The sequence below is a fragment of the Pholis gunnellus genome (genome assembly GCF_910591455.1).
Source record: "Pholis gunnellus genome assembly, chromosome: 13".
Taxonomy (NCBI): Eukaryota; Metazoa; Chordata; class Actinopteri; order Perciformes; family Pholidae; genus Pholis; species Pholis gunnellus.
This window is the reverse complement of record NC_136540.1, coordinates 22,382,829-22,526,650: the sequence shown is the minus strand read 5'-3', so window position 1 is coordinate 22,526,650 and position 143,822 is coordinate 22,382,829. Positions and strand designations below refer to the sequence as shown.

The 143,822-nt window shown below is 42.6% G+C and overlaps 9 protein-coding genes across 9 annotated transcripts in view; 7 read left to right on the top strand and 2 right to left on the bottom strand.

Annotated features, from left to right (window-relative positions):
• Window positions 1-4,256, top strand: part of ppp1r14aa (protein phosphatase 1, regulatory (inhibitor) subunit 14Aa) — a 6,239-nt gene extending 1,983 nt beyond the window's left edge. The window contains exons 2-4 of the mRNA XM_079172330.1: window positions 508-588; window positions 851-883; window positions 2,932-4,256. Of these exons, the coding sequence (XP_079028456.1) occupies window positions 508-588; window positions 851-883; window positions 2,932-3,105 (288 nt within the window). The 3' untranslated portion in view covers window positions 3,106-4,256. The remainder of the gene's footprint in view (window positions 1-507; window positions 589-850; window positions 884-2,931) is intronic.
• Window positions 4,257-7,306: 3,050 nt separating this feature from the next.
• On the top strand, window positions 7,307-17,953 carry exoc3l2a (exocyst complex component 3-like 2a). The gene is made up of 13 exons (XM_079171543.1): window positions 7,307-7,403; window positions 9,537-10,072; window positions 11,088-11,305; window positions 11,773-12,523; window positions 12,630-12,744; window positions 12,820-12,930; window positions 13,012-13,112; window positions 13,311-13,421; window positions 13,504-13,639; window positions 13,942-14,064; window positions 14,174-14,329; window positions 15,262-15,383; window positions 17,314-17,953. The coding sequence occupies exons 1-13, from the start codon at window positions 7,311-7,313 to the stop codon at window positions 17,633-17,635; spliced, it is 2,895 nt and encodes a 964-aa protein (XP_079027669.1). The 5' UTR covers window positions 7,307-7,310; the 3' UTR covers window positions 17,636-17,953.
• A 19,135-nt stretch (window positions 17,954-37,088) lies between these two features.
• Window positions 37,089-57,750, top strand: mark4a (MAP/microtubule affinity-regulating kinase 4a; the record flags this gene model as incomplete). Its single annotated transcript, XM_079171748.1, has 18 exons — window positions 37,089-37,142; window positions 39,800-39,997; window positions 40,726-40,779; window positions 44,078-44,126; window positions 44,580-44,645; window positions 47,364-47,434; window positions 47,526-47,582; window positions 48,075-48,311; window positions 50,663-50,782; window positions 50,871-50,970; window positions 51,100-51,209; window positions 51,619-51,805; window positions 52,402-52,613; window positions 53,603-53,706; window positions 54,289-54,573; window positions 56,096-56,182; window positions 57,240-57,284; window positions 57,414-57,750. 18 exons carry the CDS (start codon window positions 37,089-37,091, stop codon window positions 57,748-57,750), a joined length of 2,373 nt encoding a protein of 790 aa, XP_079027874.1.
• Window positions 57,751-61,554: 3,804 nt separating this feature from the next.
• Window positions 61,555-65,722, bottom strand: ckma (creatine kinase, muscle a). Its single transcript, XM_079171360.1, has 8 exons — window positions 65,567-65,722; window positions 63,993-64,200; window positions 63,655-63,809; window positions 63,334-63,466; window positions 62,703-62,874; window positions 62,457-62,580; window positions 62,170-62,359; window positions 61,555-62,033 (listed from the first exon to the last, which is right to left on the bottom strand). The coding sequence occupies exons 2-8, from the start codon at window positions 64,183-64,185 to the stop codon at window positions 61,855-61,857; spliced, it is 1,146 nt and encodes a 381-aa protein (XP_079027486.1). The 5' UTR covers window positions 64,186-64,200; window positions 65,567-65,722; the 3' UTR covers window positions 61,555-61,854.
• A 7,913-nt stretch (window positions 65,723-73,635) lies between these two features.
• On the top strand, window positions 73,636-77,361 carry nccrp1 (P1, F-box associated domain containing). Its single transcript, XM_079171728.1, has 6 exons — window positions 73,636-73,846; window positions 74,904-74,984; window positions 75,080-75,176; window positions 75,327-75,422; window positions 76,735-76,873; window positions 76,966-77,361. Exons 1-6 carry the CDS (start codon window positions 73,711-73,713, stop codon window positions 77,110-77,112), a joined length of 696 nt encoding a protein of 231 aa, XP_079027854.1. The 5' UTR covers window positions 73,636-73,710; the 3' UTR covers window positions 77,113-77,361.
• Window positions 77,362-94,521: 17,160 nt separating this feature from the next.
• Window positions 94,522-105,421, top strand: slc8a2a (solute carrier family 8 member 2a; the record flags this gene model as incomplete). Its single annotated transcript, XM_079171238.1, has 11 exons — window positions 94,522-94,863; window positions 95,298-95,435; window positions 95,944-96,171; window positions 96,259-96,537; window positions 97,961-98,395; window positions 98,801-99,162; window positions 100,617-100,720; window positions 102,853-102,965; window positions 103,899-103,998; window positions 104,641-104,913; window positions 105,045-105,421. The coding sequence occupies 11 exons, from the start codon at window positions 94,522-94,524 to the stop codon at window positions 105,419-105,421; spliced, it is 2,751 nt and encodes a 916-aa protein (XP_079027364.1).
• A 2,302-nt stretch (window positions 105,422-107,723) lies between these two features.
• hnrnpl (heterogeneous nuclear ribonucleoprotein L) lies at window positions 107,724-119,023 on the top strand. The gene is made up of 14 exons (XM_079171741.1): window positions 107,724-107,827; window positions 108,309-108,427; window positions 110,078-110,315; window positions 110,734-110,819; window positions 110,949-111,045; window positions 111,148-111,220; window positions 116,111-116,146; window positions 116,401-116,469; window positions 116,572-116,825; window positions 117,217-117,338; window positions 117,445-117,646; window positions 117,741-117,798; window positions 118,023-118,118; window positions 118,261-119,023. Exons 1-14 carry the CDS (start codon window positions 107,744-107,746, stop codon window positions 118,317-118,319), a joined length of 1,593 nt encoding a protein of 530 aa, XP_079027867.1. The 5' UTR covers window positions 107,724-107,743; the 3' UTR covers window positions 118,320-119,023.
• Window positions 119,024-119,865: 842 nt separating this feature from the next.
• On the top strand, window positions 119,866-123,797 carry LOC306705466 (interferon regulatory factor 2-binding protein 1-like). The gene is made up of 2 exons (XM_079172231.1): window positions 119,866-121,882; window positions 123,655-123,797. Exon 1 carries the CDS (start codon window positions 120,076-120,078, stop codon window positions 121,855-121,857), a length of 1,782 nt encoding a protein of 593 aa, XP_079028357.1. The 5' UTR covers window positions 119,866-120,075; the 3' UTR covers window positions 121,858-121,882; window positions 123,655-123,797.
• An 822-nt stretch (window positions 123,798-124,619) lies between these two features.
• On the bottom strand, window positions 124,620-129,864 carry micu2 (mitochondrial calcium uptake 2). The gene is made up of 12 exons (XM_079172232.1): window positions 129,631-129,864; window positions 129,241-129,376; window positions 128,838-128,869; window positions 128,655-128,730; window positions 128,514-128,561; window positions 128,133-128,215; window positions 127,479-127,532; window positions 127,252-127,349; window positions 126,083-126,254; window positions 125,891-125,999; window positions 125,642-125,799; window positions 124,620-125,152 (listed from the first exon to the last, which is right to left on the bottom strand). The coding sequence occupies exons 1-12, from the start codon at window positions 129,826-129,828 to the stop codon at window positions 125,048-125,050; spliced, it is 1,269 nt and encodes a 422-aa protein (XP_079028358.1). The 5' UTR covers window positions 129,829-129,864; the 3' UTR covers window positions 124,620-125,047.
• Between the last annotated feature and the right edge of the window lie 13,958 nt (window positions 129,865-143,822).

Here is a 143,822-nt window from a genome sequence, read left to right as displayed (position 1 = left end):
CTTTAGTGTGAGAATGTAAGAATTGTTTTTGTTTGCACAAAATGAGCCGTTCATATTCATGTTTTCGGTCACGTTGTCGGTCACCGTGCTTCTCCTACACACTGGAAAAGTTTCAGTTGGTTGCAACCTGCAACAAAAAAAATCCTACTCACTGGTCCTTTTTAAAGAAATCAAGATCCAAAAAGTTTCAAACAATCCCCGATGTGTTTGGGTCAATTACAGGTTAACACGTATGACACAGAACATCTAGCATTTTCCATTTTAAGTAAAGATGCAGCTATAAAATAATAACTGTGTTTGAATATTCTACTTACTAGAAGTGTGATGTAAGTCTTGATGAAGCATTGGAATAATTGCTACTATATGGAGCAACTCTATTGGTTATATTTGAAGACACGAGGGAGGTGGGGAAGAGCAAGGTTCAATCAGTTGAACCAGATGATAGATGTGTGTGACATTGTGTATGGTGACTCATTAAGATTTGGTGTGTCCATGTGTTTGCATCAGGAAGGCGATATGCCAGACGAGGTGAACATTGATGACTTGATTGACCTGCCTAATGACGAGGAGCGAGTCACAAAGTTACAGGTAACATAACCTGCATGTGTATAATACTGCATCATTTTCTACTGCATTGCTATTGGTTTCATTTAACTTCACGATCAGAAGGTTTCTGCACCGAGATCAACGGATTTTGTTCAGAAAGTCACTCAAATGGACATGTTTTGAAAGAGTTAATATCATATTACAGTTTTATGGGAAACACTGTAGTGTTTATGGTAGAATATTGAAAATGAATATATGATTATGTGGCTGCTTTGTTACAACATAATCCCCCTTTTGTTGACAGGAGCTTCTCCGAAGGTGCAGTAGCAACACAGAGGTACGTTTTAACTCGGTAATGACATCTATTAAATTACATATTTAGTCATGATGCATTACATAATGCAATACAGTGTACCTGCGTACACACACACACTGTGTCACACGCACTTAAAGTGAAACTGTAGCTTCTGACACCTCGACCCACAGTCACTCCGCATCCCTCAACAATGGCTTTCTGTGCCCTCTCAGCCTTTCACTCTCCGTTTTAAGCCTGAAACAATTGAGTCTTTCTGGACTAAAGCGTTGGCCTCGCTGTGACCTGGTGGTCAGAGATGCAAACACAGTGAGAGCAGGGAGAGTCAGTGTAGCTGCTGCTTTCTTACTTCGACTTATTTTATTGGACTCTGATGTAGAGCATCGTTATAACATGTTCATATTCGAGTGTCTTAAACCAGCACTTAGTGTCCATATGTATATTGAAACAAGTTTTAGTTTGCTCTGCTCATTCCTCCTGTTTAAACTGAACATTAAAGCTCCAGTGTGATGAGATTTCGACACAGCAGCTCTCTACTTCCTTTTTTTTTTGTTATTGTAAAGTAGCCTCAAAATGACCAGCCAAGACTAGAATCAACTTTATTACTGCTGATTAATGTCCATAGAAAGAAAACCGAAATGAATCCGTAGTCAAACCAATGTTTACAGTCAGTATTTATTAAAGACCGGGGCTGCTTGTTTTGGCCACCTCTACTTGTGCTGTTGCCATAACACACCATATTTGGATACATCAGACTATAACTCACCGTTATACAAAGTAAGCAGTAGAAGAGGTGACCTCAAAGAAGTGTAGTTGTCTTGTGCATTGACATCACAGTCTGGTGACTTATTTTCAGTGTTAAAAAGTAACTCATGAGCAACACATTTACACCACAACTCAGAACAGTAGACAGAGTTGGATCTGCGTCGTCAGTGGCCTTCAGGTCATCCTCCCGAGACTCTGCTGCTGACTCTGCTGACACACTCAAAACACTTAGCAAAAATGGTGGAAATTACAAAACGCTACATTTATTTGCCAATATTTTTGGTGCTTCACTTCTAATTGCCGTTTGTTTAATACTCTGGTAAAGGCTGTGTTGTTTGTCATTTAATGTTGGTCTTGGAACAAAATGGTAGACTGCTTATCCAGCTAATTGGCCTTTACTGTAATAGTGGTTTCATTAATGGTGCCTGTCTACTGTGATTGAGATGTTTTTATATGAAGTACCTCTCTGTTGCATCCCAACTGGGATTTTGCCTAAATCCCTAAAAATGTCCACACACTTCTTCTGTAACGGTATACTTTACAAAAGCTCTTCATTTCTTTCTAAAAATGCCTAAATTCTGCAGGCATTGCCCATAATATGTGGAAAATATACTTTTATGTATATATATACTTTTATGTATATTTATGTACTTTTATGTATAGTATAGATTATAACAGTTTAACATCTTTTGAAACATGCTCCCATCTTACACACACCTCCTATTGACAGTCAGTGTTTGACAATGTTTATGAAGGAATATGCCAGTTGTATATTTCAGAGTGCTACGTCCATATAGACTGTCTTAGTTGAAATCAAGGATGTTTCAAGTGAAGCAAGTGCTGGAGAGATGAATGAAGTTACAGTAGTTAAAAAGTTCAAGGAAAAGGTTTTGTGATATCCTTTATTTTTCCGAATACCAATAAATCCCTTGAAAAGACCAAAAGCAACAATGTGTTCGACCGGCTCTCAGTGCTCTTCAACTTCCTGTCTGTAGCTCTAAGCCTCATTTTTCTGTGTGCTCTCATTTGAAAAAAAAAACAAACAGCTGGGCATTGAAGTTTTTACCAAATGTTATACAAACATGAGAAAATACTATAATTGATTTGCTGTGTTCGTGCCAAATGTCAACTTCAACATTGATATTAGATGAGCTATTGTGGGAATTGGGACTCGCATTGAAAATAAACCCGGATAACAAAAAAAGACTTACTTACATTGTCGAATAACGGATTGACTGTCACACTGACAAATGTAATAGACCAACTGAACCACTCACTAGCTCCATGTGACCCCTGCTCCTCCTCAGACCTTCATCACAGAGCTGTTGGGGAAGCTGGAGGGAGTTCACAAGCAGGAAGAGCTGCAGAGCGAGGGCATCGAGCATCCGGTCATCTGCCACAGCCACTACCGCCACGAGCCCTACCACTTTAACAACCCACAGCACTCCCACCCCACCGGAGGCCAGAACCAGACCCTCTGACGACCCCCCCCCCCCCCCTCCTCAACCAAGACACAGTGCACACTCTGCCATGACACCACAACAAAAAACACCAGTCTTGTTGGACCGTGGAAGGTAAAGAAGGAAAAAAATCTATTCTAAAAACTCACTAATTAAGACATTTTATCTTGTGGAGTCACTACTGGTTGCCTGGCAACCTCACAGTGATGATGAGGCTCCAGGAAGTCACTGCTCCTGACCAACAAAACACAGCCACAACATTTGTTTTTATAGTTCCCATAATGTCAAACCATTCCTTTAACCACTTGAAATAATAGAGTGCTGCAGGAATGAGTCCTAAACCTCCTGAAGAGGTTAGCGTAGATGCTAATAGCGTCAGTTTTATAAGAACTGGAAAGTATCTCCCGTGAAAAAAGAGTAAAGAACAACACTGAAGGCTTTTCTTGATAGAGAAGAGATTTACGCTCTTCTCCCGAGTTGCTTCATTTGATTGACAGATGCCAGGTATTTTGGTGCCTACCCTTTTCCAGACAGTCTCCAATGACAGCTGTTTTGTATTCGGTCAGAGCAAGTGACGTGGTCTAAAACAAACTCAAGACTTTGATCCAGGAGATCTCTCTCACATTGAATTTACCATTGATAGTTAGCGTTGTTATGCTTGTAACGCAACATAACGTAAGAAATTCTAGTTATTCTTTTACACTATTGCCCAAGGATAAGACATGAAATAGAAATAAAGTCTGTAGTCTAAGAGCAAGAGCTTTACTCTCCAGATGCCATTCATCACAAATAGTCAGTAGTCATACAGGAAGAAATGCGTCATAGAAATATTCATTTTTCCACTCACAGTATTCCAAAAGACAATTTATTCTCAGCACCAAAACGTGTAATTCTCACTTTTACTCGACTGGAACAAGTCATTATCTTACTCTTTATTAACATAGATTAATTAGATGCACATATATGATTTATTGAACATCTGTTAGATTATGATGGGAAGGAATGATATTTATTATCATGATTACAGGACAGACCCAACATACCAGTATGATGCGACAATATTGCAATATTTCACTATCATTCATCTCTTCTGTTTTTGAGATGTGTCGTTACATTCACTACATTTTCATTCTGTAAAGAGACACTAGTTGCTAATAAAACAATTTCTCTCACTGTGGGTGCATGTTTAATGTACTATGTTGTGCTTTGGCATGGAATGTGTGGATCAGCTGAACAGCTTGAAAAGGCAGTACCAGTTTCATAAGGGCTGTACAGGTTCATGTCATACAATATAATAGCAAAGATCCTGTCTTTGTAGCTTCCAATGTTCAGTTTGCTGACACTGTAGAGGTCATAATCTGAGTCTTTGGTTATTTGACTGTGTCTTATTGAAAGGTGTTTTCATTGTTTTGTATCTTAAGCAGAGTGGTACATGAGTTATTAGCATATTTCTTTCTGGTCAGGATGATCTCATCAAGCATTTGTAGCTATGACTAGGATAAATAATCATAAAAAAAAAAAATCATAGATATTCTACAAAATGATTTTGTCTGTCATCCACGTCATCTTGTACATAACTTGCATACTTCAGTAACGGCACTTATGTAGTTATTTCAATCCAAACTACAATATTTTCCGAAACCTAATCAAGTAGTTTTGTTGCCTAAACCTAACTAAGTTGTTTCCTGTGAAGACGGAAGTTCTTTTTTAAAAGACACAACCTGTGCAGGAGAGACGCAAGAGCACACATCAATATAGACAAAAGGCAACTGGAAGGGAAAGAATAATACAAAGCAAGATCCTAAGTAGGTGATTACATGCAACATCTGGGCCTATACAAAAAATGATGCCGGCCCTAAACTTTTACATACAAGTAAAAGAAAATCTTAGTAAAAACAAGTCACTTTTATCAAAAGTGTAATTCTTCTGCTGACCACAGTGACTCCTCAGTGTTGATAAAATATGGACTTCAATCACGTCTCCCCCACGATGCACTCCCTCAATGACTGAATCAGCCAATGGCTGAACTCCCAAGATGACCCATCATGGCTGCCTCACATCAGTCATCACATGCTTCACTGTGGACCTTGTCATGAATACGATTTTCCCAGATCGCCCTAGTAGCTGACATCCATGCTTGGATTACGGCACCTTTTTGCATGTCTGTATTAATACCTGTAAAATACTCCACGTGCCAGGAACAAAGCTTGAGTAGGCATAGGCATGTTGCCTATGGCGGGCCTTTACAGACCCCAGCTCTGCACTTCACTTTGGCTGCTGAAGGCTGTATAAAACGTTAGAGCCCGGACTCTTCTTCTCTTCCCTGGAGTCAACATAAGTGGAAAGCCAACTGGAATCCAACCAGAGTGAATTTCCCTGGTGTGACCGTGAGTAAGCCGTGACTCCGGTGCATGTGAGACTTCATCCTGCCAGGAAAATCACCCCGCTAATCTAATCCGTGCTACTCTTTATAACCACAGAGGTTAAGTCAAAATAAGTGACTAATAAGCCTGTTTAGAAATTATTTTTATCAATGTTTCTAACAGCGAGTAGCCGCGATTTGGGCATTGGGTTTGGGCGTGTTGTTCAGGGACAGATTCAGTGATTTAAGGCGATCAGGCAAACACTGTTGTGCTTTACTTTTCAGCCTTTGTCTGAGAAAGTTGGCATTGGCAGTGGTAGAAGAAGTACTCAGAACATTTCTACAGAAAGACTAATAACTATTAATAGTAAAACTATTTATACCGCAAAATAAAAGTCCTGCCTTCAAATGTTCAAATCGAGTGAAAGGGAGACATTGTCAGCACAATGGAAATGTACTTGAAGTCTGCTCAAGGTGGAGTTTTCAATAGACTAAGATGCTAGTATAACGTATATTAATACATTATATTTGAATTGTTATATTTTGTGAAACAAATCTGAATTTGCAAACATAACCACGAACATTTCAAGGACACGGGAAGTACGGTTGAGTGCTTTGGGGGCCTTTTGTGGGTTATTTCGAGGTACAATGAGTCGGAGTACAGTCACATAATTCAGTTTGGCTGTTTGGCACTGCACTAGTCTAGTAACATGCAGGTTAAGAAGCATGAAGATTGTGCTTGATTTGCTCAGTTAGCATTCTCTAGTTGTACATTTCTCCCCACATGTTTTTTTAAATTTAATTTTTAGCTATTTATTTATTATTATTATTATCATTATTTTGTCTTTGTCAAGAATATATGTGATTATGCTGGGACAACATCCAAAGTCTTTGTTGTTTAATTTGATTTTAATGTTGATTTGTTCTGTTTTGTTATTTAAAAAGGAAAAAAGAAAGTGGGGAAAAAAAAGAAGCATGAAGAAACAGCTAAAGCTCATGTTGGACTACGGGTTTGGCTGCTGAGGACTCGACAGAAGTCAAACGTTTGAATGAGACACAACACACGAGGAGACAGATTGGTAGATAGTTGGGTCGCTCACTGGAGTGGGATGCCGTCTGTTGTCCTACACCAGACTGTACACTAGGTGGCAGTGTGGAGCCACGGTGAGGAGCATACAGGTCTGTTTGGCCCCCCCGTAGGGTATCTCTTAAGTTTTTGCTTTGCTTGGTTATTTTGTTTTTAATCGCACACACATCTCATATATCCTTCAACTGTTAATGTTCTGTTCTCTGTGTGACCTTGACGCTCTGCAGTAAAGCACAGACAATAAAGCAGCAGCACCACCAGTGTTGACCGTCTCTTTAACTCGTATCAGTCCACTTAAAGTCTTCCGCTGAGGAAGATGACACTGCCGATGAGGTATGAATGGAATTTGGGACTCAAGGCCACTGAATCTCATTACCTACAGAAATTAGTCACGATGAACACACACACACACACACACACACACACACGCACACACACACACACACACACGCACGCATGCAAACACACAGACAGGGTGTGTGTGAAGCTGATAAACACAGAAAACAACTGCAGGGGAATGTGCTATCCTATCCTCTACTGTATCCAGTTAGTGTAATTAGAAGGGTCCCCAGGGTGCAGAGGGGGCGGAGGGGGCGGAGGGTCAGTGGCATAGGGAAGAGGGGGGGGGAGAAAGGACGGGACGGGCCTTTCCTCAGGAAAACATATCACCTTCCACCACAATAGAGCCCGTCAGGAAACCACAGGCAGCCACATTGCTCTCTTGAGTCACCGAGTACTCGTCGGACACGCTCTCACACTCATCTGTCGTACACACGCATGCAACACACTCCACAGACCTGGCAGCCCGCACAGCCCAGCACACTCCAGGATGACACTGTGCTGAAAACACTGCAAGTTCAATCTCACCGGGTAAGTGTCAATGTTCAAATGATTATGTTTCTCTGTGGAAGTTAGTGTGTTTGGACATTTTATTTAACACACACAAATGGGGTCCCTGGACATTATGTTGTGTTCCCTTTAAATAGGTTGGAAACAGTTGATAAAATTAGGGAAACATGTTGTCTGAGGGAGATTCTGGTTTAATTAGCTTTGAGGATGTTTTGAACTTAATGAGCGCTGAATTGTGTCAACGGTTCTATAAAGACGGAGAGCCCTTAAGGATGTCTCCTCTTATCATGTCACCTTTTGTTTGTCATAAACACCTTTACAGTGTTTCCCTGAGATGTCTGTTAAACAGTATGAAGAGGAGTCATTGAGTGGTTTCAGCACCACACAAAATGGTGGAAGGCTGTGTTCAATAATAAAGATTAGAAAAGTTACACACATGCCACAGAGGCCAACTGCATAAAAGCTGAGAAAACTATGGAAAGCAACATATGTGCTTCCTTTTCTGTTTTGGAAAGTTTGCCGTCATCCATATTACAAAATAAATTGGGTATGAACAAAGATGTTTGTAAGCAGAAAGTATCACCAAGCCAGAAATCTGTGGACATGAATTCTATTTGTTATGGATGTATTTCTATGACTAAATTATGTAAATGCCAGGACGTTAATTGTCCAATTGATTTGAGTATATAGAGGTCAGCTTGTTAGCACAAAGTCATTATTTTGAATTCAATCTCCCACTAAAAACAGACGGTTGTCCCCACTATCTACAGTGGAGCTGCTCAGTGGGCAGCAGCGGACTGTGTTTAGACAAAGAACGCTCCAGGTCTGTGCATTCAGAACTACATTGATGCTGAGGATGAAGAAAATGGATATGGATAAATAAATTTAATATCAGGAAGGTGGCCATTAATTCAGAATGTTAGATGTGCTTCACCCGAGAGTGATTCAAATCCAAATATGTACATTTACGTCCCCGCTCCCTGATTCTATTACGTTTTAAGCTCACATATTGGATACGATTATTTATTGAGGTTATATTATTGAATGTATGTGAAAATGTTTAAAAGTGAAACTACAGTAGAAATTCTCTTTGGATAGGTTTAAGAGTTTAAAATGCTGTAATTCTACATTGGGTGATGACTAAGATCACAAATGTCAAACACACCAATGTTAAATGAAAGGTTCATATTCATATATATATATATATATATATATATATATATACATGTAGAAAAAAACATTTAAAGTTACATTTGAAGCAGTTTGAGTTATCCATCATCCAAAGTCTTTATTGTGCAAAAGTCGGGTTTTTTGTTTCCTCACAGGCATATTCATAGAAAAGAAGACCATTTGATCTCTACTAATCAGACTTATATTAGCGTTAGATGGAATGTATTTTTGCACATAATGATGATTCTTTACTGTTTTACTATACATATGACATGTGTGTTGTTTTAGGATGGACTTTACCAAATGTGAGGTTATCCTTTAAGTTGTGTGGCAGACTCAACTATTTAAACAACAAACTTTAAACAAAGATGTCTCTTGGGATACACTATATCCATAAAGAGAAAGACCAAAATGCACATGTCTCTGGCATTTCAATCTCAGTCTAGGCAACAAAAGTTATTTAAAAAAATCTTTAACATTTCACTCTAAATTGGGCCTTTTTAAATAAAATACATATTTCCCAAATCAGCAGGTGAAAGAAAACCATTCTTATTTACTATCATTACATAAACTATTTATTTCTGAATAATGTAATATTTCTACAAGGCGTAAGGTCAGCACGTGTAAACGCAGCAATATTTTTAATACATATTTCCTATTTGCTAAGGGAAGTGCATTGCATAACCAGGCATGTGAACGGATGTTTTTGCTCAAAGTTATATAAACTGTCTAATGGCTGATTTAGCAACAGAAAAGTTTTCCACGTCTCATAAGTTCAATTCCCTATGCACTGAAAGGATGGAGTCATGTCTCGATATCCTGCTTATTTATGCAAGCAATATTGCAATATGAGGTTGCTCTAGTTTTGTGTACCCGCAGGGGGGGTCATTCATTTGATAATCAGTTGCTAATCAGTTGCTCGTATATATGACCTTTTTGTAACTGAACATTAGGGCAAATTCTGACATTGTCCTTGTTTTGCAGTTTGGTAAAATCTCAAGTGCAACCATGCCCATTCTGAAAAAGCTCCCGGGAAGGTCCAAGAGCTGCCAGGAGTTCCCCAGAGCGAACGGTGAACTGATCCTGCCCCGGCTGGACTTAAATGATCTGAATGACCTGAAGGACCTGAGCAGGAACTTAAACCCCTTCGAGGACGTGGACCTGTACGACGACGAGAAGCACGGCGGCGACATGGGCCTCATCATGGGGGAGGTCAGAGGCAACCTCCAGCTCAGATCCTGCCGCGACGGAGAAGAGGAGGAGAACGAGGTGAACGCAGAGAGGCACGGGGCCGGAAACCCCAAAGGGAAGCCCCTCAGGGGGACCCTGGAGCGCATCTGTGGAGTGTCGCCCCTCAAAACCCTTGGAAAGCTGGGAAAGGGGCTACGCATATCTGGACGTAGCGTATGGGGTAACAACTCTCCCCACTACACCCCCGGAAACTCAAACAGTCTCCCACCAGAGAGGGAGAAAAGGAAAGGACTACGCAGGGGCTCCGAAGGAATTATGACCCTGCTCCGGTGAGGAGGGGTGGGGAGGAGGAAGAGTTAGAACCTGAGAAGATTCTGTCATTGAATTGTGGATTTATGGTATAAAATAGTAAAAAGTGCTTTAGCTGCTGTGGATGACATGTCTAGTGGAGTGCACACAAAAAAAGTAAAATGATGCCTTTGATTAAGATATACTTTACTATATTACTTATATAATATATATATATATATATATACTATACTGAATAAACCCAAAGAACCACGAGATTAAGAAGGAAGAAAAAAAAGATGGAGCTGTAGAAAACCCTTTGTTTAAGGGCTAAAAATCGATCCATTATTTCATGAAGTAGAATGAGATCGTGCAAAAGTCTTACAAAAGCAAATTTTCAGGAATCATTTTAAGGCAAAAAGGCCCCTTACAAAAAAAGCCAAACAATCAAGTAATGCAACTATTACAGAAAAACTGTAAAGTAATAATCCAATTCAATTTATTTGTATAGCCCAATATCCCAAATTGGCCTCAGAGGGCTTTACAATCGGTACAACATACTACATACTCTGTCCCTCTGTGGAAAACTCTCCCAAAAAAAATTATAATAAGAGAGCCCTTTTGAACAGCAGTGCATCAGCAGAGCTCTAACAGTGTGAATAATTAGCCTCCGAGTCCCAGAGGAGAAGCTAGCGTTGCTGCTGGTCAGTGATAGAATAGCATATAGTGTGCTTATTTCCTGAGGCATTATGTAATATGCAACTTGTTGATCTACGGAACCTCATTTGTGTTTCAGCGACTTGTTGATTACTTGCTGCATTTACTCAATGCGATTATTTTTAACCGAAGCAGTCATGCTCACAGTTTTGTGTTGAGTATGTGGCATTCCAAACATAGCTGCTACCGGGCCAGACTGTCGAGTACATTACAAACCTCAATTCTCTTTACTGTTCATACGTTCCTGTATATGCAAAAATCACACGGTCTGATAGTGTGCCTTGTTTTCTCAACGGAAAATAATTTATGTTCTCCGTTGCTGCTGTGGAAACTGTGCAGGATTACAGGTCGACACAAGGAGGAGCGCAGAGAAAGCCTGCCCTGCGGGAACCTGAGCACAGACGGCGAGGCGGAGGCCTCCAGACGGCCCTCCTTCCTCAGGATGGTCAGTCTGGGCAAGCTGAAGAGGGAGTCCATGTCAGACAAGGCGTCCCAAGAGGCCGAGGAGGAAACAGAGGAGGAGGAGCCGGCGGTCAAAACCAGAGAGCCACTCTCAGGTAACAATCAAGGAGGCATCAGGTGTAAAAGGTCCAGGTCAAAAGTTTTAAAACCATGACCTAGAAGAATCTGGCTTTTGCAAGGAGTTCCCCTTAGAACTTTGCTCTTCCTGGTTAAGCTTCGGCAGTACTTCCTCCAAATCCTAAACAACTCTCTGATGAGGCTGAGAGGTCCCCAGATCCCCGAGACACTGGGTTCACCACCAGACTGTGAAATCAGGAAATGACTGCACTTCCTGCCACCCCAGGTTCCTCTAGATAGAGGTTCGATCAGGCTACTTTTCACAGGCTCCACAGGGAGCCTCGCTAGGAGTAGAAGAGAATGAGCAACAAACAAGCCTGTCAGGCACACGCACAGCTACTCAATAACCATAAAACAGATCTCTCAGTTTGCTGGTCAACCCTCCGTTTTGTTGCAAATAAACACAGCTGCCTTTTTTTTTGCCTTTCTCTTCTTCTCTCACCAGTGCTGGAGATCCTACAGTTGGTCAACCACAGGGACCTTCTCCTGGCTGACACACACATTCAGGAGCTGGAACGAGAGTGTGAGCTGCTGTCTCTTCTTCCGACCGCGGCTGCTTCAACCCTAACTCCTACCCTTAGTCCCAGCACCCCTTCCAGTATGACCCCCTTATCATCCTCACCTTTCGATGACTCCCTCAGCTCCAATGCATCATTGGACTCAGGCCGGCGGAAGGCCAAGGACGTGGAGCTCCTGTACGAGGCCCTGCAGAGGGAGATGTGGGACGTAGTGCGGGAGTCTCTCCGCCAGCCCAGTGCTGGGCCCAACCTCGGGCTGGTGGTGCTGGTGATCCAGCAGGAGGAGCATGCCGATGCGACCTGGGCCCTGAGAGAGGAGACCAAGACAGAGCAAAAGGCCCCCCGGATCCAGGCCGGCCAGCGTCCCCGACGACTCAAGATGAAGTGGAGGCAGGCCGTGATGGAGGCGGCGGACTGGAGCCTGCCGCATCAGGTGGACACCCAGGCGGGCCAGCTGGCCTCGTACCTGGAGCGCCTGAGGAGTCGGATGGTGGACGACCTGGATGCAGCGAGGAGGAATGCCGTGTCCATTTACCCGGAGGAGTTTGCTGCCTTCCAGGTGTACGTGGACAGTTACCATCGAGCCGTGGCCAAACGTCTCCGGACCATCACCAGGGGGCCTCTGCAGATCACTGATGTCTACTCTTTACTGGACTGGTTCTACAACATCTACAACAGGTAAGGTGCCTTATCAGACAGTGAACCTCACATGTGATAAGGTAAGGATGATACTACAAACCTGGAAACTGGACTTAATTAGTAACGAGTTCTCACTTTTGACCAGGGATGTCCTAGGAACCATTGGCACAACCGCACCCATCAACTATGCTCCACTGGAGCCCATCCTGCCCCAAGACACAGTGGAGCGTCTGGAACAAGACTGCATCAGTATCGTCAGGGTGAGAAATGCTCTTTTCACAAAGTTGTTATTCTGGATAGTAGACAGGTTTTAAATTCACGCTGTGATTTTTCAGGAGAAGGTGACCATAGAGCTGATTCAGGTTCTGGATGAAGAGGAGAGGCGATGGGCCCAGACCCTGCACATAGAGGAGTATCAGTCCCACCTAGCACGCTCAGTCATCCAGGTAAGTTGTCATTTTCACTGTGAAATGTCCCTTTAGCCTAAAATGCAGCTGTCTTATTGCTCGTGCCTTTCTCAATTCCAGAGGTTGAAGGTGGACTTGGACAGATCTACATCTGTCAACCAGTTTCTAGGGGCAAGAGTGGCTCGTTGTAGTCTTGTTGGACTGGCTGACTTTCTCTACAAGTGAGTATATGCAATCAGTGAGGCATAAATCACTGAGGAACTGTTTGCTGAACTGATTTAAGGATATCTTGAATACAGAGCGGGGGGGGGGGGGGGGGGGGGGGGACAAACACCAGTGTTTTTATAGGATTGGACATGATTGCTCATTTCTAGACTGTATTTGCATTCAGTAGGTTTTCATAAAAGCTCTGTGTTCAGTTTCCAGAGGAAGGCGGAGATGTTTCATGAGACCCAGGCAGAATTTGGAGACAGAGGGGACGGATATGTCTCCAGGACCATAGCTTTGGTGAACTGCTGCCCTCCTCTCAGGTAGATTCATTATTCAACTGAAACAAATTTCTATTTCCTGCAGCAATTTGTCCAGCTTCCTTTTCTCCTGTGTTTCCTTAAGAACCCTAGTGGAGCGCTGCAGGCAGTGTGACCCACAGGGCAGCGAGGAGACAGCGCAGAGAGCCAACTCCTCCCTGGACAGGATCATCAACCAGTCAGTAAGGGTGCTGACCGACAGGCTGTTTGAGCACATCAGGGTGTGTAAGCCTCATCGCAGTCCTTAAAGCGGAACTATGCCCATTTTAGAAAATTCAGTCATGTTGAACCTACAGTAAAAGAAAATTCCCAAATCCAAAAGCACAAGCTTATTACAACCCTGCTACAACCTCAAATGGTGGATTTCTATTTTTGTCAGAGCATTTGATTTATTGATTGCTGTCAGGATGTGAAGAGAATTACAACAAATACAACAGAAAATGTTTTTGAAGCAGCTAGCCATCAGCAGAGTACTTGAGTAAATGTCTTCTGTTAATCAGAGCTTGGTCTGTTGTCGTTCCAGCCTTTCTTTGACAAACTGATAAAGAGAAAATGGCTGAATAACACCGAGGCCTTTGAGGCCATTGAAGCCAGCATTAAACAACACTTCAAGAAATTCAGAAGGATGGACTCTCCGCCTTATCAGGTAATACTTGTTCAATGGATCAGAGGTGATGTTTAACACTTAACAGCATTTGCTTGAATGTCATATGTAACCAGTCAGTGATTGGTTGTTTTTACTGACTGACTGACAGACCCTGGTGGGAGAGGTGCACCGGCGGGTCCTGGTGGAGTATGTCCGAGCCATCATGCGGAGACGGGTCATCTGTACATCTTCCAAGATGAGAAAGAGAATGGCTTTCCGCCTCCAAGATGAGGCCAAACAGCTGAAAGGACTCTTTAAGGATCTGGTAAGTCATGTCATTAAAGCCTGGATACCCAATGAGCAACAAACTACTCTGCAGTACAGTCAAGACCTCTAGAAGGAGAATTAAAACCCAATGCATTCAAAACAGAGCTAATGATTGCTTTTCAGGAAGCCCTGAGCATCATAAATAATTCCAACTTGCTGATTCTCAAAAACACTGAGCAGAGCTGGCACAGGGAACACAGAGTCTGACCCTTGAGCTTCCTAGGTCAGAAATAACTCAGACAGTGTTGATACAGCAGCAAGCTCTGAAAAATGGCTGCCATCAGTGAGATGGAGATGGATGGACCGGGCTTACGTTAGCACTTGCCAGAGGGGGGAAGTTAGTGTAAAACAACTGGGCCTGACAGCGTGGCGTTTGCCCCCTTTCTGTGCGCGAGTTCAAACAAGTGTCCGTCACCTCAGCTGACAACAGGAAGCCGCTGTGTTCAGGAGGAACTTCCTGTTCCTGTCAGCTAGCCGGCTTTGATGTGGCTCTAGGATGGCCTTGATGGCCTCTTTCGCCATGGAGTGTCCGTGGAAACTGGGGGGGGGGGGGGGGGTTGAGTTTTTAATGGCTGTCTAAAAAATACTTAGTTATTTTTAGTGGATGCCAAGCCAGAGAATTCTGCTTTCTTTTTTCTGAATGTTTGAAGGAAAAACACGTCCTAGAAAAACAGAGGTGGAGCTTTGTTATTCGCTCAGTCAATCAGCTAAATGTTTGGCCTCTGGCCTTTAAAGGCATTAATCTGCGTTTCCTCTGAAGGCTTCTTAAAAGCACTAATCGGGTGAAGAGGTCATTTGGACCTGCGATCACGAATGCGGTTGAACGAATTTCCAAACATAATCAAATTTAATGCTGAATTCTATGTTTTTATGGCAATGAATACTTGTTGTGGTCCACTAATGAAAAATTGTCGTTGCTCTCTGCTTCAGGAATCAAGTTCCTCCTGGTTAGACAGCATCATCTGCCACCTAGCTGACATCATTCTCCTGGAGGACACTCCGTCCATCCAGATGGAGGTGGCCGTCCTGGTGAAAGAGTTTCCAGATATACGGTGAGCAGTTTAGCAAATTAACAATGCTGGGACATTTCTGTTGCAACCAGGAAACAGATCCTCTCTCTACTGTACCCCCGAAGGCCCTATATTCTTTTATGCTTATTGCTACACATTTGCAGTGCTGTTTTTGGCACTCTGCCAAAGCATGGAAAAAGTAAGACTATGTCTGTTTTTTTTATTTTTTTTGGTCACAATGGATCAAAACAAGGAAAAGGAGTGCGGAAACATATCTACATTAACGGTGCTATTTTTGGAGAGGCTAGCGGGTCTGTTTTGAGAATGGATGAGGCCTCGAGGGGATGGAGAGAGGGGGGGGGGGGGGGGGTCCCAGTCCAAAGAGGGCTGTTTGTGCAAAAACTCAGGTGACGGTTGGCAACTTACGACCGCGCGTGACGCACAACTCTCAGCAGAGCAGACAGGAAGCTGCCGTCGAGTACTTCCTGTTCCTGCCACCCTGCAGGAGACAGACTGGTGCCACACTTGGAATCAAAGAGGGAGAGGTGTGGAAGAGGAGGGCAAAACATAGGAGTTCAGACCTGGAGACATGCTAACTCACCGCTTGACTCACCCCTTTTGTTTACCGCATGGCATCCCCTGCTGGTATTTTAGGAGATCAAAGGCTGCCACCCTTTCTTGAGTTTTTCTGGGTGCTTCGTTAAACTGCAGCAGAGTCCGTTCGTCCACACTTTGCTGTGCCTACACATGGGCATACAAGTCAGCACTTCAAACACAGACCCTCTTTTTTCAAACGTGTACTTAAATGCCAACTGCTAACTCGATTGCTTTGTAGATCAGACATAAGCCATTGAGAAGTACAGCTTTTGGGTCCCAGTATCTTGACACTTCATATGACACTTGCTTTCATTTCAGCAAACACTTCATCACTTCAACACAAATTCATTTCATTCAGATTTGATGGTTTGTTGTCGAACCCAGTGAGACTACAAAACGTCATCACTAGAACACTAGTCCTCCTCTAGCTTAGTGATGGCGACCTGAAGTCATGTGACCCTGGTGTAGTTTGTTTACATTTTTACTTCTGGTGATTTCATTCACACTTCAAAAATCATAAAAAGTGGTGTTTAGTCAGCCACATCGCGGGGCAGTAGTAATTATGACAGGCGCAAAGGAGGAAGTGAGTTGACATAGCATAAAGAGCGACAAAGTCCGCGTTGGGAGGAGGTCGGGATAGATGGATGTGTGAAACCAATAGTTACGTTGACCTATTTGAAGTTATATGTAACGTATTCAACTTACGTCATGCATGTAACATAGCTAATTTACACTCGTAACCCAGGCTACATAACAAACATTCTTATTTAAACCAACCATGATCCTTTCCTTAACCGAACCAAGTAGTTTTGTTTCAATTCACAACGTTAACCACATGCTTGAATCGGAGGCAGTTTTGCAACATGCACAGCTGGCACTCACCAGCGGTCATGTATTTCGTTTTGGGATTCATCTGCAAACAACCTGTTCCGTCGATTAGGTATCTGGATGTGTTGGATTTTTCACAACCTGGATAAACAAGGATTGCAACGTAACAAGTACTATGCGTAGTTAAATGCAATGTGGCATGATGCTAAAGTTGTTTTTAGAAAACTGCAAAAAAAGAGACACAAGCAAAGACAAAGAAATATAAATATATATTTAAAATATGTACAAACACAAGTTGTTCTTATTATTGTCTTACATCCAATAAATAAAGCATAATGATGTATTAACATAAAGACCCTTATGAAATGTGCCTTTGTAGAAAGTGGAACCAAATGTTCTGTTCCTTCAAGAACAGAACATTTGGTTCCACTTTCTACAAAGGCTCTGACTCAGACAGATGCGACAGCCTTTGACGACACCAAGCAGACCCAATTTCCATTAACACCCGTCTCACCCCCTTTCCTCCCTGTATCCTTCCTCCCAACAGGAAGAAGCATGTCTCCACCCTGCTGAATATAAGAGGGATGATGCGGCAGGCTGAGCGCCAAGAGATCCTCAACATCGTCAAAGACTTTGAGTGCCGCAGTGGCCTGGTGTGCCGGGACCGTGCCCTCTTCTCCGACATTCCCATCACCTCGGAGGTGCACTGCATCAGCCTGGGCCTCCTCCGCCTCGCCATGACCGTCTCCAACTGGTTCTCAGAGCACCGTCCCAGGCGGAGCCGCGGGACAAGGGGCAGAGGCGCGACGCCTAAACCTGCCGAGGGCCAGAACATGGAAGACGTGAATAAACACCACAGAGAGGACTAGCGGCTGGCGTTCGTGTTAAGAGAGCGTTCACAGGCACACACTGTGAAGATAGCGATGAGATGTACATGCACCTTGACCAGAAACTGATTGCACCAAATATTGTTGCCAGAAACTTGAGCTCAGGTACTGCTCGTACTGTACACACTCACTGACATTTCTTCATCTCCACGTGTGCATTTTTTTTAATGTGAAACAGACTGCGCATCGTAATAATCACAATGATTTCTTATGCTGATCTACAGAAGCAAACAAGTGGTATCAAATATCCTGAAAATGTAACTTCTTCAGGCTTTTTTAGCTTTTAAAAAAGCCCCACATCATTGCAAAAAACAACTGCTATCAGATGCAAAGCAATATGATTTAGGCTGTTGTTTAACATGTATTTACTCAATATATACCCACTCTGGTATATAGACCACATGTATGCAAGGATATAGTGTATGCACATGGAAATGTGTTGAACTCTCACTGTGAATGAAATGGATCTGTTGCTGGAAACATAATAAAAGCCCATTGACTGGGTAGACTAAACAGACCCATCTGCTCCGTCATTGTGTCTTGCATATTGGTTTGTCAACTGCTGTACAATTAATTGTCTTATTCTGCCTACTTCTAACTTTAGGTGCCTCTGAACGTGGGAGCGTCAGACACTAAGTTTACAGTTATGTTAAACAAAGGCACTTCAACAAACAGACGGTCTGACGCAGACCTACATGTACACTTCATGCCTTCATTGTTTATGTCGAGGATTTGGCCGCTTTGTTCTGAGATCTTGAAATATGTGGCTCCGCCGCGACTGCTATGTGACGCTCTAACCGCCGCACAGCGAGCATAGGGGTCACGCACCCCGAGGCCAACAACGGGATGTTTTTAGATAAACAAAGATTTCCTGTTGTCCACCGAGGTGCCAACGGATGCTTTTATTGGAACCAAGTTTACGTTATGCGCTAGGAGGGAACTTCCTCTCTACTGTTCAGTGTGCAGTGCAAAAGCAGCCACGGAGCCTTTTCATGTCCGAAGCTGCTAGTCGGCTTCTCAAAACAAAAGTCGGCCGGCCTCAGCAGGGGTCATTTTGCACAGTGACCTCTCTGGTTTTGCTGCTATTTTCAAGGTACTGGATTGTACGGCTGATGGTCGAACAACCTGGTCATGTGTTTGGGCATCTCATCGTCACCGCTCAGCAGTGAGGTCAGTGTGGTAAAGTTTAGTCACAGGTCATCCAGGGGACATGATGGTCCTCAGTTGATCTTGTTGATCCAATGCATCTATATACTAGATATGTTGCACCAACAGCTGGTAAACCTGTTTAAGTTTGGAAATAATTTAGTAATAAATGTGTAGTTTTTTTGTTTTTTAGAAATCTAAATCCCAGCACAATCAGATCATTAAGAGAAATGTGTTAAATCCTGTCTTTTTTCTTCAATCCATTTAAGTGTACCATGAAAGCAGAAAATATAATTTAAATGTTATTATATAAATCATTTAAAAAACTAAATTATTATTATTATTATTTATTATTGTCCTTAAGAGGTTTTCTTATTTAAAAAGTTAATTTACCCAAATCTTACATCTCTTCCTTCTCCCTCATGGAAATATCTAGAATCTATAAGTATGCAAATATTGGTAATGTCAAGTTTCCACATCACATTTGTGTAAGTTGAATACTGGACCACGATTGGCTCCCAAGCCGACGTCATAAATCCTACATTCCTTATTCTGCACAGTGAAGCTCCAACATCCCAGTGAAGTAACTAACAGCGAAACACAGTTTTGAGTGGAGGGAGTCTTTATATTTTAGTTTGACCCTTGTCTGTTGAGAGTTACCGCTGGAATGCATGCTTTAGGGTTATGGCTTTCCATCCAATAATATAGTAAGTATCATGTGATTCATGTTAGAGGTTAAATGCAGTTTAAAGGGCAGGTGATTAGTTGCATCATTTGTTTGAAGTTACATATTTGCTTGGAAGTAGTGCATTATAATCCTATTAAGATGCATGATAAAGATAAAAAAAAGTCTGGACAACAGTAGGAAGTTGAAAACGTGCACAATGAAGGAAAAGATATTTATTAAATGTACTTTACTTATGTTTGGTTTTATGATTACATTGCAATCATATTTTTAAGAAAATCATATTTGTGCTTTTAAGTTTCATCTTCTTTGAATGCATCATACCAGACAGTGCAAGATTAAAACGGCATTTGCTCAGACCTGAGTTATTCTTACTTGTGTTCTTGTTTCGTGACTTTAAGAACAATGCTTCTCACTTCTTTGTTGCGTTCACACGTTAAATGTCTGACTGTCCATCTTGCAATGCGTCCAGTCCTGCAGCCACTTCCTCCTATTGACATGTGTTTGATTTACGGCTAAATATAACCAAGCGTGCAAACTTGTGAATGCGACTCAAGGGAAAAACTCATATATGTTATAAGTTTCAAACATCCTCAACTGTTTCTTCAAGCTGTTTACCTGCTATCGAAAATAGATCTCAGAGAGCTCTGACCCTGGAATCCGCGTGTTTTTATTTCAAATAAATTCCCCGAATTTGTGGGACAGAACAGGAAGAACGTTAAGTGAAGTTGGCATGGACCGAATGTTAAGTTTGGCAGCGTGGCTTCTGAGTAATATCTGAGAGCATTATCAGACATCCTTTCGTATAGTAGACTGAAGGCAGATGTTGAATCGCTGTTTTCCAGGTATCCCAGACGGGGATTACCATCTCGGACTGAGGAGGGCTGGTAGGACCGAGGGCCAAACTCTTGGAGGTTTCCCTCGATCAGGCCACTGGAGGTGGACCGGCCCACACTATCACAATGCAATCCCTGGGAAGCACTCCCCTGCTTCCTCTCATTAACGCAGCTCTGCAATGGAAAACCCATCTGGCTGTATTCTGGCTGTTTGTTTTCGGAAGCAAGCCGTGCCCTGTCTTTGTTCACACTGTCATGCACTTTCGGTGGTTCCACTCTTTTCTGTTTGTTTGTTTCTCCTGCAGCATAAATAATATTCAATTAATTAGATTGCTGCGGATGAAAGGGGCACTTGTCTCAGGTCAGTTTTGAGCACTGGGGCTTTGTTTAGTCTAGATGGGGTTGCTCCACTGTTTTTTTCCCCCCTCTGGCTTAAGCCAATACATATATGCACATAACTGAGCTACGGGCCTCATATAGCAGCTCAATGAAATATTGGGCTGATATTGACCATTTTAAATAGATATCAGGAAATTAACCCTGTCCACTTCCAAAAGATGGAGCATTAGTGCCAACGAAAAGTAGTGAAAACCGTTTCTCCTAGATTATTTTACTTTAAAGGATCCCTTTTGGAACTGCCCACAACTTACACACTTTAAGATTTTAGATTTATTTCTAAATTTATAGAAAGCCAAAATCAACAGATAGTTTGCTGTATAGGTCACTATTCACACTGAACAATTTCCTTCACTTATTGTACTCTACTACTTGCAGATACATTCTCCTTTGACAAGTCTCCCTGCTGATGCACATGAGATGTAACAGCCTCCTTTAAATGCAGGAAACAACTGCATTAACATTGTCCTTTTTTTATGTTCCTGTTCCCAACTTTATTGACTCATGACAATGCTGTAGGCCTAACTTTGAGTGCAAAAGCTAGTTGATTTACTGTTCACTGTTATGTGTCTCAACCAAGTTGGAGTACCTGCAACTTGCTAGCACAGTAGCAAATGACTGCATGCTGAAATGAATGGAAACCAACTGCTGCTTGGAAGGTAGGAAGTTAAGAAAAGCTTTGGAACGTGGCTGTCAGTAAAACAATTCACATGCAATTGTGGTTAGTGGGTTTCATACAAACCACAGCATGTAATGCCAATACTTTTTTCTTTAAAGCAGTAGTTTGACAATTTGGGAAATATGCCTGCAGCCACAGCCAGGAGATGGTTAGCTTAGCATAAAAACTGTGTTGTGTTACCATCATTGTCCATCATACAGATCCTTACTGAACTGTACAGTATGTGTCCCGTCTCAGAGTAAGTGTGATTGGGTTTTTAGAGCTTTTGGGGTGAGTTTTTAAGGTGTTTTTAGGAATGTTTGCTGAGATGTAACTACTGTAACTAAGCAATTGAGAGTCCGACTTTTGTATCCATCTTTTGTACTATACCGATAAGCGATAAAATGGAAAATGACAAGAAAATGTAGTCAAGGTTGAAAATGGCCAAATGTTTCAACCACCTGGTAACCTACAGAACACATTCTCATTCTGATGCTGTCCCTTAGCAGTCCCAGTAAAATGGAAGTTAGAGCGTCTTTATATATACATTATTTGAGCGTAGTACAGTTACAAGAAGGATTTAAAGCAAATCTTTCGCATGTGTGTAGCAGAGGAATGTGGCTCCACACCACACTTCCCTTGTGCGATATTTCGAATCCTATAGCGAATGGATTAACCCCACCCTACTCTGCCTCTGACTCACTTATTCTTACCCTAACCCTAACTACTCTCACTCCTCATGCAGATACATAAACCCAACCAACAAAGGCAGCAGCACTAGCCAATCAGAGCCAAGGAATGGCAAGTCATTCCTTCGCTGTAGAAGGATTTGTTGTTTAGCCTCCCTTGTCATTAAAAGTTGGAGATTGATTGATGAATGGATATCATATTATTGGTTGATGTCGGTCGGTTCCACCGTGCGTTACTGCACGTCATATTTTGTTTTACAGAAAGAGAAAATTATTCGTTGTTGATATAAAAATATATTATATATTTTGTATGTTTTTTTGCACATATTGGTAAATAGGTGCACAGTATGACTGAGGATGTGATCTAAAAGTGTTAGAAATGCATTCTTCATTTCATCGCGATTTTAAAGGAGGTTATTTCATAACATTATCAAAGTCTCCATCAGCCGTCTAGCACAACCTTAATCACTTAGCCTAGGTGGTTTTGGTCGAGGTGTGGCCCCGTCAGTCATCAGGAAGAGGTCATTCATTTGTGGTTATATAAGCACTTAGGAATGACCCGTTGTGACATGACCCGTCCGGGCAGGATTCAATAGAGAGAACCCCCTGTCCTCTCCCATGTCCAGTCTACACCGCCTGTCAGGATGGCTGCCCACTTGAACCAAAACAATGGTGCACTCCCTCACTCCTGATGGGATATCCTGATTTATGTTATCTGAGCGGATCCATCAAGTGGATCTTTATTTAGCGACAAGCAGATGCATGGCCCTGCCTGCCGGTGCCCACTCAACTCCAGATCGAACAGACACGCCAACCTGTTTGTTTCGTTATCAGCTGTCACACTGAATCATCGTCCCGAGCCTCAGACGCAGACGGAGGGGAGGAAGTTCAGTTTCGTTGGAAGCAGGGACCACAATCTAAAATAGACTTTGACACTATCTTAAATCATTTCTCATTCGCAAAAATGTATCAGCAAAACATGCCTTTTATTTTTTCCAAATGTTGATACGCTTGATTTGTGCTAAAAGTCATCCTGGGTGGATGCGGTGATATAAATATTTTTGCTCAGGTCTCTTCTGGCCTGATGCCACTTACACTGTAAACATCCCAACCTGTGGGGTTATTTGTTTTCCTTTGTTTAAACTATTTTGACGTCTATATAATAGTGAGAAAAAACAGGGGGAGGCGTTGTCCTGAATGTCTGTTGCCTATTTATGCGAGCACATCCCCTGGCCTCACAGACCCGGCCAACGCCAATCAACCAGTGATACAGCGATAAACAAGATGATGGAAAACCTCCAACCTCCAGGGGGTGATCATCATGAAAGAAGAAGTGAATTAGGATCTTAGAAATCCACCAGTTTGCTTTTTTAGCCATGCGTGGCTCTCGGGAGGGCAGCTAGTCAGTCAGTCTGTCTGTCAATCTGTAGCCTGGTTGATGATATAGATGGTGGATGGTTTACCATAACATTTTGTGATATTCCTGATCACCAAGCGACTTAGGTCCGATTGTATAGAAGTATCTAAGAAAATGACCCTACTTCTCACTTGATTTATTACCTCAGTAAACATGTTAAACTTGAATTGATGGTCTCAAGTCTTCTTCAGCATGATGTTCATTTAGTAAATGATGGTCCATTTAGAGTCAAATAGACCATATAGCGGAGTATGCTTTAGGGCGGGGCTAATGTGATTGACAGGTCTCTAACAAGGTGTTGTCTGGGAGTTGTCCATAATTCCTTCTTAAAACTTTAACCCTTTCACAGTATGGTTTCAGTCCATGAAAGTTAATTGTTGCAGTGGCATTTAGCTCCACCCTCTTGTGTCACTTCTGGTCGCAACAAAAACAAAAAGATGTCGAGGGCCAAAATGCAGAGCTCAATGGTTTCCAAATGGCAGCCAACAAACCAATGGTTGACGTCACGGTGACTACGTCCATTTCTTATAGTCTATGCTCTCTCCACCTACACCAACTGCGCTAAACATACATAGGGTAGTGAACATGGTAAATATTATATCTGTTTAGCATTGTCATTGTGCACATATTAGCATGCTGATGTTAGCATTAAGCTTAAAGCACCATTGTGTCTAAGTCTAGTTTAACAGTGCTGCTAGCATGGCTGTAGACTCTTGGTCTTGTTTACAACAGGCGGCAAATCTCCAGTTCAGCTGAGTGAAGCCAATGTGGAAGTGGCTTGCATTCTCTCTACTGACCAGCAGGGGGTGACTACTCCAGTTGCAAAAATAAGTCTGATTGTATAGAACTCTATGAGAACATTACCCTACTTCTCACTGGATTTATTCCCTCTGTAAACATTGCAAACAGAGTTTATGGTCTCAATCTCTAGTTTCAAGTCTTTTTCTACACAGCATGATGTTCATTTATTTAAATGATGGTCAATTTAGAGTCAAAAAGGCCGTAAAGCAGAATATGCTTTAGGGCGGGCTTACTGTGATTGACAGGTCACTGCCACTACCAGAGCCGTATACGGCCTCTCTACGTCACTCCTCTGCATTCCAAATAGGGTAACTTCTGTTTATTGGTTGCAAAAAAGCAAAGATGGCAATGGCGAAATCGCCCAACTCAAGGCTTTATAACGGCAGTCCACAAACCGATGGGTCACGATGACTATGTCCACTTCTTATATACAATCTATGGTTTACACAAGTTATTGTGCATGTAATACTTACAATGATATTAACTCTACAATTTACCACAAAAAGATTCATATTTGCCCAGAAAAGGTTGTTAGGTTGTTTCGTTATGCTACACACCAGTACATGGAGGTAAAAATAGATGAGAGGCAAAAGACAAGAGGAGAGAGTGGCGATGACAGTGAGCGAATGTTGTCAGATCTTTTCACGGAAAACAGGGTGGACATGCGGACATCCTTAAAGGCTGTGTACTTGTGAGGGAAGTCTATCCTAGAGGCCTCACCTTTGCTCTCTGGGAGGAATTTCTGCAGAAACACGGTCATAGTAGGCTGTGACAGAAAAAAAATGGCACAAGCTAATGTTTTGTTATGCTCAGCCTTGGCTTGAGTTATCATATTTCAAAAATAAAAAACCTTTGAATTTGTCTGTCTGGTTGTGCTATCACAACTCAATCAATCAAGAACTTTTTGTTGCTTACAATTTAAAATGTCCCAGAATATTTTCCTGATGATGACATTATTTTGTCTGCCAGTGTTTCTGTCAGCGTACAAAGATATACAAAGAAGCCTCCCCGTGTTGTATTGTTGTGGTCTCCCCTACCTGCCAGCAAGTTGTCTGTTCCTGCCGCTAGCAGCAAATTTATTGGCCCAGGCCATTTGCAAGAACGGAAACTACTTTGCATGGCAAGGAATAAGTCTGGGAGCTAAACAATGGCTGGTCTTGTGAAATATAGCAACAGGGTCTCACCTTTGGCTCCTTGTGCCTTCTCCCCCGCCTTGTTTGCGTAAGCAGGTTGTGTTCTGCACCCCATCAGGAAGAGGTGTTGCAGGAAACCCAAATCTGAGGTAGGATTTTAGAGTAAACTTACAACGTTTGGACCCCAAAAGAGACCTTATCTGATCTCTCGAGGAGGTGAAAGAAAGGGTAGAACAGCAGTGTGACCTGTGGTCCAGAACCCGCAGTGAGCCAAAGATGCACACCACTGGATCTCTGATTGGAGGCCGTGTTGTTGCCACATTGCTAGGAGGTTATGCTGACCTACTGCATAACCTATTGTCTATTGTGTTCAATTCCAGTGATACCAATTATAATTATATTAAGACATGATAAACATCTTAAAGATTAAATATCTGTATTAGAGGAAGTCATTGACACACTGTTGACGTTGTGTGTATACTGTAGGTGTAAGGTGGAAAAGATTCACATAGTGGTGGAAAATGTGCTAAAGAGCCACAAGAACAACCTTACAAGCTGAATAAAAACTGAATGATAACTCCGGGCCAAGATACTCACAAAAACGTGATTCTCAAACAGACCATTTTTAAAAACATGTTAAAAAACATTACATGGAGATCGCAAAAATTATTTCTTGTGGCAGCCATCCATTCAGCGCAAGTGGACTCTTATATAAGGAGTATATTATAATATAGCATGCTGCAGGAAAGAGCCCTTGAACCGAGAAATGAATCAGCATTTTTGCACTTTTGGTTCCATCGTCTCAAGTCAAGGACTTTTTTTTTTTGGTAAGATTTTGGTAAGATTTCTGAAATATGGTCTGTGGTTTTAACACAAGCGGAAGAGTTTTCTCTTCAACATTTTGTTCTACAATATAAAATACTTCAGTAAATACTTCAGTAATACTTCCCCTTTTGTGAATTTTGAAGTTTTTACGAGTCTTAAAAAGGTGGTTGCTAACGTCATCACTTCACTTGTCCCCTTGTACAGCCTCCTTACCAAGAGGTAAGCGCACAAAATCAAATTACAAGTTGGAAGATAAGTGGTGAAGTCATGTGACCACGGTGTAGTTCCTTTATAGCCTAACATTAGCTTTTTACTTCTGCTGATTGTATTTATGCTTCAAGAATCCTGAAAGTGGTGTTCATTTGTGAAAACTATCTTGTTGAACTACATGTGTAAGTATCATAAACTCATATCCCAATAAAAACAAATTCCTCTGGCTTTTTGTGGAGGGAACCAGTGCGATGCTAACTTCCAGGTTGGACAACGAAAATACGTCATCCCTGCTGCGCTCTACAGCGGACTGTATTAGTGTGAGGCTTTAGAACTCAAAAAACGTAATATTCATAACCAGACGAAACTTTTCTTTCTAGTTAATTTTCATCTGGCTCAGAAGACATAATAGGGAATAGTTATCACAAATCTATGGAAACACCAGCACTCACCTTGCCGTCCAGATGAGTTCAAACAGTTTGACAGCTCTAAACACCATAGACCAGAGGTCGTCAACCCCCTTAGGGGGTCCGCGGAGGTACTTTTTTTTTTTTCAAACATGAATCTGTCCATTATTTTAATAGTTCAGTATTGTATGCAAGATAACAGGTATGTTATCATGCAATTGACAGACAATGTTGATATTGGCATTGGTATCAGTTGACAAGGTATGTTTATGAATGGCAGTGGCACGGCCACCCTCCTCACTGTACCTTGCACATGTTTAAAATAAAAACATGAATATTTGAACCTGTGTATTATTTGAATAGCTTAGTATTGAATGCACAATAAAGAGATATGTTTATACATAGAACTAGGCCCAGTTTAATATAAAATACAATTTTATACAATATATATAGTCGGGGGTCCCTGCTCCTCTCTATCAGTTTGGGGGTCCTTGGCCTGAAAAACGTTGAAGACCCCTGCCATAGACCAAAATGAGTTGTGAATGCATCATGTAGTTCCAGAAGCATTTCTCACCCCTTCATGACCCTCAGCCATTATTCATTAGCAGAGGGTTAAAGTTTGAGCCTCATGACTCTACATCCTCTCTGCCCTCTTGCTGACTGTGCGACACACACTTGCCCTCACATTTGCCCTCGCACACTTCACAATTTTGTCCATTTGACCTTTGACACTTGAACCTACTCATCTTTTTTAACATCCATCAGTGCATCTGTGCTGGCAGTCCATGCATTCTCCTGTCTGTGTTAAAAGACAGGTCAGAAGCATTGACTGATGTGGATCCTGAAACTAGCTGAGGGGCAGTGGGGAGGAGTTCCTGACTCAACCCAACCTAGGAGCTATTTAGTGTTAAATGAAAGCTCACTAGGGACACCTACAGGCTAGCAGAGGTGTTGCATAACAAGGTAGAAACTACATACTGTACCACGCTATGCTACTTGTAGTATTTGTTAGAAAAATCTAAATAAAACATAAATCAAAGGGCCACTGATGCACCATGTGGTATACGCAGGCAAAGCGGTCTATTGTCCATACAAAATGTTATTCATAAAAAAAAAAGCAATCAAGCCAAAGAACAAAGAAATCATACCTCTCCTCCTCTGATAACAAACAAATAACAAACAAAAGAATAATCTATCAAAAATCAAATCTCAATAAAGCAAACATCTATAATAATTAAACAATACTACTTCTGAGTAAAAAAGTTAAATACAAACAACAAATGAATAGCTCCTACACTACCAATGAGCCAAAGTAACCAACTTGATTAATGCAGAGCATATTTTCAAATGTTTTAGCCATATAATGTATGTATGACTTTTTCTTTTTGTGCTTTTTTCTTTTTCATCTTGAAAAATCCAGACAATAGTGGTTATCTGTGTGATCATCAGTTACACATTGCCATCCTCAACTTTCATGTGACATTACAAGACCAAACCCCAGGCCTTCATCAAACTGGAAAGGCAGGGCAAGTTCATATGGAAAGCACCTTTCAAACTGAGGTACTAATGTGCTTTAAGTAAGGCTAAAACATAAATTACAACAACTTTCAAAAACACAGTTAAAAAAATAAAGAATGAAATCAAGTCAAATAGAATAAAATGACATAAATCATTTTGATGAAATTAAATCAAATGTGAATTGATAATAATAGACTATAAATGCAGTTACAGTGCAGCAATAAGTTGCACCTCATTTAATAACCCAATTAGCGTCACCATGATGGTTCTTACTTGTGTTCATCACTCATAAACCTACTGGCTTTCTCCTTTTGCAGTATTAATGTCACTTGGACTTTGTTGTGTTTGCTTTCAACTAAGTAGGTAGTGCAATGTTTCTGACTCATGAAAGCAAAAGTCTTTGTCTGTTCCAGAGTGCTTCAGTGCTGTACAAAGAGGAAGCCATCATGTTCTATGAATGAACAATGCTTTTGTTTGAACGGAACAAACGCTTTAGACGTGTCCTCTATTTCTTTCCTTAATGGTGATGGCTCTGGTCCCTAGTTTCATCGAGACACTGTCTAGTTCGTCTTTCAGAATTTCCATGCATCACATTTTGATGCAAATTGCAACCAAACAAGAAGGCCACAAATACCTCTGACATCCTGAGTTTGTAGTGTTTGATTGGCAAAGTTCTTAATTCATGCACTTATAAACTCCTCTGGTGCATGCCAAATTATGGAGTTGTATTGCTTTTGAGATGGATTATTTGAGGGATCATCTCAGAAGACATCCCTTTACTACAAAAGTAGTGGAAGCTTGTTAAAAATCAGTCCATTGATATTATGCTGTTTTTCCTCTTATTTTCTATTACGATCCAACTGTAGAGTCCCTACCTTTTATACAGAGGTAGCTGTTCCTTCTAATCTCTGGTTGTGCCAGTTCGTCAATGAGCCGGACTACTTCATGCAAATACTAATTTACAGAATAATTATAATACTAAGGATGCAATGTCGTTCTGTCAGTCGGTCTGTCCACATATTTGGTCAGACTGGAATTTCTCAACAATTATAGAATGGATTGCAATGAAGTTTGGCTCCGATATTCATTGTGCCCAGAGGATGAATCCCAACAAACAAACCCCTGACTTTTCCTCTGGTGCCACCATGAGGTTGACTTTTTTTTCAGCTATTGGATTGTCATGAATTTTGATATTTGTGTTCCCCCAGGTTGATAACTTATTGATCCCCAAACTTTTTCTTTTAAACCATCATCAGGTCCAAATTTCTTTTTTTTCCCGTAGTAAAAAAGGAACATTAGCCATCAGCCTCAGCTATACTCTATGTTAAGTGCTAATTGCAAGTGTTCACATGCTAACATGTGCAGCCTTACAGAGTTGCTAGCATCTTATTGTTCAAGTATCTAATTCAATGCAGTAGCCAGAAACAGACAGGTTTAAAAATGGCATTTCCAGAAAATGTACTGCGTCATCAATATTGTGATTTGAAATTGCTTATAAAGCGATGGCAGATTTTATCCATATGTCCTACCCTAGCAAAAAGTCAAAGTGATGGCCCAAAGAATAAATGTAGGATGACACTTTGGATAAAGTAAAGTAGTAACAACAAATACTCACAGATTTCCGGCAAAGTTTCATAATTAGGGTCTAAATGTATGTGCAATTAACTAGTCTGAGGGCACCGATCCACAAATTTTGCTTTGCTCTGTATAGACTAGCAAGACTTACTGAATTGATGAACACACCACCTCCTAGCTTTTTTAGTTCCCCTTCAACAAAAGGCCTAAAAAATAAGAATGACCAGTCCAGTCATGTGGAGCCCAGTAGGTAACTTGGCAGCAGACAGAAACTCAGAGAGGCAGCTGTGGGAGGGTTCACACACCTCTACAATGATGCATAACATACCAGGGTCAGAGGAAGAAGAAAAAGCCCTCTCTGCCTCACAGGTCCGGGTGAAGCTGGAAACTGAGCTCTTTATAAGTATGATGAATGTGGCTACCACAAAGTGGAGCCACTGAGAGACACAATAAAAGATCCCAAAACTTACTGGATTTCATACCACATTAGACTGTTGCCAAACCAGAACCACATGGACGTCCTGTATTGTGTTCGGACCCTGTTGAAGTTCAACAGCTACAACAAAACATGTTTTTAAAAGAAATTACCTACCAACACACCCCGGTCAAAAAAAATAGTTTTTTTTTCATACACTGGTCAATTTAGAGATTTTGGTCTATTTTGCTTTCTCCGCGTCTGTACAGTTCTACTAAATTCACCAAAAGTTACCATTAGATAAAATGTCATTTACACATTTAAACGTACCATTTCAGAAAACTTGTAAGACCAAACTTAATAGTTTTAACTTAAGTAAACAACATGGGAAGTTTCACAGTGAGATCTATTAGTTACATTTTTTAACCCTATTCCTCTGGGGAGTATCTTGTTTATTTAAAATGTGGGACAGTGGTCGCCAACCCGTCGATCGCGATCAACAGGTCGATCTCGGAGACTTTCCCTGTAGCTCTCCAAAATCAAATAAAAATTAATTTAAAAAAAAGAAGAAAAACAAATCCTGTGCAAAATTTCAGGAGTCTAGCACAAACTTTCAAAAAACCCTCTTTTCTAACCATAAACCTTACAATAACCCTAACCTTTACCCTGTTCCTAACCCTGACCCTAACCCTAACACAAAGATGAGAATTTTGTGCATCCTGGGACACCAAACACGGCCATGTTTCGTGACGTAATTTTCGTAAGCAAGCCATAAGAATGTAAGGGGAGGAGGTCGTCGAGGCCACGCCCCCATCTAGGCCAAGCCCCCAGCCCAAAGCAATGGGAGTCTATGACAGCTATACCAAAGGAACGAGCTAAAGTCACCAAACTTGACACAAAGCTGCTATGGATAGCCAGGAATACACACACAAAATTTCAGGAGTCTAGCACAAACTTTCAAAAAACCTTCTTTTCTAACCATAAACCTTACAATAACCCTAACCTTTACCCTGTTCCTAACCCTGACCCTAACCCTAACACAAAGATGAGAATTTTGTGCATCCTGGGACACCAAACACGGCCATGTTTCGTGACGTAATTTTCGTAAGCAAGCCGTAAGAATGTAAGGGGAGGAGGTCGTCGAGGCCACGCCCCCATCGAGGCCACGCCCCCAGCCCAAAGCAATGGGAGTCTATGACAGCTATACCAAAGGAACGAGCTAAAGTCACCAAACTTGACACAAAGCTGCTATGGATAGCCAGGAATACACACACAAAATTTCAGGAGTCTAGCACAAACTTTCAAAAAACCTTCTTTTCTAACCATAAACCTTACAATAACCCTAACCTTTACCCTGTTCCTAACCCTGACCCTAACCCTAACACAAAGATGAGAATTTTGTGCATCCTGGGACACCAAACACGGCCATGTTTCGTGACGTAATTTTCGTAAGCAAGCCGTAAGAATGTAAGGGGAGGAGGTCGTCGAGGCCACGCCCCCATCGAGGCCACGCCCCCAGCCCAAAGCAATGGGAGTCTATGACAGCTATACCAAAGGAACGAGCTAAAGTCACCAAACTTGACACAAAGCTGCTATGGATAGCCAGGAATACACACACAAAATTTCAGGAGTCTAGCACAAACTTTCAAAAAACCTTCTTTTCTAACCATAAACCTTACAATAACCCTAACCTTTACCCTGTTCCTAACCCTGACCCTAACCCTAACACAAAGATGAGAATTTTGTGCATCCTGGGACACCAAACACGGCCATGTTTCGTGACGTAATTTTCGTAAGCAAGCCGTAAGAATGTAAGGGGAGGAGGTCGTCGAGGCCACGCCCCCATCGAGGCCACGCCCCCAGCCCAAAGCAATGGGAGTCTATGACAGCTATACCAAAGGAACGAGCTAAAGTCACCAAACTTGACACAAAGCTGCTATGGATAGCCAGGAATACACACACAAAATTTCAGGAGTCTAGCACAAACTTTCAAAAAACCTTCTTTTCTAACCATAAACCTTACAATAACCATAACCTTTACCCTGTTCCTAACCCTGACCCTAACCCTAACACAAAGATGAGAATTTTGTGCATCCTGGGACACCAAACACGGCCATGTTTCGTGACGTAATTTTCGTAAGCAAGCCGTAAGAATGTAAGGGGAGGAGGTCGTCGAGGCCACGCCCCCATCGAGGCCACGCCCCCAGCCCAAAGCAATGGGAGTCTATGACAGCTATACCAAAGGAACGAGCTAAAGTCACCAAACTTGACACAAAGCTGCTATGGATAGCCAGGAATACACACACACAATTTCAGGAGTCTAGCACAAACTTTCAAAAAACCCTCTTTTCTAACCATAAACCTTACAATAACCCTAACCTTTAACCTGATCCTAACCCTGACCCTAACCCTAAAACAAAGATGAGAATGTTGTGCATCCTGGGACACCAAACACGGCCATGTTTCGTGACGTAATTTTCGTAAGTAAGCCGTAAGAATGTAAGGGGAGGAGGTCGTCGAGGCCACGCCCCCAGCCCAAAGCAATGGGAGTCTATGACAGCAATGGCAAAGGAACAAGCTAGAGCCACCAAACTTGACACAAAGCTGCTATGGATAGCCAGGAATACACACACAATTACCTTCCTATCACACTTACCCTAACCCTAGACCTAACCATAACCCTTATACTGTGCTTGGCCACGCCCCCAGCCCAAAGCAATGGGAGTCTATGACAGCTATACCAAAGGAACGAGCGAAAGTCACCAAACTTGACACAAAGCTGCTATGAGTAGCCAGGAATACACACACAAAATTTCAGGAGTCTAGCACAAACTTTCAAAAAACCCTCTTTTCTAACCATAAACCTTACAATAACCCTAACCTTTACCCTGTTCCTAACCCTGACCCTAACCCTAACACAAAGATGAGAATTTTGTGCATCCTGGGACACCAAACACGGCCATGTTTCGTGACGTAATTTTCGTAAGCAAGCCGTAAGAATGTAAGGGGAGGAGGTCGTCGAGGCCACGCCCCCATCGAGGCCACACCCCCAGCCCAAGGCAATGGGAGTCTATGACAGCAATAGCAAAGGAACAAGCTAGAGCCACCAAACTTGACACAAAGGTGCTATGGATAGCCAGGAATACACACACAATTACCTTCCTATCACACTTACCCTAACCCTAGACCTAACCATAACCCTTATACTGTGCTTGGCCACGCCCCCAGCCCAAAGCAATGGGAGTCTATGACAGCAATAGCAAAGGAACAAGCTAGAGCCACCAAACTTGACACAAAGGTGCTATGGATAGCCAGGAATACATACACAATTACCTTCCTATCACACTTACCCTAACCCTAGACCTAACCATAACCCTTATACTGTGCTTGGCCACGCCCCCAGCCCAAAGCAATGGGAGTCTATGACAGCTATACCAAAGGAACGAGCGAAAGTCACCAAACTTGACACAAAGCTGCTATGAGTAGCCAGGAATACACACACAAAATCTTCTCTCCGCCAACTCCAGACATGACCCTCTGGAAGTCAACACGGGCCATTAGTGGACATGGACAGAGTGAAGACAAAGGTATCCATGGAAATGTCATCATTTCCGGGGCCACAGGAAGGGTGTTTGGCACCTCTAAAAGGCCCATCAGCTGGTTGTGTGTACATTTCACTTCAATTCAATTTATTTGCATAGCCCAAAATCACAAATTTGGCTCAGAGGGTTTTACAAACATACGATATCCTCTGTCCCAGGACCTTCACATCGAAACAGGAAAAACTCTACTTTAGGGGGAAAAAAGGAAGATATCTTAGGGAGATCAACAGAGGAGGGATCCTCTATCAGGATAGATAGAAGTGCAATAGATGTCATGTGTACAGAATGAACAACATAACAGAGCATATATAGTACAACACATCCAATGCATATGACATCAATTATTCAAATAATGAGAGTAGTAAGCAGAATAATAATGGAAAAATTACAACTAATAATAATAACAGGAGCAGTGGATATAATAGAATAATAATGATAGTAAAACCATTAACGGTATCAGTAATATAATTGTCAGCCCTAACTATAAACCCGAGCCAGCCCTAACTATAAACCAGAGCCAGCCTTAACTATGAACCCGAGCCAGCCCTAACTATAAACCCGAGCCAGCCCTAACTATGAACCAGAGTCAGCCCTAACTATGAACCCGAGCCAGCCCTAACTATAAACCCGAGCCAGCCCTAACTATAAACCAGAGCCAGCCTTAACTATGAACCCGAGCCAGCCCTAACTATAAACCCGAGCCAGCCCTAACTATAAACCAGAGTCAGCCCTAACTATGAACCCGAGCCAGCCCTAACTATAAACCCGAGCCAGCCCTAACTATGAACCCGAGCCAGCCCTAACTATAAACCCGAGCCAGCCCTAACTATAAACCAGAGCCAGCCTTAACTATAAACCCGAGCCAGCCCTAACTATAAACCAGAGCCAGCCCTAACTATAAACCCGAGCCAGCCCTAACTATAAACCAGAGCCAGCCTTAACTATAAACCCGAGCCAGCCCTAACTATAAACCAGAGCCAGCCTTAACTATAAACCCGAGCCAGCCCTAACTATAAACCCGAGCCAGCCCTAACTATAAACCAGAGCCAGCCCTAACTATAAACCCGAGCCAGCCCTAACTATAAACCAGAGCCAGCCTTAACTATAAACCCGAGCCAGCCCTAACTATAAACCCGAGCCAGCCCTAACTATAAACCAGAGTCAGCCCTAACTATAAACCCGAGCCAGCCCTAACTATAAACCCGAGCCAGCCCTAACTATAAGCACTATCAAAAAAGAAAGTCTTACAGCCTACATGCAGTTTCCGGTGTGCTGAGAAGTGGATAGCATGAAGCAATGCAATCTTTCTGTCATTTTGATTGCATTACAGACGCAGGGTTTAATTTCAAATGATTCCTCTGTCTTTTTAAAGGATTTGCTTTATCTGAGGGAAGATCCCTTGGCACCCAAGTGTTCCTCTCTCTGTGCAGGCCACTGCATGCACACACAACCCATCATTAAACACCAGATCGTATAAAAGCAGAACACATTCAAATGAATCAAAAGGTTTTTAGTTGAAGAGGTTCTGTACTTCAGCCATCTTTGGCGAGTTTTCTGCTAATTTACGCACATATCTACGCTGGTAACACCGGCGGTGCGTTGTGTTGTGTGCTGGACCTGTGAGCGTCTCCGATGTGGCGCATCTCAGCTGTGGTTAGAAAAATCAGACAGGAAGCGAAGAGAAGGTGGTTTTCAAAATAAAATTGTAACACGTGTGGCTTTAAAGAACTGTGGCATCTAGCCTCCCATTATCCACACGTGTAAGAATACAAGAGGGAATATAATATCACAGGCAAGTTCAAATCAAAATGTAGGCAAAAAATAATACAACAAAGATTAATGTTATTTCCCATGTTTTATAAGTAAACAGATGAATAAATATACACATGAACACACAAGCACACTCTGGTAAATACTCAATTGTTACTTCAATCTAGCTTTTATGTAACGATTGTTTAGGTCTGTGGTGTTTTTATTGATGAAGTTTTTGTTTATATACAACAACAAGAAATTACACATATATATATATATATACATATCAGCAGCGTATAAATACACTTTGATAGACTCAGAGTCGCCTGTTATTTTCCTCCTGATGGCCCTACTTTTGTCTTTGGTTTCGTTCATTTGTCTTATTTGGCTTGTGTTGTCATGCGGATGTTTTTTATCAGGAGATATATGTGCTGTTTTAGTGTACCCTCACAATATAATAGAAACACTTGTTAGTATAATAGAATACCAGCTACACCACAAACTTCATAACCTTCATGAAGGAAGACTCATTGCAGGACTTTAGTACTTTTAGCTTCAGCCCAATATGCAATGAATTCTTGTTGATTCATAAATACCTTTACGTCAACAGAAAGAGACCGGTACTGCCTACTCGGTGCATTCTTCCTGACTTGATGGCGGTGCGCATCTCACCGACCGGGAACACCGATTTCTGAACATTCCGCCCCCCCCCCCCCCCCCCCCCCCCCCCCCCCCCCCCCCCCACACACACACACACACACACACACCGCCGCACCATGAGCTGTGTTTTCCTGCGAGCTTGCTGCAAAAAAAGGGGGAGCGGGTTGCATTTGGCGTCGCGGGGTTTAAAGTGAACGAACGTATCGGACAGTGTTATTGACGAACGGAGATACTCATCCAGAAGGAGCCGTGTTTGTTTTGTGTGGCGAAATGAGGCAGGGGGTGGATAGTCGCCACAGAGACGCTGGGCTCCGGCCAAACATCACCGCATTTTAAGCACTTCATTCGATGCTCGGGATTTGCATTGCATTGCATTTGCTGCATCGTTGATCGGCCGTGTTTTTAATTTTTTACATGCATTTATTTATTAATTTTTTGCAAAGTGCATGGTGGAAAAAAATGCAGCTTGTTTGAGAGGACACCCCCCAACCCCCCCACCCCCCTCTCCTCCAGATATCCGTCGCTGCCATGACAGGCAGAGGTCTCCTCTCGACCGCGGCTCGGCCGGCTGGAGAAGAGGCAGATTGATTTGGGGACGGTCGGGGTCGCGTCTGCGGATGTTATTGTGTCCGTTCGGAGCCCCGTGAATAGCATCCACGCAAACGCACCGCGATTCTCACTCAGGGAAAGAGGGGAGAGAGTAAAACAACATGTCCTCTCGGTCTGCATTACCGTCTGGGAACGACAGGAGTACTGGAGACCATGTAAGTGCAATTGAAGCCTATAGCCTCTATGTTTGTGTGCATGCAAAGGATAAACCGTGCATCCCTGCAGAAAGAAAAAGAAAAAGATATATATGTGGCCTTTGGCATTCATTCACACAGTGTAGGCGGGGGAAAGGGGGGGGGGGGGTCATGGATGCTGCTATATGTTCCTCATTGGGTGAAAGGACTCTGGAGGTGATATCGGATGGATCTTTTAAGCAGAACAGGCTCTTTTTTTCTTTTCAGTTTTTTACAAAAAAAATGGCTAACCTTGAGTGTCTGCGCAGGGAAAGAGCCGATGGCGAGCCAAGCCTGGAATGAGTCCATCCGCATACGATAACATTCAGCGGATATGCGCAGAAAGCCTGAAAAACCAGCCGTCACCTCTTATTATAAGGCTGTGGAGAGATAGTGATGTCACATTAGACTCCTTGCTGCTGCTGCTGCCGCCTCTGTGTGTGTGTTTGCCTGTGCGTGTGTGTGTGTGTGTGCGTGCGTGCGTGTATTCCCCAGAAATTGGATGGGTGGGACGTGAACGCAGAAGGCCACAATAAATGTATGGAGAATATCTGGGTTTGCTCGCATGAAGCGAAGGGGGATTACTGCGTAAAATGATGTGCAGTCCGTTGCTGCGCAGCCTACAAAGCGCCCAACCCCAGAGCCAGTGGGTGTCAGACAGCGCCATACATTCAGTACAGTGGAGAACAGTAGTGGCCTCTAATGAAGACAGAGGCGAAGGGGATTTATTCATGTGAGACAGACGGAATATGACAGAGTCTATCTATCTATCGGCACACTCCTTATGAATGTATCCTCCATCAAAATGGTGACATGACTGATTGGCGTTGCATTATGGCATTTCTCTGCCCTAAACACTTCTGGCAAAGACTCCCCCCCCCCCCCCCCCCCCCCCCATCTGTTTGTTAGCAGAGCTCTCAGCACAGAGGGATGGTTAAGCTAGTAGATGTGTGTGTGTGTGTGTGTGTGTGTGTGTGTGTGTGTGTGTGTGTGTGTGTGTGTGTGTGTGTTTGTGGAACTGGACGTGCACAAGCGTGTGAGTTTACACTAAGTGTGAGTGCACGATTGATTACGAACGCAGAGCCATTTCCTTCCACTTAAAATGGATCTGGATCCTGCTGTCGTCCCTTCCACAGTTAACACGGTGACAGATGAGTGAATGGACAGGGGGTCGGGGTGGGAATACAGGTTTGAGGCCCAATGGCTTCGACGCGAGCCTGTGCTGTACAGTCGGTGGAGCTGATGCACCCCGGCTCCCTTGCTGTCGGTTGGGACTTGCCGGCGTCTTTCGATTTGGAGAGACATGGGTCCAAATTGGCTCAAGGTGGGGCATGAGAACAGGGAAGGAGGGAGTGTCTGAAGGTGGGGCGTGAGGCTACGTGGTTGTGTGAGTGTGTGTGAAGCTGAGAGCAAGATGACATGCTGGGGGGATGGAAGTGTGATGCCAGGGACTGGCCAGGGACCACTGTGCCGGCATCCGCTCCCTCTTTCCTGCTGTACATCCCTCTTTCTCCACCCTTTTATCGTCCGTCTCCGTCTTCTCTCTCCTGGTTTCTCCATCTCCTTGCTTTTGTTTTCCTCCCCCCATCATCATCATCATCCCTCTGTATCTTTTCTGGTCACATGACAAGAAGCTGCTTCACACTGCGATGCATCCAGCTTCATTTGTGTAAATGCACGTTGTTGTCCTCCTTTTGTCTTCCGCTCGGCTTCCTCTCTGAACATTGTCCGTGACTCAAGCTTCGGAAGCGTTGTGGTCCAGAATAAAGGTGGTAACATGCAGCAGCGGCTAACAGGGCTGTGAATACTCCAGGGCTACTTCAGGTTGCAGCGGAAAAGTATTACCTTACGCTCTGTCGTATTGCATGAAGACATCAAGTAGCAGACCTCTAAAGGAGATGATGCTGAAACCCAAAATGGAAACAATGTGTTCACGTGGGGGACAACAGCTGTTAACCCAGAAACGAAGGGGCATGTATTCACATGTTGCTCAGCTCAGTGTCGCTCCTTTTTTGTGGAGAAACAAAACATCTGGTGTAGCAGGTCAGTGACTCCCACAAATACAGCAGATACTCTAGTTTGAGTTCCCCCGGACCTTTGCCTTGAAACAGTTTAGCTGCTGCCTAAAAACAGTATGTTGTCTCCATATTCTTTGGTGACCAGAGTTCATAACCAGCTTGCAGAGACAAAAGGGACAAACCCAGATCATGTAGCTTCTGGAGACCACCAGTGCTCCATGGGTACAGGCAGTCCTGGAAGGTAGAGCTGGGCAATATATCGATATCATGATGAGTGACTCGATAACATCTTAGATTTTGGATCTCATGATGGCAGAATTGTTGTCTTTTCCTGGTTTTTGTAGTTTTCTGAACTTACCCGACTATTATAGCTGCTCTATTATTTGCCTTCTCCCGCTTAATCGTTATATCCACATTACTGATGGTTATTTATCAAAATGTCATTGTGTAAATCCGATAATATTGATATTGCGGTATCTGGTCATATATAAAATGATATTTGATTGTCTCCATATTGCCCAGCCCTATATGGAGGTGTTATGGTGTTGGCACAGTGAGTGACCACTCTTTCTCTCATCTCTTTTTAACCCCGCCCCCACCCTTATTTTGTTTTTCTTCCAGCATGTGTCGTTGGGGGCCAGCCGCTCCGACAAGGCCACCAGCCAGTCCAGCCGCTCGCTGGGCGCCCGGTGCAGGAACTCCATCGCCTCCTGCTCCGACGAGCAGCCGCACATTGGCAACTACCGCCTGCTCAAGACCATCGGCAAGGGAAACTTTGCCAAGGTCAAGCTGGCCCGCCACATCCTGACGGGCAAGGAGGTGAGACATGGGGCAGTGGAGGGTCTTGGTGGGAGAGAGGGAGGGAGGGAGGGAGGGAGGAGATGGATGGGTAGTTGATGGATGATGAATCCAAGGTGACGAAAGGCGGCGGTCAGTTGATGATTTAGTCGAGTATTGAAAGGGAAGATATCATGAAAAACTCACCTTTTCAGTTTCAAGCTAGTGGTTTGACTTAAGACAAATAATTTCAATCCGCATGGGTACCACTTTATGATAAGGTACATTTTGTGAAATGTTTATATGTTGTAAATAATTGCTTTACAATGCTTAGTAAGCCATTTAATAAAGCAACTTTGTGGGATGCTTTGACAGATTGGACCTTATGACCACTTCTTCTTAATAGTTGGATAAAAATATATAACTGCATTATTACCGAAAAAGAAAAGACAAACTGGAAATCTTTTACAACCTGGCAACCCCAAATTGGTTATTATACATTACTCAAGACTTAAAGCTTTAGTAAATGATTTATCAGTCATAAAACCATTCGGTGCAATTCACCCATTGTAAAAGATGGCTCCATTGACAGTGGTGCACATTCATAGATGTTATTTGTGTTACACTGAGATAGGGCTGTGTATTGTACAATAGGTAGAGGTGTTAATGACATCAGTAGGAATGAATGGAGGCTGTTATAAGGAGAGGCAAATTGTAATGGTGGTTTGTTTACTTCTCCTCATCAAAATCTTGCTTGACGTCTCTTCCAGGTTGCAATAAAAATCATTGACAAAACTCAGTTGAACCCAACCAGCCTACAAAAGGTAAGTTCCCCCTCTTTATAACGATGGCCTGTTTATTTAGGAATATGTGCATCACGTCCTCAGGTACAAAAAGTGAAACACACACGCTACACCATCTAATACAATCGGCCCTCATCGGCAGCAGCCAGGCATCAGAAATGTGGATGGTTTTCGGTCACATTGATATAATTCAATGAAATAGGCGACACACCGTAGGGGACTTGGAGAGGTTCAGGTTTATCCTCAGCTGTTCCCTCCTCAGAGGGGGGCAGGAACAAGAGAGCAGCTGATAGAGAGGGAGAGAGGGCTCGTGGGATGTGATGCTGTTTGGCAGGTGCTAGGGACTGGATGGGAGCGAGGGGAGACCTCTGCTCCGGTGATCATCTCTTGTCTCTCTCTCTGGGGCTAATCACTGCCCTGAGAGGGGGTGGGGGTTCTTTGATGTTTGGGGTTTGGTGGCCATTTCGTAGTGTCTTCAGAAAAGCTTTCGCTGATTGTCACAAGGAAGGCTTTTGATGGACTGGACTTTTTTTTTTTTTTTTCTCCTGCTGTGGTCAGCAAATTTGAGGTGGACTCTGGAGGTTTGTTGTGCGTGAAGGTCAGAGGCGGAAAAAAAGTGGACACTTTGGTTTCGCCACTTACTAAGGGCAACCGCAGAGTGGCGCTGACGCACACGTGCTTCAGACACAGGAGTTGGAATGTTAGACATTCGGGAGAAGGATGACCTGGACCGGTTGATATCTGGACACCCCATGGCCCGTCAGTCACAGGTTGATCACATGCTCGGATATCTCCAGCTTATCTCTAGAGCACATTAATCTGGATCGCACAGAGCCAGGTGAAGAAGTATCTCACAGTGAGGGAACATAAGCACAGACCGATCAATCAACTCATATTATTATTATATGCACATAGGCCAGAGTGTCTCCCTCATTTAGCTACAAGTGTGTCCCTCTCTTATCTCCTTATAACTCCCTCTTGATTGTTATTATTATTTTTCCTTTGACTTCTCTTTTGTTTTTGTAAACAATCTTTTCCTCAATCAGTGCAACGATAGCGGTGACCTTGGGTTTTTACAGTATGATCAAGGCTTTAGTGCATAAAAATACTCTTTTCCCATAACCACCCGTTGATCGCTGGCTTCCTATAATCCTGATACTTTGACTCATCATATTTCTGGTGCTTATATCATATACCATACCTGCCTCGAATATTAGATGCTCTGCAGCAACTGTAATCCCAATTTGTATGTTATCCTGCCTGGTGCTTTTTTTTTCTTGGACCGGGAACCGGCTGCCGCGAGAGACAATGGAGAGGAGAGAGGCGACCGCTGATTGGAGAGATTGCTTTTACTATTGGCCGGGGATGATAGCGGGGCTTCTTTACATACCCGTGGGCTAGAGAAAATCCTCAGCACTATTAGCATAATCTGGACGGTAATGTATGTAGAGAGGAGAAGGAAAGAGGGAGATGTATTGTATAGGGGAGGGTAAAAGAGGGGGAGGAAGAAAAGAAGAGGGAAGTAAAAATCAAACCTCAACATCTGTTAAGAGGTTATAGGAGGATATTTATACACTGGCCTCTCTCATGTTGGAGGACACCAAACATGTGTCAGTTAGAAATTATATATACAGTATATATATTTAATACTTACATTTGAATACAATTAGTTTTTATCTGCTATATTGTTAATTAAAGCCTGCAGCCTTCATTGCCACGGAGCACGTGTGTCCCTCTTGGTCAGCTTTATCGTAGGATTGCTATTTATTTGCGGTCATTAGCGATAACCGGGGTCGAACATGTTGCCAGGGGATTGTTTATTGTTTTGACGGATCTGACGCCATGACGGGCGCGTTGGGGGGTGGGGGATTAATGGGTCGCCTGGATGATGAGACGCTTCAGCACTACGTATCCCAAGTTTCCCTCTGAACACAGCTGGAGAAGCTGGGAAAGAGCCCGGTCTTAATACCTGGGTCACTATGGCAACAGTGACGTTGGGGGCGCCGCTTGAGGAGAAGACTGCCAGAGAGGAATTGAATGAAGGAGGAGGGGACGGAGGGGAAACAGGGAGGGGGAGGGTTGAGAAAAGAGGATAGAAAAGCTTATCGCACCATCTTTTACATTTGATTTTTTTACCCCAGTTGGTGGAGTCGACGACGTGGAGGAGAGTCACTCGTTTTTAGCGATGGCCTTTTTGTCGAGGGAGTGTACTGTTATAGATGTGAAACCACGGGAGCTGGCTCAAATCGGATCCCCCTGTTCTCCAACAAAGTGTACAAATCTGTCCCCCAGAAGAGACATATCACACCACAGTGAGAAGTGATCGGATGGAGAGTAGAAGGTTTTGGCTGCAGATTCATCCCATTTGTGTGTGGGACATTTGTTGTTGTTGTTGTTGTTTTTAACAGCGAGGGGGCTTTGTTGGTTGCTGTCACCCTCGATGGCAAGGGATGGTGTTATTTTTAGGACAAAAAGTACAAATGGCTTGTCCTGGTTACCCCGATCTCTTAGGGGGTCTTTGTTTTATTTCAGCAGCTAAATTGAACGAACATTAGTGTGCTATAAAGACTATATGACAAACGACCACAGCACAGGGCCCTTTTTATTTTAACGGACATTTAATCTATGAAGGGGTGTATTAAAACAGTTGCTTTCCACTGTGGTGATCATTTCTACGATACTGTCAGACTCATTATGGACAGTTAAAAAAAAGATTCAACGCTATCTATTAGTTACATTTTGACCCTATTCACCTGGGTGACCTGGCTGTTCATTGATAATAAAGGGAATTGACTCGTAGGATTCACAAGACATTCGGGTCAGCTTACTCTGTCCAGGTGTGTCTCTGCGCCTCTGACAAGGAGGTTTTTACTCCCTGTTTGTACTGAATCTCATGAACTCATTCCAGGGGAATTCAGTGGACGGATTGGTTTTGCTAACATTTTGGTGACGCTCCAGAAGATGAGAGAGATTTTAAATTGTATGTTTACAAGAACAACAGAAATAGGGATCATCACAAATGTTTTTCAGCTGTTGGAATTAACGACCGCCCTCTTAAAATGAGAAAAATAAAAAAAATGCCTACTCATTTTTACTTGTCAGCCTGACCTGGGACCAAAAGACATGGGTATCAAGCCAGGAAAGGCAAAGAACATACACGGGTCTCTACAATGTCAATGCATTTCTTGTCCCTCTTTGCTACACTCTAAAGCCCAGATTCACGGCAACGTGGAGAACACTCAAATGCAGCGTCTGCAACACAAGGTCTATCTATGTCTGATATCATCAAGGCATTCAAATTCTGTTTTTTTCTTCCCAGCTCTTTCGGGAGGTACGAATAATGAAAGGCTTGAATCACCCTAACATAGGTAAGGCGCATACATGCATCAATGTGTTTGTGTGTCTGAGTGCTGGGTCCCTGCGTGTGTGTTTTGCTTCCGCACGTGTGTGTGTGTGTGTGTGTGTGTGTGTGTGTGTGTGTGTGTGTGTGTGTGTGTGTGTGTGTGTGTGTGTGTGTGTGTGTGTGTGTGTGTGTGCGTGTGCGTGCGTGCGTGCCCAGACAGAAGTGTAATGCTTTGAGTAAGCTTCAGAGCGTTCGTTGACCGAACCGTAGCGAGCGTCATCTCATGCCTCATATGGAGGTCACCAGGTTGGATTGCATAAAGCTGAAATGCCATATGGATAAATAAAAAAAAAACACAGCATTATGGTGAGGTCGTTGGTATTAAGACAGGCAGACACGGCTGCGCTGTTTATTTATGATATGAGCAGGATTTGTTGATATCTATTTGATTTTAATCTGATTCTGTTTTGGGTCACAGTGCAGCTGTTCGAGGTGATTGAGACTGATAAGACCCTTTACCTAATCATGGAATACGCCAGTGGAGGTGGGTATATCCGCCATCACATCTGGGAAATACTATGTGTGCAAATGATGCAGAAAGTTACAGGTTTGGTGGAACTACGGCTTGTCCATGCTCCCAACAGGGAAATCTCATGTGTGTGTCATCATGATTGGATCATTTTACACTTTACTTCCTCCATTTGGATGAATGGTGAAACGCAATGGCTAACGGGCAAAATTGTAACAACACGGGTACATTTGATTTATTTTATTTTTCTTCCATATCTCAAATACAATTTTCAGGAATAGTTTGACATTTTGGGAAATACGCTTATTTGCCTTTTTGTTGAGAGTTAGATGAGAAGAATGATTTCCGTTTGCAAGATATAATGTAACGCTAGAGCAAAAAAGAAACCAGGCTTTATGCCAAGCTAAGCTAATGGTCTGCTGGCTGTAGCCTTACATTTACAGTAAAGCTAAGAGAGAGCATGTTTGTCAAAAATGTGGCAGTATTTCTTTAAGATACTGTGTTCCCTCTGCAGTTGAGGGGAATTGAAAAATATGAGAGCTCGTACTGTTAATAATGATAAATACTGTTGTCACCAAAATGTGACCTTCTGTTTCAGTAGTGTTAATATTATCAACACTATTTATACATTAAGTCAAAATCAAGTGAAATTATTTCACCATTGTTTAGTGTCTTTTCCCACTGTTTTAAACCAAAATGTAGTGTTGAATTAGTTTTTTGAGCTATATGCATCTATGCATTCACCAGATTACTAGTTATTTTATTTGACTTTATTTGACTCTTTACTCATCCAAACACGTGATGCTCCAGCACTCTGAGATAGTGGGATCATGTAGTCACCATTAGATGACTGTTGACGACCACCTAATAGGTGTTGTACAGTTCAACATCCAAACTTAATAGAGCAGGGGTCTTCAACGTTTTTCAGGCCAAGGACCCCCAAACTGATAGAGAGATGGAGCAGGGACCCCCGACTTTATATATTGTATAATATTGTGTTTTATATTACACTGGGCCTAGTGCCATGTATATACACACCTCTTTATTGTGCATTCAATACTGAGCTATTCAAATAATACACAGGTTCAAATCTTCATGTTTTTATTTTAAACATGTGAAGGTACAGTGAGTAGGGTGGCCGTGCCACTACCATTTAGAAACATACCTTGTCAGCTGATACCAATGCCAATATCAACATTGTCTGTCAATTGCATGATAATCATGCATACAAGCTATTCAAATTGATGTTTTCATTTTAAACATAAATGTGGAAACCAAAATGAGTGATGGACTATTAGTTCCTCAGCCATGCATAAACATACCTGTTATCTTGCATACAATACTGAACTATTAAAATAATGGACACATTCATGTTTGAAAAAACATGTCACCAATCCTGTTTTTCTGTGTTCTGGCCCAAACCGTATCGTTTGCTTACTGTGACCTTGGAGAATGTCACAGACTCTGTTTCAAATGTGGCTTTCTGTCAAAGTGCTTTAGGTTGAGGATAAAAAAGACCATACGGATGTATTAAGGAGTTGTAGTGGGGCCTGAATGGCTAAAATGAACTATCTAGCTTCATAAACAGTATTTTCAAGCATTAATAATATGACATCCTTTCATAATTTTATTTAGGGGTGGGAATCAGCAGAGGGCCCACAATAAGATATGATCACGATACCTAGGTCATGATACGATATTATTGCGATATTGCTATATGCTGACATTGCGATTTATTATCTTTTTGCATTTGCAAATTATGCAGTTTGTCAACATCTGTTTTATCTTAAAATATATAGTTTTCATCTCACTTCAGTCCATTTCTAATAGGCCTATAACCAATGAACTCAAATATTTATTATCATCATCAACTATTTTCTTGTACTTTGTTAAAATCATCTATAGTGGTGATTTTCATTTCATTAGGAAATATAAAATTGTATTTTTAGTTTAATAGGATCAGATGATGAACTAATGACATTTTGGACAGACATGGACATAAACTGCAACATGATTGGTTGGCAGGGGCATACAGCCACGAGGCGATCATTTGAGTTTAATATAAATATCAACCCCACCCACCCCACCTTAGTCATTTTTGTAGTCTCTAAGCCAGGCATTCTTCTTTTTCTTCAGAAAAGCTTTTCAGTCATTGAGAAGTTGTATTTCTATCTAATATTTCCTGTCATCAAAAAATAAAAAATGAAAAAATAAAAAATGTAAATCTATCTAAATGTAATGCTGATGCCAAATTGGTTTAAACTGAAATATGATATACTGTATGTCTGTTAGTAGTGCATACACCATAGAAATAGAATAGTAGTGGGACGGACTTTCCCATTCAAATCAACGTAGCAGGATGGCACATTAACTTTGTGAACATTAGCTAATATTAGCTATATTAGCCGTTAGCCATATTATCCGCATAACCCCTGAGTGTATTGGATAAGCAAGGGTGTATTTTATTGTTTGAGATCTTCTTCTGTAAGTGAATAAGCATATTTCCCAAAATGTCAAACTCTTTTTCTAATTCTGTGTCATTCTGTTTTCCCGTGGCAAGAGGACAAATTTCCCCTTGCAGACAATAAAGTCGACACCTTGACAGCACTTACACCTTATGAATATTAATAACTGAATTGATTGGAATTGATTGCGTGCATCAGCAATATGTAATAAAATAGCAATAATGCTTCTGGCTTTATCAGCTGACTGATCTGTCTCTGTTGCTCACAGGTGAAGTGTTTGACTACCTCGTGTCTCATGGGAGAATGAAGGAGGTTGAAGCCAGAGCCAAATTTCGACAGGTATGAATACATTGCCTCTTGGATGCCCGCATTGTACCGATCCTCATATTCAGTCGTCAGCACTTCAGTTTTGTCCGTCTCACGTTCACAGATTGTCTCCGCTGTCCACTACTGCCACACGAAGAACATTGTCCACAGAGATTTGAAGGTGAGAGGCTCTGAAGATGTTTTGGGGGCTGCTTTTCAGAGAGCTGGTGAAATAGGGCTTGTCCAAGGCTGGGGCATTTCTTCCACTGACAGATTACACTGAACAGAAAGTTATAATCTGGGACTAGTCTTAATCTGTGTCTGTGAAAAGGGCCCTTCACCATCTTAATCGCACGGTGAGGCGCTGGTGAATCGAGAAGCTGGGAAGGGTAGGAGGTAGCCAGGGCCTGTTCTAATAGACTATTACAGCCCTAAACATACACAATGACATAGAAACAGTGAGTCATGTACAGTAACCATGTTGTTGGACAACACGCAAGCTCCATCCCCCATCAGTCTCTCATTTGCTGTCATTTTTTTTCTTCATCAACTCCCGTTGTGGTGTCCTCCTTCTTTCTCATTCCTCTTTTTCCTCCCCCCTCACACTATTTTCTCTACCCCCCCCCCCCCCCCCCCCCCTCCCCCCTTCTACATCAATACATGTGTGACTCAGGCGGAGAACCTTCTGCTGGACGCCGACGCCAACATCAAGATCGCCGACTTTGGCTTCAGCAACGAGTTCACGCTGGGCAACAAGCTGGACACGTTCTGCGGCTCGCCGCCCTACGCCGCCCCCGAGCTTTTCCAGGGCAAGAAGTATGACGGGCCCGAGGTGGACGTCTGGAGTCTCGGAGTCATCCTCTACACACTGGTCAGCGGCTCGCTGCCCTTTGATGGGCAGAACCTGAAGGCGAGTGGATGAGAGAGAGGGACTGTCTGTCGGTCTGGTTACATCTAGGGCCTTGAGTTTCCCTCAGGGGGATTACAGTAACAGTAATGGTTCACATGTATTGAAATGTTTCCGACAGCCACCTGATTTAGTCAAGATAACATTGTCTGTTTCTTCTCTATATATGAATATTTGCACACTGTGGAACCATTTTATTGGGCTGTTTGAAGTGTGTATTTGTATCATCATTTAGGGCCAAGTGGTTTGGTTTGCTTTAAATCTTATGATCTCCGCAAGATGTAAGACTGTGGGGAGATCATACGTTAGGTTGTGTTTGTGTGTGTGCGTGAGCGTGCGTGTGTGAGCGTTAGGGCTGCCCCCTCTTAGGCGACTTATTGGTCGTTTTGGTCTTATAGTTGACAAAGATTTCTTTAGTCCAGTAGTCATATTTTTGCTTTTTTCTTTCTGATTGATTATTTCCAAGAAAATAACGAACACGTCTCTGGTAAACACAAGATTTAAAGTGTTGCTTTTGTGTGATTCTTTGTGGAGATACTCATTTTTACAGACCTGTTAATTTGACTAATCGTTTAGCCGACAAAATCATAAGAGTGTAAGTCAACGAAGAATTTCCTTTGTCGAGGACAGCCCTAGTGTATGTGTGTATCTTGTCTGTCCACGCATAATCTTGCGTACTACTGGACCCATCAGCCTAAAATGTTAAGGTAGTGGGCCGCAAGTGATCAACAACTGCTTCAGTAGCAAAAGGCATTTCCGGCAATAAGATAAAGTTAAAACAAGCCTTACCTTGTCTGTTGCAGGCCTTTTTCGGCCTTTGTTGTGGCTCATCCATATGAAAGTTTGAGCATCTGCAGATTAATTCCATAGGTGATATGTTATGATCCACTAAAGTAGGCATGATACAAGATTAATAAATCCCCTGTTTGTTTGTTTTTATCTCCGCCGCTATATTGACTTTAAGGGAACCTGGAAGGAGGGAGTGGGAGGGGAGAGAGGGACACACCTGGTGGAGATCTGCACTCTACTGAGTGCACTTTTCTAGACTCGGGTCGTGTGATGAGTTCAGTTTACTGTAACAGTGGTTGATGGAATGTGATAGAACAGCCCCAAAGGCTTTTCTGCCCTTTGGGGCTGTTAGATGAAGTCTGAATCAAACGTAGTGGCTCAGTTGTGGCATCCTGATTTTAAATATGGGCCAGGACCTTCATCTCTCTCGTAGTCTTCCTTCATCTCCAGTGATTAAAAAGATTTAGTTCATACTAGTAGTTGCTTCATGGTGTTCACTGACTTAGTTATATTTCACCAGAATCTTTGGTGAACAGTGGTGGCAACCTCAAAATACTTTTCGTCCTCAACCGTTCAGAGAAGTTAAAGATAAATAGACCAAGCTAAAAAATACATATAACCTGATTGGTAGAGAAGATTATTTGTTAGTGTTTCAAATAATATCTCTCCTAATCAGTTTTCAATACAGTATTATTATTATTATTATTTTATGTGTATAGAATAAGTTATTTAGCTAGTTAATATTGACCATTAAATCTCTAATCCTAATGTCACCCCGATAATGATTAGTAGTGTGAAAGCATTATTCTCTGTCTTTATCTTCTGTAATGTAGTGTAATAGAACCCGCCGCTACATAACAACACCTAAAAAATATAGTATTTCTATCCAAAATCCAGCAGATGGCAATGAGTGGCCCCCTAGAGCTCGACCAGAGGCTGGAGACAAATGTGTGTTTTACCCGTCTCATATCTGACCGCATCCCAGCGTACAGTACTGCCTGCAGTGAGGGACCTGGGGACTGTTATGCAACAGACACATCTGACTGGTCTTATCAGATAAATTATTTTGGATATGTTATAATTTAAAAGTTCAACATAAACCAAAGTGGTGGTTATTAGTGGGGGAGTCAGAGTGAAAGAATGTGCAGAATGTGTTGTGATGCATCATGCTGTCACTCTCATAATGCCCAATACAAAAGTACTCTTCTTACCATATTTGTGTAAAAAAAAGGCATATGTGCATCTGGTTTATAGACTGTAGATAAGAAGTGGACATAGTCGTCGTGACATCACCCATTGGTTTGTGGACTGCCGTTTTGAAACCTTAAGTTCGTCGCCATCTTGGATTACGGCCGTTGTCATGTTGTTTTTTTTCGCAACCAATGAATGGAGGTTACCATATTTGGAAAGTGGAGGAGTGACGTAGAGACGTTGTATATGGTTCTGGTAGCAGCGTTTAAGACACTTCCGCATTGGCTTCAGAAATGGAGGTTGCCGCCTGGTCTGGTTGCAGAGTTGGAATTTGAAGAGCTGTATGTCTAACACGTGATGGATCTGGCCAACAGGAGCTGAGGGAGCGAGTGCTGAGAGGAAAGTACCGTGTGCCCTTCTACATGTCCACAGACTGTGAGGGGATCCTTCGCCGATTCCTGGTGCTCAACCCCACCAAACGCTGCACCCTCGACGTAAGTACACACAAGCACATGAAGCACAAATTAGCGTTGCGGGAAATTCAAACGCAACTGAAGCTTTTCTGTGTCTCTGTTTCTACAGCAAGTCATGAAGGACAAGTGGATAAATTCAGGTTACGAGACTGATGACCTGAAGCCCCACATAGAACCTGTTGAAGACTTCAGCGATCCGGCTCGCATAGGTGAGTCAGCTGGACCGCTGTTACTGCTAAGAGACCATAACAAACCTGGTCGATGTAGTCGAGATGCAAGATGTTTTCTATAACTGTCTCTTCTCTTGCCTTTCATATGTGATGTTTTGTGTTCCTCAGAGGTAATGGTGGGGATGGGCTTCACTTCAGAGGAAATCAAGGACGCTCTGCTCAATCAGAAATACAATGAAGTCACCGCCACCTACTTACTACTGGGCCGTAAAGGCGATGTGAGTTATATAGATCTACCCAATATTTATTTTTGCATATAAAGTATTTGGCTGACATGCTAACCAGAGCAATTGACAATGAATGAAATACCAGGTTGACCTTTTCCTTGATCACCAGTTGTACATAGAAAACTATTATACTTAGTACTTCTTAATTCCTTACTTGGCAAATATTGACATATTTTTCAACTTTTTAAATGCATGTGTTAAATGTCATCTGAAAACAAACAGCCATACAAAAGCTTGCTTAAATAAAATAAATCACAATATCTGGAATGTATCTCCACTCTTTCGTTGTCAGCTTTGTTCTACTGTGTTAGCTGCTTATAAGAACATTTTGGAAATAAAGCATGGAAGGGGAAAAAGGAAATATCTGTTTTCAGACACTAATATCACTGTGCTGTTATAGGAGGGCAGTGAGGCTCGGACAGCTAGTAGCCTGTCCCTGGCAAGGGTACGACCCAGTCCCATCACCAATGGGACCAACAAGCACTCCTCGGCCACCGGCTCGTCTTCGTCATCCACCTCCTCCTCACATAGCAAGACCCAGCGCAGTGCCTCCACCTACCACAGGCAGCGACGACACAGCGACTTCTGTGAGTCTCTTCTCTAACTTCTCTAACCTTTTAAAAAGGTTCCACCTGGAACCCTTTCAGAAGGTTCTACCCAGAAATCCCTATGAGAGGCTCTTCGGAAAACCCTTCTATGGTGTAATGGTTACCCGAAGAACACTCTCTGGAGGCTCTATCCAGAGCCTTTTTACCCTCATATTTCATATTCCAAAGGTTTCATCTAAATCCCCCTCAGGAGGTGCTACAGAGAATCATTTTATATTACAATGGTTTAATCTCGAACCCACCCAGGAGGTGCTACTGAGAACTATTTTATATTCCAAGGGTTTCATTTAGAACCTACCCAGGGTGTGCTACAGAGAAACCGTCTATATTCCAAGGGTTTTATCTAGAGCCCACTCAGAGGGTGCTAACAAGAACCCTTTTATATTCTAAGGATTTTATCTACAACCCAGCCAGGAGCTGCTTCCGAGAACCTGTTTGGAACCCTTTTTCTAAGAGTGCAGGGCTTTGACTGGTTGTATGGAGGGATATACCTTTCATAACCCACTAGAGTGTATTTGCAGAATATTCCTTATACGAGTCTGTGTGTCTGTGCTCTGCTGTCCTCCACAACAAAGGCGGGCCCTCCATGCCCGTCATGCATCCCAAACGGAGCCCCACTAGCACGGGCGAGCGGGAGCTGCGGGAGGGAAGAATGCCTTCACGTAAGGCCAGTTGCAGCGTGATTGGGAGCCACAGCCTCCCTCCCTCCAGCCCAATGGTTAGCAGTGCCAACAACCCCAACAAGTCTGAGATCCCAGACCGCCGCAAAGACATGACCGCCACCACAGTAAGTGAGAGATGTCCTCATTACATTACATTATATTACAGTCATTTAGCAGACACTTTTATCCAAAGTGACTTACAATAAGTGTATTCAACATAGTTATTCAAGAGAACTACTAGTCACCAGAAGTCATAAGTGCATCTCCTTTTTAAACAATCATCTAAGAGCATAAACCAGAGCAAACGTACAGTGCAGAAACAAACATACAATAAGTACAACAAACTAACACGAATACAATAAGTGCTGAGTGGAAGGCTCAGGGTAGTACTTCTTGAAGAGGTGAGTTTTCAGCCTGATGAAAGATGGACAGCGACTCTGCTGTCCTGACGTCAGTGGGGAGTTCATTCCACCACTGTGGGGCCAGGACAGAGCTCGTGTTAAAGAGGTTAAGCCTGCACTGAAGAAACGAAACTGCAGAGCTGAAGTTAGGGAGCGTCTCAAAAGTCATTACAAATTGCCAAGAGAGCTTTTAGATTTTTGTGTTAAGGCTTTCTAATTTTTTTTTTATCACTGACGCTTTATTTCCACCTGGACCTCCTCCCATTGCGTGCACAACCTCCATTTTGAAATGACACGACATGGCTCAGTGTGCTGTTATGGCCCTTTTTGTCAATTATTTACTCACTTTTCATCATCGACACTTCAGACGTACCTTTACACTAATTTGGACTTCCTCGCATTACTGTAAATACAAAATCATGAATTTCAAACTTACATTTTCCCATTGTTAAAGGCTCCAGTTCTATTAACTATTCATTTCATAAACAGTGTTTAGTTATTTTGCATGTTTTGAGAGCAGCTTAACTCATAGATAGACATGAGGCGTATACATGGAAGTAGAAAACACACTTTAACATAGAAAATGTTTGCTGCTAGTGTCACTTTTCTGTGTGTACTGAATGTGATACTTTAACAGTGTGTAGTGGAATTGGTTCCACTGAATATTAAAGTGACTTAATATCTTGCCTCTTACCTTTTTCTCCTCTCTGTAGAATAACATCCCTGGAAGCGCCATGACACGCAGGAATACATATGTCTGCACTGACCGCTCGGGCGCTGACAGACACTCTCTTCTGCAGAACGGCAAAGACAACAGGTACCACTTGTGTGTGGGAGCTTTGAATATTTACCAGTACAGATCTTTAATAAGCAGATTAAGCAGGTAACTGTTTGGTGGAGCCATATCAGCACATCATCATATGGATCCGTTAAGCAACAACATCAAATCATACATTGATTTAAAAAGGTAAGAGTGTAAGATTAATGCTCCGGTCATTTTGCCTGAAAATCTTTACTTAAAAAGGTAGCAGTTGTCACTTTCTGTTGTTAGGAAGATGTGTGAAAATCTGAAATAGAACTTTCCAGGACGTTTTGTGTCTTGGAAGCTTGCCAACTCAGTTTCTACAGTTCTACTAACATTGTGCCCACATCTTTAAAAATCTGACAAAACTAGACATATTTCTTCCATCATACAGCAATTGAAGCTGTAAATAGACAGGAAGCCAACATAGTGTAAAGACAATGGTATACAGAGGAATACCAAATTATGCCTGGGCAAAACTGTTCAGCTTTTCATTTAAAGGTTTTTATCTGATTCAGTTGTGAATTGTACGGTGTAAGTAAAAAGTATTGCAATGAAGTGTGAAGAGACACAATCATTCCTTTTTCTACTCTGCAGCTCATTGGGCCACCGCATGCCGCAAGCGTCTCCCTCCACGCTCAGCATTTCTGGCGCCGGAGCTGCCGCCTCCTCCTCGTCCTCGGACCGGTGCCGCCTGACCCGAGGCTCCACCATCCGCAGCACCTTTCACGGGGGACAGCTGAGGGACCGCGGGCCCCCGGTCTACTCAGCCCCACCCACTTCACCCACCTTGTCCCACCATGACACCAACCCCCTGCCACACGCCCGCACCAGGGCAACCTCCAACCTCTTCACCAAGCTGACCTCCAAACTCACTCGCAGGTAGATGCATGCCGCTTGTCACGTATCACAGGATTGATACCACGTTTAGAGTTTGAGCATTAGATATGAAGCTACAGCCAGGAGACTGTTAGCATAGCTTACCATAAAGACTGGAAGCATGTGGAAACAGCTAGCCTGGCCCTCTTTAAAGGAAACAAAAAGCACCCACCAGGACCTCTAAAGCTCACTACTTTTTGTACAGATTAAGCAAGTGAGATATATAAAGATACACCTTTTTCAAGTGCTGGTAGGTGTTTTTTACTTTGGACAGAGCCAGGCTAGCTGTGTCCCCCTGTCTCCAGTCTTTGTGCTAAACTTAGCTAATAGTCTGTTGGCTCGAGCTTCATATTTACAGTACAGACATGAGTGATATCGATCTTCTCATGTAACTCTGCAAGGAACTATATTTTCCAAAATGTCAAACTATTCAGAGCTGCAGATGTCGTAAATGTAACTATTAATGTTATGGCTGGAATTAAAAGGGTTTTTGTTTTATACTCCAACTACTAATTTCACTTTTCACTATTTCAGGCAACACATCTTTTTACACCTTTAACCTATAGGGTTATGGTCATATGAAAAGGGGAATAATTCATTTGAATTGTTCAGACACCCGTAGTGGAAATGCCTCCGATACAGCTTAAAGTTTGCTACATTGTGAAAAACAAATCTGTGTTATAATCAGCAGGAGGAGAGCTGGTCAACGCTATCTGTTAGCTGTTAGCAGCCGGTGGGCAGCACAGTCCTGCTTGGCTTGATAATAGAGTTAACAGCTAACATACTGAGGTTTCATTGAGTTTCATGGTTGTGCATGCAAGCCCTATGCATAAGGAATAATAGTAAAGCGAAGGCCATCATAATGTCTTCATATATAATTTTGTAAAATGTAGCATTTGGTGAGAAACTAGAATGAATCCAGTTGTTTGAAGGAGATTTCCAAAGCAATATAAAATAGATATTAGAAAGTGAATTATGACCTACCAACACTAGCTCTAAGCAGTTTATAATACACCATTAAAACTTCTAATGCCAAGATTTGTTTTGAATCAAAGAAAATATATAGATAAAGATGTCATCAGGTATCATAATCTGTTTCAGCTAATCAAATGTAAGATATGTCTTAAGAAGACAATATATCACAAACCAAGAATATCAAACATACAATATGAAATGATGTAGCGTTGTTGTGAAGTTCTTCCTTTCAGCTTGAGCACAGCCCTGGATACGGAGCCACGCTTATCAGAACACTGTATTCACCCGGCCTTTTGGCAAGCCCTTCTGTGGCCCTGGATTATCCTCTGCTCCCCTCTCCCTCCCAGTCGTCATAATCACACATGTCTAATCTTATCCAACCTCAGCTTTATCCTCGCCAATCGGCTCGTGCGCTGCGCTTCCTTTCCACCACTTGCTCTCCTGTGATTCAATTATATTCTCTCTTATTCCCCCGACCCCACCCCCTGCTCTTCCCTCTTTTTCTCCATCTTTATCTCGTTGTGCTTTCCCCCCACTGTCATGGCATCAGGGTCAACCTTGACCCGTCCAAGCGCCAGGGCTCAAACAAATCAGTCTCGGGTTGTACTCTTCCACAAGGATCAAAAACAGTTAGTAAGTTCCCATGTCTCTGGCTTCTTTCTTGTCTGCCTGTGCTGCCCCATATGTCTGCCTGACTTCTTCATACCTCTATCTATGAATTCTTGCTTGTCTGCATGACTGTTAACCATCTTCATACTGTCAGAGTCCCACACTCTTGGTTCCAAGCATGGTTGCAGTCAAGGACAGTCTTTTATGATCATGGGTGTAATTCTACCCTTAGAAGTTGTGTTTTATGTTTTTGTGGTTGATGGGTTGAAAGTCATTACATGTTACTCCACGTGTTGTTTGCGAGAATGGATTGGAATGCGTAGTGCCATGAACAGAGGTGTCTAAGAGTCAAACGACTGCATTTATATCTGCATGCTTTGAAATTTGTGAGAAAGCAGAAACCTCTCACCGTATGATACCCAGTAGGGCTGCACAATTAATCCAAATCGCGATCAGGTTTTCGGCATTCTGCAATTAAATGAACATGGCTTTTCTGCATATCAAATCAAGCGTTTCCTGAACTAACTAGCCAGGCCAGGAATGTGTGGCTGAGATAGAGATAGACTTGTGAAATGGGTATAATATTTACTTTAGTGACTATGGAGCGAAAGAATCTGTCATAATCTGTGTTCACACTCACTTCTCCCATTGGAGTTAATAGACTCAGGACCTGCTGCTAGTCTCATAAAGGGGGCGGGGCAGCGGCAGAGCTACTCTATGCGTGTGTACCCTAAAGCAGTAGCTAGTTAACTAGTAGAAGTAGAGGAAGTAGGAGTAGAAGAGCAATTCATTATTTTTTTTAGAGAGCAGCGGGGCAAAACGTAAATGCACTGAATTCCTGCAAATTTTTATTTTAATGTCAAATTGCAATTAAAAAAATCGTTGTCGCTAAAATGAATAAATAATCGCGATGATTAATCGTGACCACAATATTGATAACAAATAATCGTGATTGTCATTTTGGCCTTAATGGTGCAGCCCTAATATCCACTACTGACTGCCATCTCATCTGAGAGTTGTGGATTACTCAGAAGGCTCGTTGTGCTCTGCTGGATTACCTCTTACTCTGCCTGTTTGTCCCACAGGGTCACAAATGAATCTGAGGGAATCAGGAGATTTGCGGTCACAAGGTCAGTGCTCTTGTTCCAGCTGCAGTACAGCACTTAGAAAATAGATGGGTTTTTTTTATGAGACTAGTAGAAAGCAAGCATGTTTCAATGCCTAAACATTTTTCTGATGACCCCCCCCCACCTCCCTAGTTGCCATCTACCTTGGTATCAAAAAGCGTCCGAGCCCCGGGCCGTCGGACGTGGCTGGGATCTGAGAGGCGGTGGGCGGAGGGACCCTGCGGAGGTGGTTCTGGCCCTGCGGGAGGCGGCGCTCGGGTGTGGCTGCCAGGTCCACCATGCCGGCCCCTTTCTGCTCTCCTGCACCCACGGCGTGGCAGGGGGCCGTGTGGCTTTCGAGGCCGAGGTGTGCCACCTTTCCACGGGCACCTCCGAGACTTCTAACGGGGTGCGCTACACGCGACTATGGGGGACGCCGCTAGCTTTTCGAGACATTGCCACCCAAATCTCTAAGGACCTTGAACTTTGAACAGAGGGACGTGTTTGCGTATGAGTGCTTGTTGTTGTGTGAGCGAGTATTGGATGTGTGTGCGCAAAGGGAGGTGTTGGTGGAAAAATGTAAGAAAAAAATAGTAGAGAAGGGGCGAGGGGCTGGACCCGAGAGAAAAGACTACTCCTTCTGTCTCTTTCATGACTACCCCCCCCAAACACACACACACACACACACACACACACACATACACACACCTGACCCGTAAAGTTATACAGACTGAGGCACCCCATCCACCTAATCCCCCCCACCCAATCACCCCACCCAGCTCAGCCAACTTCTTCAGTGAGTAACTGCACCCACTGGACTTGGATCAGACGGAATCTAGTTGAATATTTTGTATCGCTACTCTAGCCATAATGACTCTTTATTTTGTTATTTATTGCTCTGATCATTGTTTTTACCCACTGTCACTTTCACCACTACAGAAAAGCATCATCTCTTGTGTACCGGACGTCATTAATCAGCCAGTCCTTTTTGTTCTTTTTATATGTCACCTTTTACGTACACTATACGTACTTTACGTACCCCCCCCCCCCCCCCCCCCCCCCCCCCCCCACCCCCCCCCCACCCAGCGATGATTATCTGCTGACTTTTTGTCACCTGGGGACAATAACATGCACAAATGTGGATATGGTCCGACTCAGTGATCAGACCGGCAGTCACAGAGTTTTGCGCTGCTTTGATTCATGTACATGCAGCAGTGACGACCGCACTGGATTAAGGTCAGTGGGAGCGGGGTTGACAGGCCTTTGAAACAGCCAATCAGAGGCCGACCTGGAACACAAAAAGCCAGTGACATCTTCCGCTTCTTGATCCGATAAGAGTTGTCGCCTCTCAATCACATTAGTTTTCTCTGCATGGGACTTTAAAACATGTATATAATGTTTATTGAGAAACAATCCCCCGTTGTTTGCACAACTTTTATGCATACAAGATGAAGAAAAATGTTTTGGTGCAGTAACGCCATGCAGCGTTTTTGATTCTTGCCACAGAATTAAATCAACACAACTGATTTGGTATAATATTATAGAGTTATATAACTCTCATACCATTGTTGTCAAGAAACACTTTTTCTATGGCTGCCTCTATAAAAGAATGAATAGAGAGGCCTGTAAAGACCACATGCACACATGCTGCTCTCTGGTTGGCTGGATTCATCGTTTGTCAGCGCTGGTCATTGTCAGTAAAACTTTTTTCAAAGCATTTGATTTTCCTAACGTCCCACCCCGTTTCATCCCTTTAGCTTTCTTTAAAAAGCATCGTACAAACAGAGACACACACTTGAGAATACCTTTCCAACTATAATCCCTCAACTGTTTGGTCAGGTGGCGTGAGAGCGACGAACGCGGTTTGTCACGCAAACCTTGCCCCTTGAAATCTCGCAGTCGTCCCGCTGCAAAACAACAGTGGTGCTCTGGTTTAATTTCCAGTGCAATGCAATTCTCTGGGTTCTCTTCTGTGCCATGTGCCATCATCTCAGTTCGTTGATGGGAAGCACCAAAAGCGGATCAGGCCGAGCAGCGAAATCTCAGTTACACACTCACCTTTACACGCACACGGAGAAACACGCACCTCTAAATCTCCACCCTCTCCCGTATTGTGGCACAGTCTATGAACTGGCACGTCCATTGTCGATGACTTGGTGGGCTGCAGGGATCAGAGGGGACTGTTCCGAATCCGGAAAGGCACGACACGGTGTTTTCTTATTGTTAGTCCAGTTGCCTTTAAAGCGAAACAACCCCCGGCGCCTTCATATAGTGCATATTTAATGTAAAAAAAAAAAAAAGAACAAAAGAAAAAAGAGAGACAGAAAAAACCGAGAAAGCTTTCTATTCTCCCTCCCTGTTTTTAGTGAATAACGTACTGTGATATTTACGTAGGCTACAGAGATCATGTTGTTTGGCTGCTGATTTACTGTTAATACTATCTCTCAGTTGTGGCTTTGCTCATGGTGACCCCAAAACGCCCCAGCCCCATTTCCTTCCCCACCCATCATAAACTCTCCCCAGCTCCCTTCATCTAACAGGGAGCTGACCCCCGTCCACCACCTTCGCACGTACGACCGCCTCTTTTCTAACGTCACAACGAGCGTTTGGCTTTCCTCAGCTCTTCGTTTGAGACCCTGCTCTCGCGGGGCGACATTCAGCCATCATCAAAACTCTTGCATTGTAGACCCATGTATGACATCTTCTCAGTCATGTTTGGCGTGTGCTGTTTCACGGAGCCCGTCGGGGGGAGACCGGTGTCGACCCGTTCTCCTCCTCGGGGTGAGAAGCAGACACCAATGTGGACACCAGGAGTCTGTCCTTGTCCTCTCCCTGGACGTTTCTCATTGTGGTGTATATTAGCATTAGGTAATATAGACCTCAATGCGCTTTGCTTTGACTTGAATCAGCTCCTTCCAGTGTACCTGTACAGGTAATGCCCAGAACTAGCCACTGGAGGGCGCCAATGTCTTAAATGTGAAACACTTCAATTTGTGGATATTTGCACAGGTACTTTATTTATTTTTTAGAATAATATCATTTAAAAAAACAGGATTTATATCAGTCAGTTGATGGCTGTATATAAAATATATGAATATAGTATATATCTTAGATCTCAAGGTTTATTTATAGCTAGAGCAAGGAAAGTACTTCTAGTTTAAAGCAGATTCTGTCAGTGACAATGGGGAACAAAACCAACCTGCAATCCTGCATGACTTCAGAGTTTGGGTTTTAGGGGAAAAAATTTAACATGATGCACACCTAGGATTGGAAGCTTTGTGAAATGCAGACACGGTCGTTTTTAGACATGAATTGATACAAAGAAACGGTGCTAAATGTAGCGCCCAGTCCTTCCCCCCGTTCACAAAAAGACAAACAGGGCGGCTTGGGTGAAACAGTGACTTCACTCCAACTTGTTTGCTAAAGGATAGTTTCAGTACACTCCCAAGTATGCAGACATGCCATGAAATGTACCACAATGTACACAGTGTGATAGAGAAATGTTCAGTTGTAGATCCAGCAAGGACACTTACATTTGGAATCAACTGTTCGGTTTGGTTCTACTTTAACTTGAATTTACAATAAGTCCCTAACATGTCGAAACCCCTGGGTTGCATTCAAGCCATAGAAATGTCACATCACTGTTTCCCGATGACAAACGTGAATCAGGTTGTTTGCGAAGCCTTTCGGTGGCAATTATCGAGGTGAGACGGGCGAAAAAGCAAATAACTTAGTGTAAAACAACTCACTCTTAGTATAAGGTGGATGAACATTGTCTTGAGGTGGAATCTACTGTGAAAAAATCTTGAAAAGATTTTGTTGACCTGCTTGTTGAGTAAACGTGTTTGTACCTGCTCAGAGATGGCGTATCACTGGTCTGGTTTTAGATGGTACAGTATTAGGATGCCAGGGGGCTCAGTATTTAACATGCACTGTCATTTCCAAACAGATTTTTGGAAACAGCTGCATGTTATATGCAAAAGAGACTGAAGAACACACACAGTTTGACCTGTATGAGTAATTTTACACTGCTCTACTGTTTGATTCCTCCCCTCAGAAACAAACTGTAAACTGAGATGGAGTGGTTGTGGTTTATAAGGAGAACACAGAGCTGAAGATTAATAAAATTCACTGATGTTGGCATTTTCTTTTCTTTCATTTTTGGAGTCTTGTTGTCATAATTGCGACACACAATCTGAATATTTGTCAATGGCTTCGGATCATCTGACAAGGTGAGTATTGATTTGTGAATTGTTATTTCTCATGCTGCGACACAAAAGATCATAATGATTCATTTCGTTGTTTCATGGTTTACTATTTTTTATTGAGTAGTGTGAACAGCTTCAATAATCATTACTTTTTATAATAAAAAGTAGGTGATGCCACGTCTGCCAGGCGAGCCCGGCTCAGTGGAGGCTGATCCCAGGATGTTACCAACCAGCACAGGAGAATGTGAAAAAAAGGGCGAAAGAGGAAAGAAAAATTGCTGGAAGGAAGAAAAAAGGTGAGCAGAGTCAAGAGTCTCTTTGTGAGCGCCTGTTTCCTCTGCACGCCCGTCAGCTGGCTCGATTGATAAACACAAGAGTGTTCCTCTTTACTTCTGTGCGGGGATCATGCTGTCGACGGCCTCTCCCTTCTCCAACTTCTTCTCCATCTCGACCATGAGCTTCACACCGTCAACCACCAGCTGGACCTGTGCCACCTCAGAGGAGCCCAGACGGTCGGCGTTGGAGATGTCGAACACACCTCCCACGGAGGCAGTGTCCACACCACCTAAGGAGGAAGAAAGGTCAAGGGATGATGTTCGGATTACACATCACACCTTTTGAGTTTAGAGTGCTGTAGAATCTCAGTAGAGATCTTAACGGACCTGCCAGGTGTACACGCTAAAGGATGGATAAATTAGTACCTGTTCCACGCTTCTGCAGACGCAGCCTGGTGAGGATCTCATCAAACTTGGCGTGTGTGCTCAGCTTGGGCAGCTTGACGTGAACACCACCACGCAGGCCGGTACCCAGGTTGGAGGGGCAGGTCAGGATGTAGCCAAGATGCTCATTCCACATGAAGCCGTGGTTGTGCTTCTTGAAGATCTCCTCAATCTGGGGAGAAGAAAAAAAGAAGAGTCAGAGTTGCATCCAGCAGTGATCTACACTTCTTTTCAATTTTGATTTTTGACCTTGTTTTATTTATGTGTACCTTCTGCAGGCCAACGCAGAAACGTTTGAAGACCTCCCTCATGTTGCCGCCCTGCTGCATTGAGATGACACGCAGGTGATCCTCCTCGTTCACCCAGACCAGGAAGGTCTTGTTGTCGTTGTGCCTGGACGGAGATGGATTCAAAGGATCAACATACAGCATAAACACACAGGTGACGCCGTCACATGATGAGTTTTGAAAGGTGTTTCCACAGCTGGCACACTGACAGTGATTGGTGGTACTCACATGATGCCTCTGCCATCGGGCCAGTCGCGGGCCATGCCGGCACAGGTCAGCAGGGGAGAGACGGGCTTGTCGAACAGGAAGTGATCATTGATCAGCTGCTCCTGCTCTGCGTCAGTCATGGACTTCAGGGGGTAGTACTTTCCCTTGAACTCACCATCCAGGCTGGTCAGAGCTGGAGAGACACATACAATTAGGAGACTGAACATACTAGATAGATAGATAGATAGATAGATAGATAGATAGATAGATAGATAGATAGATAGATAGATAGAAACTTTATTCATCCACAGGGGAAATTAGTTTGTAGCAGCAGCAATTTACAGAGTAAAATAAAATATAAAATATTATGTATGGAAATACACAATATATACATATATATACTACTTTACTACTGAGATAGATCTCAACGAGAAATGATAAGGTTTGTAGAGTGTCTTCTGCCATTTAACATTTTACTGATTCTGTACTAAATGGACAAGCAGAACAAGAGTGTTTCCTTATTGGTTCACTGTAGATTCGACCTCTTATCCTAAAGTGACACAATCTTGTGCACAGACAATTGTTTGGGGAAGGCCTTGCCTACTGCCCATTCCTTTGTAAAACGTATGGACTCAAACTATTAATAACTCACCCTCAACGGACAGCTTCTCAATGGCTCTGCGCTCCCCACGGCTGTTGTGGGGGGGCAGGGTGAATCCCTTGATGCTGCGGCCAGTACGAACGCGGCTAGACAGAACGTAGTTGGGGTCCAGGTCGTCACCACCCTGATAACGAATTCTCAATTACACAGCGAAATACAAGTGTACAAATGTAGGGCACATTCATCATGTGGTTAGTTCCTATTTTTCCAGCGGAAGATCAATTAACTAATCCAGTGTAGCGTTTGGTTTCTGTTCCTAAGAGTCAATGAAACAAAGCGCTTCCTGCTCTTTAACTAACTGGCGTACTGCACCTTCAGGTTCTCGAAGTTCAGGTCGGTCTTGTGATGGTCAGTGGGCTTGTATCCATTATGACGGTCGGAGATGACGGGGTCCAACAGCTCCTTGAAGACCTCGTAGGACTCCTCATCACCAGCGACGCAGCCAACAGTCATGATGAAGGGGTGACCTGAAGGCAGGGAGCGAATGGGAAAAGCAGTCGTTAGAAGATGGGAGGGAAGATGAGAGCTGTTGTACAGTTAGTCATTATTCACAGGTTTTACCAAGAAATGTAACCTGAAGTTTTATTTCAGTCAGTAGAGCTATGCATCTAGATGATTTGGTCTACATTGACGTGTCTCTTGGGTCTCACCAGGGTTGTCGACACCAGTCTGGATGACGTCATCCACGGTATAGCCGCTGGGTGTCTGCCTGTCCCTAATCTTGCCATACATTTCCTTGGTGAGGATCTTGGCCATATGGTTGTTGTGCTTGGACAGGTCGGGGAACTCCTCCTCAACTTTGTAGTTGAGTTTGAAGTTGTTGTGGGTGTTTCCGAAAGGCATGATTGCTTTCTAACACTGCAAAGAGAAGGAGGCACAGGATGAGCAAACTTGAACAGAGGCTCTGGATAATCAAGAAACAATTTGTCCTAATTGGATACTACTCTACTCAAAAAAATATCTTTTGGAGATGTTGGAATTTATGGGAGACAGCTGCAGACGATAACTGGTGTCTGCAGAGGAATCCTGGTAACACGTGTCACTCAATTCTCAGCGGCTCGAATGTCCAGTTGAAATAGAGTTGAGGGAGGAGCATATGTTGCCTGGGTATTTTTAGCATCAGCACATCTGATCGTATACTGTATCTTAAAAAATGTCCCCAGCATATATAAGAAGTATTGTAATTCTCTTGGCACAAGCACAACCCCAGTTTTTCAATTCACACGTTGACACCTAGAAGTCTTTGCTGGTCGTGTTTCACTAACATGTTCCATTTGAAAACACCTTTTTTGTATCACACGTGTATCACAGCTAAACCCTGCAGGTTCAAACACTTAGGGCATCACTTGAAGCTGTCGCTATGCCGAACTCCTGACATAAGGCTGACCAGCTGCTGATGCTTCCCCTCAGTCCACTGCTCCAGCAAGATCTGTTTACTTCTAATTGTCTATACACTTTTGTACAGTAATTAGTTTCATCTTCCCTTGAAATGCTGATCACATGAGTAATAAAAGACTGACACATGCAATGACGCACTTGTGACATCACATGAAATGCAATGACGCACTTGTGACATCACATGAAATGCAATGACGCACTTGTGACATCACATGAAATGCAATGCAAGTTGTGGTAATGAGCCAAATTGGTTTAGGAAAGTGACATTTTAGATGCAGTTATGACTTTGCTAAGAGTAATTGTCTTGTTAAGTTAAAGCCCAAAAAGTCATCCTAAAAAGAGCTAAAATCAATTACTGGATATCCAGGGCGTTCAGACAGTCTCTTACATGTGTCAAACTGTGAAGCACCTGTCCACATAAATCAGCATCCAAATGAGAAAACCATTTGCGGAGAGTGTAAATATTTCTAGTGATGCAAGTTAATGCAGCTACCGCTAGGCTAAACATTTTCTTGCCTTTTTTAATTTGATTACAATGAAATAGTCTTACAAAATTCAATGACCTCTGATACCCACAAGGTCTCTGTTTTGTTTTTTACCCAGAATGCATCATATGGATTCAAACATCCCGGAATTGTTGTGCATTCATCCTTTGATTTCATCACAGACTTTAAGTTATCAAACCCTTCATCACAGGCAAAAAACAAACAGCCAAAAGGAGTTTTCTCTTAAATGTTTGAATGGTTCTCTGAATCCGCACATGCCTCCCAATATCTTCCCCTCCTTCTTTAACTCCACAAAACTAATGTCTGTGATATTTCTTTACCTTCACAGCAGAAAAGAAAAGAGGTAACAGTCCTTGGGATCAGATCCTGTTCAGCACAACCAAAATAGGGGCACCCGAATCTGGAGGTCGTTGCTCCCTGTTTATATACCCGGCCGATACTCAGCCATTGGCTTGTCCATTTTAGTGCCTGCTGCGCCCTCATTGGCCAGATCCTCTGTACTGATACCAGTACACAGTTTATGAAAGGGACGCATTTACATCTCAGTCATCCAAAACGGGTGGCCTAGTGCAGCTGTACCCTCAACCCCCTCACCTTCCTCCCCCAACCTCTCCCCCCTCTCCCACCCTTGGACCATACATAGCACCAGACTAGTATCTGAGAGGGGAGGAGGAGGGATGTTGGGGTTTGCCACTGAAGAGATCAGGGGTCCTGGTGTGAGGCGTGAAGGTTGGAAAGAGCTGGTGTGCTTCTCATCAAATGGCTGCCATGTAGAAATGCTGCCCAAAGACACATTTTATCCAGCAGGTGGGAGTCAGAGTTGACTCTGACTGATATCTGGTCAGGAGGAATGCTGAGTATGTTAATCCTAAATGGTTAACAGTCGATGGATACCTCCTTGTTGATGAGTAATGGCCCTCTGATGGCAGAATGGTCAGTTTTGCACTATGGAAAGTATGAACACACTATATTCCACAGCAGCAGCTTGTTGGGGTGAATTGTGTCATGAACAGGCTGAAGGCTCAAACAAAAAGGAGGCAGTTGTTTAAGTGAACTACTGAGAGAAATAAATCAAGGTTATGTGATAACAAGGGTGCATGGATCAGTGAAGACTGACGTATACAAAGTAAACTAATCGGACAAAGAGGGACTGAGCAGACCATCTTAAACGGCCTCCCAGCCCAGAAGACCTTTCTTACGGCCTCCACTCTGCTTGGTTTCTTCTGAAAGCGGACTGTGGTCAAGCAGTCTTTTTTTCTTAGGGAAATTCCTAACTGAGTGAAATGACCCAGAAGTATCTCAATGGCAGCCATGATAAGAGCTAGTCGAATCCTTTAAATGCTAAGGTAAAGTGCTTCAATGCTGTTTTAGAATCAGGTACACTGGACCATTCTTTACCGAAGGACAGGAGATAATACAGTCACACAATTCCTTGTGGCAGCACCGACGACACACAAGCTTTATGCTCTGAGCACGGTGGTTGTGTTTTCCTTATGACCTTATCTTCTCCTTTACATCTTTCCTTGACCTCATGACGTCTTCCATCGAGGTCAAGGAAAAGTAATGACCTTCAAATTGGATTTTGAAATATAACATCACTACTGTAATTTAAATGTACTTTTTTAACAGACTGAACAAAAATGAAAACAAGGCTATTGTATTGGATAGCATTAGATTGTGCAGGTATTGTTGCTGTGTTCCCCTGTACAGTTGTGTTGACCCCCACAGACCTGCAGAGGAAACTACGTTAAAACATCCAAGACCCATTCCGGCTCTAATTGATATGGCAATTATCAGGCTGACTGTTGGATGGAATGTTGATGATGAAAGATGATGCCATCTTTGACATTAGCTTCATTAGCTCCCTTCTTTGATACTGTGTTCGCTCAAATGCCTCACACTATTTTACCAATGCATCTGCTCCGCAGCTGCTTCACACATTGCTTTAATACAGTTTTATCCAGAAGAATTGAAAGTTATTTCTTTATTTCATGGAACTTGCAGTATAGTCAGGACTTTTGTTGTTGTTTTTGTCTAGTTTAATGGCAACAAAATGCTGCTTTCTAACATGGCTGCTCTTTGATCCATGTTTAGTCCTCAGGGACAAATTCTCCAGACAGCTTTTTCAGGAACACCACGCTAGTTGGCCTGCACCCAAAGTAAAAAGTTACTCATCAAATCCAAATCTATCTACACTGGAGAGCAAGTTGTCAATGACACCACTGGTGGAATAACTAACGGTGTGGTAGCAATTCAAATGGGGATCCATAGGAGCGTTGTTGCAGACCCTGTTCCAAGAAGGGGGGGGCATCCCAGCAAGCAACTGTGTCTGTGGGATGTCCCAGCCATCTCTGCCTGGCAGCTCACTGGCTGACACCTGCTCCTTCCAGTCCTAAGTATCATTAACAACCCTACCCCTGTCTGTACAACCAGCTCATAGAACACTCCCCCCCCCCTCCCAAATATCCAACCCAACCCTGCCACATACTTCAGCCCTTCTGCCGTCACATATGTTCTATACTCCATTGCATGCAACATGGTTTGGTCTTGTGCATACAATTGAAGCATAGGAGATGCCTGGGTTTTTGCATGTATACCATTTCTGGTATATATGTAAGTAAGATTTGAAATAGGTTTGGCTAACTTTTAATCCCTACAAGGAAGTAGTATCACCTGCAAATATGACACCAGACAGAGTGTCTCACTGCTGGCTGACATTTGACCCAAAGCAATTGAATAATGTCATGCATGTTATGCAACAGGGGAGTGACATGATGATGTGCCTTCTGCTCATGCAGGCCAGGAAGTTTCTCAAGCTTCACAAGATGCTGAAATCTCTATCTGGCTTTTGAGATGTACCCTCATTACGGTTTGAACAATTTCCAACGAAGGGCAGCTACACTGTGCTTTTATTTAAAAAGAAATATGGGACGTAGAGTATTCTAAATTGGGTAATAAATAGTTTTGTGGATTGTTGTGAGGAATTATGTGGTGACAGCGAGAATAGTTTCACTACGCTCATTGGGCCTCATGCAGGAACCGATATGACAGATTTTTGTACGTATCCACAGTTTTTTATTATTTTGTTGTACCCATTGATTTCTGGGATTCATTAATGTTTTCCTATTTTTGCTCTTCTCTTAGGAAAGAGAACATTTTACGTGGTGAATAGCATAAGTTTGGTGCATCTAGTGTTAACCTCTCCTATTATTTCTCAGAAAAATTAAGAGAAAGAATAAGAGAACTTTAGGATAATGTTGCTGAATGAGGCCCAATGTATTTCTTGAAACCTTAGTGTTGAATTTCAACAATTTCTGTCTTCTCATCCCACAGTGTATGTCAGAGGAAGAGAGCATTTTGTATCCTTGCAGGACGCTTTGAGACTTATACAACTTGACCCTTGGAGAGGAATCTACACCAACTGCACTGACCTGTGTCAGAATAGCACAGTGTCAAGCGCCAGCTGCGTCCAGTGACCCACTCTTAAGTGTTAAGTGAGAGCATGTTATGTCACATTGGTCCGAAATGGGGAAAATGTATAATTTCAATATCTCTGATACTTGTGATACTTGTCCGCAGTTCTTTCATTATGAAACCATTTTAATGAAACCTGATGGAAGAGTAGCAATATGTGCTTGGCAACCACACACAATGACATATCGAGCCTCTATAAATAACACCTTTATGGCAGACTATATTTGAAGCTTCTCTCCCACATCATGTTCAACACCTGTCTGTGGAGAACGAGCCTGTAGATGCAGATCAACAACATAACATTTAAGGGGATATATTTGTTTCATTTTCAAGATCAATACGCGTTTTCAAATATAAGAATACACTTTATCTTTAGACGGCCTGAGGCCTAAAAACGCTGGCTGACGGCTGACGTTTTTATTTGTTATAGTAGGTGTAAATAATGATTATGCAGAATACAAATAAGCTGAATTGGATATTATGCAAGCTGAACTTTCAGTTGCACGCCTGCAGTGTTTTACTTGTTGCAGACCCGTTGGGTGGTTGGACTTGCTCCCTTGAAATTCAAGCCGCCAAGGTCACGTGTGGTCAGGCGGAGGCTATAATTGAACCAGGCTCGCTGGTCCATCTGCACCCTGTCAAACAGGGGCCACCGCCCACCCTGGACCCAGATTCAATTTCATCGAGTCAGTTCTCTTCTGACTCTCCTAGTGCCACAAAAGTGGAAACCATGTACTAAACCTTGCAAAATATATTGTGAAATTAAGCTGCACCAAGGTGGGCAGTGCATTGATGTTGTGCTGCAACAATTTAGGTTTGTGTCGAGTGAGCAAAAACACGGGAAGAACAAAATTGTATACTATTTTTATACACAGATGTTGAACGATTGTCTTATTTTCCCGCCATTTTTTTATCAGACTGAAAACACTGGTAAACTATATTCTATAAAGAAAACAGTAGGTAAAGTGAGATTAGGGATTGGTCTTTTGTCCTTCACCACAGTATTAACGAGTGAGTCATACGGGTGCTGCTGCTCAGTAAATAGGTCACAGCCCTTTCAATTGGATTAACTGGACCCAATCACGTGAACACAACATGCTCTAGTGGGAGAATGTTTATTTTAGCGTATCAAACATGTATCAGTGCATCTGAATGAATAAAGGGCTGGCATTCTAGAGGCTTGGAGTACAGTATGTGACCATGAATCATTGCACATGCTGCACTGTGCAATGTAACATGCATGTACACCTGGCTTAGTGCCACAACCCTGGGGACAAATATATATATATATAGTGCGTAAGTTTCACCTTCATAGGTTTGTCCTCAATTTGTGTTACACAAGGATGCGTTCACATTTATTCATTTGAGTGATTCTGCATTGAATGGATGGTTTCATTTAAGGGATGATCCGGTTGTCTATTGGCACTTTTAATATGTCCTCCCATTTAAAGGGATATTCTAGTGATTCGTTTTAGTTTTGCAGCTCTATAAAGTTGGGCGACTTGTGAGAGACAGATCTTATTTTATAACCAGGGTTAAAGCAACAATATTATTAAAGGGGATTCTTCTTCATCCACTAAAAGGAGAGCTAATGTTGCTACAGGTGGTCAGAGTTCAGCTCACAGTAGTCAGTAAACCCACAATGCACAGGGGCACAAGGGTAGACAACAGGTGTTGACTCTACAGGAGGCAGATATCACAGCAGCCTACATGTCTGCACTGAAGAGCTGTTCCAGTTATTTTTCAAAGCAATGGTGCTACTATATTTTTCCCCAATATAAATTAATCAGTCTTCAAACATACTTGTCATATGATGCCTCTATCTTATGAACTGTTTATAGATTTAAGAAAGTTTATTTGAATAAATGTCTATTAAGTCACTATTCAATTCAATTTATTTTGTATGGCCCAAAATCACAAATTTGCCTTAGAGGGCTTTACAATCTGTACACACACATCAGTACAGGAAAAACTCCCCAAAAAAACCTTAACGGGGAGAAAAAAAGGAGAAACCTAGGGAAAGCAACAGAGGAGGGATCCTATCAGGATGGACAGAAGTGCAATAGATGTCATGTGTACAGAATGTACAATTCCTTTGTTTTCCATCAAAACGAAATTCTAAAATAGCCGGACTGGAATCTTTAGGATTGCCCCTTTTAAACACCTCTCCATATAGGCTAGTAACACATGTCTAACAATTGGCAGCTGATCGTGTTACTGAATGTCTGTTACATAATCTCACAGTTTGCTGTCCTACTTTCTCAGCACAGCCTATGTCCTCAAAAGATGAAACACTTGAACTACAAAAGCTTTGGCAATGCATTTAAATGTATTACACCCCCATTGTTTTGTACTTTGAGAGTATGTATGAATTTGTAGCCGGCTGGTTGCCCTGCAGCAGTACACCCTTCAGATCAAGTGTCTGCTGTCCCCTGTTGCTTTTTTCTGGCCCTCTTCCAACCATAAACACAACTGGCTCCGGCTCCATCGTACGTCATCGGCAGCTGAACTATGAATTTACCTCCATGACATAAAGAAACACAGGCAGTATGTGCTGTTTTCAACTTTTATAACATCCATCTGCTATGTCTCCATGTAAATGAGTGTGATTTTGTTCTATACTTTCTTTTGTGCTACCTTTTATACACTTTGTTCCATTTTATTACCTATTTTATTGTTAAATTCTATTCTAATTTTAAAAATCTGAGAATATCTGATATTCATTTTCTTTATTTGTAGTGTGGAGGGGGCTGCAACTGCATTTCATGGTGCCATCATGTATTGTATCAAGACAAAAAAGAATAACCTTGAACCCCCCCAGTGGTTAAAGCATATACAGAATCTACTTATCTATGCTGGGCCCTCAAATGTGCTTCAGGATTAACTTAGAAGAAAAAGAAAAACCTAATTAGCAACACAAAAATACATATTTTATCATATTCAGAACATCCCCAATCTCACCTAGTAAAACGGCTTGTGGTCTGCATTGGGTCAGATTTACATACACATACTTTAATTACAATGGTATTTTATTAAACATATTTCAACAATTTAAAGAATTGTGAAAAGGTCGAAGGTCAGCCCAGGTGTGTTTCAGTCATTTATTAGCTGTGGCAGATACATTTATTTTAAATGTACACAAAACAGAAACACCATTCTTTGACAGGCAGCGCTGGATATTTTTCAATGTTGTTGCAGGGTCGAAACACCAACACTTAGAATGATACTATATATAACTTTTAGACATGTTGCATACTTAACATTACACCACATTTATTTAGCTGAAGCTACTATCCAAAGCATTACAATAAGTGCATTCAACCATATGGATATAACCCCAAAAGTGCAAAAAATATGAATTTGTCTCTACACAGTTGTGCAACAAAAGCTTCTATGCTGAAAAACTAAAATCATTACTTCTAGAAAATGCAATTCTCCTATTCTGCTCACAAAACCTTCAGACAATACATCTGCCTAGGTACTGTTAGCAGTTTGAAGTTGAGTTTACCGTTGACTGTACTGGCAAACATACTGCTAGAATCCACAAGGTGGAGACATTTGTAAAGTATTTGCAGTGTAAATTGACCCGGAACCTCACTGTCATCTTTTCCGCTCTAGAAGGCTGCTTCAGATGTGGTTATTTAGACATCTCATCTCCATGTCAACAATCACATCAATGCAGATCACAAACATGTGTAACTCCAAGATACTATATATGCACTGTACACTGGAAACTGGAACGGTTTGGCTCAGTTTCAGCTAATAACATAATTTTAATAATGCATACAATTAGTTATTTCTCCTTTAAGCAAAGCTCACTACACATCCATATAGGTTTAGTATCAATTATTTACTATCTGTATTCTACCTTGAACTTTAACCATTCTAATGGTCAGGAAATTATTTCATTTAATTTCATTTGAATAAACTGGAAATACCCTGCTCCTCTCATTATTAATACTCTGCAGCAAAGGGCCAGATCTTCTTTATGTCTGTACATTGTTCACAGATAACCTGCTGAAGAGAGAGCACACAGTGCTGAATACATAGTCAAACAGGTTGGGTCTGTACAAGTCTGCACTTCAATTCTTATCTGGTTAATAAACGCACAGTACACCTTATATGCAGTGCAAAGGTCAGGGCAGTATCAGTCCTGTTACCATGGAGAAAGTATATATAGAGCCAAAGTGCTTAAACCATAAGAACTAGCAGACAGGCTGCCACTATGACTAATAGCTACTTACTGTAATGCAGTGATTCATAATTCAAAGGTGTATTCTGTGGAGTCTGCAATGGAAATTATTTCAGTGGTTACTTACAATTTATTAATTACACCGAAATTGAAACATATTTACGAAAGAGCAATTTGGGATTATGATTATGTTTATTCCAGCCGTCACCTTTAAGCAGGTGGAATCAGTGACTTGCCTCGCACTACCAAAGTTGACTTAGTTATTTCATTCTTGCCCACAAATGAATCAAAACGTGTGAACAATGTACTTAATCTGAGGCCATGCATCATAACTCATGCATGAATTAAATGGTGGCCTTGGTAGAGGCGTCTACCTTTTCTCGCTATGGTTCAGTACAAATTAAATAAGTTATTCAAAAATAAACAGAAGTGTAAAATAAAGTTGTTGTTGGTTAGCAGATTAGTGCTATATGGTGGGACAAGTATAAAGCTTTTTTATTTCACACATATTCATTATTATTTAACAACTGCCATGTATTCTCGATGTCTAACCTTTTACTGTCAGTTTTGTGGCTCCATAATCACTTATTTTCACTTCAGTGTCATTGATGTTTTATACCTCATTACACTGTTAAACCACTGTGGCTTTAAGAGGCCAGGCAGCAGCGTGCTTTGCGCTGCCTTACTGCTATTGCAACATGGGGTGTGGCGTATGAACTACAGACTGGAATAAAAACCCTCTCAGACTTCCTGAAAAACTCGTGAAAGAGTGAGATTCCACAGCGTTAGTGTCGCACCATGTCTGAGTGGAAGAAGAGATGTGAGAATGAGTGGAGCCTGCAGGGCGCACCGATGCCCGACAGCCTGGACTGGAAGTCCGTCTATGACGCCAAACCGCTGGGGAGAAACGTGTTGAAGAACCCGTCGCCTCACGGTACGAAGAACATCGTTAGAAACACGACTCATGCGCTGTTGTGCTGTTCTGCTAGCCTACTTACTGATCAGGATCATTTTCATTGACAGTTCTGATCCAGAGGAGGGATCAACGTTACATAACGGTCTACAGATGTTAGTGCGCGTGCTGCTTGGTTTTTCAAAGTTGTAAAGTGTTTCAAAGTTCTGTTTTGCTTCCTTAATTAATCCTGAAGTGGTTTCAAGGTGCATTACTCATCTGTTAGTCAGCACCAGGCTGCTGCTCCTCTCCAGTAACAATTGAGCCAATAAGGCGCAGACTTAGCAGCTTTGTGCAGCCTGACTAATGGTGTGGAGATGCTAAATGCAGGACTACGCTCCTGAGGACGTTTCTGTCGTCATTGCTGCTCTTTCGGATTGGTATTTCTCCTACATTGTATCCTCTATGCTCACTCTCACCGTGCTTGGATAACCACACTAAAGGGGAACATCAGCCAACTGTCTGTCTGCGATATTATCAATATCAATACCTAACCCAAACTACAACATATCCATTAAACAGGGTTATGCAAAGTGGCAACATTAGTTATATGTCATAAAGGTACAGAAAAGCATGAATTAAATCTGACTTATACAGTGAATTTGCATCACTTATCATAATACTTTTCTATAGTGGCTATATCTTCAATGGGAGTTGATTGAGTTTTTTAAAACATTTTTTAAAACATTAAACCAAAATAGAATACAAAGGAACAAATGGAACTAGGTGATAGGATTGCACACCGTCATTTCTTTTCAAACTCAAGGGACCACTGGGTTTGCTTGGGTTAAAAAAAGGAAGTTGCAAAGTCGGATTCTTCAGTGACATCAAACACAACTACACTGGAAGTTTCCAAAAATGCCGACGTGCGCTTCATGAGCTGCTGACTGATACATAAAGTGTACTTTTGTCACACAGAGGCACACCCAGTTACCCTGTCAGAAAGATATATTCTTTGGCTTTGAGGTATTAGCAGTGGAATTACAGTGGCTTCAGTAGGCGTGGTACCATTTACAATTGTCCCTTTGTCTTCTCTCAGGTGTAAGCAAGGACATCCCTCCACCTGAACCCGACCTGCCTGAAGTGCCAACACGTGGACCTCCACGTTTTCAACCTGATGGTGAGGCACAGGAGTGTCCTGCATGTTTGAGCTGCGAACCAAAACACAGGAAATTATTTCTGTAAAGTCTCAGATCAGGTTTTCTCAATTCATAGGCGACTTCAGTGGCTGGACCACGAGCATTGAAACCCTCCCCTACGACTCCAGTGGCATCCCGGCAGGTGCTGTGATCTGTCAGTTGCCTCAATCCAGGTAGGTGTTACCATGCAGCTGGTCACAACAGGGATTACCAGTGGGCATATGATAGCACCTACAATAGATTAAAACTGGCAGATATAAGGCCAGGACACTGAATCATAAACATGTAGTGAATCTGACTCGTGTCCGCTCTCTTGTCCTCAGCTGGTTCACCATGGAGCAGGTTGTGGACCTGAAGGCCGAGGGACTGTGGGAAGAGCTGCTGGATGACTTTCAGCCTGAAATAGTCATCCAAGACTGGTGGGTTAATGAGCACCCCCATCACTCACCACCTCACCCGCCCATGTGTTGATAGCTTATCACTGTGGTCTTATCAGCTTGGTTAGTCCACTCATAGATGACCCCGTGTATAGTACGTCTTTCACAGTCTGTGCATTTGCACACGCGTCATTTAGGTTGTGCCTCGCAAAGCGTGTGTGGACGATACACAGAAAATAGTGTTATGATTTTGGGGTTGTTTGTGTTAAACAAACTGCCTTACCTTTGACTAGATTAGCGTAGCGTAGCATGAAAGTGCAAGTGCTAGTTGATATTACATTAAAACAATCAATCAAATGTTCATAATTTACAACGCTAATACAGTATAATCTAATAGGACTTTAATTACATCTTTCTTCTGCGGTACTAACCAGTAGAAATATTGCTTTTGCTGGTTTGTTTGAATATTTAAACGCAGTGTTATTTCACCTCTGCTAGATGTTACAAAAAATAATCAAAGCTTAACTTCATTCATAATTTATTCAAATCCATCCAGGCTGTATTTATACAGTTCCTACCAATTCCTTAGGAAATTACTTTCTGTCATTTGGTACTACTTCTAAGGGAAATAGGAGATTTAAACCTAGTAATGATATTTTAATAATAAAATGAACATATCCTCACGTTCTCTCTGTGTTAGCGTGCTTTTCTCCAGGTGCTCCGGCTTCCTCCACTGGTCCAAACACATGCAGGTTAGGGTTAATTGCTGATTCTGAATTGTCAGTAGGTGATGATGTGAGCATGAATGATTGTGTGTCTCTATGTGCCGGCCATGGGGTTGACTAGTCCAGGGTATTACCCCGCCTCACATCCAGTGTGAGCTGGGATCGGCTCCCGGACCCCCACGATTCTGAAAAGGACATGCGGTTACATATCATGGAATGGATGGATGAACTTATTATTGGACTCTTAATTCCTCACATATGTTGAATTGAATTGTGTGCTTGGCTGTACTACTTCTGCATGTTCAGCTAAACTGATGTGCTGTGACTTAAAATAATCTCCAGGTTGCACTAATAATAATCCCTTGGAATTAATCCATTTGATGTGTACCAAATAACACTGGCTCTATATACCATTAAATGAATACCAAATGCTAAAGTTATTTCCAGGAAGCTTCTTGGAAGTGAACAAGAAATAAATTAGACCTGTTAAATAAGTTGTTATTCACTTCTTCTTTTATTCTGTGTTTGGCAGCATTTAATGTGCTGCCATCTGTCAACTCATGAACGTGTCAGACTACTTCACGATTCCTTGGTGCACCGTACATTTTAAGTTTCTGTCCTTCCATCAGGTATGAGGAGAGTCAGCTGCATAACTCCATCTACGAGCTGCACGTGAAGTTACTGGGTGCAGACAAAAGCACAGTGATCTCAGAGCACAGCGCCAACCCCACCGAGGACCGCAGCGCTTACTCACACAACTGGAAGGAGGTGAGTTACTGAGTCCCCTGACAGGTAGTAGTGATCTGCTTGTATGGAAGCAGAATTCAGATTTCATTGCACGTCTCTCTGTTGACCTGCAGGTGTCACACGTGTTCTCTGGCTATGGACCAGGGGTGAGGTATGTCCACTTCCAGCACCGGCTGAAGAACCAGTTCCTGAACGGGTTCTACGCCACGCTGTCCAGCGGCAGCTCGGTGATGATCCGACCAACTAAAACCAGCGCCTAGGTCAAATCCTACAACGAGCTGCGATGCAGACATAGTTGCTGTCACACTCAATGTAACTGACCAGATTGACACACATTTTCTTATATAATGGTTATTATTAGTTTGATTTGAATGCACTAAGAAATATTACAAAGTATGCAACGACACAAATCATTTTATTTACTTTTTATGCTGATTGTTGGGGAAGATATTTAGATATTGGCTATAATTTTGTATTTGCTGAAAAAAAAATTAAAGGCGGAAAGGGAATTTATTTTTGCTGGTCTTTTATGTAACCAAACACTGTTTTGTGCCATAATAAAACAGTACATTTATACACGTTTATAGCAGAGCAACAGGGGCCTAAAATGACTAATCTGCATGAAACAGACATACAGCATGCTGTAAACACCCTATCTATGCACTCTCACTCAGTAGTTTTGTAATAATTAAATGATGGGTTAATCTGCTAGATACATGAAAGATTTACAATTCATCTGACTGCGGGAATGATCCTGTCCTGAGTGACCTACTACTCATGAATCAGGAGATATAGTTACCACTTTTTATACACATTTGAAAAAAAAAGTTGTGTTGAAACGGGTATGAAACGGGTACAAACACTATTCCAACTTTAGCACCTTGATTTACATCTCAGGCAAGACTGACTCCATACTAAGACACTGCATGATGGTTTGAAGCCAATTTTCCTATTTTTTGGTCCGTCTGGTCTCCTTTTAGTAATGCATGTATACCTCAATACTGTATTGCACAATCCTTTTACTTACGTCTCTTTTTCAGGCTATCAGAAGATGAATGCTACAGTGATGTCACATAAATGTGTAGTAGTAATAATTGTATCACCATAAATACAAAAGAAAAGCAAAAATGGAAATTGAATCTCACATAACTATTTAAATCACACAAAAACACAATAGTGATCAAGACGATATATTTTTATATACTCCATGAAGTGCTCAGTATGCCTTGTGCGCAAGCCTTACAAACTGTCCAAGTTTGCAAAGGATAATCCATACATGTATTACACTCAAGATATTCTAATCATGATTTCCACACATTTGCACACATTACAGTACACTTTTTTATCATAGTAAAACATCCAATAGGTCTATGCAATGAGGCTGAGACATTTTTTACACAGGAAAGACAAGAAATTAGGACACAACTGCAGCAAAGGGTGGGAAGATTTTTTAAGCTACAGAAACCGTTCAACTACCCTGTGTTTAACGTCACATTGCAATGATTTATGGGTAATTCCCTTAAGTCAGCATACCATGCCATGCTTACCATACCATGCCTAAGGGAATTACCCACAAGTCATAGCAATGTGACGTTAAACATGGGGTAACCAGTGGACGCATGGAGACGTAAAAAAAGAAAGGTAAACAAAGAGGACGGCTCACGTGTGTTCAGCCTGGAGTATTACATTTACACAGAAACATTAAGGGTTTAAGATGGAACAACAAATAAACATGAAATCAGAGAATATTTATTTATTTATTCATCAAATATTTGATTTTGTCATTGAAGCTGTTTTGACAAAAACGAGTAAATAGATTATATGAAGTTACTTCTCATCTTGTGAGGAAAGAGTCTGGAAGACGTTCAAATCAGGGAGTACAAATACACACAATTATATATCATATTTTTTGTCGTTTTCATGGTAACGTGATATGTTGCAGCAAAGTGCTGTCCCATTCCTATTTACACCATCTCAAGCCCTCATAGTCTCTCACACTCACTCACTTACCAGGTGACGTTAGTAAGTCCTTGAGGGTTCAGGGTTTGAGGGCTTAAGGTGGGAGGAAGGGGGAGCTACTGTTCACCCTTAGGTGATCGACCAGCACTCTCCTCCAGGTTTCTTTCTCCTAGGGTCGGCGTGGGTAGCTGAGTGTCTCTGGGCCCGAGGGTCGGTGTGGGTTGCAGAGCGTGTCTGGGCCCGAGGGTCGGCGTGGGTAGGAGAGCGCCTCTGGGCCTGACGGTCAACCAGCTCAAACAACCTGTTGTCGTTGTTTTCTGCTGTTTCAGCATGGGTTGCAGAGCTTCTCTTGGCCCGATGGTCGGCGTGGGTGGCAGAGCATCTGTGGACCCGACGGTCGGTGTGGGTGGCAGAGCGTCTGGGAACCCGACTGTCGGCGTGGGTGGCAGAGCGTCTGTTGGACTGAGGGTCGCCGTTGTCGTTGTTTTCTCCCATTTCCCCTTCTTTTTAAGAAGCAGGAAGCCCCACTTCTTCTTTTTTCTCGGCGTGGGAAGCAGAGCGCCTCTGTTTCCGACGGTCGGCGTGGGTGGCAGAGGGTCTGTGGGCCCGAGGGTCGGCGTGGGTGGCAGAGCGTCTGTGGGCCCGACGGTCGGTGTGGGTGGCAGAGCGTCTGTGGGCCCGACGGTTGGCGTGGGTGGCAGAGCGTCTGTGGGCCCGACGGTCGGCGTGGGTGGCAGAGCGTCTGTGGGCCCGACGGTCGGCGTGGGTGGCAGAGCGTCTGTGGGCCCGACGGTCGGCGTGGGTGGCAGAGCGTCTGTGGGCCCGACGGTCGGCATGGGTGGCACGCCGACGGTCGGCATGGGTGGCAGAGCGTCTGTGGGCCCGACTGTCAGCGTGGGTGGCAGAGCATCTGTGGGCCCGACGGTCGGCGTGGGTGGCAGAGCGTCTGTAGGCCTGAGGGTCGCCATTGTCGTTGTTTTCTCCCGTTTCTCCTTCTTTTTAAGAAGCAGAAAGCCCCAATTCCTTTTTCTCGGCGTGGGTAGCAGAGCGTCTCTGTTTCCGATGGTCGGCGTGGGTGGCAGAGCGTCTGTGGGCCCAACGGTCGGCGTGGGTGGAAGAGCGTCTGTGGGCCCACTTAGAAAACTAAGTTTTTAAATTCCCAAATAGGTATAATCAGAAGCTTTTTCTTAATTTAACTTAAGCCTATCACTTTGCCTAAAGTTGGGCCATAATATCTGAAATGATGTGCATTCAATTCATTTTTTACAGGCAATTTCTTTAAAAAAAATTTAAATAAATAAAGAGAGACAAAGACAGACACAAACAAAGACAGACAGAGACACAGAGACACAAACAAAGACAGACAGAGACACAGAGACACAAAGACAGACAGACAGAGACAGAGAGAATAATGTGACGGTCATTGCAGGTTTGGGAACCGAATCTTAGGGACGATCTGGAACAGGAACAGCGTGGCCTGTGTTGTTCTCACCTTTACCGTTTGGGACTCAGGGAAGAGGAGACTACTCTGAAAATGTTGGCATCATCCGGTGAGTGGAGAGATAAATAAATCCCTAAAGTTTGTCTTTGAACTTCAATATTAAAGTTGATTGCTTAAAGTTTTGAGAGTGAAGTTATATGAGAAGCAGAAACAGGAGCTTTTACTGTGTGTTACTGTATATTGTAAACAGTACTTTCATAGTGAACACTTTACTCTAACACCCCCCTATTTAGTATTTATAAATTAGGAATCTTACCTCCTTTTAAAGTCATCTACAAATAATATAGCATGATGATAAGAGTATTACATACTTGACTGATCTCCCTTTAAGGTACATTTCGATCAGATAAAAATGATAAACTATGGACAATCATTCATTTAAATCCATTGATAACCCTAATTATGAATGTTTATGCTTATAACTATTATTATACAAGGCTATAAGCAGAGTATAATGCATGATGAGTATATTTTATAATGCATTATAGACATGGGCGTCATAGAAAGTGTTGATTTAACCAGTTTTAACACATCGGTTATCAGGAGGACTTTACATCATAGCTGTATGTAAGGTTTTAACAACAGTTTCCCTTCTTGCTGAGGCAGAGAAAAGATGCACTATGTCGCCATCTAGTGTGAAGAACTGGTAGGTTTACTGACAGGTTTCGTGGTAAAAAATTGTACTCTAAGGATCTGTTGAGATGCCTCAAGTATCATCTACAAAATTCCTAGGACTTATTATTGATGAGAGTTTAAATTGGAGTAAACATATTAACTTTTAGTAGAAAAACAAACAAATCTACTGAAATAGTGAGGGTTAGACATCTTGTCTCTGCAAACTGTCTACTTCTTTCTTACAGTATAATTGTTGGAATGCTTTTAAGCATTCCAAGTATTGTTATCCTGTTTCTTACACACACGCACCCAGGCTCTCTCTGTCTGTCTTTACACACGCACGCATGACTTGGAGGCATTGTTAGATCTCCTGTCTCTCTGTCTGTCTGTCTGTCTGTCTCTCTCTCCCGCTCACTCAGTCCATCTAACTGTCTGTCTGCCTGTCTGTCTTTCTCACTCTCTCACACTCATTCACTCAATGTCTCTCTTTATCTTTCTGTCTCTCTCTCTCTCTCTCTCTCTCTCTCTCTCTCTCTCTCTCTCTCTCTCTCTCTCTCTCTCTCTCTCTCTCTGTGTCTCTCTCTCATACAGTCATTCAGGTCTTAAAGATTTTGAGAGGACTTTTCCCTTTTTTAAGCTACAAAAACCGTTCGACTATCAAAATGTTCAGCTCTTTCAGGAGAGGGCTGATATGACTTTTCATATTTGTAATCTTTAAACTTTTTGAATTATTCAGCTTTTTGCAATCTTTTTTTAATTGGATTTCTATTTTCAGCAATGTTTCAGCAGTTCATTTCAGCTTTCAGCATTCCAACGCATTTTCAGCAGGAAATGCATTTTCTAGTTAGTTATTAGTGTTATTATTATTAAGTACAGTGATCATGTGAACAGACACAAACTTCTCAAAAGTCTCTTCAGCTGTTAAAGCCGACTGACAGCTGATCCAACTGTGATCAGAAACAGACATCGCTTCACGTGAGGCAACTGAGAAAAGGATGTCTCATTTGTCTTAATACATATTTCCTCGTTTCCTCTCTCCTCGCAAGGTTTCCTTGCGTCTCTCCAAGCATCCCTGGTGAGAGGGACTAAGACGCAAGGAAAAGACGCAAGTGAGGGAAACGGGGATGCAAATAAGAGACTTGGGAGAATGTCCCTCGACTCAGTCTGTGGTCCGGTGTGGTCTGATTGGCTCTTAGATTTGACAATAAACACCACGTTTTGTAGAAAACCCAATGTTTCTGTGTAATTGTAATATTTGTTCGCTCGATTATTGGTTATTAGTAGAATGTTGTGCAGTGAAGGTTTAATCAAAAATATCTTGTGTGATTGATGATAATAAAAAAAAAACCATTTTAAAAAGAGCACCAAAGTGTTTCACACGCAGACAATAACATAGCAAAGAATAGCATTTAATGCAGGGTACACGCACATTTGCACCGAAATATTTTTTTACATACACATATGAATAAATCCCAACACGGTCTGCAAACTAACAGGGTGTAACTATTTCTTTGATATTTCGCCAAAACACACATTCATGATATTACTTCCGACCACAAACACATAAATCAGCGTCAACAAATCGCTTTTTACAACTCCGCGATGTCCTCCGAAGCAGGAACTTCGGAGGGGACCGTCAACGCAACACGTCATCCTTACAGGCGTGGGCTTGCAGCATCACCGGCGTTAGTTAACGAACGGCGCTGTGAGTTAACGGGAAAGTTCACTCGTGTGAGTTCAGCGGCGTGTCAAGACGGGGATAGTTTTACCGAGCGCGTGTTTCCAGACTTCCAGAAGCGATGCCAGGCTCTGGTGGAGCTGTGCCATAAAACAGAAGGTAAGAGACGAAAGCTGAAGGGAAGGATAGGGGAACAGGTGCGGCGGATAAACCGGCAGTTTTCGGGAGACTGTTGAAGGCTACGCCCTCGTGACCCATCCGTAGTTTTGATTGTTTGATTGATAACGTAGCCCACTGATAGTAAAGGGGTAAACAACCCACTTAATTCAAATTACTTGACTATTACTCTGAGTCTTTGAAGTTTTTCATAAAGACATAGTGACATTTGGCTCAGACCCACGCACACAACTGAAAATGTTATCTTTAATTTTCTCAATGAATCGTACCTATTGTAAAGTTGTGATTTAGCAAAGCAATCCATATTGTAAGAGATATGATGTCAGTAAAACAAGGGACAAAAAATACCCAATCATTTGTCTAATCTTTAAGAATGAAAATCTTAGTGGCTATGAGACTCAATAACTCATCCTCCACCCTCAATATATAATGTCGTTTTTTTATTTTTTATTTACTATGTAGCAAATTAGGACTATAATCAACATTTTGTTGTGCAACCCTGTTGTACAATGACGAATAAAAACCTTGTAACCTTCAGTAGAAACTATTTCCTTTAGTATACTTTTTTAGCATACTTTACATTATAAACATATTTAAACAGAAGTAGTCATAGACTACTTTATTCACTGGCACAGCTGGCTGAAATACCACACGGTTAAAACAAGTTTGGGCCATTATTGTCACCATATGTTAGTCTTATGTGTTTGCATTTGTACATCCACAACTGGAAAATGTCTTATCACAAGTGTACGTTGTATTTTTTAAAGTTTTTAAAGTCAGGATTTTATTGTCAGATACATATACACGAAATCTGACTTCTGCATTTAACCCATCCCTAGCTTATTGGGAGCTTTGGGCTGCTGAGAGGCGTGTGGGGAGCAGTTAGGGGTTCAGTGTCTTGCTCAGGGACACTTCGGCAAAGGACATGTAGCAGCCAAGGATTGAACCGCCAACCTTGTAGTTACCGGGAAACCCTCTCTACCCATTGAGCTGCACGGCCGCAACGTTTTGCAATAGTTTGCGTTGCGTTGTTAAGTTTACTTATCGCGCTTCCAGGTTGTTTTGTTGTCAACAGCAGCATTTTCTGCCACTCTCTTCCACTTGAAGGAATACATTTAAACCGTAATTCCCCTTTTCCAATTCAAGCGTGTATTGATGTTATATTGTGCTCCTGCTGGACACTTAGAAGGTCCCATTGATTTTATTTTTGAAAGATCATGTTCTTTCCTCCCTGATATGGGCTGACCTTCAGAGCTGACATTTAACTGACATAAAAGCATCATTTAGTTTAGCAGATTGGCTGCACACGTCCAGGGTCCAACTCGCCCATCGGCAGATACCCCCCCCCCCCCCCCCCCCCCCCATTCCCAATCAATTATATTCGATGCACCGTGATCACTCTTTTGTGTTGTTTTTGGTTTTTTTACTTTTATTAACAAATCATTTACATTTATATTTATTCATACATGTGGAGTTTTAACAATGGGTCACAATGAACTTTGTGTCATTTCAGCACCACGGAACGGGTAAATAACACAACACTAAAACAGACTGTATTTGAGATAAATACACATAATTGTAGAAAAAGCAATGGACTGGATATTACAATAAATGGAGATTATGCACATTTTGTTGGCTGTTAATAGATATACACTTAGAGCTGAATGATGAGTGGCTTGATTGATTAATCTGCAATTAATCAGCAGCTATTTTTTTTATGTGAGTATCCCCCCCCCCCCCCCCCCCTCGCATATGTGACAGCTCAAGTAAACCAATGCTGCTTCATTGTACACAGGCACCGATATGCCACGCCATCGCAGGTGCCACAGGACAAAAGGGACGCGCTACACCTTGTGTTTCTCTCGGACCCGACTCTCCTGCTGAAAGCTTTTTCATCCACGTGATTTAGGGAAGCCAAGACCTATGGAAGGGTCTCTTTTACCCTGAGCGAATTAGATTACTGCACCTCACTTTGTTATTGATGTATGCTGCTATAATGACATACGAAGCCCAAAAGCTCCCAACCACATCCATGAGGACCAGAGAAATGCTTTCACAGCTGTCAATCACAGATTTGTTTCTCTTTTGGCTTCATTACTTCATTTAACAATCGTAAAGCTCGAGGTGACGGCAGTGTACATGCTGTTAGTACATATCGGCCTCTCTGTGTGTGTGTGTGTGTGTGAGTGTGTGTGTGTGTGTGTGTGTGGGAGAGGAGAATTAGTGCCTGTGGGGGTCTGTTTTGTTTTCACTGACCCCCTAGTCTATTGTGTAGTTCAGGCCCGCCGGCTGCCTCTGCATATTTTGTGGGTCTAAATATTTTGCCCTGAATTCGAAGCGGTTGCGGTGAAGAATGAAAGGCCCCAGAAAGAGGTTTCAAACTAAAATAGTGATTCGTGGTACGTTGACTTGTCCTCGTCTGTCATTTTCCGTTGTTGTTCAGGTCGCTCCACCATTATGTTATGAGCAATGTGTTACCTGAGACTGGGTAATAAGTAGAGATTTTCTCCTGAATAAGTCACATGGGGGGTGGGGGGGGGACTTAATTTCAAAGATTAGTGATTGCTTACGGTGGTCAAGTTGTGGCAACAGTGCAGTTGCCTTAAAGTGCAACCAGCAGTGTTTGTACTGTACAATTGTCAAAGCAGCTCCTCACAGCCAGCAGTAGATGTGTGTCTGTTTTATTCTGATGTTTCTGACTCTGTCCTGAATATTGCATAACCCAGTGTCCCTGTCTGGGTTCAAACTGAAGTTGAAAATGCTGTTCCTTCTAAGGTGACAGGGCTGCCAGAGGCCGGGGCAGAGTGTCTCAGGTAATGGAAACCCCAGGTCTGTCTGCTGGTTGTCAGCTGTTTGTCTACTGAACCCTTCCCTGTCCGCCTCACCTTCCGGCCCCATGCGGCCTCTCTCTCTCCGTCCGCCTCGCCGCCGCTTCTTTTTCGGTGAGCCCGGCCCGAGGCGCACACGTGAAGAAACCGTAGGAAAAAGGAAGTGTAATGTTTTTTGAAAGCAGAGGCGGATATACTCGAGGAGGAGAAATGAGAGCCGAGAATGGCTCATAGATGTCAAATGGATTATTTACCTCAGATTCAAAGTGATTAGAGAAGAAGAGGGACGTTGACCTCCCTAACCACCCCCGATATCTCAAGGGGCTTCTTTTAAAACCTCACAGTACCTTATTCACGCTTAACCGGAAATCACACTTGAATATAGAAGCATGGTGATCTTTATCATGAGGTGATGTAGTATTATGCCACAGTGTTTATACAGTGATAAAAACTAATGTTTTTGTCATCGCATTATAAAAGTACAATGTGGAGTGAGATGCTTCATATTGTGCAATAGAAATATATAAAATGAAATACAAAAGCTAATAGTAAGTATCAAGGTATAATAGGTATTAATTTAACTATAGATGTACTGTAGGTATATATATTAATACTTCTTTTATTGATGTTGGAATCGGAAGTGTCGATGACCTAGACTGCATTATATTGAGAGGTGTTCCTATTATTTTGCCCAGTTCATTTAGGAAAAGGGGAGGGATATTACAAACACAATTCAATATGATGCGGTCCAATACAACACCATCGCTAACTGAGACCTCAATAACAATCACAGAGCGGAATTAACGCCTCTTGGAAAATGTTAACAACGTTGCAAATCAATGAGCAGTTCTATGGCAGCATCCAAAAAATGAGATTGCATGTAAGGGTATGAGCCACTTAGCCGGCTATAGAGTGTGTTTACAACTTCACCTCTTACTGACCTGAATTGTCTACCAAAGTCACAATGCTTTTGTCAAAGTAGAGAGTTACTCTGCTAAGAAAAAAAGAATGAGACTTTTTGGAATAGGATGATTTTGATGGATTTATCTTTTCTTTTTTTTGACTGTTTAGTTCTATGTCATCTGTAAATGATGGCAGTGCTAACACGTTCATGGAGAGAAACCATCCTGAATACTGTCACTGTTGAATTTTCCAGTTTTTTTGACATCGCAGGACAGAATTCCAGAATGTTCCAACCTATTGGAGAGCGAAGTAAGTCTTCCACAAGATAGAAATTTGATTTCCCAAAGAAAAATAAATGTATGATTATTGTATTAAACATTGACAATTCACCATAAAGCGGTCACAGAAATGGAGCTGGTGAAAACTGAAAAGTAGATCAGCGTATACTTGAGGACCTGAACAGCGTGGCAGCGTGCTCAGCCGAGCTTGCTCTGCTGCCGTCCAGATTGATGGTAATTTTGAGGGGGGGGGGGAGCGACCGGACAACTTAGGTTATCTATTGTCTGGGCTTCTCAAAAAACAATTCATTCCACTGCCAGTACTGATTGAGCCTGTGTAGTCTATTTAGGTGCCAAGTGACTTTACGCAGAGCAGAGGTACGGTAAAGCACTTTGAAAGTGGTTTACAATTGTCTTTGAAGCTGGATCTAAACTTCAGACACCTTTATTCATGCCCACTGCATCGATGAATAAATGGATATCTTCTTCCTCAAAATGATCATTTATACATCAATTACCTCAAGTTACCTTAAATTCTTGAAGGAAACTTTGTTTTTCTCTCGTCTCCACAGTGAACAGAGAATAAATAAAACGAGAGAAAAGTCGTGATGAACTAAAGTAAATGGGGGCAGCAAACTATATCAAACAGACACTCGCACAGCCTGTGCAGTATAATTGAAGTATTTTCCATGTGCCTGTACAAGTGTTCATCAGGAAGTGTTTTAAATAGTAAGGTTTCAGTGAAGATTCATGTGTTTGGGAAGTAGTGAGCAAATGAATAAATTAAACCTTGACCGATTTACAGATTTACCTAAATTCATCAAGACTTTTTATTTTTTTATTCTCGGTTTACCGTGGAGGCATGGGAGAAAAACAAAGTTTTCTTCAAGAATTCAGTGTAACACTGGATGAGTAATTAATATACCAATGGTCATTTCGGGGGTGAAGTGTTCCTTTAACATAAAAGTGTTCTATCGGTAGAGTGAGTCTTTGGCAGGGGCCCTGGGATTCTGAACCCCTGCCTTTGCCGCTCATCCCGAGTCTGAAAAGGACTATTACAGTGCCGGAAATTACATAGTGAATTTTGGCGATGAGAAACCAACCCTGGGTGGAGCAAGGACTCATTTTAAGAAAGCTACAGTATGTAGTTGTTAAGGGAACCAGCAGCACTGCATAGATTGAGACATTCAATCTAACTGATTGATATGGTTACTGTAGCTGAAGCAGGGGAAAATGAGGTTGTTACCCCCAATCAGTGACAATAGTCCAACTCTTCTGATGTCTTTATTAACACAGTCAAAGTGAAGCCATGACTCAAACGTTCCTGTGTGGAACCAGCTGTTAAATGTTTAATCTGATGTGCACACCTTCCTGACTGACTCAATCCAGTGACTAATGTAACTTGTTCAAACATTTGCAGACACGGCGCTCTGTGGAAAAAACGACTTGGCAGTTAACTAGATAACTCTTTAACGAACCCTGCTCTGCTTCGCATATGCTCTCTTTTCCGGACCAGGATTTAGGGCACATATGCGTAGAACTCTTCAAAGTCTTCAGTTTAAAAGGCTGATGTTATTCCCCATCAGCTTCTGGTGGACCCATTTTGAGTTCATCTGTGTGACATAAGGTGACGTTAACACAATCCAGCGTCATGCGGTAAAACGTGAGAAATGTTGGATGTAAATAAAAGCGTGTTCAGAGTGCAGCCTCCACAAGATGCCTCATCAGTGGTTTGGCCCGGTCTCTATCTACCTGTCTGTCTATCTGTGCGTCTGTGTCCCGGGGGATCGTTTTACACTCGGATCCATTGGGGTTCATTGATAGGCCCATCGCAGCGAGCCAAAGCCTGTGTTACTTATTAAAGGGGTGGATCTCTTTCCTTTCTTTACTTTAACTGCGAGCAGAGAGACCATCTAACTGCCTTGATTTGTGTGTGTAACTTGAACAGACGTTATTGTACAGTAAGGGATGTGTTTTATACCCTATTGCTCAAAATCAAAGAGAAAATTGCTTGGAGCTGCAATCCATGAGGCGCAAGGGAAAACAAATTCATTTTCCTAAATATGCGCAAGAGTAGAAGTAACAACTAAGCAACGAACATGCAGCCACAAATTATAAAAAATAAATTACCACATAACCCAAAAGATTACCACGATTAAATCTGATTCCTGTGTCACAAAATTGAAAAAGTGCTGTAAATAATAAGGGGGGGAAAGAGCTTTTAAATGTGTAATGAAACATCCTCCCAGGATCTTTATTTGCCCTGGTTGTACAAAAAGGAACTTATGCCGGACCAGTTTGATTACACAAGTACTGAATCAATCAGCAAGGCTCAGGTGTCCTCGCTGACAAACCCTGTATGATCATCAAACCTTTTTGATTACACAGTATGGTAATGTGATGAAAATACTGCATCATTGATCTCCGTAATAAAAAAGGTATTCTCTTTTAAAGTCCTCGGGAATTTGTAGTATACTTTAAAGGAAATATAAGTGAATTTAAGGTTGAATTAGCTCTATCCTTCCACTAGCAGAACAATTTAAAGCTGCTGTAATCAATAATTTAACAGTGAATCAATTGACGTACCTCGCACCTGACTCTGCTTTAGCATCTTTAAGCTCGTTCTGGTTTGGCAGCTGCTCTCATTACATGACATTACAGTCATTTAGCAGATACTTTTATCCACAGCAACTTACAATTCAGATTATATCGCATTTCTACACCGTCGAATTTTTGTGCAATATTTGGAGTTAAGTGTCTTGCTCAAGGACACATCGACATGCAATTAGCTGAGCCGGAACCGGGGATCGATCCTCTGATTGAAGGACGGCCCTGCTATCCACTTGGCCACAGTCGCCCTCTCATCAACCCGTCACAGCGGTTTTCAGTTAAAACACTCTCAAAAACCCACTGCACACCACCTGACCAGGACCAAACAGCAGGCAGGTAAAGTTAGCGACTAGCTGTTTGTTTCACATAGTGGTGTATTTAGCAGCTACAGAGCCGTGTACTGCATATCCCTCAGGAGTTCACAGCTTAAAAGAGAGTGAATATTGGGTGTTGCCTTTACTCGGTGACTGAGTGTTTAAGATGAACACAGGCCTTGATTGGCTGTCAGTGAAACTGATACATGGTATGTTATTGGTTTACCTGTGCATAGAGATTACATCCTGGAAAGGGGATCTTTGTCAATGTTTAAGCTGCAGTTTCTTCCTGTCTGTGATGTATTGGTGATGGAGAATGGCCGTGTGTCCCAAGTCATCAACTGATTCTTTTTTTGTTGTTGTTGCACAAAACAACGGTTATTATTTACGTTTTTTCACAAATTTAACCAAAGCGGAAACCAGGTGGGTTCAAAGGCAAGACATTTTCTAGGTGATAGTTATATTTCTTGTTAATCACTGCACGCCTGCAGCTTGACTGTAGTCTGACTCACCGGATGTAGACTGAGGTTATAAGTCGGCCATTGGCCAAGTATTTCACGCAGTATTCTTCTCCCCACTATCTATTTTGCAAGGGCACCACCGCTGCATCCTGGGCTTAGCGCTGCCTAAGACGATTGTGATCGGTTTAAAGAAATACAAACAACCCAGAGTGTGCAGCCAGAGCGTAGAGCCAGACCCTTCGCTGTGGAGTGAGGTCTTGCTCAGGCAGCAACCTCTGGTTCGGAAAAGTGATGCCAATGCAGAAGTGCTTTAAACTTGCATTCTCTCTACTGTCCATCAGGGAGCGACTCCTCTGGTTGTATAGAAGTCTATGAGAAAATGACTCTACTTGTCTCTTGATTTATGAGTTTATGGTCTCAATCTCTAGTTTCAAGTCTTCGTCAATACAACATGATGTTCATTTAGTAAATTATGGTCCATTTAAAGTCAGATAGACCATAAAGCAGGGTATGCTTTAGGGCGGGCTTACTGTGATTGACAGGTCTCTGCCACGTGTTCTTTTTTTTTCTTTTTAACCCTTTCACGTGGTGTTTTCAGTTCATAAAAGTAACATTTTGGTCGCCTACAAACGACTTGTTCTGCGTTCGGTTGTATCTTAGCTCCACCCTCTCGTGTCACTTCTGGTTCCAAAAAAGCAAGATGTCGACGGCCCAAAATGCAGAGCTCAAGGCTTCTAAACTGTAGTACACAAACTAAAATGGGTGATGTCCACTTCTTATACAGAGTCTGAGGTCTGACTATGCGAGACTAGCTTGATTGTAATAGATGAACAAATGGTGAACCAGTGAACCCAATTTCTTGAGGCAACAGACCTCCAGCATGCCTATCTGACATATAGGCTACAATCCAAACTAGCCAAAAGCATTCTTGGTAGTTAAACATCTGGAATAGTGTTTTTTGTCAATGTGATTAAGTGTAAATGATTTCCTGTCATTGATGCTTGAATTAATCATCTCTGCCTCTCCCTCGCATCCATTCTGCTTGTCATAGGGAGCATTCCTCACCTGATAGTACCCCACTGGTGCACGAAATATTAAACTGTTAAAGGTGCTAACTCCCCTTTTTTCGCTGGCGCTACTACCCGTGTAAGATAACCCCAAGCAATCACTTATCTCTGGTGGTGATGGATAGTGGACGTGTCAGAGTCAGTAAGGCAAGATGAGCTGTCACCCAGCTCACTGTTCCCATGCGCTCAGAGGACAAGGAGACCGCGGACCTGTCGACACCCCAGGACCCCTTTCTCCCTCGAAAGGCTTGAAAGATGAGCTTGAAGTTGTTTGCTATAGACAACTTTTAACATGAACATGTATGACGTTGTTCCTGGAGCCAAATCAAAAAACTGTACTTGAATCAGTGTCACTGCAGAGGAAAGCTCCGATCCGTTTCGGCGAGGGCAGGGAGCAACAATAATCTGTCCATTTATCTCCTTATTTCAATCTCTTAAGAAGTACTCCCTTAATGTCTGATCAAATCCACCAGGTTCCTCTCCCTATTAATGTTTACAGAGCTGCTTGTGAGTGACATAAAAGGAAGCGATATCTGCTATATTTAGGTGAATGCATCAATCAATAATGCATCCAGCTCTTCCAGCACTGGCCCCCCTTGATTATCCAGCACTCATATATTTCCCCACGAGGCTCAGCTGCATTTTGCAGAAGAACACTCACCACAAAGACAGTATCTGCTTTTTTGGCCCTGATGCCGCGTAATACTCTTGCAAACAGGATGTTACTAGTGGTGCATTTCATAAAACCATACCATACCGTCGTGTAACCATAAAAATGTTTTTGCTCAGGTGGTGTGTTTTGATTGCTTGTATCTATATGTATTGAGTGCATATTGCTCGTTTTATGTGAGAGTGTTATTTAACTGGGGCTATCGTATAAGAATTGATTTGACATAATCACTAGTCTCCCTTCCTCTGTTGCTTGTGTGCTATTGTCCAAATATGAGCGTTGAAGTTATTTTTGGTGAGCCTACCCCCCCCCCCCCCCCCCCCCCCCCCCACACACACACACACACAAACACACACACACACACACACACACACACACACACAGACACACCCCTATCAGTACCGGCTGGTGTAAGGTGGCCCTCTGTCTGAGGTCGCGGTAACCATAGCAGGCCTTGGAAAGTGAAATGCGATGCAGCGGGCCCTCTGGGCTGTGTTTCTGAATCACAACTCCATAATGAGCTGGCAGAGCTCAGGCTGCATCAAAGATGCAGCACCCCAGTATCTGTTTTCAACTCACGCTGCACAATAGTGCAGTGTCACCTGTGCAGGGGGAGTGGAGGGAGGGGGACTGAAAGCTTTCTGCCACCCTGCCACACTCACACCCATATATCCTCACGACACTTTAAACTGCCTGCTGCACGTTAACACGCGTCTGCTCCGGCGATGCCTGTGCTTTAACATTATTATTAAGCCTGTCTTTAATCCAAGCCGTGCAGCACAAGTGCCCTAAATGTTCAAAAGCAAGATCACACTTTATAAATTTGCCCAGCAACAGTTACTGTGTTCAGGTGATACAGACACAGCTAGTGTCTTGGCGATGGTTTGTAGTTAAGTGCTTTTCCAAAATCAGATTACTGTTTCACAGTTTGAAATTATGGTTAAAAATAACATGCGTTGGTGCATTTGAGTGCATTTGAAAGCAGTAGAATGCTGGGTAACATCGTGATGAATTATGACGTGTAATGGCCAATAAAGAAGTTATAGTGTCTTTACTCATGTAATTTACCTGCGATGGGTGTCAAGCAGGATGGTGACAGATTACGGTTAGCCTAATTTGACATGCTAAAGATTTTTTTTTTTAAAAGGTAAGAAATTAAAAACAATACTTAATGATCGAAATTGGTGTATACTTGGTGCAGTAGAATATTTACGAAATTTGCCTACAATTTGGTTTCAGATAACATTCTCACAGAGATGTTAACACAGCGCTGTAGGCAGAAACAAAACTGCATGAGCCGTAAATTAGTGCTTAGTCATTCTCACCACCAGGGTTCAGTGATTAGAGCCGGAGAATAATAACCATGGGAGCTGCATAGCTTAACAACCTGGCTTTAGTTTCTCAGGGGTCATTTTCATATGCTGTTAAGATTACACCGCAGAGTCCGTTTACTTTTAATTGCTATAAACAAGCCTTGTTTAGGTGGCTATGGTAAAAAAAATACAGAACAACCTGCATCCTGGTGTGCAGCACTGTCCCAAATGACTTTGCTGAAACAGTATGCATGGGTATGTGCATTAGTCAGTACGTGGTTAATCATGACCCGCTTGGTATTACGTAGGTTTACTGTGCAGGTTTTGCCAAGCGTTGGTCATGCCCATTTTATCCTCAAATGACTCACAAATCTGATACTATGCAGCCGGTTTAGGTGTTAGTTTTACAGGATGAAGATACGGTGATTTGAATAGGAGCCGCAGAGTTGTTTTACAGCAACATCAATGTTCTTGGTGCATTTTTACACAAAACAAAATGCACCAAAGGTGGTGCAAAGTTTAAAAAATAAGGGTTAGATCTCACATTGGTTCTTGGAAAAGCTTTACTTAAATGGGAATGACACTTCTTAATATAGAAATCATACTATTATATACATATTCTTTCATATAATATTCAATGACAAGTGTAATTCAGCAAGTCTAAGAGTCCACAGCAATGCTAGTGGCTCTGAGAGGCTGTATTTAGCTGCAGTGGAACGTTGAGCTAAATGCTAACGTTGCATGCTAACATTTTGAAATGACAATGCTAACATGCTGACGTGTAGCAGGTATAATGTTTACCATGTACGCCATCTCTAACGTTTGATAATTTGCACTGAGCACGAAGTACAGCTGAAACTGATGGGATTTCATTAGCTGTGCAGGTATCTGATGATAAACTAAAGCTGACGATGGCGCTAGTAAAGTCAGAGGATCATCAAAGGGATGACAATTCATTCTGAGGGGAAGAAGAATGTCTGAACCAAATTTCGTGGCATTCCATCCAATAGTTGTAGAGATGTTTCAGTGTGGACCAAAGTGGTGGACCGACCGACGAACCGACAGACAGGCATACAGCCATGCTGGTCGTATGGAATAAATTACAATAACATCAAACGACTGTAATAATTGTACTGTAAATACTTTTTAAATTCTTTTTTAACCCTGATCCCTGTATAAAATGAAGACCTTCTTTAGACTGACACCCCTCCTCTTTCTCAGAACAATGTGCCTTCCTCTGTCCCCCCAGGAAAGTCCTCTGACACCCTCCAGGCCCCTCCTGACTCAGGGATATCATGGGACACCTCACGGTTCACCTCTCCCCGCTCCTCCTCCTTTCCTTCCTCCTCCTGGCCCACCCCTGCACCTCCATCACGCCGCAGGTCCTGGAGCGAGCGTCCGTCTCCGAGCAGCCCCAGTCCTCCGGTAACGCCACGGGGTCCGGCAAGCAGACCTGTCCGGGCGTTGTGGTGTGCAGACCCGGTATCCTGCTGCCGGTGTGGATGCCGCTAGACCCTCCGCTCGGGGAGCAGGCGGGCAGGGCTGTTGTCTACTTCCTCTGTCTCATGTACATCTTCCTGGGTGTGTCCATCATCGCAGATCGCTTCATGGCGTCCATAGAAGTCATCACCTCTCAGGTATTACTGAACTGCATATTTGTAGGAGATACAATGCAGATACTCTTTATTTAATACATAACTTTGCCGCTACATTTTTACTTTGTGAAATGTAGCAAACAATGATTTGGTCCAATTCTACTCTCAGATTGTGACTGAGCCCAAAGAATCTTGGGAAATTCAATGCACCATTACCCAACAGTTAACGCTGGAAAGCATGCTTGTTTTAAGACCGGCATTTTTAAACAATTATCAAAGTAAGATATATACTCTCCAATCGTATTGGACTCCATTAAGATTGCATATACTGTATAGTATATAGCTCGCTTACTTTGACCAAAACTCTTTAGTATGTCTTCAACATTCTACAAACTGCGATTTTCTTTGTTACATTGTATATATGAGTTCAGTGGTAACAGCCTCTTTGACATTTTCACAAACGCCTGCGCTTGCAGGAAAAAGAGGTGACTATCACCAAACCCAACGGTGAAACGACAGTAACCACGGTGAGAATCTGGAATGAGACGGTGTCCAACCTCACGCTCATGGCCCTGGGTTCCTCGGCGCCTGAGATCCTGCTGTCCGTCATTGAGGTACATCAGGCATTTTGGAAGTCCTTTTAACGTGCTTTCATACAAAAACCTGTTGTTGTTCCACTGTGACTGCGCTGTACACTCACCGATGAAATCTTGTGACATTTTATATTCTTTTACATTCCATATGCTGCTCAGAGCGACACAAAAAGTAATGACTTGCAGTTGCGTATGTTATGTTTGACTAATAAATACATGAATTAACGTCACAAATGAATGAAAATTAGGGAAAACTCGAGGCACCACTCGTAACCACCAATGCGAACAAAACTTGCTTCATATTTATACATGGATTTATTTCAACCTATAAATGGATCATCTCTGATCTGTTTTTTCTTTTTCTAGTTATATATGTATTAATGTTTGTGTATTTCCGCTCAAAAGTAGGCTTATTCAAGTAGATTTTGTTGTCTTTGTTATTTCATGGCTCCTAAATTCAGTTCCAGCTAGCAAAAAGAAGGTCTTTTATATTGATCTATGTGACATTTGTCTTTTTTTGTCCGTATAGGTGGTTGGGCACAACTTTAACGCAGGGGTGCTCGGCCCGAGCACCATAGTGGGCAGCGCCGCCTTCAACATGTTTGTGATAATCGGCCTGTGTGTGTGGGTGATCCCTAACGGAGAGTCTCGCAAGATCAAACACCTGCGAGTGTTCTTCATCACGGCTTTCTGGAGTATTTTTGCCTACATCTGGCTCTACCTCATACTGGCTGTCATCTCACCTGGGATTGTAGAGGTGTGTTTCTGATGACTGTATATACATGTGTTTCTAAATAAATCAAGTGTGTGAATCATCTAACGCTCACATTGCCTGCATTGCCAGGTGTGGGAGGCCGTAGTGACGCTGCTTTATTTTCCGGTGTGCGTGATCTTGGCTTGGATCGCTGACCGCCGCCTGCTCTTCTACAAGTACATGCACAAGCGTTACCGCGCCGACAAAAGGCACGGCATTGTGGTGGAAATGGAAGGTGACCTCGCACCCAAAGGCATTGACATGATCATGGATGGGAAGTTGTCAGACGGCGGGGCGTGCCCTGGAAGCCCATCTAGTGTGACGGTCTCTGTGCAGACGGGCAGTGAACTAGACCAGAACAAAGATGAGGTGAGACCGGTATTTTTTCAGAATCAGAAACGGTTTATTGCCAAGTATGTTACATATACAAGGAATTTGGCTCGGTGATTGTGGCATAACAATAAACACAATGCAACAGTATAAGACATCATTTAAAAATGGACAATATGAAAATTTACAAAAAAAAAGAGTACGTTAAAACAAATATGTTATAAAAGTGTCAAATGTATATTAATAGAGAAAAGTTGTGTAAAGGTGTGTAACAGTAAGAAATTGTCCTGGGGATGTAAGTGTCTGAGTCAGTGGGGGTCCTGAGCTTTGTTGATGAACCCAACTGCAGATGAGAAGAAACTGTTTTTGTGGCATGAGGTTTTGGTCCTGATGGACTGCAGCCTCCTGCCAGAGGGAAGGGACTCAAAGAGTTTGTGTCCAGGGTGAGAGGGGGGCAGCTACAATCTTTCTTGGCCGTCCCAGAGACCTGGAGGTGAACAAGTCATGGAGGGTGGAGGGACGGCAGATTGCAGCCAATCACCTTCTCAGCAGAGCGAATGATACGGCGCAGTCTGCCCTTGTCCTTGGCAGTGGCTGCAGTGTACCAGACCGTGATGGAGGAGCAGAGAATGGACTCAACGATGGCTGTGTAGAAGTGCACCATGATTGTCTACGGCAAGTTGGACTTCTTCAGCTGCCTCAGGAAGTACATCCTCTGCTGAGCCTTCTTGGTGATGGAGCTGATGTTAGGGTCCCACTTGAGGTCCTGGGTTATAATGGAGCCCAGGAAGCAGAGGGACTCCACAGCATCGAACAGGGAGTCGCACAGGGTGATAGGGACAGGTTGGGCTGTGTTCTTGCGGAAATCCACAACCATCTCCACTGTCCGCACCAGGTCACCAGATGTTCGATGCCTTTCTTCCCTTTAGTTTCGCGTCTATTTTGTATTATTAAGTCATTGGAGCTCTTTTAATTGCAAAATTAGTGTTTGGGTACATATTTTCTTAAAGATAATAATTATTCCGTACTGTTTTTTTTAAAAAGGCAGGAGGAAAGGAAGAAAACTACTGGCAGGGGAACTTCTTCTTCTCGCTCAGGCCCACTGGTGGATCGTGTTTTTACTAACTTTTAAAGCTACTTACTGGGAATTGACAAGGTTTTCCTGGGGCTAGTTACATTCAATCCCAGCAGGATACTTGAAGGGCACAAGTGCAGACAACGGGAGTCTTAACAGCAGGAAGTTGATCAGTAGGAGGCTGAGCAGTAGGAGTCAACAAACCTTTTCTTTAAAAAGAGCCCTGCATGCAGTCTGCAAGTTGCGTTTCATAAAAGTTTTATACCAAGAAAAAATTATGCTTTGCTGATCAATCCCACCATACCCTCTTATTATTACTAAATCTTCTTAGAGAAGATTTATGCCAGATTTACATCTAAACTAATGCGGTTTCCTCTTCTTGGATAGGTGGTCCAAATCCTGAAAGACTTGAAGGAGAAACACCCGGACAAAGACCTGGACCAGCTGATTGAGATGGCCAATTACTCAGCCCTGGTCCACCAGAAGAAGAGCCGCGCCTTCTACCGGGTCCAGGCGACGCGCATGATGATCGGCGCTGGCAACATACTAAAGAAACACGCCGCTGAGCATGCGCGTCGCTCAGCAGGCCAGGAGGCCGTCAAGGCCACATGCTCGCACATTTGTTTTGAAAGTGCACAGTACCAGTGCACGGAGAACTGCGGCTCCCTAAGCCTCGGGGTGACCCTCGATGGGGGCACAGGCCAGAACACTTTCTATGTGGACTACTGTACAGAGAATGGCTCCGCCAATGCTGGTGCTGACTATGAATTAAGTAAGGGGACCCTGGTGTTTAAGCCAGGTGAGAGCCGCAAAGAGATCAAGGTGAGCATATATATATATATATCTCTGAATAAGTAGCGATCTCTCCACTAATACTTCAGGGTTTCGTATCAGTGGTACTAGGGCTGTCCTTAACCAAAGAAATCCTTAGTTAAATCACACCCATTTGATTTTGTCAACTAATTGATTATTTAATCGACAGTTCTGTAAAACTCAGTTTCTTCACAAAGAATCGCACAAAAGCTCCACTTTTGTGTTTATCAGTGATGTGTACATAAGTAAAAACGACTTGAAGAGATCTAAAACTGACGATTAGTAGGCTAATCCTTTTAGTGGGGGCAGTCCTAAATGGGACTGCAGAATAGTAACTGTGAAAGTTATGTTGTGGTATGTGTCTGCATTCCAACTGTCATGGCCTAATGCATCCATATACTCTGTGCTCTCCAGGTGGGCATCTTGGATGACGACATCTTCGAGGAGGACGAGCATTTCTTCGTGCGTCTACAGAACCTGAGGTTGGAGGAAGGGGCGACCGAGGGGACGGGAACCCCACCGAAAGGTCGACTAGTGGAGCCCCTGATCGCCACCGTCACCATCTTGGACGACGACCACGCCGGAATCTTCACCTTCGGCCAGCGCATGCTGCGCGTGAGTGAGAGCACCGGCATGCTGGCGGTGACGGTGGTGAGGAACTCGGGCTCCAGGGGCACCGTCGCCGTGCCGTACCGCACGGAGGACGGCAGCGCCAAGGCCGGGGTGGACTACGAGCACGCCGGAGGGGAGCTGGAGTTCACCAATGAACAGACCAGGTGAGGGGCAGACAACAACCGGGGGCAGTGACTGGGAAATAAGACATAGGAGCCACAGAGTCTAATGGATGTAGTTCCTTAGAACATTAATCTATTCTTGTCCAGGAAGCAGGTGGTGCCACGTATTGACTCGTGAGGTTGCATCTTCCTACTCTTCAAGTACATTAAAATAAATATTTTACATGTTTATGAACCCTCAAATATATATTGTCAGCGAAGTCCATGAAGAAACAACAACAACAATATGTTAGTCTATCTCTCCATACATCTTCTACTCAAGGCTTCCCTTCTCTGTATTCTAACTCAACCCGAAGCCCACTGGTTCCTACTGAGGCGGCCACAAATACATTATTTATTTATTTGTTTTATATGTTGGAGACTTTATCTGATCCCTGGATTTGGTGCACTAATGAGTTTGTCAGGCAGCATGACAAAAAGAAAAACCCACTGCGTGTGTGTTCATAGTTTTTTTTGATGGGCGTGCTATAATAAAAATAAATATAAAAATATTTTTTTTAAAAGAGAGAATATAGCAAGACTTAACATTTAACATAGTTAAGGTTTTCCACTTGAATGAAACTGTAACTTTATCGCAGGTCGATAGAGCGTGGCAAAGCCTATGTTCCAGGCTTTTTTCTACATTTTCTAACTTGGCCAGATTCTTGAGAGTTAAAATAATAGACCAACACATGAGACAATGATCAAGACTTTTTTTTTAAACCAGCAGTACTGCTACACAGCACCTTTAATACTTTTACACTGCTTTGGCCCATTAGTGCTTGTAGGAAAGGGGCACCTGACCCTCACTGAAAGGTAACCAGGTGGAGGAGGCCCTATTATACAAAATTACATGACGACTTGATGCCTAAAGATAATCCCGCCTCCCCGATCAGGTGTGGGAACCTCTAGTCACCCCATGTAAGCTGACGGATCCTTTTCCCATTAAAATTTCAGGTTATATAAGCTGTGTTTGCACATGGACTAATTGTACTTTTAGTGAAAGACTCAAAGGCCCATCAATAGATGCTGCACAGTAAAGGGCTAAGAATTTGAAGATCATAGTTAATGGAGCGGCGTTGGGGTATGTAGTCTTATTATTTCTTTTCTCCGCTGGGACCATTATGCCCGGTGTATATGTAAACTCAACTTCCAAGTTGTCAAGAATTCATCAAAACATGAATTATGCAGACTTTGATTATTAACCAGGTTAATGTTGTGCTACAAGTCATTTCGTTTAGCGCTATTGCTTTCGCACACTGAGGAGCAAGAGTGCACTATGTTATGTTCAAGCCTGAATTATTTAGAGGCCCATTGAGATTCCTTATTTAGGTCACTACAATTTGCGATTTGGAGGGGAGAGCTAATGTGTAAGATGTGGAGGTATTTTGGATTATGTATGTTAATAGTATTTGGTACTTAAAAAAACGTGTGTGTTTGTCTTTGCATATCTGCAGTCAGATCTTACAGGTGCGCATTATAAATGTGGAGGAGTACGAGAAGCAGGAAAACTTCTTCATTGTGCTTGAGGACCCCAAATGGCTCAAACGAGGACTCTCTGGTGAGTGTGTCAGCGTTTTGAATGACGTCATTGTTTTCATGGCTACGATAATGATGTGCTGCTGTTTGAAACGATAGTCAAAAAATAATTATTCCTTTGCACTTGCATAATATAGTTTGTTCACACACAGTAGATGGCAAAGGTCTGGCATCGAAACAACAGTAACACGGGCGGCTGAAAGCCGGCCACCTGCGTCAGAGCCAGTAACTGAAGATTACACGCTGCCATTCACCGCTGTCTCTGTTTCACTTTAGAATGGGCGCCGCAACCAATTATGAATTTAGTGTGCCTTTAGTTGCCTGTTACCCCGACAATGTGTCAAAAAGGAACTTGATATGTGCTTGTTAGTGGAGGTCAAAAGAACCAATGGCATTAGACTGGAATGCACAGTCATTTACATCATTAGGTGCACCGTGAGGGTGCACTGTGTATGCCGACCTGCTGAACAAAGAATAATAATGGATTTTTTTGTTCCTGTTGCATTTTAGATTCCCTCAAGCCTCTTTAATATAAGGCCCTACAAATAATGTTGTTGTATTTTATTGAATCACTGTCTGTCTTTCTTCACAGCACTGCTGCTAAACCAGGGTAAGATAGTTTGGGTGTAGGTTTGGGTGTTAAAGGTGCAATGTGTAGCATTTTTAAACACAAACACATTGTGAAATTGTAACTCTGCCTAGGCCATAAATGAGACCAAGTCAAGTTACTGTGTTCTTCAAAACGAATTGGATCATAAACGACGTCCTTGAGATGAGTAGATCCCCTGGCCATCGCTCCCTCTAGAAAAGAGGTTTTGTTACTTTCCTTATACACTCGCTGGCATTGTGTGTGTGTGTGTGTGTACTCATGTGTAAGAGCATAAACATGGCATCGGTCTTTCATCACTTCCACTTGTCACTGTCAGAAACTCTAAAAACGTTAGCTCCATTTACGCTATTTCTTGTTTTGTGCTGAGCTCAGCTCTCAGTAGGTGTGTAGCTTCTAACTGAGTCTTTGTTTCAGATATCTGCTTTATTTAACTGTTTCTCTTGCAGCTGTATAGGCGTTGGGTTAAGTCGCTGCAGATGAAAACCCAACATTTTCTGATTTTGCTGCTTCATAATATAAACTTTTAAATAACAATTTAACGGGGGACTTTTATTGTGGAGAATTTATAGAGACTGCAATGTTATGGAATTAGTGAGCTTTGTTAGTGGCTATGCTTCAATAACAACAAGTCTACTAACACTGCAGGTATGAGTAAAAGCAGCAACATTAGCGTGGTACTTTTATTGTGAAGAATATAGGAAATGAAATGTGTTTATCCACCGTTTCACAGTTGTCCCCCTACTCACAGCCGAGGCTACACACACCTTCGAGCGTGTAGCCCTGTTTAAATGGAGATTTACGCTCTGAGTCAAACCGAGCAAGCACATGTGCATGGAAAAATAGTGCTAGGGTGCGTCACCGCTGGGGGTGGGTCCAGGCAATATGCTGAGGATGGGCTTAGGCACGGTCAGCGATGATGGCAGTGTCAGGTCCACTGCAGGTGGGTCCCTGGAGACAGGTGGGTCCCTGTCACCCTTCAACCATGGCACTTTCACTGTGCCTTTGGGGGTTAGTGCCAAGACCACTGAAGGAGAAGGTCCTTCTACCGGGGCTGGCTCCTGCGAGTTATCAGGGCGTAGCTCATTATTTACCAGGAAGCATACAAATTACAATATAATTATGTCCCTACCAAACTTTGCTCCACCTGTCAAATAGATATTTGCAGTGCTGGGTGTGTTACTCCCATTAAGCTCTGAGTTATAAATGGACACATTGAGGGTTAAGACCACGATTAAAGTTTTGATTGTGTAAAAAAAAAAAAGCTACTCAACTCAAGGCCAAAAAAAAGTCCTCTTGGCCTCCTCAACATCCTGTTTCAACAGGAAATACATCCAATTATGAAAGCAAGATTCTCTCTAAATGCTACACACAGCACCTTTTAAAAGTGTGTCTAGAGTGCTGAATGTTTTTTTTTCATCTTCATGCATCAGGTGTGGGGCCTTGTATCCTTGGCTGAAGTTTAGGATGTTTGTGTGGTTTTGCAAATGACACAGTAAATAGAAATGAAATAGACATTGTAATTAAACGTCTGTGCTTGCTGACAGGCAACCCCACCCCTGAGGAGGAGGAGGCCCGGAGGATCTCGGAGATGGGCAAGCCCGTTTTAGGGGAGCACAGCAGGCTGGAGGTCATCATAGAGGAGTCCTGTGAGTTTAAGGTGTGTGAGTGGCTAAAAGACGGCATTGCACTTAGCAGTAAAACCAACTGACGAACTCTGACAAATAGAGCAATGAATACAATGAACAGACAAGTATATTTCAGGTTAGGTTCATTAGGAAATATGCATCCTGAGCTCATTTGTTTTTGAAAAGAAAATCTGAGGGAGCATATCCAGCTTTAAGGCAAGTTTTAACGTATTATTACGTCTGCATGTCTCATGTTTCTCTGAGAAATACGCCACTATCTGCATTTGGCGTGGCATACGAGTTTACTTACAATATAAACATTCTTAATTTCAGTGGCATTAAAAGCTTTAACAAATATAAGCACCTCAGGGATTGGGGGTTGTTATATGTGTTTTAGTTCATTAACCAACTCACACCCTCTTACTCACCAGACTCCCAATGGAGTACTAGACCAGGTACAGTTTCTGCCAGCATTCTGTGTGTGATGGGACTGACTAGATGTTTTCTCGTCTCATTTTCTCATTAAACTCTCATACTCTGCTGATTACAAACACATCCTATATTCATATCTACTTTTTCTCCATTCTCGACTTCTCTCAGGAGTTATATGCATCTTGATTTGAGATGTGTGTTCATTCATGTGTGTTGTGTGTGAAATTATGGGTGGGTTAATTCTGAATTAAATTCAAATTCTGCAGCAGAACAGTGAAGCCAGTGGTTTTGTGGGCGTGCTATCAATATGTGCCATGTTACCATATTTGTTTTGGAACTCACATTGAGGCTAGTCTGCATTAACTAGCCTATGAAACAAGCTTACAATAACCTTTCTCTGCTGCTGTTAACCCCCGCAAACAAAATGATCTTATGTAAAGATATGTAAAAAAAGTCCTGTCGATCCATCTGCTCTGTGTGTATTAATAGGAGCTATGACTGCCGTTGTCTCATTACTTCATGTGTTGTAACAGAACACAGTGGACAAACTCCTGAGGGACACCAATCTGGCTGTGGTGCTTGGCACTCACACGTGGAGAGAGCAGTTCATTGGAGCGGTCACAGTCAGTGCAGGTCAGTGGCTAATTTGTTTGTTTTTTCTTAAAACCATCTTCATGTGAACATATCGTACTATGCCTGTAATGTCTCTTAGTTTGCTGGCCAAGGACGACTTGCGGTTCAGAACAGGACTCGTTTTTACAATTTGGCCGATCTTACTAACAACAAATAGAGAAGGAATTTACCCTTAACTATTCCTTAGTGCAAGAAACTTAACCCCAAATAGCTGTGCCTGCGATGTATGAATGGGTGTGAATGTTAGTTAGTCCTGATGGGCAGATGGCACCTTGCATGGTAGCCCCAGCCATCAGTGTATGAATGGGTGTGAATGATGACATGTAGTGTTAAAGCACTTTACAAGTACAGTCCATTTACCATTTTTCTGTCCATTGAATATGAAACTACAGCCAGAAGCTGATTAGCTTAGCATAAACACTTTAAACAGTTCATATGTAATGCTCACTAACATGTCATATCTCATTTGTTTAAACCGTACAAAAACATGTAAAAGTGTAAAATGAGAAGTGGTGGCTTTACGGGCGGTGATATGCTGGACTAAGTCTTGCTGCGTCCAAAATAATAAACTATTCCTTTAAAGGAATGTGTTAGGATGGTGAGCTTTGTTTGATTGATCTTCACTGTGTTTCCTTCAAACAGGTGATGGAGATGAGGACGAGGGACAGGAGCAGCGAATGCCCAGCTGCTTTGACTATTTTATGCACATATTGTGCGTTTTCTGGAAGATTCTGTTCGCCTGCGTCCCACCCACAGAGTACTGGAACGGCTGGGCTTGCTTCATAGTGTCGATCTCTGTCATTGGTTTCTTAACAGCCATTATTGGAGACCTAGCCTCCCACTTTGGCTGTACCGTCGGCCTGAGGGACACCGTCACCGCCGTGGTCTTTGTAGCTCTGGGGACTTCACTTCCTGGTAAGTAGTGAGGTATTTTTATTTTTTTCAGAATTCAGTATTCCAGAAGTTGTAGCCATGGTTAGAGGCACTGAAGGGATATAGTATTGGATTAAACTATTTAAATATTTTCTAACTTAATTTTTTCCCAGATACCTTTGCTAGTAAAGTGGCTGCCACGCAGGACCAGTATGCAGATGCGTGTGTGGGGAACGTGACAGGAAGCAACGCGGTCAATGTGTTTTTGGGCATCGGGGTGGCCTGGTCCATTGCTGCCATATATTGGCAAGTCAAAGGTAAGGTCTTCCGCGTTGACCCTGGCTCGCTGGCCTTCTCCGTCACACTCTTCACCATCTTTGCCTTCTTCGCCATGGGGGTGCTGATGCTACGCCGGAGGCCGTCCATAGGCGGCGAACTGGGCGGCCCGCGGATCTCCAAAGTCCTCACTTCGCTGTTCCTCTTCGGACTCTGGTTCCTCTACATCCTCTTCGCCAGCTTGGAGGCCTACTGCCATATTAAGGGCTTCTAAGAGCGCACAGCTGGGGAGAGTAATGACTGCACAATAAGAAAACAAACACACATCACCAGGATATTCACCTGTGCAGTTCTGTTCCAGTGACTACCACTGAGAAGACTTATCATCACTTGAAAAACTGCTGCCATGGTTCTTAAAAATCTATATACAGTGTGTATATATATATATATATATATATATATATATATATATATATATATACTGTACACACCACAGACTTGCACATGCAAAAATCTGTACGTCTCACTCACTGCAGGACAGTTCCAGTCAGCAGAATTTTTGGACTCAATAACATGCAGTGACTGTTTTTGATGGAGAGCGAAGCAGGTCAGCACATACTCTGTGGAGTCACTGAATTTAGCTTGATTCTGGCGTGATGCCTGATGGTTCATAACCTGGATTTCAAGTTTGGTCTTCACTTCTCCTCACGCTAATAGAGGCTGGGTCAGAGTAGACCTGACCTAGTAATTAGATAAGAAAAACAGTGACAGCTGCTTTTACACAGATGTGCAATGTAAGGACGCATCTGAGTGTATCGCCATGCTTATATCATGGCCACTTGTCCAAGTTTGTTTGTCAGTAAGCATTTACCCATAATAAGGTATATTTGCTCAAAGCAAAAAGTGATGTTGCTATGGTTACCTCCAGTTTGTGCGCACAGATTTAGAGCAATAGAAATAAAACTGTTCACTGGAAGTGTTTGAGTTGTCCTGGTGTACGACGTTGAATGGACCTGCCAGCCAATCAGAAGAGTTTCCTGAGGGCATGGTATAAAGAACTGAGCACATTGCGGTTACAATCTACAGCTTGAGAGATAAGCTGCTGTTGTGTTATTATGTCACACTGATAAATTGTGTTTATCTGTTGAGTTATGTGACACGAGGCATTGTTTAGTGTAACTTAATGCACCTACTGAGTTGAATCTCACGACAATTATTGATAATAGTAAACGATCAGAAATGCAATAACCCTATATTGGAACATATAATTTACAAAAACATTACACAGGCAATGATAAGCTGTGGTATGAAAAAAAAATGTACCTAGTATCTGCCATTGAGTGTGATTATTTGAAAGTGATGATTCATTCACTCCTGAAGTCTTATCTGTGTATTTATCGATGGTGTTATTTAATGTCTTTGTAATGTAATGTCTTTGAGCTGATATGAACAAAAATGCATTGTAAATGATTGCAAGCTGTCATAATTACATTTAAATTTTGAAATTTTAACTGAGTCTCCATTGGATGGAATTATTACTTTCTCATTAGTGCAAAAGAAGACATTCAGGACTCTTTAAAGGTGTAGCAATCTTTCTGAAAATGTTAAAGTGTGCTGATATGGAAAAAGCACGACGGAAAAAACAAAAACAGACTTTAGATACAATTCAAGTAATTTTTGTGAAGGAGGACCATAGCCATGCAGCAACACTTTTCATGCAGGTGAGATATAAGACGATAAAATCACTACCTGAGATGCCAGTCTAATGATTAAAGCATGCAGGATGAGATGGTCTAAAACAAGTATCCCCCTGCATCAAGAGCCTCCTTGTCTGCAACCAGTTTTCATGTTTTTGTGTAATACAAGGTCAACTATACTAGAGGTGGAAAAGTGAGTGGAAATATTTTTCTTTCTCCTTCCCATTTAAAGGACCAACATTTGGCAGAGGTGTGTTGCTGAAATGGTCCTTTGGAAATACAAAAAAACAAGGACACGGGTAAATAAATGTAAATAATGCCAATACAGTGACGAATTGAATTCTGGGTCACTTTTGTATGCATGAAATAATAACTTCCTAGTTTTACCTAGCTGGAAAATTCTGAAATACAATCCAATGACAGGCTTATTACAGCTTAGTACTGTTTCTCTGCGCTGAGGCTGTTCAAAATGTGTAACCCATGGTTAAGGGTTAACCCGCCTCCTCTCCTGAAGGTCTGATTGACAGGCTGCATTTTTATGGAAATTATAAAACATGAACACCCGAGTTGAAATGTCGCAGTTGTTGTCAGGTCGCAATTTTAAGAGGAAAAACTTTTTCATTAAAAAAAAAAGTCATGCTGTGATCCCAACTTTTGATTACTATTGGAGGAGATGCATTCATGTGTAGAACATGTATATTAATTAAAATATTTATCAACAGAATAAAATGTGATTTTAGGAACTCCAGCGGAAACCAGCTAGCTATAAACAATGGGAAATTGAGTCGTTGCTTTTTTAAAGACACATACTCATTTTGGGTTCAGATGTCCAAAACGCTCTTCGGTTTTTCCCACATATCATGAATGCAGCACTAACCCGGCACAGGGGACAGGACAACATGGCTGCTGCTGCGGGCCGATACTACGGAGAAGGCGGCAGAGCAACGAAAAGACAGAAAACTGAGGACGGAGGAATGACAACGGTGAGGCTTTCCCTCTGGCCCTCATAGTTAGTGTGTTATTATGCTAGAATATGCTAGGTTTTGCTTTTCTAAGACTGGAATTTAGCTTGACAAAGTAGCGCTTATCTATCTGCTATCTAAGCTAGGTTAGCTAGAATAAAGAAGCTAGCCACGTTAGCGGTAGTTATATCAGGTTTGGATAGAATAACGTTAAAGCGGTGACGGAGTTTGTCTAATTAATATTATATAGATATTACACAACACATAATTACCATTTTATGTACTGATAAAAGGATATAGTAAACTATAAGCGTTCACTAGTAACGTTAATCTCTCACGCAATAACGGTTATTTTATTATACTCACTGTCCTGGGCTGCTATTCAGGCCCAACTAACGTCAACGTCACCAACCTCTACCGGTCTGCGGCGTCATCGCTTTCACACCAGTATTGTAAATATGTAATGAACCTACAAGCATCATGTTGTGTGCTTGGTTTGCAGGAGAGCTACGATGACCCTCATAAACCGCTACCCTCCTCGGTGGTGCACATCCGGGGCTTGGTGGACGGCATCATGGAGGCTGACCTGGTGGAGGCCCTGCAGGAGTTTGGGGCCATCAGGTAATAACTGAGCACCTACCGTCTCTGTATGCTTAACGTGCTCACTATGTTCTTCAGTGGTGTGATTCTCATGTTTCAGGTCTCATGGGACCTCATTTGTCAGTATTCATAATAACCTCTTTAATGCACTCACAGACAACACAGTCCTGACCTACTGTCATCTTATCAAGCTGTTACTACCATGTAGAGTAGCATATTTACTATTTGAATTATTGTTAAGCTTTATACACTCACCTGCCACTTTATTAGGTACACCTTGCTAGTACCCTTTGCCTTCAGAATTCTTCGTAGCATAGATTCAACAAGGTGTTGGAAACATTCCTCACAGATTTTGCTCCATATTGACATGATAGCATCACACAGTTGCTGCAGATTTGTTGGCTGCACATCCATGATGCAAATCTCCCGTTCCACCACATCCCAAAGGTGCTCTATTAGATTGAGATCTGGTGACTTTGGAGGCCATTGGAGTACAGTGAACTCATTGTCATGTTCAAGAAACCAGTTTGAGATGATTTGAGCTTTGTGACATGGTACATTATCCTGCTGGAAGTAGCATCAGAAGATGGGTCCACTGTGGTCATAAAGGGATGGACATGGTCAGCAACAATACACGATAGGCCGTGGCGTTTAAACGATGCTCAATTGTTACCAAGGGGCCCAAAGTGTGCCAAGAAAATATCCCCCACACCAGTACACCACCAGCAGCAGCCTGAACCACTCTGCCCATTCTCCTCTGACATCAACAAGGCATTTTCGTCCACAAAACTGCCGCTCACTGGATATTTTCTCTTTTTCGGACCATTCTCTGTAAACCCTAGAGATGGTTGTGTGTGAAAATCCCAGTAGATCAGCAGTTTTTGAAATACTCAGACCAGCCCGTCTGGCACCAACAACCATGCCACGTTCAAAGTCACTTAAATCCCCTTTCTTCCTCATTCTGATGCTCGGTTTGAACATCAGCAAGTCGTCTTCACCACGTCTAGATGCCTAAATGCATTGAGTTGCTGCCATGTAATTGGCTGATTAGCTATTTGTGTTGACAAGCAATTGAACAGGTGTGCCTAATAAAGTCGCCGGTGAGTGAATATATATATATATATATATATATATAAATATATATATATATATTTCTGCATTTTCAGTGGGCTAAATGTTCATTTGTAAGTTAAAGCCACATGTGAGATGCTACAAGCATCAAGCAACAAATAAAATGCAATAAAGTTGTTTCTTTCTATGTTAGAAAATACACCACTGCAAAACATGTAAATGATATATATATATAAAACACAGTATATTGAACAAATTCATAAGTTCTCAACAACAATAACAGACCTTCAGCAGTGTGGTATGTCTCCCTCCATGTTGCAAGCGAGTGGGCCAAGTTATGCTAGCAGAGGGAAGAGAGATGTTAACACTGGCGTGGCTTTACGTAAGAAACGGGTTATGCATCGTAACGTCAAACTATATGGATATAACGGTGTTGTGTTACCCTATATCTCGTTAGAAAATATATTGACATACCGTAGTCAGCGTGAATGCAAGTTCGACTAAGTAATAATAAACATTTATGTGACTCGTGCTTTTATTAAATGAAACATGGTTCAGTAATCTATCTTATAATTTTCTTCTTGTAATATTTATTTACAGTTTTGTTGTTATGATGCCCAAGAAACGGCAGGCCCTAGTGGAGTATGAGGACATGAATGGCTCCTGCAATGCTGTCACATATGCAGCAGAGAACCAGGTTTACATTGCCGGCCACCCCGCCTTCATCAATTACTCCACTAGCCAAAAGATCTCCCGGCCAGGAGACTCAGACGACACCCGGAGCGTCAACAACGTTCTGCTGCTCACGGTCATAAACCCCATCTATCCCATCACCACGGTAACTTTATTATACATGGTTACAAACTAATTTGTGAGATCACTAACCGTTTATTTCAATGTCATGAGTCTATCTTCATGAAAAATATAAACTACTGTTTGATTAGAGGTACTGCTGCCAATTAGTCCATCATCGTAAACCCATATTGAAGCATACATATCTATTATTCTGCATCAGTGTGGTTTTTAGTAGCAGGTGCATCTTTTCTTTTCTTAATTACCGTGAATTTGACGTCACTAAATTATTTTTATAGAAACGTCAAAAATCTATCTTTTTTTATTTGGCTAACAATTAGCAAGTAGTATTTTGTTATGTTTAGTCATGTGTGATATTTTTTATTGGTGATATGATTGCTGTGGATTTCGGTGTGCTTACTATATTCGGACTACTATATGAACTGCTCTGTGTGCCTCCGCAGGACGTGCTCTACACCATTTGTAACAACTGTGGGCCTGTACAGAGGATCGTTATCTTCAGAAAGAATGGTGTCCAGGCCATGGTGGAATATCCTTTTTAATGATTGCCATTTACATTTGGACACACTATAGTTGTACATTGTCTTGATGTTTTATTAACCCAGGCCCGTCAGAAATCTTGATATAATCACACCTCACCTTAACTCATTGCTGCCACGTTTGACTCGGTCCAAAGTGCTCAGAGGGCCAAAGCCTCTCTGAATGGGGCAGACATCTATTCTGGCTGCTGCACTCTAAAGATTGAGTATGCCAAGGTGAGCGTATGGCCATTTCTCATCAACCGTGGTGCCTGTTGAATTAACATTAGATGTTAGTGAGACGAAACTGGTTTTGATTTGTTGTAATGCAATCCACAGCCAGCACGTCTTAATGTCTTCAAGAACGACCAGGACACGTGGGACTATACAAACCCCAACCTCAGTGGCCAAGGTAACATGCAGTCCCCGACCCTTTCTTCCCCCTATTTTCTTCCTCTCATTCCACTATATGGGATGGTTAGTGCTCTCTGCCTCCGGGGTTATTGCCTTTGATCACAGGTGAATGGTTTCATCCACCGTTCACCACGCTACTCAGCTCAGTGGTCAGAGACAGTATTCCCGCGATGCCTTTCACAGTCTTCATGCATTTTCTCTGCACACAGCAGGCTCAAAGTAAGGGCATGAGGAGCAACCTCAAGGGCAGCCAACCTTAATTACAGGCTCATGCATGTGAGAAGCCCTACGCACTCGTCACAGTAGCATATGTAGGCGCACCATTCCTTAAGCAGGTTCACATTCCCGACAGAGCATGTCACAGCTACACACCCTCACAGCCCTGCCTACTCTACACTACAGAGACTATCACAGCTGTTGTTAACATAGTGGAGATTTTATCATAGCTTATATTCGACATTGCACTAGCCAGCTGAGTTGACTCGTGAGACCATTCGGCACACCTCTGGTTAAAGGTCCCATGAAACGACTCCTGAGATCTTGAACGTTTCTCAGGCTTTGATTTTGATCGAACAGGTATTTCTGCACGAGGGTAGGACTTAATGGTTTGAGGGTAGGTGGAACATAAACATCACGATCACCGTGACGTTGTAGATTAAACACCTAACTGTGTTGTTGAGTGTTAGCATTACGATCAGCAGAGACAGTAACTGCTGTGTTTACAGTTTTATTGGATGGATCATTTTGAATATGTACACAAGTTATTTTTAAAAATAACACTTAGCAAATAACAGTTAGCAAATAATGATGGGTTAAATGTGTTGCTGTTTTGCATGCAACCATTGAACAACAGATCTGGGACACAAGAACATTCTACATTTCATGGGACCTTTTTAATGTACAACGTATATTAGAAACACGCTGCATAGTGTCATCTACATTGTTAAGCTTTCAAACCAACATTGTAGTGTCAAATTTGTTTGAAGACACACTGATGAACTTTGGCAAAGACCAGATAATGTGAACATTGTTTTTTTTAAAGGTATGGGTTACAGCATTTGTTATTGGATATGTGTTGTGTTGATGTAATGCTAAAACAATTTGTTTGAACTTAAAAACCAAGCTCCTTGCATGCCTGAAACCACCATGAGAGAAAATGAATCTGCCACTCACTTTGTGATACTACAATGACAGAAATACTGGTTAGAATACAAGATACTGCTCCAAGCAACTAGGCAAACTTTTAAGTAATCTGATTACAGGCTATGGGATGGAGAAGATGATAATGCAATTTACATTTGCCTTAGATTCTGTGTGGTCAGCAATAAGATGTTGCTGTAGTTTTAAACCTGATTACAGACAAATACTTAACTTAAGTGTATCTCTATTGAGGATTTTTTTTTTTTTTTCGTTTTTGGCCAATCACTGTTAAATAATGTAGTTGTTTTTCTTGTACCAGGACCACAACATGTACATTCCAAGTCTTATACAGGTGTTTGACATCTTTCTTATAGTTTGTGCTGCCTTACGAGAGGTACTCCTTGTGTCCTCACTGTGCAAACTCATACAGGCTTACGTCAACCTCTACAGCATAACAGCACCCACAGCCACAGCTAATGTAAATCTGCTCTGTGGCATACATCGGACACAGTGGGGCAACAAATACCGGAACACAACCTCAACTCAGTACTTCCTTATTCCAAGTCCATCATCACCCCTACCTCCACCACCTGACATGGGAGTCCATTTTATCTTTTGGTGGTGGTCAGTAGCCACCATTTCAGTTTTGAGGGACAGAAATACTTCCAAGGCCACGCGAACAGACACCTCGCATATCCACCACAGACTGACGTTGATAGACTGATAAGCATCTACCCCCACCTCTCTGCCAGTACAGCACATCTCAACCGCAGAGCCCCCGAGGAGTCACAACACATTGATGATGAGGGCTGTTGGTCGTTGGGATGTGCCTGCCATAACACAACCACAGGGAGCAACAGAGGAGTTTTCAGACACACTCAGCCCGACCAGGGAACAGATGATACCACACACTGGGGCAGTAAACAAACAAAAGAGGCCATTCCCTTTCTCAGATGCTAATACCGCTCGTCTCTACCATCCGTGGGCGAACACAACACAACGAGCCGAATATCCACGGCAACACACAGCTGAACCGCCATGACAGCACATCGTCACGCAGATATTCCAGATGACTTATTGTCGAGCACTAGATGCCTTTTTCACTTTGCCAGTGGCTGACAGCTATTAAACCAAATAAGCAAGCATCACGTGAGCGTCCATTTTTTACATGAGAAGAAATATCCACGGGGGGGCCTATGAAGACACAAGCATCAAACACCTATCAAGCATACAAGCACAGAGGCAAACAGATTCAAAATCCTTTCCTAAAGCTTCCTACATTTATGGACTCTGGTGTTTTGTTTTTTTCCCCTGTACCTTCTTCCCCATTTCCCCCCCTCCTCTCTGTGCTGTTCTTGTGTTGTTTCTGCGTTGTTTCATTTTCCCTTTTTTTGCACTGGCCCATAGTTGATGCCTTTAACGCCTCCCGTGTGATGCAGGTTTGGCTCAGTGTGTCTGTGGACAGACAGCCCATTCTCAAACGGTGCAAATATCCTGCTTTGTGGTCAGAGCACGGTAAGCTGGAAATGAGCCCTTTGAATAGCAACTCTCAAAACAAACCGGCAGCAAGTCAAAACCCAGCATGGATGTGTGGATGTACTTTTCTTTCTGGTGGTTGGGATACAAGGAAGGGAAGAAGGAAGAAAAGACTCGAGAGGGAAAATGAGTTGAGGCTGGAGTCAAGAGGTTGGCAGGTAGCATCCTTGCTGAAGACTGCCCCCTACCTGCCCACTGTGTCCCATGCTCCATGTGTGGTGCTGTAAGTACTTGACAGAATGAATTCATAATCTGACTTGATGGTTAAAAGTAGAAAATGATTGTGAAACTAAAACAACATGACTGTTGTTGACTTGTTTAGCCATCATGTTAATACTACAATATGGTAAAGGCCCATAGCAACAGATTTAAGTAATGTAATTGACAATGTAATTGGCTCTGAATTCTATAATGTATTTATTTATTTTCTGTCTCGTTATACTACCTCATGTCGGGTTACCACACTCACTACCACGGGAATGCATGGGGGCAGTAATTGAACATTCTTTTGATCTAGGGACAAAAATGTTTGATTTGGATTTTACTGTCTTGTAGCACTAGAAGCTAAATGGTCTTAAAGTTATAAAGTTAGGATTTTATTTTACAGATCTGGATTTTGGTTTTAGTGCTGGTTTCTATTTTGTAACTTTGTGCTGTCACATTTGGTGGTGACACATTCTTGTTATTATTACATAACCACATTAGGTTTTGTCTGTTCAAGTAATGGTATAATGGAATTAAGATAGGTTGAGTTTTCTTCATTTGTATTTCTGTTCACTATATGTTGAACAAAAATAGATTGTATGTATAATGCAACATTCTATGCAGAATGGGTTGTGGAGGTCGTGATTAAAGTCCCAATATTTGGTGACTATTCCCAGTGATCTCTCCTTGTATTGCTTATTGATGTGTGACTTGAGTTGCACATCCAATTAGCAATCTGCAATCCAGGGTTACATTATAAGCAGCCACTGATTCAGTATTAACTCCACATCCGTTTCAGTCAGGGCTGGAAATAAGCACCAGTCACCGACCAAATGCTCACAGAATGTGCAAGTGGCTACTAGATTTGCTTCACCCACCAGCCAAACAACAACGAGGTTAATCTGGCTTAATGTGGCTGCTAGATGTAGTTATCCACCAGACAAAAACACCGGACTCAGTCTGTGGCCTTTACACAATCTGCTAGTGTTCGTATCACAGTGTGTACCTGTAGTGTCTCTGCACATCATAACTATTCTGCTGATTCATATTTGGGTTACAGTTGAGCTTGTATTTGGGTTAGTAAATCTATTTTACGTAACAGATGTGAAATAGATTTGATGTCATAAACTAACTGTAGCCAAAATATAAAACCTGTTTCACCTAACGGATGTTAGGTTGCCACTGACAACCGGCTGGAGTGTATCACTACGTAGTGTGGATCTCTCCTTGATGATACTTTACTTAGTAATATGCTTATTTTGATTATGGCAGGGTTCCAAAGTAATGTAAATTGAGATGTTTGTAAAAATGCATCATGAGAAACTTTTATGGGTTCAGCATTCTTTTCAATTTGCTCATACTTATTGATGCTCCTCATACATCTGTGTAGTCATCATCAAGCTATAGTTATGCAGAAGAAACATTTTCTGATTGACAGCTAGCTATATTTTGATATATATATACTGCTGATTATAGTATACAATCAAGTATGAACTCAATGTTAATATCAATTCTAACACTGTTTTCAATGAGAACATGAAATGCTGTTTTCATAATGAATTGCCATGACTAGATTCTCAATCTGCTGAACTACAGGAAGTTGCCTTTATGAAAGGGGTGGCTGTGTGCACAGAGAATGCACCTTGGGTTTGGTTGGACGAAGCTTTTTTACATCAAATATTATGGAAAATACCAGTACTTACTTTTTTGTTGATTACTTTAAGTCCAATCTACAAATCAGGTGTCATTTTTTCATTCTTCCACGATGTAATCTAGTCAAAACAACTGATGTCAATTCACTTCTGGTATTCTACGTCTGTCGTATCATTTGTAATTAAATTAAGTTTTCAATAAAACATGCTTAGATTGCTGCTTATATACTGATACTAGGATCTTTCTATTCCATATAATTGTCAGGCATGTAATAGGATGTTTATACAGTGTTGCCAAATCTATTCTTTTTCATGTTTTATTTGGATTTGACATGTGTATATGTGTACCTGCACAGATGCTGATGGTGAAGGCAATTGGAACAATTCACAAGGTGTGTGTGTTTGTACTGGGATGGCTCATACAAGATGAAAGCTATTTTTCAAAATCACTGCTAAAAAAAATCTCCATTATGTCACGTATTAATTAGCAAAATAAAGCCTGCAGACTTTTTTTTGAACACTTAAGTTATTAGCCTCTTCTGCTGCATGTCAACCACAACCATGTCCCCTAGTCGGTTACAGTACCTGTTGGATATTTTTTGACACGGTAGCTGTTTTATAGGCAACTTTTATTTGACCGTTTTAGATCCCAATGCCAATCCCAACAAACGCCAGAGGCAGCCGGCTCTTCTGGGAGACCACCCACCTGATTATGGTAAATATCCCATGAGGAAATTGATCTGCCATTTAGAGGAATGGATCCCACTCCAAGACTGTATCTGTACCTCAAATATTGTTGTTTTTTCCTCTAACTAAGCTGGCCCACAAGGAGGTTATCATGCCTACAATGAGGACAGCTACGGCCCGCCTCCTCCCCACCGCATGGGGCCAGGTATGGGCGGGCGTGGTCGCGGCAGCAGCCAGCGCTACGGCCCTAGTTATGGACCACCACCCCCTGAGTACGGCCCTCACGCCGACTCCCCGGTTCTTATGGTTTATGGCCTCGAGCCCGCTAAGGTCAACGCCGACAAGGTCTTCAACATCTTCTGCCTCTACGGCAATGTGGAGAGGGTGAGTGAAATACTGCCAACTCAACCCCTTTGAGGTGTCCGTCATTAGACACTATAAATTGATGGCTGCATATGTAATGAATTTGTTTGATTGATAGTGATTGCTGGAGTTGATTAGAACACCTACGTGATGTGCGTATAATTAATTGATATGATTAACTGATTCATAATTTAAATAATTTTTTTTCCAGCAAAAATGTGAGTAAATAGCTAGCGAATTTTATATCTTTATGTTTAAGACTCTTAAACAAAACAGGTACATTGAAGACGTGGCCACAATAAACAAATAGACTTCATTGGCAATGAAAATAATTGGCATTCGCAGAAATAGTTTCATGCTATTTTTTTTGTCCTGTTGTGTGCGAGTCAGCTGGATATTTTTCTTCCTTCAGATTAAGTTCATGAAGAGTAAGCCTGGAGCGGCAATGGTGGAGATGGGAGACTGTTACTCTGTGGACAGGGCCATCACTCACCTCAACAACAACTTCCTTTTTGGACAGAAACTCAACGTTTGGTAAGAGCAGCTGTCCAAACTATTACAAAAGACTATAGACTATTAAACATAAAAGATGCAGAGCTAGATAAACAGATGGACATCCTCTGACCTTTCCCCCTGGCAGTGTGTCCAAGCAGCAGGCTATTGTGCCAGGACAGTGCTACCAGTTGGAGGACAACACAAGCAGCTTCAAAGATTTCCATGGATCCCGCAACAACCGCTTCACCTCCTCAGAGCAGGCGGCCAAGAACCGAATCCAGCACCCCAGCAACGTCCTACACTTCTTCAATGCACAGCCCGACATCTCTCCAGAGATTTTCAATCAGGTAAGAAAAGCCACCGGGGTTCTATCTGTGAAGTGCAGATGTTTCACACACACCACCGCCTCAAATTTCCACTGAAACTGGTCTTTCCTTCCAGGCCTGCGAAGAACTGGGAATCAAGAGCCCCACAAGTGTGAAACTTTTCACCGGAAAGAGTGAGTGCTATGAGTTACAACCATGCCAATAGGATGTACTGGCTCTGTTAAAGTGCACTTTGACTTTCCAATTAATAATATTGTAGAAGATTCTGTCTTGTATATTTTTAAAAAGGGAAGTAGAACCGGGTAGTAGTAGTTAGATGTGTGTAATAATTCAAAAACATGAATACACATTTGAGTGTTATTTATTTTAGTAATCTAAATGTTGTGTGGTACAAAAGGTGAGCGAAGTTCATCTGGCCTCCTGGAGTGGGAATCCATCAATGATGCAATGGAAGCCCTAGCTCTGATTAACCACTTCCAGATGAAAAATCCCAGTAAGTTCTCCTCTCCTCACAAGAACATATTGTTGACATTGTTTTGCTGGTCGTGTAGTGTTACGATATACTGTACATTTTATAGCCTTCATATTGTCCTTTACCTTCATAATGCATGTTTTTTTTCTCTTTCCTCTTCCAGGTGGGCCTTACCCGTACACACTGAAGCTGTGTTTCTCAACCACACACCATGCCAACTGAACACTCTCCCCACAAACCATTTGTAATGTTTCGTGTCTTGCATAGAGTGTTCGATGCAGTTCTGTTGTCACGCTCCATTAAAACATTCGATCAGTATTGATAAAAAAGACTGCTTTGCTTTAGAACATGTTACTTGAACTATGATTTGTATGATGTATTTACTTTGATCATGTTTTTCAATCAGTTTTATTTTGTACGTTCCCGACACTAGATTTGAAGAAAGTAAAAAAAACACTACCCTGAAGTAATTCAATGTGGACCTCAGTTTTATTTTATTTTTTTAAATCAAGTGAACAGTGACCATGATGTGAATACTGATATAACCAGTGTGCACATCTACAAAGATGATTTGTGTGGGCAATGATGGGCAAGTTCTTACAAAGAGAAGCAGCTGTAGTTCTTTGACATCCCTGTCCTGAAGTGGTTAGGGTGCCTTCTGTATGTTGATACCTGGACTATAAAGGATTATTACCATGAAGATTAAAGGATGGTGAAGATGAAGGAGCTGGTTATCTGTTTAGCCACTGTCAAAATGTCATCGTCAAGTTGTCTCCTTTTGTAGTAAACAATACTGTGAATATAACTTTGGCTGGAATAACTCAATTAACCAAAAGTTAGTCGTTTCAGTTTCTACATACCAGCATTAGGTAGCTTGGATCAGGCAGAGGCCCCATCGATACACACAGGTTTGCAGCATAATGCACTCAGACCTACACTGCATTATTTTCAGTATCACTGTTTGTATTCAAAAGTGCTAGATGAATTAAAGCAGTTTAAAAATGAAAAGAAAAATAATTGCCCTTTTTACTTATTCACCTAAATGTTTTAATTATTTAAGCATGTTATTTGCAGAACATCCACATTACACTTGAGCTAAGTATACAGTGTATATGTAATATACTTGGGGTTTTTTAAACTATAGACCACACTTTATCAAGTGTTGCGTCGCTGTTTGGATTATTTGCTGGCTGTATGCATATAGCCTATATGTGTGGTGTCCTTGGAACATTCTATTTCTCCATACAGTCAAAAATAAAAGGATAAGTTGCACACATACATAAAACAATTTGTCAAAACATTGAAAGACCATTAGCCTACTTCACTTTGACACATGTAGGAAAAAGTTTGTTTTTTTAATCTCTGGAGCGTTCGGCCTAATCGCATGGGCTTCATCTGTGAGAACAGTTTATACCAAGTAACGTTTCATAAACGGGTATGAAGAACAGGAAAGTGTTTCTAACTTGGCACAGGTAACGTTAGCTTACTACGTAAACCATTGTAGTTCACTTAGAAGTGCGTATTCCAGCAACTCAGATGGTTTTGTTCTCATATTAACTATATGTAAAACTCCTTATACCTCTCGTTTCATCACATAAACGGCATTCATATGAACCTTTATTCCGTAGTTCGTACAACGTTGTAGTGGTCACAATACTAGAGAAAAGAAAGTGGTGTAAGAAAAGAACTACAACTCCCATTGTGCCTTGAGCCTCAGTCGCGTAGGTGTTTCCGGTGTCTTATAACATTTTACTTCCTTCCACACAGACCGACACGAACAAATCGAGAAAGAAGACGTCGCCAACTTTTAAATGCCGTCGTCAACGGTTGCGTTTTGAGCTCATTTACTCGTTTAATTTCCATCATAAAATGCGAGGCGCGTGGCGTGGTGGTGTCTGAGAATTGAAGAATTGTTGACAAACGCAGACCGTAACGTGTAGGCCTCCGAAGAAAGTTTGGTCGAGGGCCTGTAAACAACATGTCCTCCGCCTCGCAGCCTTCCTCCAGACGGCAATGGTGCTACCTCTGTGATCTGCCCAAAATGCCCTGGGCCATGCTGTGGGAGTTCAGTGAGGCCGTGTGCCGGGGATGTGTCAACTACGACGGGGCAGACCGAATAGAGCTCCTCATCGAAACTGCTAGGCAACTGAAGAGCACGCACGGAGTTTTAGACGGCCGGTCCCCCGGTCCTCAGCAGGGCAAACCCAGCTCGTCCGGGCCCCTTGAAGCAGGGCGGCAGCATGGAGAGCGTATGGATAGGGGGAGGGGTGAGTATGGGGTGTCTTCTCGCCTACCTAATGGCCTGCACAGAGCTGAAGATGTAGCCCTGTCAGAGGGCAGCAGACAGAGCCCAAACACACGTCGGGCTATAGTTGGGGCAGTTCCTAGTCTCCATGGCACCATATCCCATGCCTTGATAGCTCAGGGGTTAGTAGCGGCCCCTCATGGGCTTTTACCCCCCTTGTCAGGCTCCAGGACAGGGGCCACACCAATTGCTGTCTCAGCTGGCCCCATAATGGGCGACACTGGGAGAAGACAGGTTGTGTCCCTGGGCGTGGGAGCTAGCACCTCTGCTCTGGTGGGTATAGATCCCGCTTTGTGGAGGAACAATGAAGTGATGGCAGAACTGAATGAGGTGGCTCGTAGCAGGGTCGAAGGCTGGCCGAACCGTCCAAAAGCAGTCCGGGACGTTCTCGTAGCTTTGAGCAGCTGTGTCCCCTTTAACGTGCGCTTCAGGAAAGACCACAATCTGATGGGCCGCGTTCTAGCCTTTGACACCAGCATAACGCCGGAGTTTGAGCTGAAGGTGTTTGTGGAGTACCCCGCCGGCTCTGGGATGATCTTCTCGGGAGTCCCAGACCTGGTCAGGCAGATGTTCCGCGACTCAGCCAAAGATGCAGGTAAAGCGGTTAACTCTGGGCTACGCTATGTGGAATACGAGAAGCGGCAGGGCACGGGAGACTGGCGCGGGCTGTCTGAGCTGCTGAACGATGGTGTGCGCATGTTTAAAGAGCCCCCAATTCCAGAGGTTCTGCCCCAGCTGGATGCAGGGTTGCCTATGGCAACCGCCGGACGCTCTGTACCAGCGAAGAGCACAACTCGGCGCCGCAAGGCCTCCCCAGGCTCCGAGAATGGAGAGAGCGAAGGGAGGCCCGATCACCCAGCGAGAGAGCCCTGGCCCCGAGGTGCTTACTCCGGCATGGAACCGCTTCCTGGCATGGCCGCCCCACAAGAAGGCCCGCCCCGTTTACACAGCCAGCCCTCGCCCATCTCGGCGCTCATGGGAGTCGCAGACAGCCTGAGCTCCAGCCAGATGGCTAGAGATAGTCCCGGCATGTCCACAGCCCACTCCTCCTCAGCCGGGCACCCCACCAGTGGCAGCCCCTCCACCGCATCCACCTCAGTCTCCCAGGCAGCCTTGGGGCAGGGCTTGAGCGCGGCGGGGCAGAGCAGCAACGCCGGGGCCGGGGAGTCCACGAGCAACACTCAGGGCACTCTGCTCTGCTGCACCCTCTGCCGAGAGCGCTTGGAGGACACCCACTTTGTCCAGTGTCCCTCCGTCCCGCACCATAAGTTCTGCTTCCCCTGCACCCGGGGGTTCATCCGCAGCCAAGGTCAGGGTGGGGAGGTGTACTGCCCCAGCGGAGAGCGCTGTCCCCTGGCCGGATCCTCCGTGCCTTGGGCCTTCATGCAGGGAGAGATCTCGACCATCCTGGCCGGAGACGGAGACGTGACAGTAAAGAAGGAGAGCGACCCTTGACGTCTCCATCTTGTTGTGGTGAATGGTAAGACGATGAGAAAAACCGCACTTCTAACGTCTTTCTTATATCAGTGAACACAATGGATGCAGCTGTCCTGATAGGGATGGACATCAGCTTTAACAAAACATATTTCATTTCATTTTATTGCTTATTTGGAAGGGACAGTGCACATTAATAAAACATTCCTGTGAATGTGCCAGTTAGCCAAGAGGCTATTTTTCATTCGTGGTCCCTGGACAGATGTTAAAAGTCACCCTAAAAACACTAAATATAAGATAAAAAAATTACAAATATATGCATAATTTCCCCTTTATAAAAGAAGAGAATGTTAATACCAGTAGAAACATCATTCAGGATATTTGTACTACATTGTCAAGTACTATTAAGACATGCAGCACAGAGGCTCATAAAACAACACATGCATGAGGGATAATATCGTTAAATAGAAACCAGATTATACTGCATTGTTAGACACTAAACACATCCATGTCAGAAGTACAAAACATAAGAGTTCAGAGTATGTAGAATCTATAAATCAGTCTGACAGCATGGAGACAGCAAGGTGCCATTATGTTCTGGGTACCAATGAACCGTTTCTTTAGATGAACGGTGTGTTTTAAAGATGACGACCAAAACAGGTTGATCTAATCAAAACAAAAAGTCCCTAAAAAGAATGTAAAAAGTAATAGATGCTAATGAGATTATTGCAAATAAGAAACTATCAGTGTAACCGTGGTAATGTGTCTTTTTGAAAACAAGTTTTAATTCAGCTTGGCTTAAAAACACACAGCAGTAGAACCGAGTGTGGCTGATCTGCAAAGCAGGTCATCCGTCATTCTTCACGCTCCCTCAGTTACATCAGCACCAAAGGGGACGTTATCTTTTAAACTACACAACACAAAGGTGAAGAAAGAAGATGTTTATTCAGCATGTAATCAGCATACTAATTGCGAATCTGCTGGTTTTGCACATGATCAGCCCGTTTGTTACGTAAACATTAAACAAAGGTGTCGTCTGTCGTGCTGCTAACAGAGCTCTCAATGGCTTGATGCTCATTTAGGGATCAGATGGAGGCGGGGAAATTCACAAGCTGCTCTGAAAATTCAAATAGACATGATGAAATAAACAAAACATTGTTGTGTTTCTGCCACAGCCTCAGTCTCGCTGGCAGTACAGTATCATGAGCTAACCGCTGGACTTCATGTTGTAGACGCATCTAATATTAGCCCTGGGCTTTCTGCAGGGTTCACCACATTTAAATGCAAAAGACTTTTATTGACATTTCTATCACATTGTTGTACTCTGCAGCAACATGTTCCAATAGTTTCTAGTGATATAAGTGATTCATTAATGTGACCAGGACCCCACACGAGTGGCAGAACATTGATGGATGAATTAACCAATTTTATTCTCAAACATTGTAGTGGATTGTAGTTTATAGATGCATAATGTATGTTTCTGTCTGTGGCAGCCAAGAAAATACGTTTTTTTGTGCCTCTTTTGAGGGAACTGAATTCAGTGCTTTAATTCAAGACCTGCAGACCCCCCTGTAGACCACGTTCTCGCCACTCCTAAATAAATAGATCCCGTCTACTATCATGACTGCTCGTGCTTTGATAAAATCCCGAGTTGCACCACGACTACATTGTATGTCCAGAGGTAAGGCTACCCTAGCAACTAAAACTAGCCTAAAAACATCACTGCTCTGTTAGAAAAGAAAGCCTCATTGTTACCCTACTGTTTGTTTAACATGTTACCAAATCCTGACGCATTTCTCTTCTCTTGTCCCCCCACAGTGGATCAAACACTTTGAAAGCACTTCCCTACTATCTCGAGCAGAGGTCCACTTTGGCTGCAGTTCATCATGTGTGCCTCTGAGAACAGCATGACTCTGAACACCAGGAGAACAGCTACACACACACACACACACACACACACACCGCTGATTAAAGAAGAGGGACGCATCTGTCGGGGCCTCGGCTCACCTGCGAAGGCCGAGCTGCTTACGTCACAACCGAATGTCGAGTCCTGAACCAAATCTCTTCCCCTCTTCTTTGTTCCTGAGCAGTGGAGGCCCCTCAGCGGGCCCCTCGTCGTCAAAGCCCAGGATAGAAAGAACATGCTTGTTGTAGAAACGACAATCTATTTTGTCCTTCGTTTCTGTCAGACACGTTGTTCTGTACAGACGGAGGACAGCGTCATTGACAGAATCATGCAATTCTTTCTAAAAAACAAAACAAATGAATGTTCAAAATGTGGCAAAACCATTGGGTCCTTAAAAGCCAAGGATTGAGAAAAAAAAAAAAAAAAAAATGTAATCCCACAATATGTCTCTTAGGTATTCTCCTCTTATTGTATGTCAAAAATGTGAATTTACTTTCAATATGGCTATGTAATTTCTATTTTTGATACAATACAAATTTCTATGTATTTGTTTATAGTTCTAAGAAGACCAAAGATGGCTTCATGCTCAATGTCATTTTATTGTATTGTAGCCGTGTATGCTGTACTCACTGATGACCTCGGCGTCAGTCACTAATTTGTTCATCTATCACAGAGGTAAGCTTGTCTTTTTGTCTATTTACTTTTGTTTTTGGAATAGTATGTATGGTAAGATAATTAGCACCACAATCTTCAATGGTTAACCCACATACTCATGTGACCTGAACAGGTCAATTCTACAATAAATTACAAAATAGTTCGGAGTCACAGCCGCTTGATTCTTTCATTCTCATTAGTGCAGCACAATGTTGAGACGACGGCATTTTCATGAAACTTTATTTGATAAATATTTTGACAAACGTGAAAAAACCCATCAACCCTTTAGAATGCATGTTCACAGAATTAGCAGCAAGCCGTTAAACCTAAAGGAACTGAACTTTCTAGACACTGCTTGGAAGTGTGTCGACTGCATTAGTCCTTTAAAAGCGATTAACCATTCTCAATAAAATGCACGACTTGATTAGTTACAAAGACCAGTTCACTGCACCAAACAATACATTTCCGTTATTGTAAACAACTAGAACCCATTCTAAAGCTAACATCCCACAATAGATTGTTCTGTAAACATATTTGTACACTAGATAGTGGTGTAAATCCTTTTGTTTCCTGACGTGGTTGGTTATACGCTATGAAAGTGAGCAGTGGTTACGAGTGACTGTCGTGTCTGACGTGGAGCACCGCGGTGGTTCAGAAGGGGCACCCGGTTTCCGCCCCAAGGGCCTCCTGGGCTGCTTTCATGGTCTCTCGCTTCACGCATTTCCAGTAGCCAGACAGGCCGTTCTGATGCTGCACCTGAGGGCAAGACGCTGGTTATCCCATCGGACAGCAAGATGTCTACTGATTGCAAATTGTTTGCCATGCTTAAAATGAGCAATAACAGTGAATTAAAAATGATCAATTGTAGTCTGTACATCCAAAGGGGACAAGAAACAAAAACAAAAAAATCAGTCAAGTTTTTTCTTACTCTAATTTCATCAGTTGATTTGATTACTTAATTAAATAACTTGTTAGCAGAATATATTTTGGGAAATATGCTAAACATTTTGTGCATAGAGGTGAAGATTGATTGGTTAGTGAGCTTTAGAGATGTTGGTGGGCGGACCTTTTCCCCTTTGGAATGAGCCAGTTTAGTCGTTTCCTTTCTTTATGCTAAGCTAACTGGCTACTGACTCTAGGACCATATTTAGCATACAGACATGAGAGAGGGAGTTTCCCAAAATGTCCAACTATTTCTTTTAGAAAGTCGTACGTGCGGCTATAAATAGAAACGGACGGACTCACCCTCAGACCTCGCAGCACTCTGTCTTTCATCACACCCATGAATTCCTTGTGGCTCAGGCAGTTGTCTCCGTCCATATCGAACAGTTTGAACACCGTGTCCAGCACGCTCTCGGACAGATCGTGGCCTGTGGCGATCCTCACGGCTCGTTTGAACTGGGCTGCGATGAGAGGGAGGAAATAATGCCGTCACCTACTGCACATAGTGTTCAGAGAAAACTGTCCACATTGTGATCAACAGGGAGGAGTCACCCATTCCAACGGGACGGTTGGCTCCAGTCACCAGTTTCACAGAAAAGGAGAAATCCTCCAGGTTGTTGGCGAAGAGGCAGAAGGCTTTGAACTCATCAAATGTGATACTCTGCAAGACAAACGTTTCACTTCACCCGTGTGCTACACTGAATGACCTTTTCGCAGCATTTTTGTGAGGGGACGTCCTTTAACCTGGCCGGCAGGGATCCTCCTCCTGATGTTTTGCCAGTAGACTTCGTTGTCTTCTTCGTTGGTGTAGTGGAGCAGCCACTCGGCAAAGTCTTCTCTTCGCATGGTGTCCATACCTCTGGAGAACTGCAGGAACTCCATCTCCTGAACTTCAGCCTGCAGGTCCTCCATGAACCTGAGAGCAGAGAAGGTTTAAGAGCCAGGAGTCCTGCTGAGGTTGGTCACGACAATACCAGCTGGTCACAGGAGAGGCTTTAGATAAGACACGTGTGGCATTCTTCACAATGAAGTCTATTTTTTGTCTCGATTGACTTACCTGTAAATTCTAATTTCATATAAAAGGCAAATGATTGACTTCTTTTCTGCATCAGTTTACTGTTTCTGTTCTGTGTAGATCGCAGTTTGCTCTTATTTAAGACACCAAAGCTCGGACATTTTAGTCTTTTGTAAGTTTAAAATACCGTAAGATACAGTAATGCTGGAAAGCGTGCAACATTAAACCAACATGTTTACTACTGTAGCAGACACTAAGTTCACTGCAACAAAAGAACATGTGTCTCTATGGCTGTGTATCCGACGTGTGTCATAGCGATGGTGAAGTGGTTAGCGACCATGTTGTGATGCTGCTCACGCTGCAAACACGCAGCGCATTGATTCAGTGGCCGCATGGTTGGTAATGAGCAACCCGTGCTGCTGATATGACGTGTCTGTAGTCGGAGGACTGAACGTGTGATTCAAGTGTCGAGAGGCCAGAATTTAGCACTGAAACTGGGTGATGATTGAGCCAAAGCAATCGTAAAATATTGGAATACAAATGTTAATTAAATTAAAAGTGATTGACAGGATTGTTGCTGAAAATATTCACAACCAAAGTAATGTAAAATGTTCGTTGATTTCATCATCAGATCCAACGTTTGCTCATTTATCTTGACTTAAACGTTTCTTTCTAAGAAATGTTCTCTGACATTTGTCCTAAGTGTCCGTAATACTCTCCTTTACAAAAGTCTACAGTATGTTCACTACTTTGGAAATAAAAGATGAAATATTCCACACGTTTGCAGGATTCTAGCCACAGATCTGACCTTAACATCTAAAATGTAGACTTGTACACACTGACAGCAGCAGGTGTGTGTGCGCGCGTGAGTGCGTGCGTGTGTGTAACATTTCCTCACTTGCGGAACTCCCGATACTGCAACTTGTTTTCTCCTCTCTTGCCGAAGAAGTAGGCCTGCAGAGTAGTGTTGGCGCTTTCCCCTTCCTCCGCTGGTTTCTGGAAACATCCAGGGAATGGATAACCACACAAAGCTTTGTTACTATGACAACTGACAATACTCTGCATTAGCGATGCTTAAAAGTGACTCAAATCAAGCTTCCTCTGAAGGGAACGTGAACAACCTACCTCTGTGCTGTCCTTGGGGATTCTCATTTTACTTTTCCCAATGATATTCTTCAGCTTCAGAAGAAGAACAAAGAGAGTATTTTACTGATAAAACCAGAGACATCACCTCCATCTACGTCACACACAGCAGCCACTGGAGCCGATGACACGCCGTGCACCTCTTCTCTTTTACTCAATGCTTTGGGCTGGTTCACAACATAAGGTGCATAGCGTGCCAACATGCAGTCTACTGGCCCGGTGCTGATCTGGGCTCAGCAGAAAGAGAACAAGTCTGGTTGGAACAGACACAAAAATGTCAAGTGGCTTTAAACAAATGGACTAAACTGAGGCGCTGACTCAGGCTGAAGAAAATGCAAACACACGACCAGTGGAAAAAGTGGCTCGCAGTGCGGCTCTCCCTCACCTTCACGCGGCACCATGGTCCATACTTACAACCGCGGTGGCATCAGTGCTTGAGGCAGCATTAAAAAGGTGGCAGATATTTTGAAATTTGAATACACACACACACACAACAGAATCACAATCCTCTCTGTGCAACGTGTCCTCCCATGATGACAGCGCTTTCATATGAAATAATCGGTGTTGTGTTCAGTATTACGCTGTACATATCTTGCCGATAACAAGAAAAAAACCGATATGTGTGTGGGGTCTTACCTTGAGGAATTCCTTTTGGTCCACGTGCTCGTTGCCGTCAACATCTAGCATCTTGAAAGCTATGTGAAATCCTGTGCGCGGCTCTGCAACAGTAATGCACAATCAGTTATCTGAACTATATCTGTATATTTATACCACACACACACGAATCAACCCATTCGGTCAGTAGGGCAAAGCGGCATTTCTCTCAACACAGCCTGGAAAAAAGTGTTAAGACACAAATCAGGTCAACAGCTGACATGTGCAGGAGTGCAAAAGCTTGGACAACAAACAGGGGGGGGAGGAAGAAAACAGTATTCTTGCAGAAGAGAAGAATATGCACGTGCATCCATTTAGCACAACATCACTGAGAGATGGGGATGGGGGGGGGATTCTACTCACTGGTCAGGATGGTCAGCAGGAACAGATACTCTGTGTAGGATATCAAACCTGCAAAGAAATGTACGCTGAATTATGCTCAGGAAATACGATAACCAACAAACATATTGACGCGCGTTAGCCATCGACACACAAACGACTCACCGTTGTCGCCGATGGATCTGAACAGCTCGTTACCGGCCTGAGCTTTAGAGGCAACCCCCAGCATGCCCTCAACTTCCTGCAAAGACGCCAACAACAAACAGGTAACAGCATAAACTGACGACTGTGTTCCACACGCGCAGTTTGAAACCAACTTATTTACACATTGTGATGGTGGAAGCGTACTTTTGCTGTTAAATTTCTCTTCTGCAGCTTTCCTACATGAGAAGAAAGAGGGAAGATTTGTTAATAAGAATACAACGACACATTTTTTTCCCATGCACTTTGATTTTATACATCTGAATGTCAAGAATGAATCTCAATATCTGACTGGGATCACATCACTGGAAATTATGTGCAACATAATTTAATTTAATTTCTGTATCTCCAAAATTAAGCCTTTTAGGGCTAATAGGCCAATAGTATGAATAGGTCTCTGCCCTGTATGACTACAGGTAAACAAAAGGAAACCACAACCACAGTGTCTAAGTTAGTGTCAGATGTGTCTTCTCGTTGGTAGGACAGACTAGACCAGACCTGTCAGTAGATGGGGACTATAACAACTGACTGGACATCTGTGCAGCCTTACGGTCAACATTCTCCAACATCACCGAGAACAGGAAGTCTCTCGGGGTCATGTAGGGCTCCTGTTCGTAGACCACCGAGGCGAACTGGTTGAAACGGACCTTTCTGGCGGACGGCCGGGGAGCTGCAGCAGCAGCTTCCTGAAACGGCACAGCAGGTGTAATAAATGAGCCTGTAAGCTACCGAACAATGCGAGCACTCATTGCTGGCCTGATAGCGGTGTGTCGCTGGGTGACGCCTTTTCTGTAAATAATAATATGGGTCGCTGTTATTTGGTTTTATCAGCATTTTACTCAATATGTTAAACCCTCAGACATGTGAAACGAACAGTTGTCACATGGGTGCGCCCCAGTTGCGACCATAGGCACTTTTATTAACCGTGTGTATTACTCACTTTTGGAGCCTCAGCATGAACGGCGAAGGGCAGGGTCCTGTTGTTCGCATGATACTGGTAATAACAGATAACCCCAGTTCCGATAACTGACCCCAGAATACCGGGTCCGACAGCTCGGCGCAGTGCTACACTTTTCAGAGACCGAGGGCTCCTCAAAGCGTTCCTCAAGACGGCGTTGAGCCTTCCCCAGCTGGCCATTTTTCAGGAAGCTAGCTCGCTAGTTGCGTGAACTCCTAAGGCTTCCGTAGCTGCGTACTGTACATGGGCAGATAGTCGCCCTCCTTGTCACGTGACGCGTCAGAAAGACCATATATGTCATTAAAATGAATAGGAATTATTATTATTATTATTAATAATAAAAGACATCGTGACAAAATCTATGAAAACGAGAATTAGGCAATCCAAACTCCAGGACAAAGCTTATTCATATATATTTTGTTTAATTCTAAAAGACACAACTTCTTTTCAGTGACATTTTCATTTCAAAAGCTGAACTGGACAGAAGATGTGTCCTACTTCACTGTAAAGTCCAAACAAACCATACTTCTTCAGCTATGCCATGCGTGGTTACAGATCCTCTATGAATCTGAAGAAGGCTGTTGAAGACTGTGCTGGGGGACACGTTCTTATGTGATGCTGCACCACTCCTTCCTGGAAAAGAGCTGCTAATTGCCATGTCGACGATCGAGACCTCCTTGGTTCTTGCTCCAAGTCCATCTAACCCGCCTGGGTCGTTCCATTGTCCATGAATCCACACAGAAACAATGCAAAGATTGGATTTCCAAATGGGTTCAGCAATAATGTTATACAAAAAAATGGGAGCTGTTAATGCAGTTTGCTTAATGTCTTCAAACTCTGCTCCTCCTGCAACAGAGATGGATTTGGGTTTAGGTTTCTTCTGTAATTGAGAAAAACATTTTTGTTTAAATATATGTCTGTTGGGTCTATCCATCGCCAAATGAGGTAATACAATGGTGATTGAGCCTGTGGCTCACTGATGGAAAGGTCGAACAGTCTTTTTTGTTCAGGAAGATTCTTTAACTGAGTGAAATGACCCACACGTATCTAAGTGGCAGCCCCGGTAAGAGCTGGTAGAATCCTTTAAATGCTAAGGAAAGTTGCTTCAATGCTTCCTTTTTATAATCTCCTTTAGCATAGGATACACTGGATCATCCTTTACCAAATGAAATGAGATAATGCCGTCCCACCAATCTTTGTGGCAGCGCCACGATCAAAGTCCTTATTGACTATTATTTGATAGCAAGCGGTAACAAGCGGCGCACGGTTCGTTACGTGTTTTCCATCACCCGCCAGCAGAGCTAGCGCAACAGACTCACTCTTCAATTTGAATTTTGCGTGAAGTGCTGCAAGGTTTTATCCCGTCTCTGCTAGCATTGCAGGTAAACAGTTACTATGGCCGAACAAATAAGAGTGATGACTGCGGATGATGAAACATCAAAAACAAGTGCAAATCTAAAGAAATGTCAAACATGCGACACCGTTTGGATCTGGCAAAGTGAAGCCAATGCCGGTGTCTTAAGACCTGCATTCTTTCCACTGACCAGCAGGGGGCGACTCCTCTACATAGAAGTCTATAAGAAAATGACTCTACCTCTCATTTTATTTATTACCTCAGTAAACATTGTAAACATGAGTTTATGGTCTCAATCTCTAGTTTCAAGTATTCTTCAATACAGCATGAGGTTCATTTAGTAAATTATGGTCCATTTAGAGTCAAATAGACCATAAAGCAGGGTATGATTTAGGGCGGGGCTACACAGTGATTGACAGGTCGCTGCAGCTACCAAATCACTCCTCTGCATTCCAAACACGGTTACTTCTGTTCATTGGTTGCAAAAAAAACAACATGGCGACGGCCATAATCCAAGATGGCGACAGCGAAATCGCCAAAATCAAGGTCCACAAACCAATGGGTGACGTCACGATGACTATGACTTCTTATCCACAGTTTATGGTTTAGATCCAAAAACACACCCGCAGTTACGGCTTATCGCCATAGATGTCGCCAAAGAGAACAAAACAGAGACCTTCGACATTGTAACTTTAACTCGTAGCTGACTTTTGTGATGGTTGGATGTAGTTGAGAAGTTGTCCTCACATACTGAACATTTCTCTGCAGTGTGACACAATAGATCATTTCATCAGTTTGGAAAAAAAATAGAACTGCTTTGACCGTGTGTAACGATTATCCTACTTTCAGATTGATTTTGTAATATTAATTTCAGACTTCTCTTATACAAGGTAACATTCAGGGGTTTTCCCTTGGTGGTTGAATTGTGACTGTTAGACCTGACAGATATTTACAGAATCTGGTGAAGGGGCAGTGTGAACAGATTATGATGCCACTGCAGTGACAGAAATCTGTGCCTCAGAGCGATCAGTCATATTAACCCAAGTTTCACAGAGAGATGCAACATCTGGCCCATTTTTGACACAAGTAAAAGCATTTTCATCACATTTCTTAAACCAACAGAAAAGATTTGGGAGATCTGCGGAGGTCTGCATGACATAGTACTTTGTCTAATTGTTTCATAGTTGAGCACCCCATTGGGTATGGCTTTTTACAGTATTGAAAATGCCAAAATACAGTGGCAAGATATATCAACATTTATCTTGGTCAAAAACTGTTGAGCAGTCATTAGTATAATCCATACTGCAATTGGCATTAATCAGACACTTAAATCACAACAATTCATCTGAGGCATCTTGAGATTGATCTTAAAATAACTGTAACACTCTAAAGTGTCCATCACGGGCCACACTACACACCTACAGAGGGGACAAAAGACAATGGCAAAATTAAGGGATGAACAGATTTTATGAGGCAATACCATATTTCATATTTCCACAGACAGATATTGGCAGATGTTACTCAATTTCAATATACACACACATATGATTCAAATGTACATTCTGAAAACACATCAAGTTGTGCAGATTTTGTGCAATACCGTGTACTTGTATGTATGTTTTATCAGAGGACAGACCCTGCATCGCCACCGCTGTCTTACACCGTGCACGGGGCTTTGCTTTAGTGCAAAAACAAAAAGCAGCACGAACCTTTATGGTTTTCTTACTCAGTTAAATTATTCACGCGCCCACTCTACATCTTATTTCAAACTGCACGTACATAGCTCGGATGAGATTAGGCATTTTACACCGGTCGCTGTAAGAAAGCCGTAAATACAGCGTAAAAAATGTTTGCGTTGTAACAGTCACTGCATGTACAGAAGCAAGCGGGACGGTTCTGAAGCATTTAGATAAGCCCTTGACATGGACACGTGTTTGGGGAAATACCAACCCTTCAGTTGATTTCCCCTGCAGTGGTGTCAGTATGAGGGCTAGTTCAGCTCTAACTTATATGAACACGCTTATATGAACATACATGTGTCTTTAAAAAAAACAAAAACATTTTCATAACGAGGTTGGAAGCACCAAGGCTTTAGCATAGAGTAAGTGGGGCCCATCGTGTACAGCCAATGCTAATCAACGGCGCAGCTACCTTGCCGTGATAATGTTGTGTGTTTTCCTTCATGGACACGTGGGAGCTGAAGTAAAAGTCGATTGTTAGTCTCAAGAATGTGCGACTGAGCAGAGAACCACTCGCTCGGCTCGTGTTTTGAAACCCATGTTGAGGAACAAATTGTTTCCGTTCAGCGTGTGTCTGTGACCAGCGCGGGCATCCACATCAACTGCACATCAAGTTTGCATCAGCAGGTCTGGAGGTTTAGTTAATGTCATAGCAGCAAGTTGTAATGTGAAGTAACAACGACGTACACGCTTTTTTTTTTCAGTCATGTTTTATATGCTGTCTTGTTTCATTTGGACTGTCACTGTTATAAAATAGTGTGTGTGTGTGTGTGTGTGGGGGGGGGGGGGGGGGGGGGGGTTCATTAAAAGTTATGGGAAGCAAAAACACAATGCACGTGGTGATGCAAGCTAAATATCTGCCATGTCCATTTACAGCCACACGAAAATACTACAGCTCCTATGTCAATGATAAAAAAATATGTATTGCAATGACTGTCATGTTTCAATAACCAACTGTTTTCTCTTCTGACCCACTGCTTCAAATGGCATGACATGGCACTTATGTAATAAAGAAAGAAATGAAAAGAACATTCACACCGTAGCATAGCTCGTCCATCGCTCGTTCAGCTTCAGTAACACACACTGTCACTACAATCCTTAAGTCAGTGACTTCAAATACTGCTGCTTCTGAGATGTTCTTTTGGTGTTTTATAGAAAGGAAGACTTTATTTTAACATTTGAGGTGCAGTTTGATCAGATAGAAAATGGAAAACTAAGTTGCAGCTGCTGCCCATGTTTTAATGCATACTATTCCCTCTTTTGTCATTAATTTGAATACAATGTGTCAAAATGGCTACATTTTCCTGACAACTTTAATTGTACTTTAAAAAATAACTGATGCATGGCAAACAATAAGCGGACTGATTTCTGTTCACTTCTGTGATCGCAGCGTTCCATACTTCAGTTTAGTCACCAATAATTAGACTTCCCAGAGCAGCATGTACTGAACTGCCCAGGCGAGTTGAACTCTTCATGTCTGTGATGTATAAATGTAACACACCTCTCACAGACATACTGGCTCGTCAATCAGATATTATTACAAGTTGTTATTGGGGCAACAATAAATATAGGTATATAAAAATACAACAAGCATACCTCCAGTATGTCCTGCTGCTCTTCATACAACTAGATACTGGTGTACTTATATACACTATGCTATTTAATAGTGGCTCCTAATTTGCATATTCTTCATTTAAATGTCATTCATATATTTGAGTGACGAATGTTTTCTTTATTTGTGGATTAATACAAATGTTTTAATTTTACCCATTTCAGTTCAGAGTATTGTTTTATTAGAGCACAGGATTTATTGGTATACATACAAAGATAGGTATATACAATTCATGACTCGAATCATGACAGTTTTACATTTAACTTGCCTTTTGATGGAGAGATTCCGATCGGTTTGAACTTCAAATGAAACACAAAGGGTACAGAGAGGCTCAACTCTCAGCGACACCGCTTCAGGGGGTTGTTTTTACAATTTTTGGGGCACCGCAAAACGCGGCGGCGACGGAACATTTCACAGCTGAAATCAATACATTCTGTGGGAAATGAATTGCAGTAATACAGTACAAACAGCAGAGAGGCCATTTGGCGTCTTAATTCATGTGACAGATCAAGGAGTAGTCTCTTATCTGGTATACCCCTGTCCAAAAAAAACGAACCATCCCTTTCTTCTCATGCGCGCTGTGGTTTAGAAGACAACCCGACTTTGTCAAACTTACCTCTGGATTTTCAGAAGTGGACCATGATAGTAAAATACAATTTGCCCCCCCACTCACATTCAATTATTGCAATTCCAATACTGCCCAACCTATTTCACGAACACAAAAATAGAGGCAAGTTCAACAGGTGCACTAGTAGACTTTTTTCATGCAATGTTCTGATTTTTTGTCATGTATACAAAGGCATTGTGTCACATTAGGCTTAGTATTACTTTGAGCATTGCCACTTTGAACACACCTTGGATTAGAATTTGATGGTAAGTTCCTTTTTTTTACATGGATCGTCGTGGACAAACAATAATAATAATGAAAATTGCAATAAAAAAAAAAAGAGACTGTAGAACTGTGTATTCATTTACACCAATGAAGTCAGGTGGGTAACACCAGCATTCCGTTATATTAACATGATTCAAAGCTAGCCATGTGACTGGATTAAATGTCAGTATGATCAGTATACAGATGTGTCAAGTGTCTAAGGTGCACAACTGCCTGGAGTAAGCTCACGTGGATGTGACAAATCATAGAGTTCACATTTGCGATTATTCCTTGTTTCCTCTTCCCCCTTTTTATCTCTTTGACAAAGAGAAGAAATAAAAAAAGTATATTGCTTCAAAAAACTTTTTTTCTTTTTTTTTTGACATTGTGAAACATTTCATTCACCGCTTCTCGGGTTCGTCTAGCTAGACAGAGCGTTATATTATCAGTCAAAGATACATACAGAAAGATGCTGTGAATCCAAGAGATTAAACGATCAACGATGGGACGTGACAGTGACTAATTCCTGGGACCACTTGTTGGAGTCTGTCTGTCTGTCTGTCTGGGCCGACCTGCTATCTACCAGCAGGTGGCCCAATGCAAGCACTGATGTATTGCCTGGGTGAAGGGAAGGGGCTGAGAGATTAGTCTGTCACAGTAACAATAGTCAGTCCGAGGACCATGGCCTCGGTGTGTTCCGGCTCTGTGACTGAGGATCTGCAAACCTAGCTGCACATGCTCTCCATCCGTCCCTCCCACCCACCGCCTCCTACGCCTTTTGTCAGTGAGTAATGTTAAAATCACAAAGGGGGCTCCTCATTTGCTCTTCCCAGACGTGCTGGAGCCCCCCGCCCCGCCCTCCATTTTGTCGGCAATTTCTGACGTGTCTAACTTCTCGGAGCCGTCCCCTTTCTCTGACCTCTCCTTCTCGGACCGCTCCTCCCCTTCGGCCAGCTCGGACCTCTCTGACCTGGCGTCCGCGTCCCCCTCTGACTTCTCCTTCCTCTCCGAGTTGTCGGGATCCATGGATGAGGTGCCCGGCTTGTCCCACTTGCCCATGGACTCGTGTTCAGCTATACAGGTGGTGATGTTTGAAGTCCAGGCCTTCAGGTCCTCCTACGAAGCAAATGACACACGTCTTATATAAGGAGTCTCTCTCTTATGTAATCTGACTCTTTTTGCATGTTTTTCATATTGTGTTTTGGGATTTACATAATTTCATCATTTTAGATTAGAATTTGAACCTGCAACAGAGAGAAGAAAACATATCAAAGTGTGGCTCCACTCATGGATGGCAGGCTCGTGCTTGTGACAGCACAAGATGTCAACATCAATGGCATCCGCATGGCTGAGCGGTGGCGCTTTTTTGTGCTCTGAACACCAAAAGCCAAGTGTTTCCATTCTATTGAAAAGGAATTTGCAGGAGTCTATTCGGTTGATATCTCCAAAACTAGTTTTATAGTAAATGAAGTGCATTAATATCCAACTAAAATTATATTCAGTTATCCCTAGTATTGATCTATTTTATGAAATTATATCGGTAATAGTTTTCTATTATTAAAAGGAGGGAAAAAGGTCTTTGGGGAAATATCAGAAATATAAGTCTCAGCCGATTGGAGGGTCGTGTCCCTGTCTGCATTTGATTGAAAGCAGCTGGCGTGCTCTTTCAACAAGCTATGGTGCAGGACACTACAGGTGTTCATGTGTTTTATCTCAATTCAATTCAATTTATTTTGTATAGCCAAAAATCTAAACATTTGCCTCAGAGGGCTTTACAATCTGTACACATGCGACATCCTCTGTCCCGGAACCCTCACATCAGAACAGGAGAAAACTCCCGCAAAATAAGTACGACTACTAGTTGGAGACTTAAGCAGGAAAGCTAATGTGGGCTATATTTCAGGGTCTGAGTCTTGTGTGTTGTGTCTGCTTGCCTTTCTTAGAATGCTGACATTAGCCCACTGCTTTAGTTAAGACTTGTCTGGCGGTTTCAAAATTGCATCTCCATCTTTGTAGTTGGAATAATCAGAATTATTTTGCTAATGCAAAACTAAAATCATGAAAACAAAAAATTATTGTGATTTTCTTGTCAAAGGAGAGGAGGGGGGGGTAGCGTTTACTTTCAGCTGGACATGATGAATAAAAGTCTTTCGGAAGTCTCCACATTAGTACAGTAAGGAGAAGGCCACAGATTTCATAGGGATTGCTTTGAGATAATTCCCTGAAGAATAAAAAAAGAAATATTCCTGCTGTACTGACAGTATACTGTATATTCTGCTCATATCCTGTTATTTGACTAACCCATAGAGGACTACAAAAGGAAAGGAAATTAAAAATAGACAAACTGATGCAATGTCTGACATTTATTTGCATACAGCAATGATCAAAACATATGAAGACTGAGCACAATGTTTTAATTTTTTTTATTTTGCTGCACTTTGTTCTAAATCTGCTCCTTTTTTTCTTATTTGGTTTTTATTCTTCATATATTTTTCGTCTTCCACAAATCTCATGAAAAGACCAAAACCACAGAAAGATCGAGAGTGTTTTCTAACATGTAGGGCACCCTAGAGAGCACTGCATCACGTTTTCTGCATTTTAGTGCTAAAAAGTGCAACAATGAGGCCGGCCGGTCGAGCAAAACCCTACATGGCTAAAGCTGGTGGTAGCAAGCTGTCGTCGGCTAACGAGTCCCTGCTGGCAAACATTAGAGAGATGGTGGGCTGAATGCGCTTAGAGATCATTACTAAACTTGACTCGGTCATCTCGGAGTCCGTCAAGAAAGAGAGTATCCGCTGCAATGATCACCCAGGGCGAGACTGTCACGGACCTCGAACACTCGGCCAATCACCATGCTGGCCAGCTAGCTAACCTCCAGGCTAAGGTTGCTATGCTAATCACACAAGTTGGCTCCCTCTCGAAAAAATATGAAGACCTGGAAGGGCGCTCAAGATGGAACATTGTGCAGGTGGTGGGCTTGCCTTGAGAGCACGGAGGGTCCCCATCCCACTGGGATCTTGTCCCAGTTCCCTCTGGGAGACTGAGTTTGGACGAATCTTCCCATCTATGTCAAACTATGTGAAACCCATTTTTTCGAAGATCCGACATTGACAGACTTTATTAAAAATAATTATTAAAAAAGTAGTCCCCCCTGATGCTGTTTGGACCTGCTATGGGTCTGTTTAGCCTGGCCTAAAGGAGTATTACATCTAGCTATGATGACTACATAGTCTATTCAGTGACATCTCTTAATTGCACTTAGAGGTGTACTCTTTCATGGACCTCTTATGTGACACATAGATGGTCTAAAGTAAGTAAAGTGGATTATGTCCTAATGTCTGCTTTTGGTAAACATGACTCAAATATAAATGTTCTTACCTCATCTTTTGCGTGGAATGCCAAGTTGATTCCATCGTTCATTCTGTTGCAGAGAAAATCAACAGGGATTGTCAGTTTCTCATGCAAAGCAATGCATTTTACATTTCTAATGAATAATAATATTGCACTTGTTTAATATTCTGTGATTTGATGTTTTTCTCTTAAATCGGATGAAATATGCTATAATTTCTTATTTTATTGTAAAGCAACATTACACTTGAAAATCAGTAAAATCACATTGTAAAATCACAATTTCTGCCATTAAAATTTGCCACAATAGAAAAGCTCTTACTGAAGAATGAAGACATTTTTCTTCTTCTTGTATCCCATTGAAGGATCAAACGTGCAGTTACTAAGTTCTACAGGGGGCTCCTCATTGTATGTTGTGGTTTGGTGCCTAGCATCCTTGTAGAAGATCAGCTGTCCCTCCTTCAGCACACAATATACGTTTACCCAGGACTTGCTGTAAAATTAAAATGACCCATTAAGACTACCGTAACAGATTATGATTGAATACATGTCACATAACTTGGGCCAATGGGACATCGATTTTTCTTTTTATACAAATGCGTATTAAAATAAAGATGGACACAACACACAACAATAAGGATATTCTGTCCTTAAATAAACATGCAACACAGTCACGATAAAGGTAAGACAACAAACTAAAGATCTTTTTAACACTAATTTGATTTCATATCTTTTTTAAACCCCATAACGGTGGCAGATTAACCATCAAAGTTCCCAGTACTTTTAGAAGCAATGGGTGCTTGATTTCAGACAGGTACACAAAAGCAGGCTTCTCATTTCCAGCAGACGAGATTTTGCCGGCTAAAACTACTTACACTAAAACTGTCATTGGCATATTAGTATAAACTAACTCTATGGAACATTGTCTCCAGCTGACTTTAGAATATTTCCAGCTTGTTTAGAATAATCGTCTTTTTAAAAGGGGCCTTAGGTACACTTGATCGCTACACACATGATATTGTGCATGAAGCTGCATGTTAAAAGAAAATAGTCAGCATCCCCACCAGTTGATTGGTTCCATTTAGAGGACATAGAAATAAAGAAACTGCATTGCTCTTTTGTTGCAGTATATAGAGAGTTAGTTAGTTATACTTGTAATACAAGTACTACTGTAGGTTGTAAACTAGTAAGCTGAACATGTTATCATTGGTATCATATGTTAGAGCAGATAAATACAGTGTTTTATTCATTCCTTACACTTTTACTCTTGTGCCTTTGGAAAGGTTGAAAAAGACACCACCCTCCAAACTCTCTTTAAATGGAGAGTATCACTCTTGTTAGTGCCTATGGACACTTCATCAGCATGCAGAGGAATCCAAAGATTGACAACAACAGGCCTGCTGTTGCGTTTAGTTGCAGTTGCTAAGCTACTAATGGACAATGGCTTGTAGGCTATGGGTTTTGGTGAATGATGAATTGTAAGCTATTTTGTATAATTTTCATCAGTAGCGGTTGTACCTGTTTGGGCTTCTCTGCTGAGCTTCAAGGTCAGAACTGGTGGCCTTTTTGCGGTAGAGGAAGCCTTCGTTTTGGGCAGTGTGTGAAGGCGGTTGAGGTGTCGTTGGGGCACCCGTAGCTGGAGCCGAGCGAGAACGTCGTGTCTCCTCAGGTTCTTTTGGACGGGGCCTCCTCCTCGGTTTGGGACGGTCTCGGGCACGGGGGCGTCCGTCAAAACGAGTCACGGGTGCTGAGAGGCTGCTTGTAGGGCGATAAGGCTCTCCTCGTGTCTAAAAAGGTAGAAACAAGAGACAAAAACAATTGAACATACACAACACTGTTGAGATATACTGTATGTAAGCTAACTCACCTGTGCTGCCTCTCTCTCCTGGACCTGCTCTACAATCTCTGCCATGGTAGATCTCTTTTCCCTGAAGTGACAACAGGCATAAGTCACCCAAACAGTGAAAACAATCAATATAAACTCATTACATAAAATGAGGATCACACAGGACTAGGTAACTAGGTAATGCCAAAACAGTAATGCCAAAGTTTGTAAAGATCATTAGAATTACACTGTCACTAGTACAACTCATTCACATACCCTGAGCGTTTGTCGGAGCCCTCCTTAACCGAGCCCTCCAGGTCACTCGAGTCCTGTCTCTGTAGCCTCTGCTTACTGCTCCCCTCCTGTTCGCTGGACGACTGCCTCTCCAGGCGCCTCCGGTAACGCTCCTGACGCACAATAAGCGGCAACTCGTTCAGCCTGGCCTGGATCTCCTGTTCGCTGGAAGTCTGTCTACCCAGCTTGTACTCCCTCTCTCGCCTCAGATGGTCCATCTGAGGATCAGAGCGGCTGCCACGGGGATCCCTTTGGAGACGGCCGTGGAGGAGCTCCAGCCCCGACTCTGGCCCCACCATGTCTGCCATTGGGATGTCCCCAAACTGTTCCCGCTGCACTCTGCTGGCCTCTAGGAGGGGGTTTACAGCCTTGTGGATGTGGTTGATTCTGGGCTGCATGAAGTCAGCTTTCAGGTGCTGCCATGCATACGCCATTTTAGGGTCCATGATGCCACCACTCTGCGCCAGGTAACCAGAACTGCCCAGACTTCCACTGCTGTAATGATTTTGTGCTAGAAAGCCTGAGCTACCCAATCCCCCACTGCTCTGAAAATTCTGTGCTAGGTATCCAGAACTCACCATATTAGGCGGTTGTGCTAAATACCCAGAACTCCCCATATTAGGCTGTTGTGCCAAATACCCAGAACTCCCCATATTAGGCTGTTGTGCCAAATACCCAGAACTCCCCATATTAGGCTGTTGTGCCAAATACCCGGAACTCCCCATATTAGGCTGCTGCTGCGCCAAATACCCAGAGCTCCCCATATTAGGCTGTTGTGCCAAATATCCTGTACTCCCTAAGTTAGGCTGATGTCCCAAGTATCCAGAACTGCCCATATTTTGTGGTTGAGCCAAATACCCAGAACTGCCCATATTCTGTTGAGGCAGAAAGCCAGGGCTTCCCATACCTCCACTGCTTGGCTGCTGAGCTAGGTTACTTGAACTTCCTAACCTGCCACTGCCTTGATGGTTTTGCGTACTACCCACACTACCAGTTGTCAGTCCAAAGTACCCAGAACTCTCTGCACTGCCAGCAGTTCGATTGTTTATCCCAAGGTAAGTAGAACTGTCTGCTCCACCACTCTGGGAGGTCAGCGCTGAGAAACCGGAGTCACTTCCACCCCCAACCGCCTGGTGGTTCATTCCAAGGTACGAGGAGCTCACCAACTTGCCACTGCTCTGCTGTTCCAATCCGTGGTAGCCTGATCCATTTATAACTGGCTTGTAGCTGGCTAGGGTTGAGGACAATCTCTGGCTTGCAGGGGTGGCACCAAGATCCAGACTGGTCTGTAAGGGTTTGTGTTCTATATGCGCCTGTACAGTCTGCCTCAAGAAAGATGAGGTAGCACTGCTTGAGGGAACGCTGGGAGTCAGACATGATAATGGGAACATCCTTCGGCTGGAGAGTGGGGTTGTCTTTTTCTCCTCCTCTTTTTTCTTTTCAGCCTAAAGAGAGAGTTAACTAAATAACTAATAGCACTATATAAATCCAATTAAAACCAGAAAACAAAGAATGGTCCAATAAAATGAGGGTACAACAAGTTATCAGGAATGATCTGCTTATTTCAAAACAGTCTGTTTTTTTTTTGGCTACTAAGCAATGTCGCATGAAAGGCAGATGGGTTGCAGTGAATGAGGGTACACCACATGCAGTTAACGTCATGAGACAGATTTAGACCCATAAACGATGCAAACTCATGGCTTGCGCCCATGCCTGCTAAGCAAACACACATCCCAAGGTCACATTTTTTTTCCTGTAGCAGCATTAAATTGTGACTCCACCAAAAACTGATTAAACATTTATCTACAGTCAAGCTTACTGCGGAAAGCTGGCGGAGAGAGCTGAAGCGTTCTTTCCAGGTTACAGCAGCCTTGCGGAAGGCCTCGTGGCGAAGGATGAGTTGCTCAACCTCGTCTGTTTGAGCCCGGGCCCCTCCTCCCTCTGGCTCCCTGGAGGTGATCAGCGGTTCCTTGGCCTTAAGCCAGGCTTCCGCCCTTACCGTCTCCTGGGCAAACTGGAACTTTTCCTGCTCTGGTGGTGACAGCAGGCCAACAGCATAGTTACCATCACACCAATGCACACCCCAGTAGAAATCTGTTGTTAACATGCCTGTGTACATGATGGTGGTATTTATGCGTTCTATCGTAGCAAATGTATATCCGTTATTATTTCAGAGTGAGTGTGTAATGTTAGCGCAAACGAGAAGAACTATAAGATTCATACATGATTCATGATAAAAGGATAGAAGTGGAAAAAAGCATTTGTAGTTTGAGCCCCTTTGACATTTAACATAGCGTTGGGTAAAAGCTGCCTCTGCTCTGATGTAGTCATCTAATGAGTTACTCACTGCGCTGTAACTTCTCCTGGTGTTTGTCCCATTTTTCAACAAGATCCCTCTGCTTAGCCAGAAGACTGTCCAGCTTCTCTTGTATCTGTGGTGACAGACAGATTGCAGTCATGAGCACAACAACATGTTGCTACATCTTAATCAAGTAATTGTATGGGTATTCTTCTGTGGCATGTGTGAAAGTCATTCAAATGTGTTGCACTGTTTTGTTAGCCTGACCTCCTCTGATGCAGGGTTGCCGGCAGCTATTAGGATCTTGCCCAGATCTGCACACTGCTGTATGGTCTTGCTGCGGCCGTCTACTTTGGCTTTCAGCTCCTGATGTTGTTTCATCATCACCTCTAGAGCCGTCAAATCCCTGAGGAGGGATAGATCAGATTATTCAGATTAAATGAAGCAACAAATACTATGAGGGAATCCTTATACCTGCAGAGTGTAAGATGTTAGCGGTATGCATGGAATTTTCTCCCAGTGAAGTACAGGATCAGTAAAAATGCAATTGTAATTGTCTAATTTTGTACAATTTGCATTTTACCTGATTAGGCACAATGGCCTTTGAGTTTTTTGTGGCCTCCGCTGTCTCCCATGCCCTTATAAATGCATAATCCATAAACCTTTTCTGTATATAAAAACGAAGATGAATGAATGCAAATTAGATGTTATTAAGGATGTCTTATCATTAAAAAAATACAATTCAATGACAGGTAATGAAAATTATTTTAATTATGATGGACATTATACAGAACATGCACATATGTTTTCCCATCTTCATCAGTGTTGCATG

What these genes read in the sequence shown, in the direction of transcription:
- exoc3l2a (XM_079171543.1), top strand. Translation starts at nt 7,311, where the DNA reads ATGCAACACACTCCACAGACCTGGCAGCCCGCACAGCCCAGCACACTC. An exon ending in TAGCACGCTCAGTCATCCAG is followed by an intron (nt 12,931 to 13,011) that starts GTAAGTTGTCAT and finishes TCTCAATTCCAG; the next exon opens with AGGTTGAAGGTGGACTTGGA. An exon ending in AAGGACTCTTTAAGGATCTG is followed by an intron (nt 14,330 to 15,261) that starts GTAAGTCATGTC and finishes TCTCTGCTTCAG; the next exon opens with GAATCAAGTTCCTCCTGGTT.
- ckma (XM_079171360.1), bottom strand. Translation starts at nt 64,185, where the DNA reads ATGCCTTTCGGAAACACCCACAACAACTTCAAACTCAACTACAAAGTT. An exon ending in TGAGAAGCTGTCCGTTGAGG is followed by an intron (nt 62,875 to 63,333) that starts GTGAGTTATTAA and finishes GTGTCTCTCCAG; the next exon opens with CTCTGACCAGCCTGGATGGT. An exon ending in TCTGCAGAAGCGTGGAACAG is followed by an intron (nt 62,034 to 62,169) that starts GTACTAATTTAT and finishes CTTCCTCCTTAG; the next exon opens with GTGGTGTGGACACTGCCTCC.
- nccrp1 (XM_079171728.1), top strand. Translation starts at nt 73,711, where the DNA reads ATGTCTGAGTGGAAGAAGAGATGTGAGAATGAGTGGAGCCTGCAGGGC. An exon ending in TCCACGTTTTCAACCTGATG is followed by an intron (nt 74,985 to 75,079) that starts GTGAGGCACAGG and finishes CTCAATTCATAG; the next exon opens with GCGACTTCAGTGGCTGGACC. An exon ending in ACTCACACAACTGGAAGGAG is followed by an intron (nt 76,874 to 76,965) that starts GTGAGTTACTGA and finishes GTTGACCTGCAG; the next exon opens with GTGTCACACGTGTTCTCTGG.
- hnrnpl (XM_079171741.1), top strand. Translation starts at nt 107,744, where the DNA reads ATGGCTGCTGCTGCGGGCCGATACTACGGAGAAGGCGGCAGAGCAACG. An exon ending in CAATTGGAACAATTCACAAG is followed by an intron (nt 116,147 to 116,400) that starts GTGTGTGTGTTT and finishes TGACCGTTTTAG; the next exon opens with ATCCCAATGCCAATCCCAAC. An exon ending in GAAACTTTTCACCGGAAAGA is followed by an intron (nt 117,799 to 118,022) that starts GTGAGTGCTATG and finishes GTGGTACAAAAG; the next exon opens with GTGAGCGAAGTTCATCTGGC.
- LOC306705466 (XM_079172231.1), top strand. Translation starts at nt 120,076, where the DNA reads ATGTCCTCCGCCTCGCAGCCTTCCTCCAGACGGCAATGGTGCTACCTC.
- micu2 (XM_079172232.1), bottom strand. Translation starts at nt 129,828, where the DNA reads ATGGCCAGCTGGGGAAGGCTCAACGCCGTCTTGAGGAACGCTTTGAGG. An exon ending in ACCAAAAGGAATTCCTCAAG is followed by an intron (nt 127,533 to 128,132) that starts GTAAGACCCCAC and finishes CTTCTTCTGAAG; the next exon opens with CTGAAGAATATCATTGGGAA. An exon ending in CAACCGTCCCGTTGGAATGG is followed by an intron (nt 125,800 to 125,890) that starts GTGACTCCTCCC and finishes CTCTCATCGCAG; the next exon opens with CCCAGTTCAAACGAGCCGTG.